At 43.4% G+C, this 144,179-nt stretch overlaps 3 protein-coding genes and 1 long non-coding RNA gene across 4 annotated transcripts; 3 read left to right on the top strand and 1 right to left on the bottom strand.

Annotated features, from left to right (window-relative positions):
• On the bottom strand, positions 4,381–5,700 carry LOC8074397 (jacalin-related lectin 9). Its single transcript, XM_021462155.1, is given in 4 exon segments — positions 4,381–4,623; positions 4,751–4,954; positions 5,062–5,251; positions 5,414–5,700. Coding segments are annotated over 4 exon segments (924 nt in total).
• LOC8074395 lies at positions 27,752–82,645 on the top strand. The gene is made up of 4 exons (XM_002451063.2): positions 27,752–28,957; positions 30,162–30,728; positions 78,458–79,198; positions 79,430–82,645. Exons 1-4 carry the CDS (start codon positions 27,803–27,805, stop codon positions 82,418–82,420), a joined length of 5,454 nt encoding a protein of 1,817 aa, XP_002451108.2. The 5' UTR covers positions 27,752–27,802; the 3' UTR covers positions 82,421–82,645.
• LOC110436020 lies at positions 103,892–105,562 on the top strand. The gene is made up of 3 exons (XR_002453716.1): positions 103,892–104,111; positions 104,408–105,119; positions 105,235–105,562. It is a non-coding gene; the product is annotated as an uncharacterized LOC110436020 (long non-coding RNA).
• On the top strand, positions 133,097–141,649 carry LOC8066717. The gene is made up of 4 exons (XM_021461135.1): positions 133,097–134,424; positions 135,276–135,848; positions 138,150–138,725; positions 139,377–141,649. The coding sequence occupies exons 1-4, from the start codon at positions 133,336–133,338 to the stop codon at positions 141,285–141,287; spliced, it is 4,149 nt and encodes a 1,382-aa protein (XP_021316810.1). The 5' UTR covers positions 133,097–133,335; the 3' UTR covers positions 141,288–141,649.

Raw genomic sequence — 144,179 nt, 5'->3', positions numbered from 1 at the left:
TTCATGGAAGCGTAAGCCCTTGATGAAGGCTGATATAGCCTCATCGTGAGAAATCTTTAGGATCTTGAGGCGCATATCCGAGAAGCGTCGGACTTAATCGCGCAAGGGCTCATTCTTCCTGTCCCTTATCCTCTCGAGATCGTATTTGTTTCCAGGTTACTCACAGGTAGCAATGAAATTGTCAATAAACGCCTGGCGCAGTTCCTCCCAAGAATCGAAACAGTCCTCGGGTAGGCCGAGAAGCCATTGATGGCCAGCTTGCTCGAGGACGAGTGGGAAATAATTTGCCATGACGTGCTCGTCTCCCGCTGCTGACCGGACTGCGATCTCGTAAAGAGTGATCCAGTTTTCAGGGTTCTTCTTGCCGTCATATTTTTTAAGCTTCTCGAGCTTGAAGTTGCGGGGCCATACGACTTGGCGAAGGTGCGAAGAGAACTATCTTAGGCCGAGAGGGCCGTGTGTTGCATCGTACTCAATGCGTCGCACATTTTCGTGTACCGCTCTTTCTGTAGCACGCTTGTTAATGCGGTCGTGGGCATCCTTAGGAGGGATGTTGTAGCGTAGATCCATGTCCTGGTTTACTTCCTGACCACGTCCGCGCCTCTGGTCGCGGTAACCGCCCGTGTCGTGACCACGGTTGTCGCGTCCAGTGTCCTTCCTGCGATCGTTGGGGCAGCGGCTATGATGGCGCCCGCTGGGTCGTGGTGAAGTCCGGCTGCGATGAGTCTGATCGGAGGAAACCACCATGTAGGAGACGGCTTGGACCCTTTTGAGCAAAGTAGCGGTCTGCCCCATCGCGGCGATCAGATGCGCTCGTATATTGGATCAGATGCCCTGGTACTCTGGAGTATCGGGGAGTCGGTCTAGGTTTGCCATGGCAACAGCTACGTTGGCGCTTGGTGTCTTGTAGACTTGCTGATTCCCGACCATGTCGAAAGCATCGCTGAGGTTGTGTGGTGCGAGTTGCCGTTCCTCATCCGCTCGCCGCTGAGCATGATCGGCGTTGCGCTGCTCGCGGAGTTATCTTTGCTCGTCGGTTTCGCCATCAACAACTGGTTCGTCGTTGATGACGTTGAAGATCAGATCTCCTCGCCGGGGTGGAAAGACTAGAAAACGAGAAAAACCCGGGGGGTAGGGTGGTAGATCCAGGTCGTAGTCTTCGTCCTCGGGGTGTAAAACCTCGATAGGGACAGATCCTGTACTGGAGTTCGTACTGGTAGCCTTATCGTCTGGCAGGACTTGGATGGATACCATGTTGACGAAGTGACGAGCTGCTCGACTGCTCTGGCCCAAACCCACCTTGCCAAATAGAGATTGGGTATGCCGCGAATACTGTTCGGTCACGTTGTTCAGACCATAAGGGTAGCTCTGGTCTGGGGAGGCTGTCTTGAGCTTGACGGTTCGTCCCGTGGGGGTCGACGTTATTGTCAGGGATGTCTCCAGTTGTTCGTGCGTGGTGACACGAGTTAATCGACGGGAGTCAAAAAAATTTGCTGATGCCGCCTGATCGGGTTTGCGCGAGATCGAATCCACAAGGTTGGAGGCTTTCGAGGAGCTTGTGGTCAGCGCGATCGAGGGCTTGGAGAATGTCCGAGTTGTCGACTCGCTTTGCCCTGTAGCGAGGGAGCGTAGGTTTGGTCCTCGGAGTTGGCATGATCGGAATCGACGCCTCTGCTGTCCCAGATCGGATTTGGGTTTCTTTCGAGGTCATGGTTGTAAGACCGCCGCCACGAGTGGTCCAGGTGATCTGCCCGACGGTGAACGTGAGGCCTTCAGCCACGGCCGCAGAAGCTGGAACGATGACCATCTTGTTCGTCGGGAAAGCTCTACGTACACCCCCTACCTGGCGCGCCACTGTCGACGAAAGCTAGTCGGCAGTCTACCTTGGGGTATACCCACGGTAGTAGTTTATCGGTAGACGGTGCGCAAGCTACGAACTTGATGGTGACGCAAGACACGAACAAGGTTTTTATCTAGGTTCGGCCACCGTGTGGGCGTAATACCTACGTCCCGCGTCTGATTGTATTGCTGTGGATTGTGTTGAGTTGAGATGAGTTGTGTCTGACCTAGGGGGGTCCCTTGCCTCTCCTTATATAGTCCAGAGGGCAGGGTTACTGATCTAGAAACTAATCCTATTCGGTTACAGTTGCCATAGATAGCACGATATCAATTTCTATTCCAACCGACTAGAATCCTGCTTGATCTCCACGTCTTGTTTCCTTGCACGAAACTCCGAGCAGTTGGATCAAGCCTCGAACTGTCTCATGATGGGCCAAGTCTCCTGGCCCAAGTCTAGCCGTAAGGGTATAGGGGTTTATACCCCACAGTTACATAATCTTCCGAGTACAAAAAATGCCCCTGCGCTAGCTAGGGCATATTCCTCTATATAGAGTACATCTCCTTCGAGCCTTAGTGTCTTTTATATTCTCGACTTGCTTCCCTAGCTAATAGGCTTTTGTCGAGCTAGGCCTCTGGCTCAGCAAGCCCTTCTACCCGGACTTCTCGCCTCCCTGCCACTAGGGTTGCACCTTCCTTTGATTGGTGTCTCGGCCCCCTTTCTCTCCTCCGACCATTCTCGTGCATGCGTTCTGATCGGACAAAGGCTCTTCCCGCTGTTTTGCCCTATCGGCGCTCCAAAGGTCACAGGATATGAGCAAAGGCTTTTCCCTCAAGAGCCTCCATCGAAGGTTCTCTTGGGTGTTCATCATTCCACTATCCATGGTAGCTTCTTGCCTTAGTTCATCCCTCCATCAGTGTTCCTGCTCATGAAATTCATGCAAAGTTTTGGCTTCTTGTTAGTGAACATTTGGGCTCAAGGCTTGACCCCCAACAGTATACAACCAATGGCTCTGGCCCACTGCCTTTGCATTGTGGAACCTTCCATTAACATATCTTGATGTTGGAGAGTAAAATGGACCTACCACCTAAAACACTCTTTGCATTGGTGCTTTCATAGATTAGATAGAAGATCTCTAGCTGGGCACATTTAAACCAAAAATCGAGAACCGAACCAAACCGAACCAAAATTTCAGTTTTTCGATCTTCGGTTTCAGTTTCAGTTTCAAGATCTGTGAACTTCAATGTTTGGCTTCGGTTTTGGTTTCTAGGTGCAACGGAACTGAAACACCGAGCAACCAAACTTTCTGTAGCAGTGAAAGGGTAAAACTAGCGAATACAGCAACAAAACCAACGAATGTGACCGGTGGCAGCCCAGCCCAGTAAGGCCCACCATAGTCTAAGTCTCCAACTAGTATAGCCTAGCCCCTAGATGGCCATCTACCGCATGCAACCACGCACTAGCAGCATTCGTTGTCAACCTTATCTCGATATTGGAGAGCGGCGGCGGCGTGACACTAGGTCGGAGGCATGTCGGTCTCTAGCGGCCACACCGTAGTTGCATCCCAGGCCACAGCAGGTCGGCGGTGGCGGCGTAGCACGGTCACGGACCTCGGACACGCCGACGTGCGGATGGCCGACGACCGCGGATGCCGGATGCACTCGGGACAGGGCAACAAGACAACGGCAGAGCGTCGCGGCCGTGGCCATGGACTTTGGATGGGGATAAGCAGATGGCGGCACAAGCACCCTAGCTTGTCAAGCTTTCCGATCGTGGACTTCCACCAGTTTGCTCGGTTAAAAACCGAAGAACCGAATTAAAAACTAAAACCAATGTTGTCGGTTATTGATTTCCTGATCAACCGATTGGTTTCTAATTTTTTAAAACAGAATAAACCGACCCAAATTATCGGTTAAAACCGAATGCCTAGGGCGAAGATCTGTGCCTTGCTCATTAGACCTTGTTTAATAGAGTTCTAGCCCCAATGCAAAGATGATTTTTTTTTGTTCTACCAACACAAATTGAGTCAAAATTATGGATGTTATTGTACAAAATCCATATAGCCGAGGCAAAAAAACAGAACCTTAGTATGATAGAGCCATGGGTGCAACTTCCATGCATGCATATCCCTCTCTCTGTATTGTGTAACGTGCTTTTTTTTATCTACATCATGCTCTTCCTGTGAATGTAAGCATCATTATTAGGATCTAACCAACTATCCCTGTCCTTAATTATATGGAAATTTGAGTTATCCTAAGTATGGTGAGTCACTAGCCCAAGCAAGTAACAAGTTCATTGACATATCATCTTTGACACCATCAGGCAATCTCTCATCGAGACTTTTATTAGACAAAAACACAACACACACAGTACAACGACATAAACACTTGAACAATAGTCACTCACTCACTCCAGCAGCACATAACGCCAGAGGTGGACCATCAGCATAAACGGTGACAACCCTCTGACTTACTTATTGGATAAAAACTGATTGAACAAGAGGCCTGACGAATGAAATCAGATGACGAGTAGCCAGCTGCTGTTCAGAGCGGATGCACATAGACACCAATAGCATCCAGGAACTTGCCGCTACGCCCGAAGAAGCCGGCGACACCACTGTTGCCCTGCACGGGGACACTGAATGATGACCCGTTCTCCTGACCGAAAGGACCGTACGTCTTCACGTTGGTGACTAGCTTAATTGAGTTTATGACATTGACTACTTTGGCATACATGCCGAAAGTTCCAGAAACTTCTTTCACGAACTCAGAGTCCGAGAGCTCGATCTGCGTGCGAGGAGAATAGTCAGATTATATCTCGGTCGTGTATGTTTACCCCTGGGAGATCTGCAAACCTACATCTACTGGGTGGCTGGCTGCCACATTTCTGCATTTGAATGTAGGATTAGCTTACCGTCTTCGGATTTCCACCTGGACCGCCCCATGGACCTGCAGTGTGCTTCTGACCAGCTTGATCAACATAAGAAAACGCAATGGAATCAACAACCGAACCACTGCTAATGGTGATGCTCTCCAGGCGCTTTGGTGGCTCTGTGATGTCTTGAGCAGACCCTCCGTTTCCACCCCATGCGCCAATCTTTGTGGCAACAACAATGCTCTGCACGAATCAATTAATTAAATTAAATGTATTTATATATTTATCTCTTGCGGTTAATAGTTTTTTTTGAATCAATAAATATTATTAGCAAAGCTCAAAGCTCGTACCCTGGATCACTTGAGCAGTGGGCAGAATCCCTGGATCGTAAGCTCTATAATGTTCCCCTCCCCAGTTCTTTCGTGCACCCTTTTCTTGATGACACCGGTTGCCATAGCAAAGCGTCCAGTTCCACCAACGATAGCCCATTCCCCTCCCTCAACTGGTACTCCCATCACCTGAAGTGTGGATCCCTTAAACCTGCGCTATTCAATGCCATATGTTTATATAAATTCAGTGAATACATTAGAAGATTAACATCTCCATGAAAATGCAGCTTGTTGGTACAATGCGCATATGCATGGGTACACCTGTGTATATATGTTATGCAGTTATGGAGACCAGCAGGTTGAGCATACGTACCCTTCATCCTCGAACACTAGGCTGAAGGAGCTATGCCAGTCACTGGCATTGACATGCAGGCCCTGGGCACGCGCAATGACTTTGGCGGAACCTGAGAGCCCATCACGAATAACCCAGTTGTTAACAGTCAATGTGCCAAACTGTTGTCTTGCTATGATTTCCACCTGGTTGGCGTTAGGTCCCTTGTACGTGTGGTGCAGGTACAGGCCATGGAAGTTGAACTCATTGCCCTGTGTGGCTGCATAGGAAGGGGAGAATTGGAGGATGCAAGGAGTGCTGGTGGCCATGGGGGAAGAATGAAGGTGCTGGCTGATGGCCACAACTACGGCAGACGACAGTACCTACCACACTGAGATTAGGCCAAGTTTGTGCTGCAGCTACTGATGTTAGAAAGAGGCCACGGCACAGCTATTTATAGAGCCAAGGCAAACACTCAAGGTGTTATCTCGTCTCTTCATTTTCAAAAACAACGGCTCACACTGATACTAGCTTAGAACACTCACAATATATATAAAAACGATAGTCAGGTCTTTTTTCTTTAGAATTATACAGTACATAATGTAAAAGTCCACAACACAACACGTACAGACATTTACCCCTTATGAATACATGTACGCAAAATTTATTTCTATGAGCACCTTCGAAGAATTGAACCGGCACATCATGAGATTCACAAAGTCACCGCAGCGCTTGACTATCCACGAGGACCTCGCCTGCCACTAAAAGCATAGTGCCGTTAAATTCTGAAATAAATACATGAAAATACGAGCACTCGTATCAAGTCGAGGACTTGAACTCTAGTTTTTTGGCAGTATAATTAATATACATAGAAACAAACACCTCTAGTTTTTTATTAGGAGTGCTCTTAGAGCAGCCCTAGTGAAATATTAATGGTAGTTTCTACCACATTAATTAACCTACCACCTAAGCAAAAAATAACATGACAACCTAATCAATTAATAAAGAAAGAGAAGAAAATTTAACGAAACCATCTCTGACGAGATAAACCAAGTCTGCTCGTGAAATGAGGCAGGAAGAAACAACGGCTTTAGGTCTTGTTTGGATGCTATCGGATTCACCTCAATCCACATGTGTTGGAGTGGATTGGGGTGGAATTTAGTTCAAGTTCTACTCCAACACATGTGGATTGATGCGAATCCGACTACATACAAACAAGGCCTTAGCGTTGGAAGAAAACAAGCTGTGTTTTGCGCCATGGCCGGCGATGGGATTTCTTGCCACCGCTGACTATTCTGCGCTCGTTGCTGTGCGCAGACGCCGCTACCAGTGGTTTATCATGCGGCTGTTGCGGGCTCGCTGCATCAGCTCGTGAATTCTTTGTTTACTGGCTGAGAAATTATAGATGTGGTGGGTGAAATCCACGTAGAATAGAAGGCTCTTAACATGAAGGAGTAGAATAGAGACGGTGACAACCAAATAGTAGATAGAGGCCGCTTCACTACATGCAAGCGTCTTATATTCGGTGGAGCAGCAACAACAAATACATTACTCCTAATTTAGCCATACAATTGTTTGTCCTGAACAGTGTTGAGAGATGGAGGCTCATTGAAAAGTACTAGATGGAGAAGGTTCCTTGGCAAAGATTGGTGGAAGAAGGCCTCCCGGTAAAGGTCGATAGGAGAAGGCCACCCAGTGAAGGCCGACGAGAGAAGGCCACCTGGAGAAGGCCAGCGACGAAGGTTTGGTCGGAGGAGGTTGGCGACAAAGGCCTGGTCGGAGGAGGTTGGCAAGGCCTGGCTAGAGAAGGCTAGCGACCAGTGTCGGCCCTAGGGGTAGGCCATCAGGTGCGACGCACGAGCGCCCTGGCAGGAGAGTGGCCCAAACCCAGGTATACAAACCTTACTTCTATAGTCCATTAGGCATCAATAAACTAATGAGAAGAGAGACAGAGAACTGATCAACCGGCTCTAATCGTGACTAGTGAGTTCGTGACGCGCCAACGCACACACACGGAACTGAGCCGCGCTGCCGTGGAGAGTTGGACGTCGGGGAACAGCGCACGATAGCGGTGACCATGGAGGGAATATATTTATTCATATGTTTTTCACATTTTTAAACTCAATAACTTAAAAGTTATTATTATTTATATTCCTAATGTTTGATCCAAACTTTGTCCAAAACGACTTCTTTAATTATATATAGGTATGGAGGGAATACTTGTTGGATTCGCTTTCGCTTTGTAAGTACCTATATATTATAAAAATTTTATATGTGTATAGTCTAGAGGGGCTATGATGACAAGTTCGCCGAAAGGCCTCATAGGACCGACACTGCTAGCGACGAAATCCCGACTTAAGAAGGCTCCCATGAAGGCCCGACTTATTCGATTGGATGTGGATACTTATTCGATTGGAACTCTGTATTTTGTTGTCTTAACCAATTATTACTATCTAGTTGCATTACTGTCTACCGTCTGTATTCGTAGTTACATGATGTCTCTTCATTGAAGCCAGCAGAGCATGAAACAGAGGAAGCCAGTGGCGTATGGTTTATCAATACACCCCCTGACTGGATGTGCGCAAACAAGTGACTGTACATATAGGACAGACAAACAAGTGGCACGACGGACTAACAAGTGGCACGACGGAGTCCATCTTGCCACTTGTTTGTCTGCCTTGTATGTACTCTATAACCATAGAGAAATTAGAATGTCTGATGGCCAGACCGACACACTTTCTATAATAATAAGCAGCAAGAAGTTGCAACAGGTCATATAGCCCCGTTTGATAGGGCTTCTCCAACGGCTTGAGGTATCGTTTGAACACGACGGAGTCCATCCTGCCACTTGTTTGTCTGCCTTGTATGTACTCTATAACCATAGAGAAATTAGAATGTCCGATGGCCAGGCCGACACACTTTCTATAAGAATAAGCAGCAAGAAGTTGCAACAGGTCATATAGCCCCGTTTGATAGGGCTTCTCCAACGGCTTGAGGTACCGTTTGAAGCTGTTTTCTGCCAAATAAAAAGGCTCCACCGATAAAACCCCTAAAACATGCTTTCACATAGTTATGGGGTGAGAAGGAGCTAAAAATAGTGGCTTCTCCCGGCTTCACCTTATCCTATATGACATCGTGTGAGAATATATTTTAAGAAACTCTATATGTATAACTATTTTTGCTAAATGATTTACCAAAACGGCTTCAGAGCTGAAGCCCGAAAAAATGGCTTCCTTAGTGAAGTGGAGCCGTGTCAAACAGAGCCTAATTGTGCTTTGTATAACCTCCTGACATAAGAAACGGTTGAGCATATCTTTGTTGAATGTCCTTTCGCTGCTTTATGCTGTGATATGATTGGCATTATTTTACCTTAAAATGCAGCTTTCCTGAGCTGACCTTGCAGATAAAAGATCAGTTGAACTCTTAATTTTTTGTGGATGCAATTATCTTAATGTGCTGGAGAATTCGGTCTGCAAGAAATGACCTTATCTTCAGATGAATTCAGAGAAATCAGCAGGACTGCACAAGATTTTTTCTGAATGAGCTTTCTTTGCTCAAATTCAGAGTTAAAGCAAGTCTAGAGAGCAGTTTAATTCATGGATTCATCTGTCTTACTCTTTTTTTTTCTCTCTTAGACTCTCTCTCGCCCCTTCTTCTCCCTCTTGCTCCCTGTCAGTTTTTCTTGTTATAAACTCCTGTTCTTTTAATAAATTCAATGTAGGAACTTTGGTCCCTCCAGATTCCTCAAAAAAGAGGTTGCAGCAGGGGAAACAAAAAATGCTTTTGTTCCTCTCGAGACCAAGCAGCAATACTAATGAGGCCACTTTAATTTGTCCATCGAAAGTTAATTTGTTTATTTAAGAGCTTGCTTGTCGAATGACTAGTCAGTCGAAGGTTTTTTGTCGGCCTCATATATGACTGGTTGCAAGATTTTGCTAAATTTTCTACAAGGTTTTGCAACTATACACGCGCCGGTTCTGCGTAAAAAAAAAAAGAAAAAAAAAAGAAAATGCGCCGGTCGAATCACGCTGCCTCCGATGCCGCAGCGTTATACTACTGGATGGATATGTATTGGGCTGGATTAAGATTTCATCGTGTCCTGACCCGTTTCTTCGTAACGGATCGAGCCCACGTCTTCGGAAACTAGCATGAGGGCCCTGCGGGAGATTCCTGTCTGGCTTGGGCGGTTGGGCTTGGGCCTCGCTGTGAGTGTGACCCCCGTGATGGACAAGACAGCCCACGCTGAAACTTGACAACGCTGTTTCCTCACCCTCTGTCTCCATTTGCATTTTATGCGTACAAGCCGATCAAAAAATAATGCTCATTGTGCTCTAAAATTAGACATGACAAAGGCCTATGATAGAGTTGAATGGAACTATTTAGAAGCTATAATGCTAAAATTGGGTTTTGCTCGATCTTGGGTTGATAAAGTTATGAAATGTGTTACATCTGTTTCTTTTTCAGTCTTGTTCAATGGAGAGCAGCTGCAAGAATTTAAACCAACAAGAGGAATAAGACAAGGAGACCCAATTTCACCCTATTTATTCTTGTTATGTGTTGAAGGTTTTTCGAGTATGCTAAAAGGTGAAAATGGTGTACAAGGAATTCAGATTGTGCAAACAGCTCCAAAAATCAATCATCTTCTGTTTGCTGATGACAGTCTTCTATTTTTTAAGGCTACAACAAGTGAAGCAAGAATGGTGCAAGATTATATATCAAAATATTGCAATGCCTCGGGTCAAAAGGTAAATCTAGCAAAATCTTCTATATTTTTTAGCAAGGGTTGTAGGCAAAATCACCCGTAATGAAATTAAATCTATACTTCATATGGAAATGAATCCTTAAATGAAAAGTATTTGGGTCTTCCTACTGAAGTAGGAAGATCAACAATTGGGGCTTTCCAGTATCTTAAGGATAGAGTTTGGAATAAAGTTCAAGGTTGGATAGAACAAACTTTGTCTGCTGGAGGGAAGGAAGTTTTAATCAAAGCTGTTGCCCAAGCAATTCCTACCTATACCATGGGGTGTTTCAGATTGCCAAAAGGTTTATATGATCATTTAAATTCTCTGTTGCGAAAATTTTGGTGGGGATGTGATAGAGGCAAAAGAAAAACAAATTGGATAGCATGGGAGAAGTTGGTCCAACCTAAGTATATGGGGGGAATTGGATTTAGAGATTTAGAAATTTTCAATTTAGCCCTGTTAGCTCGGCAAGCCTGGCGCATTCTTGTTAATCCTCAATCTATATGCTCACAATTATTAAGGGCTATCTATTTCCCCTCAGGTGATCTTCTTAGTGCATATACTGGTTCCAATCCATCTAAGACATGGAGAGCTATATGTGATGGGATTGATGTGTTGAAACAAGGATTGATTAAGCGTATCGGAGATGGTGAAAGCACTCTTATTTGGGCTTCCAATTGGATACCAAGAACTGGGATGTTCAGACCTATAGCCTCCAAAGTTCCTCAGCCTCCAACTCTAGTAAGTGAACTGATTGATCACACTTCTATGAGATGGAAAGCTGATTTGGTAAGGAGTTGTTTCTTTGAATTTGACAGTGATGTAATCCTTAAAATTCCTCTCAGCATGAGAAAACAAGAAGATTGTTGGGCATGGCATCATGAAAGAAATGGCTTGTTCACTGTTCGTTCTGCATACAGGATGTTGATTGAAACAAAGAAAAATAGAGAGGACTACCTTGAAAGTCGAGGCAATTGTTCTAATGTCCAAAGAATTCAGAATGAATGGAAACATCTTTGGAGTATGAAGATACCATCAAAAATCAAAGTTTTTTGTTGGCGTTTGGCACATAACTCTTTACCTACTGGTACTATTTTGAAGAACAAGAACCTTGCAGCTACAACGAATTGCAAGATTTGTGGGGCAGAAGAAGATACTTGGATTCATTCGTTGCTACAATGTAATATATCAAAGTGTGTGTGGGTACTAATGGATGAAGATTTGTTGGATTTATTAGCTTCATTACACTTCTCTGACCCAAAGCATTGGATTTCATATATATGCTGCAATATTCCAAAAGCTGATGGTGTTCGCATCTTGGTTACTTGTTGGGCCATCTGGTATGCTAGGAGAAAGGCTATTCATGACAGGATCTTCCAAAGTCCTCTCTCTATTATGATGATGACTAATCGCTTGATAGAAGAATTTGAATTTGTTCAAGAAATTGATTTCAAGGAGAAAGATCACTATCAAAACAAGTCAACAACTCCAAAATTAATATCTCCTCAAAATGGTATCAACAAGATTAATACAGATGCTGCTATTGACCGATCAGGAACAAAAGGTGTAGTGGCAGCTGTATGCCGTACTGATCAGGGAGAATTTATTGCTGCAAGCGCTATGGTGATACCATATATAATTGATCCGGAAACACTAGAAGCAATGGCTTGTTTAGAGGCTCTCGCTCTTGCTGAAGATTGTCGAATCAAGAGTTTCATTGTTGCTTCAGATTGTCTTAATGTTATAAAAAACATCAGGGAGATGCCTCGATGTCCTTATATGATGATTCTTCAAGACATCTATAAAAGATCAAAGTCTTTTAATTATGTGCAGTTTGCACATGAAGGTAGGATGTTCAATAGGGAGGCTCATATGATTGCAAAGTTCGTATGTACTTTTGATTCTGGAAGATATATATGGTTTGAGTCCCCTCCTGTATCTATTTATGTAAATTGTAAACACTTCAAAGTGATAATATATATCCTATCTTCCTCTCAAAAAAAAAAAAATCTACGTACTCCCCTTCTCTGTATCCGTGGGTACCTCAGTGGTCACCACCTCAGTGCTTGAGAAATGATGCTCGAGATGAAAACGGATCGGATACGGACTGATATGACCAATATTATATTTGTTTTTATATTTTTGGTCGGATTCGGATTCGAATACGGATAATGTCAACCATATCGCATAAGATAGGATTAGATGTCGACATCATAAATATACGATTTAAGTATTCGGATACGAATACGGTATCGGATGTTGAATATTCGGACTCGAATACGGACAGATCTGAACCCCTCTAAACGAATTCGGTCTCGAATATGGTGAGAAAATATCCGTACCGTTTTCATCTCTATTGTTAGTATATAATTTGTATATTAGTACAACATATTATCGTCATGGGCGGATCTATATAGACCGTACTGGGTGCGGCCGCACTCACAAATATATAAAAAAACACTGATTATAGTTAAATTTTCACCATATTCGCACCCACATAGTAAAATTATACGCACCCATAAGGTAAGCGCACCCCCTTTGTAGTTGCTCTAGCTCCGCCACTGATTATCGTAGAGTAATTCAGTCTCCTACTCTCTTAATCTTGTTTATTGTTGAAGAGAGACGATCAATTCGCGTGTTCAATTCATTCTTAAAAAAAGGCTCTCATGTTGGGTGATGCATGTACATCCGTGCGTATGATATGATCATTTTCTATGAGCCTGTTCGCTGGTCTAAATAATGATGACTGAAAATATAGAAAAAAAATACAGTTTATATGACAAGCAAATTGTTACGTAATACTGCTGAATGCATACGGCTAAAGTCAAGGTTGTCGCCGTCCCCATCCCCGTCGCCGGCTTTGGTTGGGGCCATGACCATGGCCATCATTACTGTGCCAATTTATTTGATTGTCCAATGTTATGTACGGTGCCAACTACTTTAGTGCACATAGTTCATCCTAAAATCTAAATTTTTTTTCAACATTCTTCGTCACATCAAATTTTGCGATACATATATAACATATTAAATATAAATAAAAAACTAATTACACTATTTGTCTGTAATTTGCGAGATGAATCTTTTAGACCTAGTTAGTCTATAGTTAAACAATAATTATTAAATATAAATGAAAGTACTACAATGTTAAAATTTTAAAATTTTTTGATGTAACACAGATCTTACCATGCATGTATCATCAGCCGTGTGCACTGAACCAGAACCAGGCGAACCAGGCGCAGCTGCGCGCCATTTACAATAATTGAGTCCACCCAGTTGGTCTTTAAGAATCGTACTGGAAGTAGTACGTAGTAGGTGCCGTTTGAAATCTAAGGAATTCCGAGAATGTGGATAAAAAGATTCCCAACACACTTTCACTAGCTTTTGAGATTTTAAAACATACTCTCTCCGTTCCAAAATAATTGTTGTTCTCGGTTCCCGATAAATAACTTTGATTAAATATATATTTAAAAATATTAATACTTACTCCCTCTATGCCTAAAAAAGTTGTGTCGATTTTGCAAAACTTGTTGTTGGGGGCTGGACGCCACCTTCCTCCGCCTGGCTGCTCCGGAGGATTTCCTCCGGACATAACCTTTGCCCTGGAAACCTTCGAATACAACAGTGCGGAGGATCTGGGCAAAACTAATGCTAATGTATCTCTTGTAATACTGAGCAAATGCATGGACTAAGACGACAATGGAGGTCGCGAGCGGAGAAGGAAGGAACCTTCGGATCTTCCCACGATGAAGGATGGCCGAAGGAAGGACAGAGGACGCAACGGAGCTGGCAAGCCTTCGGCGCACCTGGGCCAAAGAACCTCCGGCGTGGCCAAGCCGAGGAACCTCCGACGTAGAAGCGACGAAGGTTCAGCTGCCGAAGGAAGGATTCAAGCGTTCGACAAGCTGAAGCCCTTGGCGAGGAGCGCGTGAGGAGCTCGTAGTATGAAATTACATAAATCACTTATAGTCAGTAGGCTGTAACATAGAATATGCCGGAGTATTCCCCCACCGTCACGTGACATTTTTGTAATAGTCTTAGGTCGGTTCGCGAGCCCTATATAAAGGGAGTGAAACCACCATTAAGGGGAGAGAGAGCATTTACTGTTCTCACCTACTGTTGAGCTCACTGTCTGTATTCGTTAAGTCCCTCACTGCAACACGTGAGGAGGCTCGTTGAGTATTGTGTTGCTGAAGAGTGCAGTGCGCATTTTCTCAACACTTGTCGTTCTGCACTGGCAGCTGCTGACGGGGACGGAAATACCCCTGCGCTCACTGCCAAGAGCACGTCCGTTCAGCTAGCCGCTGCACAGTACATACGTAAACACGGAGGGAGTATTAGTAGAGTAGAGTAGTGTTGCGAGGTACTCCGATTTGTCAGCATGGTAGAGGATGTTTCATCTACATACGAATAAAATTTGAAGACACAAGTGATTGGTGTTCTTTACAGCTGAAGGAAGCTGCGAATGTGTTGGTGGAAGAGAGCTTTGCCGTTGCCGGTGAAATTAAAATGGAAGGAAAGCCTGGCCACATTTGCTTGATTGCTGCCTTGCTGGCCGGGGTTGGGCCACACCGTCGACCAGCTCAGTCAATAGAGCTGATTCATGCCGCCCCTCAGCTAAGGCTTTGTTTAGTTGGTGAAAAATTTAACTTTTATTTATATTTGATAATTATTATTTAATTATGGATTAATTAGATTTAAAAGATTTGTTTTATAAATTACAGTTAAATTGTATAATAATTATTTTTTAATTTATATTTAATACTCGATGCATATATTTAAAGATTCGATATGATAGAAAATCTTAAAAAATTTTACAAAACTTTTAGAACCGAACAAAGCTCCTGGTCTTGGTGATCTGTACAAGCACACAGTGACATAGACACAACACAGCTGTGATCAATGGACTATCAATGGGTTTAGGCCCTGTTTAGTTCCCCACCCAAAATTTTTTCATCCATCCCATCGAATCTTTAGACATATGCATGGAATATTAAATGTAAAATAAACTAATTACACAGTTTAGTTGAAAATCACGAGACGAATATTTTAAGCCTAGTTACTCCATGATTAGCCTTAAGTGCTACAGTAACTCACATGTGCTAATGATAGATTAATTATGCTTAATAGATTTGTCTTGCAGTTTCCTAACGAGCTATGTAATTTGTTTTTTTATTAGTTTCTAAAAACCCCTCCCAACATCTTTCCGACACATCCGATGTAAGACTCAAAAATTTTCATCTCAAATCTAAACGGGCCCTTAAGCAGCCACGGTGAACAAAACAGAGCGACAGGCGACAACAAGCAGTCATGGACTCGTGGCCTCATGGGCCCATGGACGTACATGTCTCAGGTCAAGGTCCCGTCGGCGGCGGCTTGGTTGGGCCCGCTAGCGTCCTTCCTGCGAATTCACCTAAAATTAAAAAAAAATCAAGATTTTTTATAATATCAAATCTGGCGGCACATACATAAAGCATTTAATATAGATAAAAAAAAACTAATTGTACAGTTTACTTATAATTTGCGAGACGAATCTTTGAAGCCTAATTAGTCTATAATTAGACAATAATTGCCAAATATAAACGAAAATGTCTATCCAAAAACTTTTCATCCGGGGAACTAAACAAGGCCTAAGCCTCACCCCTAAAACCAAAAACCTTTCAAGATTTCCCATCACATTGAATCTTGTGGCACATGCATGAAGCATTAAATATCGACCAAAACAAAAACTAATTGCACAGTTTACCTGTAAATCGCGAAATGAATCTTTTAAACCTAGTTAGTTTATAATTAGATAATAATTATTAAATAAAAATAAAAATGTTATAATATCTAAAACCAAAAACTTTTCATAACTAAACAAGACCTAAATGTATATCTGGAGTGCACTGAACAAGAATCAGCGGTATTCATGCCGATGCTCCTGCAACTATCCCCACACCTTCTCACTGGGCCCGCGACCTCCCCGGTGGGCTTTTGACGGGCGGCCTATATTCCTCCACGCAACGGCATTTTTTCCCAACGACAACGAGTGTACGAATAGGTAGTTAGCCACCGCGCCGGGCAACGCCTTTACTGTGCCATCGGCCCACCATGCAGGCCTCCATCGCGCCACCCGTCAACAGCGCGCCGCCAGCCTACACCTCGCCATGGAATTAGCCACCATGCCGTGGCGGTGGCGGTGCTTCCACTGTGCCATCCGCCCACCGCGCCGGCCTCCACCACGCGCCGCCTGCATTTCTCATCGTATGACATCTACCTGCCACGCCTAGTCACCTCAACCCTAGCGGCGATGCTGGTTGCCTGTCTCCAGTCCCCTTCTCCTTCTGAACCACCACCAAACGCTAGTTTCGAGTGATGCATATATACCAGATCAGACCAGGAATTGAACAAGAGTATTATCTATCTCTCTCAGATGCTTATTACTGAGAGAACCATCGCGGGTTATGATGTACCGGACATTAGTCCAGACTTAGTGAACTCGAACAAGGAGGAGAGAAAGCAATTCCAAGTAGATGTAGAAATCGAGTATAAGTACCGGACAAGCTTGTATATCTATGAAGCCATGAAGAAAGCCAAGGAAAATGGGTGTATCATGGCCACCCACCAGTTCGAGTAAGTCGATAAGATACTTGTAATATATATATATATATATATATATATATATATATATATATATATATATATATACACACACACACACACATAGGCGGTGGGAGAGAGCACTGGGTCGGAACGGGAGGTTGGGCTCGTCTATAATATAGCTCATGGGATTATGACTTGTCATATTTGAACATTTCAATTCTATATTGTGTGAATGGTGCAGCAAGGGTATCATGGACCACTGGATTGCATTCATAATCTATCGTTGGGATGGAAGGGCATGTATATTTGACTCTATGTGGAATACAAATAAAGTCAGCTACAAATATTTTGAAAGCGTATTGAGATAGTAAGTGACGAGACTACAAAAAATTCCCAGTCACATTTCAAGAAAAAACACAAAACTTTTCAAAATTCCCGTCACATCAAATCTTGTGGCACATGCATGAAACATTAAATATAGATAAAAAACAACTAATTGCACAGTTTGCCTATAATTTACGAGACGAATCTTTTAAGCCTAATTAGTCTATGGTGGAACAATAATTGCAAAATAAAAACGAAAGTGCTATGATACCCAAAAATTTTTTACCTCCTCAACTAAACAAGGCCTTACTTGAAGACAGAAATGATTGGTGTTCTGTACTGCTAATAATGTGTCGGTGGAATGATTGGTGTTCTGTACTGCTAAGGCCTTGTTTAGTTGGTGAAAAATTTTAGATTTGGCTATTGTAGTATTTTTGTTTATATCTAACAATTATTGTCTAATCATGGACTACCTAGGCTCAAAAGATCCGTTTCGCAAATTACAGACAAACTACATAATTAGTTATTTTTTATTTTTGGAACTAAACAGAGCCTAAGAATGTGTCGGTGGAAAGAAAAGCCTAGCCACATTTGTTGGCAGTGTTGGGCCATGAGGCCAGTCTTAATGAGATTTTATTAGTAAACATTAAATATACTGATGTGACATTATATTAATGAAGAGGGATATGATAAAGTTTTATAGACTAGAGAGAGTTTTATGTGGATGAAATTCTAGTGTTTATAAAATATGGATGTGTTAGCTGGGCTATAAAACGTACACTGAAGATGACCCAATAGTCACTTTGGCTTTGTTTACTTCACTCCGAAAACCAAAAAGTTTTCAAGATTCCCCGTCACATCGAATCTTGTGGCACATGCATGAAACATTAAATATAAACGAAAACAAAAACTAATTAAACAGTTTAGTTGTAAATCACGAGACGAATCTTTTGATCCTAGTTAGTCTATAATTAGATAATATTTATCACAAACAAACGAAAGTGCTACAGTACTGAAAAGTTTTCACTTTTCGTAACTAAACAAGGCCTTTCCGCAGCGTTGGGCCATAATATTAGTCACTGTCACAGCAGCGGGCCATAATACTAGTCACTGTCACAGCCTGCCTGCATACTCCTCGCGGCCTCACGAGTCACGAGCATGCGAGTGCGACCCTGCGCGCGCTCGAGAGAGAGTGTAGTGTGTGAACGTGACGAGACACGACAGTGAGATCAAGGACGGTTTGAGGTGAACAGAACCGAGGGACAACCCAAACTCTCATGGCCGCTGCTGCATGCATATGCCAGGTGAAGGTCGTCGCCACGAGCGTCCATACCTAGAGCAACTCCGAGGGGCTGTTTAGATCCAAAAGATTTTACAAAATTTTTTAAGACTTTTCGTAATATTAAATTTTACAGCACATACAAAAATAGATTCAGGCCCTGAGCTAGGGGAGCTTTGAATCTTACGGCACATACAAAGGTAGATTTAGGCCCCCGGCTAGGGGAGCTGTAGCCCAAGGCGCAGCCCAAATTTTCTATAAGCAAAACTTCCGAAGTCCATAAAAATCCCTAATGTTCGGCTCAAGATAGCTCATCCTACAACTAGCCCAAGCAACACTTTACTAATTAGCCCTCTCTAAATGGTGATTCTAGATCCGGCCCTGGACACATATATAGAGCTATAGATAAAAAATAATTAATTGTATAATTTATTTGTAATTTGAGAGACATTCCATCAATATTTAATGAATAAAATGCATTAGAGATCTTAACTTTTGTGGAGATGTCACCTAGATCCATCAACGCTTTTGGGTCTCTAAACTTTTAAGTAGGGCCTTGTTTAGTTCCCCATCCAAATATTTTTAGCTTATCACATCGAATATTTGGATATATGCATGGAGTATTTAATATAAATGAAAAAACTAATTACATGGTTTAGTTGTAAATCGCGAGACGAATCTTTTAAGCCCAATTAGTCTGGTCATAACTGCTACAATAACCTACATATGCTAATGACAGATTAATAGTCATAATAAATTTGTCTCGTAGTTTTAGACGAGCTATATAATTTTTTTTATTAATCTATGTTTAATACTTCAAATGTGTAACGACATATCCGATATGTACACCTAAAAACTTTCTTTTCGCGAACTAAACAAAGCCTAGACATCTATTATATATTGGCTAGAAGTATCCACCGTTGCTTTTCCTTACGAGATGCATTTCTTGGGCCTAAAATATTTTGTAAAAACTTTCATATTCTCCATCACATCGAATCATGGATACATGCATGGAGCACTAAATATAGATAAAAAAAATAACTAATTATATAGTTTACCTGTAATTTGCGAGACGAATTTTTTGGGCCTAGTTAGTTTATGATTGGACAATATTTGTCAAATACAAACGAAACGGCTACGGTTCTTATTTTGCAATAGTAGAAAAGAGTACAACGACGACGCCCCCTTTTTATACCACAGGCGGTTCTAGTTATCACGCGCCTGTGGTATAAAAAGGGCGGTGTCAGAGCTGCCAACTGTTTATGAAGATGCATTATCACAGGTGAAAGGTCCAAATGGCTAGAAGGGGGGTGTGAATAGCCTATTTAAAATTTCTACAAACTTCAACTAGACAAGTTGATTAGTAAAACAAAAGGCGACGCTATTCTAGCACTAGCACAACTAAGCTATGCAAGCCACCTACACAAGTCTAGCAAGAAAGCTAAACACAAGTTACAACAAGAAAGCACAACTATAAACTTGCTACACTCCTAAACAAGAAGACTAAACTAAACAAGCTAAACAACTAGCAAGATAAACAAGTAAGTAAAGGAGTGGAGAGTGATTGTTATACCAACGTTGTAGAGTAGAGATATATCCAACCAATCACTCACAATCACAAGAAAGACCTCGGCAAGAGATGACACAAGATTTTTTACCGAGGTTCACTTGCTTCCCGGCAAGCTACTCCTCGTTGTGGCGATACACCCACTTGATGGATCACGAGCTAATTGGCAATCCAAAGCCAAACCCTCAGCGGGTGTCGCACATCCACTCACAAGATGGGGATCCTCCAAGCCACGAGCAATCCACTAGAGTAACCAATTTGCGATCACCCGCGGGGAAGGCTCAAGAACCCCTCACAAATCACTTGGTGAGGCTCGAAACAATCTCCAATCACGAGCTCAACACCACCGCTGCTCCAAGATGTCTAGGGCGTCGGGAAACACCCAAGAGTAACAAGAAATCCGCAGCAAACTCAAGAATCAAGTGCCACTAAATGCAACTCTCAAAGCAATGCACTTGAATCTCACTCAATCTCACTAGGATGAGCAATCAAGCAAGGAGATGAGTGGAGGGAGTGTTCTCTAGCTCAATGTATGTCCCAAGTAATCAAATGTGCAAGAGATGAGCTCCCAAATCCGGCCACCCTCAATTTATAAGCCCCTCAAAGAAACTAGCCGTTGGCTGTTTTCACTGGGCTGAAATCGGGGGCACCGGACGCTACTAAGTGAGCACCGGACGCTCGACACCCTGCGTCCGGTGCACTAGAGTTGGCCACGTGTCCTTCCTCGATTTCGCGTGTCAGTTTCTAACTGCTACCTGCAACACACCGGACGATGGGAACCGGACGGTCCGGTGCTCACCGGACTCGTGCGCAGAGAGTTTGTCAAACTCGCGACCTCACCGGACGCTAGGCACCGGACGGTCCGGTGCTCACCGGACTCGTGCGCAGAGAGGGTTACAAAAAACCCCTCACACCGGACGCTAACCACCGGACGCTCTCAGAGTGCGTCCGGTGCTTAACCCTAGCAGGGTCAAGCTCACCGGACGCTGAGGCCAGCGTCCGGTGCCTCCGCACTCAGCGTCCGGTGAGTGTTTCTCAGTGAGAAAACACTCCCGCGACTTCTCTAAAATTCCCACCGGCGCAATAGAAAATATACACTTATTTTTCTCAAAAGCGCCGAATCCCGCCGAGCTTGCGCAGAGAGGAACCCACACCCCTCTCAACCCTACTTTGTAAATGTGCTAACACCAACAAGTGTCCACCACCAAAGTGCAAGTGTGTTAGCTTTTCACAAACATTTTCACCAAAGGAGTTAAGTTAGCACTTTACTAGATCCTAATGCATATGCTCAAGATATGGACCTAGTAGCACTTGATTCGAGAGATGACCGTGATTTCCCCTCTTGATAGTCGGCTATCTATCCTAAACCCGGTCAATCACTTCTCTACTCATCTTAGACCGGCAAAAGTAAAACCCTATGTTTATATCTTTGCCTTGATAACTTTGCTCCTCGTCTATCACCATGATCTCCACTTCATGCTTCATCCCTTTGTGATCATGTGGCCACCTTTCCATGCCACCGTGCACCTTCATCACATGTGTTGCTATGCCTAACTCAAATCACTTAAACACAAGGCATTAGCAACTTGGTGTCAATAATTACCAAAACCAAACTTGGGCTTTCAACAGGTGCATGGCTTAAGCCAACCGTCTGTGTAAATGTAACAACCGTCTGTGGTTATGCAATGTAACATTTACACATGCCATTACCCGTACCCGAATTACCCGAACCTGGACCCGAATTACCCAAACCCGAGGTACCCAATCCTAAATTTGGATAGCAATTTTGATTACCAAAAATTAGTTTGGGTAATTCGGGTAATATCCCCCGGTACCCGAAACTACCCGAGTTACCCAAACATTTGTGTATGTCTTTTGTATTTATCACATGTTGTGTTAGTTAAACATTAGAACTTATCAATTTATTAGAATATAATTCTCTTTGTTTGAATAAGTGACCGTAATATATTTTTCTCTACAAAATGCTATTGAAATTCTATACAAATTGCTGCTGAAATTATATATAAATTGCTATGAAAATTTTGTGTAGTGTGTTGTTTTCTGAAAATTCAGGTAAATCGGGAATACCCAAACCCGAACCCGAATTATCGGGTACCCAAAATTGCGGGTATTGTTTTTTTAGACTAATATCGGGTAACAATTTTTATTATCCGAATTTTGAATTACCCGATTTACCCAACCCGAAAAATTTGGGTAACCCGAACACCGAGGCTTACTCGTAACCCCGAGCATCCTGGCCGTGTTCGAGGCATCTCATCCAAAGAAGGATGGAAGGATGGATTCGGCCCTCAGTGGAAAATGAGTAAAAGAAACATGATCGGTACAAGGAACAAATGGCAACTTATTTTCAGGAAGAGGCTAAGGCCTTGTTTAGATGCAAAATCTTTTTAGATTTCACTACTGTAGCACTTTCGTTTGTTTGTAGTAAATATTGTCCAATCATAGACTAACTAGGGTCAAAAGATTCATCTCACGATTTACAGGCAAACTGTATAATTAGTTTTTGTTTTTGTTTATATGTAGTGCTTCATGCATGTGCCGCAAGATTCGATGTGACGGAGAATTTTGAAAACTTTTTGGATTTCGGTGGGAACTAAACAAGGCCTAAGAAAGACTTCCAAGAGATGATGGGGAAGTTGCTAGAAAACCCTCCTCCTGAGTTGATGCAGAAACTTGCGAGTGCGGTGTCAAATCAACATATCAGCACTCAGGCTCTCCAAATGCAGCTAGTTCTAGTGGTGTCACAGAGTGAAATAATCATTCCAAGGAGTGTCACATCTACGGCAAATACAAGAATCACTATCCAGTTGACGACATTGTTACTTCTATGCCTTGCTCCCTAGTCATAACATAACAATCATCGTACAAGGGAAGTAGCAACGGGCAAAGCGATTCCAGGAGGACCTAAATACCATAGTGCTGAGATTCCTAAAGACTACTATAGATTAGAGGTATTGACCGTGGTCCAAGGATATGAGGACGAGATTCTAGACATCTCTGGTCTTGAGGACATTATGAAACTCGAACAGGCGATAAACAATTTCATCATTTGGCCTTAGAGGGACATGCAACTGAGGGAGCCACCACTACCCTCTCAAGAGATGCCACTGAAGGGTCGAGATGGCGGACTAGAGGGGCGGTAAATAATCCTTTCTAAAATTTATCGCACCGGCTAACCGAAATAAGTGCGGAATTAAAACTATCGGTCTAGCCAAGACTACACCACTCTATCTAAGTTCTCTAGCACCTTGTAAAAGATCCTAAACAAGCAAACAAGGTGCTACCTTAGCAAGAGCTCATCTAACCAATTCTAGAAGCAAGGTCACACAAACCTATGCCACTAGTACTTTGCAAAACGGAGAGCTCCTACACAACTAGTAAGCAAAAGCATAAAGCTCCTAAGCTCACTAGCAAAGCTCAATAACAAGGCAACCAATGCCAAATTAAAGAGCACAAATTACTTAGCTACACAAACTAAGCAAAGTGACTAACAAGGTTACACAAACCAAATTAGTCACGCAAGGGAACTACTTCTAGCTACACAAGCAAGAAGGTAACTAGTAAGCTACACAAGCTAACTAATTACAAGAGCAACTACACAAGCACAAGTATATGAATGTAAGAACAAGCTTGTGTTAGGGACTTTGCAAACCAACGGAAAGAACAATGTTGACACGATGATTTTCTCCCGAGGTTCACTTGGTTGCCACCAAGCTACGTCCCCGTTGAGACAAGCTCCAAGGTTGCCGCCGGTCCTCTTGCTAGTGGTGACCCGCAAGTCACACTCTCCCACATGGAGTGCTTACCACAAGCTCTAGCACTTGACCCAGCCGGACCACTTGTCGCTCTTCACGTCTCGCTCAACTAGAGTTGCTCTTTGCGATCCCCGCGGGGTGAGCACTGTACCCCTCACAATCTCTTCTCCGGAGCACCGCACAATCTCCTTGCGTGCTTCGACGGAGTCACAAGCCACCAAGCCGTCTAGGAGGTGGCAACCTCCAAGAGTAGCAAGCACCACCGGCTTGCAACACGAACACCTAGTGCCACTCGATGCAATCTCTCAATGCAACGCACTAGAATCACTCACTCGCTATGATTCGCACTCTTGCAAGCACAAGTGAGTTAGAGGCTTTCTTAGCACTCCCCAAGCATGGACACTAAGTCTCAAGGGTGCTCAGCACCAGCCAAGGCCGGCCACCACTTCTATTTATAGCCCCAAGGGCTAAACTAGCCGTTGCCCCTTCACTGGGCAAAAGACGTGGGCACCGGACGCTCACACGGAGCCACCGGACGCTCAACTCTCAGCGTCTGGTGCTCAGGCGTCAGCCACGTGTCACTAGCCGTTTGAACTCGACCGTTGCCGCCAACAGCTACCACGCGCTCGCACCTGACTCAGCACCACCGGACGCTCAACTAGTTCACACCGGACGCATCCGGTGCACACCGTACTCGTGCGCAGAGAGCTCCGTAGACCTGCAGGGTCACCGGACGCTAAGCACCGGTAGCGTCCGGTGCTCACCGGACCCATGCGCAGAGAGCGAGGGTCACAAAACGTCCTCACACCGGACGCACCCCACCAGACGCACTTAGAGAGCGTCCGGTGCTCAACCCTAGCAGGGTCAAGCACACCGGACTCTGAAGCCAGCGTCCGGTGCTTCCGCACTCAGCGTTCGGTGAGTGTTTCTCAGTGAGAAAACACTCCCGCGACTTCTCTAAATTTCCCATCGGCGCAATAGAAAATATACACTTAATTTTCTCAAAAGCGCCGAATCCCGCCGAGCAAGCTCGGCGGGAGGGAGAGAGGAACCCACACCCCTCTCAACCCTAGGAACTCCACCTCCTTTGTAAATGTGCCAACACCACCAAGTGTACACCACCTTGTGCATGTGTGTTAGCATTTTCACAAACATTTTCCCAAAGGATCCTCTCAAACTTGCCACGCCACTCGATCCTAACACGTATGCAAAGTTAGATCGCTCAAGTGGCACTAGATGATCGATATGCAAACAAGTTTGCCCCTCTTGATAGTACGGCCATCTATCCTAAATCTGGTCATAAACTTCTCTGCACACCTATGACCGGTGAAATAGAAAAGCCCTAGGTTATACCTTTGCCTTGCGCTTTCCATTTCAACTCCTCCGATGTTGATGCAACACATGCACCAACCAATCACCAAATGATATGATCCACTTCATATTATCACGTGACCGTATTGGTTCATCGATCTTGACCTCACTTGCTCTTCACCGTTGCCTCGGTCCATCGGCGCCAAGTCTTGCTCAAGCTTCACCGTCACATGCGGTCCCTCGCTTCAAAGCCTCCGACTTGCCCTTCACTCTTGCAACCGGTCCATCAAGCCAAGCCTCATCTTGATCTTCTCCACCTTGGTCACATGACTCCATGTCATGTCTCATGTGCAATGAGCTCCTCCATCATCACATAATCACCTGTGGACTAATCTCCTGTGTATCTCACATAAACACTATTAGTCCACCTAAGTTGTCACTCAATTACCAAAACCAATCAAGGACCTTTTAGACACTCACCTAGGAGTCGTCAGCTCATGTTGGTCCTCTTCCGAACCCACCGTCTTCACCTCCCTATTCTCTTCCCGACCCACCAGAATCGCCTCTCCATGTTTTTCCTGTCCATCAACCATCTTCTCTCCATGATCTTTCTACCCCACAGTCAACACAATCTCCACCACCATTCAATTCCACCCCTTCCCCACAACTCAAAGATCCAGAACCAAGAAGTGAGCCACCAAAGGTGCCAAATAAGAATTTTCTGATACACTTCACCATACGAGCTGAAGAAAAAATCAGCTGGGCAAGTGAGATTTTTTGTGAGACATTGCTTTGAAACGCACAGTAGAAGAGCATGAGATTTCTAAGCTAGCAAAGTCAGAGGTGCCGGCGCCTAAGGTCATAACTCCTGCCAAATTCAAGGTGCCAATTGCAGAAGACTACAAGCATATCCCTAAAAAGTATGTGTGGGGAAAGTCTCTACTCAGTCGGGCCAAACTCTTGAAGAAACCAAGTGGTATAAAAAGGTTTCATGACTGGTACATGAGAGCCTCTTCTGCTGGCATCGACACCACCACCATGTGCATACCACAAATAACATTTCTTAGCCAGAGTACTAACAAATGCATGCTTACATTCGATGACATGTGGGGACTGATGAACCACGAGATGCTAGACGTACAGATCGTAACGATATTTGCATTGTAAGTGTTACATAGTTAGACACATTGTAGTTGCATCAATTTTCAATATGTGACATGCTTGTGCCTTGCAGAATGTTATATGATCAACAAGATTTGTATTTTGGTTCAGACTTTCATTATTGTGTCGATGAAAGGAATGGCTATCTCTGCCCAATAGATATAGCCAAAGATCGGCACACATTCTGAATTGGGGATGGCAACACAGAGCTACAGGGTTTGGAAGGTGCAGAACGGGATGAGAAACTCCGAAAGTTGAAACTTGATTTTGAAGACAAATACGCCTTCTATATTGGACATTCACTAATAAAGTTTCAAGATAGGAAACCGTTGGTGGTGGCCCCGTACCACTTTGGGTAAGTGTAAGTTTACATTTATCTATCTAAACTATTCCATTGCACAAATGCATCATGAATTTGATTCGAGCAGAAACCACTGGATCTTCATCATTTATCCCAAGGAGGGAAGGGTGTTGGTACTAGACTCTGCAGATTACCCGAAAGAAAGCTATGCTCCATTCATCAAACTGCTAGAGATGTAAATCGAGCTATGCATGCATACTTAAGCATAGTGAGAGTTTGAGAAAAACATGGTGATTCTATTTGAGATCATAGGGCATACAGGTTCTATTTGAGATCACAAGGAACCGCATGTGGAATTGACCCATTTCTATTGGCCTCCAGCGCAGGCGGTGCTGAAAAATGCTAGTAGAAATAGGTTACCAACCGCTTGTACAATATATCCCTGTACTAGTGTTGCAAAAATTTTTAGAAGTAAGCAAGGCCTTGATGGGTGCTTTTCGATACAATTATATGGCTGTACTATCTCCTATGAAAGTTCAATATGTAAGTAGATGGAACCGATTTAACCGAAACTGATTTTGATTGATTCTACTTAAACTAAAATTTAACTGAAAGTTCAATATGTAAGTTATATAGATACATTTTTTGATAGGCGCTTCGGCAAAAAAGATTGGTTAAATTTTACTGAAACCAAAATTCTTGATAATTATTTCGCGAAATTGACTGAATGCCCAGGCCTACTCCCATCCATATCAATAGCTGAAGCCGCGGACTGTATCGGATTTTTGCTACAGCAACGCCTACCCAGCAGGGCCTCTTTGGTGGGGCATGCGCCGGCTCCAGCTTTGTTGGGTTAGTGTAACAGCAGCTGCCCTATTTAAATATTTGGACACATGCATGAAATAGTAAATATAGACTATTTATTAAACTAAAAACATAATTAAAGAGTAATTTGTGAGACGAATCTTTTGAATATAATTAGTCTATGATGGACACTAATTGCCAAATAAAATGAAATTGCTACCCTGCAGTTCATTTTACTTGGTTGGTGGGTCTTAGGTCTTGTTTAGTTCACCATAAAATCCAAAAACTTTTTTAGATTTTATATCACGTCAAATTTTACGGTATATGCATGAAATATTAAATATACATAAAAAATAACTAATTACACAATTTATCTGTAATTTATGAGACGACTCTTTTGAACTTAGTTTATAATTGGACAATAATTATCAAATATAAACGAAAGAAAAAAAATTGCCAGCTAAAAAAAAGTTGCGATGTTCATTATATAAAAGATATATATGACGACTCCACGGCTTAGCAATACCTCTTGTTCCACACAACCAAACAACATAGCATAGAGAGGCGAAGCGAAGAGAGCAATAATGGAGGGGATTTCCAAGGTAGCAGTGGAGGCGGTGGTGAACAAGGTCAGGTCCGCGATAAAGGAAGAGGCGGAGCAGTGGCAGATCGTGAAGCGTGATCTGATGTTCATCGTAGACGAGTTCGAGATGATGGAGTCTTTCCTCGGCTCCGCCGACAGGGAGGCGGCAGTGAAGACCAATATGGGGAGGACCTGGGTGAGGCAGGCCCGCTACTTGTCCCATGATCTTGAAGACTGTATTGAGTTCATCCGCCATCTGGACACAGATAAGAGGCGATGGTGGCTCCGGTTGCGTCCCTCATGCAGCTGCAGCAAAGAGGAAGCAGCAGCGCTGCCCGTGGATAAAGCAGTCACCAAAATAAAACTGCTCAAGGCCCGCGTCGAGGAATTGAGCCAGAGGAACAAGCGGTACGGGGCCATCACCATCACCAGTGACGACTCTGCAGGCTCCAAGTTCCCCACGCCGCCGCCGCAGGAGGAGGTGGTGCCGGGGCCCGGCGGCACTGGCACAAGAGGATTTGACATCCTTGTTGAGGCAAGGCACACAGCGGCGAGGTACAGAAGTGTTGGTGACCTCACCAAGTTGGTCATGGGGGGAAGCAACGATATTCAAGTGATCTCAGTGTGGGGAAGTACAGGAGACGATTTTGGGACAACGTCCATCATTAGGAGCATGTATGATGAACCAGAAGTACATAAGCGCTTCAGATCCCGTGCCTGGGTGAAGGTGATGCATCCTATCAACATCCCTGAGCTCATCAGGAGCTTGGTGGTTCAGTTCTACGCAAACTCTTGTCAACAAGACCAACAAGACGAAGACGCAGCCCTGTGGTGGCTGCTTTACCGCCGTCTAAAGAAAGGGAGAGATGCCTTGTCGTGGACGGAAACCTCGGCTGGAGATCTCGTAAAGGAGCTTGTGCGGAAGATCAACGAGGCGCAGCCGTACCTCATCGTCCTTGAAGACCTATCCGCCATGGATCAGTGGGATTCCATCAGGCCGTACCTGATGCGGGTGCCGGGCGAGAAGAAGGGCAGCCGTATCGTTGTGTCCACACGCCACCGTGAAATCGCAAGCCTATGCACAGGGAAGCCGTACCGGGTGTCGGAGCTCCGGCGGCTCTCCGCTAGTCAGTCTATCTGCGTCTTTTTCAATACGGTAAGATCGATTGTCGGCACTTTTTTTCCTTATTATTATTATTAGGACCCATTGGCACAGCGCTCTAATACCTACTCCATCCGTCCCAAAAAGAGTATCGTTTTAGAATTTCAGACATCTTATTTGACCATTCGTCTTATTCAATTTTTTTACATAAACATTATATATTTTGTTAAAACTTATTTTATCATTATAGATACTTTACCCATGATTAATTTATTTTATAATTTACATAAAATTTTTAAATAAGACGAATGGTCAAACACGATATCTGAAAGTTAAAAACGTCACTCTTTTCGGAACGGAGGGAGTACCTCCGATATCTATGCTTGGACATGTAGGCTTGTTTTGGCTGCGCTTCTTTTACGAGAGATTTCTCTAGAGGAGCTGGAGCCGTTTTGTTGAAGTCATAATTGTAACTTTGTCAAAACGGTTCCGACTTCTCTAACTTTTACTAAGAAACGGTTTGTCTAGAAAAAAAACGTTTGGCAGAACTTCTTTGAAGGAACCAGAGCCGGAGCCGCAGGTCCAGCCCTGCTAAACAGGCTCCAAACTAAAGTAGTTTAATTATATTATATTTAATCTAAAATATAAACAAAAATGAGTCATTAAGTACAGTACTTAATACGACTACGACTGCAGCTCTAGATCCAGATTTTGCAGCTCAATGCAAGATCTAGGATTTTCTAGAGCTTTAGGTGACCAGATCTAGCTAGCTAGGAAATCTATGAGCTTTGTTAAACAACGCATTAGATAGCGATCAAATACATATCACCATATACTTTTATTTGCACAAAAAAAAATCACAAGTGGGTCAGTGTGTAGCGCATGCATATTTTATTTGTTAGAATCAAGTGGCAAAATTGATTTTGTCTTTATAAATATGTTTTGTTGACTACCTTTAGGCTTAGCCAAGTTCACCTGTGTGCCTAAGTTTCGTACATATTGTGTCTATCTACTCAATGTCCTGCAGGCTGCAGCCCAATTCCAATTAATCCGAGGGAAGTAAATTAATAGCATAATGTAAAATTAGAATGCTATATGCTGTCACTTACTCAGTACTATAAAAAGCATTTACAGAACATGAGGTAGCACAAAACGTAGTCAAGCGGTCACAATCCATAATGTCGCCAGGCTATATTATCTTATAATATTATCTTCTGGTTTGCATTGCTTGTTGACATTGATCTCCTTTAATTTATAGGGTGCGACGAATGTAACTGGTATTGTCTCAATCGAAGAAATCGAAAAAATGTGGAAGAACAGTCGCCTTGTTGGCCGCGACGCAGAATTCAAGAAAGTTTTCAACCTAGTAAAGCGTAGAGGACCACACAACGGCAAACCTCGTGTGATATGCGTGTGGGGACTTCCTGGTTCAGGGAGAACAGCTGTCGTCACCAATGTCTGCTATAGGATGCAGGACTTTCAATATATGAGGATACTCCGTATGTACCAACCGGACAATCTTATGGGCTTTTGCCGGTGCCTGCTCTCTGATATCCCTTCAAGATTACTCGAAGGCGAAACTCCCATCCAAAGATGCCAGTATTTCCTGCGTAACTTTCGGTGCCTTGTCGTTATTGATGAGGTGAAGTCAAGGGAAGAATGGAAGATGATAGAAGATGCTCAGTTGATATCTGCAACAAGTGAAAGCTGCATCGTCATCGTTACCACAGAAGAAAGCGTTGCCGTACACTGTGCAGGCGCAGAGGATCTAGTGTGCAGCATCAAATGTCTCCAACAAAAGGCAGCCGTTGATCTCTTTCAACAGGTGTGTTGTGTCTCCACATCATTCTCTGTTCTGGTTCAGTAGTTCCCTGGAAAAGCAAACTGTAGCTAATTTTCCGTGCTTTGATGATTTATTCAACAACAAATTAAAAAAGGTTTAGTTGCATTCACATGCATCAACTCGACCTGTATTGACTTTTTGGCTCACCTCAGTCGTATATTTCGACGGGACCAAGAAGAAGTAAATCATTGGACTCTACAATTAACTAACTAACTAATTATTGAGCTATAAGCACCAACCATTTTAACACTCCACGCTCTCATCTTAAAATTACTAATTGGAGGTTTCTGATGGAGCTGACACCTTAATCTTCATCACACCTAAACCATGGAAATTCTCATAAAAATCAGAAACAGCTTGTCTTTAATTTTGCTAAGCTCTAACCTTCATCATCAATAGTATCCATTATATTTGATATATATTTTTTCAGACTCTGGTCTACTTTTGTTATAATCACTCTACTGTGGGCTATATCCCTCTGTCGGCTGTTACTTTACTGTTTCTGATTGTAAAACTAGAGAAACCAGGATACCCGTCCAGGGCCCTGGGTGCGTGTTTATATACGTCTGAGACAAGCCCTCAGGAGGCATGTACATAGAAGGTCTAGGTACAGAGTCCTAGTCGTATCTGGCTTATATGTCCTACCAAGATACGTTATAATACATTACCATGTATGATACATATTCTATATTCTAACACTCCCCCTCAATCTTAGGCATACACAAGGTTAAGATTGGTTCTAAAGTCTTTCAGCTTGGACGCTGGAATAGCTTTCGTGAACCCATCCGCCAATTGATCTGCCGTGCTTGTGAATCGCACATCAAGCAACCGTTGTGCTACTCTTTCACGAACAAAATGAAAATCAATCTCTATGTGCTTTGTCCGAGCATGAAACACTGGGTTCGCTGAGAGATATTTTGCACCGAGATTATCACACCATAGTCGAGCAGCCGGTGGATGTGGAACCTTTAATTCACCTAGCAGCTTCTGGATCCACATCATCTCCGCTGTGGCATTCGCAAGTGCTTTGTACTCTGCCTCAGTAGATGACCGAGATACAGTCGCTTGTTTCCTGGCTGTCCATGAAACTAAATTAGCACCCAAGAACACAGCAAATCCCCCGGTGGATCGACGGTCATCAATGCACCCTGCCCAGTCCACATCGGAGAAAGCACTGATAAGCATAGTCTTGGACCGCTTGATTTTGTGACCAACACCAAGTGTGCCACGAACGTATCGAAGAATTCTTTTGACAGCACTAAAATGCACCGTGGTTGGGGCATGAAGGAACTGGCATACCTTGTTTACCGCAAAGGAAATGTCAGGTCTAGTGAGGGTTAAATATTGCAATGCACCCACCAGGCTTCGGTATCGAGTACTGTCATCAGGACCAAGCGGTTCTCCATCGGTCAAGCTGAGTTTTTCCGAGGTAGCCAGTGGTGTAACGGCCGGTTTGGCTTTGTCCATCCCTGCTCTTTTAAGAACATCAGTAGCATATCGTGTTTGAGACAGCACGATTCCATCAGGTGCTTTCTGAACTTCAATTCCAAGGAAAAAATGCAAGTCCCCAAGGTCCTTAAGAGCAAAGTCCCGCTGCAAATCCTTGAGGAGAGTTTCTGTGGCTTGTTCAGAAGAACTGGCAACAATTATATCGTCAACATATACCAAAACAAAAACACTGTGTCCACCACGATTGTAATAGAATAGGGATGTATCTGCCCTTGATGCTTTGAACCCGAGATCTTCCAGTCTCTTGCACAACCGCGCATACCAAGCCCGAGGTGCTTGCTTCAGGCCATATAGTGCTTTATCCAATTTGCAGACGTAGCTGGGATGCTTCTCATCAGTATATCCAGGAGGTTGATGCATGTACACCTCCTCCTCAAGAATTCCATGGAGAAAAGCATTTTGAACGTCCAGCTGTCGCAATGACCATCCCTTTGATACTACCACGGACAAGATCAGTCGTATGGTAGCTGCTTTGACAACTGGGCTAAAAGTGTCCTCATAATCAATGCCATATCGCTGCTTGAATCCCTTTGCTACAAGTCGTGCTTTGTACCGGTCAATAGTGCCATCTGCCTTGCGCTTGATTTTATAGAACCATTTACATCCTATGATGTTCTTATCTTTGGGACGTGGTACAAGATGCCACGTACGATTTTTCATTAGCGCTTGATGTTCACTGTCCATCGCACCCCGCCACTTTGAATTTCCAAGTGCATCTTCAAGTGTCAATGGTTCAGCTTCACTAGTGGTTGCTTGCATACCCTAGCGGATTGTCCCATCAGTGTAGATCTTAGGCTTGCTGATGCCGTGTTGAGCTCGTGTAACTGGGCGGTGTGGAGGAGACGGGGCAGGAGCTGGCAATGAATCAACACCGGTGGAAATAATGCCCGTGCCACCAGATTCAGATGCCGTAGAGGATCCGGGCGATAGAATCGCCAAGGACTCTGTGCCGGATGTTGTCCCCGGTGCGAGCGGATCCGTCTGCGTAGGGAAGGAGCCATCAACAGCCACGTGTGGTGGTGTGTCCGCCGCAGAAGATCCGGGCGACGGCGCTGGCACCTGGGTTTGTGCGGGCGACGCGGTCGGCAGGTTCTGACCCACCGATCCCGATGTAGATGCGCTGGGCAGGCCATCAGCTGTCGCCGTCATATCCCCCTCGCATCTCGTGCTGTTGCTGTGCGGGGAGCACATGAAATGTCGATGCCCAGGCGCCGTTTCTGAGCCCTCTTGCGCCGGATTTGTTCCTGTAGCATCATCAGAAGATAGACCAAAGCTTGGTGATGGGTTAGTAGGAGAAACTAAATGCTGATCATGCAACAGTGCATCCCCAAATGTAGATGATGGGTTTTTAAGAATATCAGGTAAGAGAGAAAACTCAGCACGAAGACGGGCACCCGCATTTGAATGAAGGGAGGCAAAGGGAAAAACATGTTCATCAAACACCACATCCCGAGAGATATATATGCGGCCCTCTTTAGGATCAAGACATTTGAAGCCCTTGTGCAAATTACTGTACCCTAGGAAGACACACTGTTTTGATCGGAATTGTAGCTTCCTAGCATTGTAGGGTCGTAAATTTGGCCACACCGCACACCCAAAGGTACGAAAGAAACTGTAATCTGGTTTTTGTTTGTAGAGACGTTCGAGAGGTGTTTCACCATGTATAACCCTGGACGGAAGTCTATTAATGAGAAACACTGCGGTGGAAAAGGCTTCGTCCCAAAACTTGAGAAGAAGGGATGAATGAGCAAGAAGGGTGAGCCCCATCTCGACGATATGACGATGTTTTCGTTCGGCAGAACCGTTCTGTTGATGAGCATGCGGACAAGAAACATGGTGTTCTATTCCTATCCGTTGAAAGAAAGAGTGGAGCGCTTGATATTCTCCAACCCAATCTGTCTGAATAGCAAGAATTTTGCGGCCAAATTGTCTCTCGACTAAATTCTGGAAATTGCGAAAACATTGAAAAACTTCAGATTTGTGTCGAAGGAAGTAGATCCAAGTAAACTTGCTATAATCATCAATAAAGCTGACATAATAATTGTTTCGACCCACTGAAGTTGGGGCAGGACCCCATACATCAGAAAACACTAAATCCATAGGATGAGAGGACACACTAACAGACTTAGGATAAGGCAACTGGTGACTCTGGCCTTGTTGACAAGCATCACAAACTCTCTCACTATTTGACTCATGAATACAATGAAGATGATGATGACTAATGACTTGTTTGACTACTTGGCTAGCAGGATGTCCCAAACGGTAGTGCCACAGGGAGACCGTTGGCTTGAGAGCACTTAAAGCCTATTTATTTTGGGAAGAGGTATTGTTGGAGAGGCGCAAAGGATAGAGCCCCTTTTCACATCTACCGCTGTGGAGAGTTTTCTTCGTCGCCTGTTCCTTGATAGAAAAATAATGGGGGTGAAACTCAAGAAAAACATCATTGTCTTTAGTAAAACAAGTTACTGAAACAAGACTCTTTTGGGATCTAGGGACATGGAGGATGTTTTTGAGATGCAACTCTTTATTTGGGAAATACAAAGTGCTATGACCAACATTAGAAATCTCCATACCTGTCCCGTTCGCAGCATGGACTTGGTCACCTCCATTATACTTGTCTCGAGCAGTCAGCTTCTCAAGCTCTCTAGTGATATGATCTGTTGCTCCCGAGTCCATATACCAGTTTGTGTCGATGCCGTACGAACTGGTTGCTGATGAGGCGCTTCGCTGTGGTGGTCCTGTAAAGCTATGATCAAAGCGCTTATAACAACGTACCACGGAGTGTCCTTCTTTGCCACAAAGATGACAGAAGACGCCCTATTGGAACAAATTCTGTCCTTGGCCACCATTGCCGTGACCAGGACCAGTGCGTCCCCCACGACCACTAGTATTGCGGCCTCCTCCCCCGCGACCACAGGAGTTGTTGTTGCTACCGCGACCACCACGTGCAGCGAGATTTGCTGAAGTCTGTTGTCCTCCATTGCGTAACTCCATACGCTGTTCATGACTGACAAGTTGTGTAAACAACTCGCTGACAGAGATCGGCTCTACTCGTGCCGCTATTGCTGAGATGACCGGATCATAGTCCAGATCATGCCCGGTCAGGATGTAAGAAACGAGTTCTTCATCTTCAATCTTCTTGCCTGCTGATGTCATGTCTTCGGCAAGTCCCTTCATCTTTGCGATGTATTCGCTGATGGAGGAAGAACCTTTGGACGCTGTTGCTAACGCCATGCGGGTAGCAATAATCCGCGCCCTTGATTGAGAGGCAAACATGCCCTCGATGGCGGCCCATGCTGTTGATGCCGTCGTGTGCGTGGAGACCTGGCTGAGGATCTCCTTTGAAAGCGAGGTGAGTAGATAACTCAAAACCTGCTGATCTTTGGCTACCCAAGTGTCATACTCTGGATTTGACACTGGAGGATCTGGTTTTCCATCATCGGTGCTAGACTTGGCCTTCGGTTCCAGGAACTCTGGCGGAGGATGAGCTCCTGGTTGGATGAACTTGTAGACTTGAGCACCTTTGATCGCCGATAAGACTTGGGACTTCCACGATTGGAAGTTGCTTCGGGTAAGCTTCTCTGTGACCAGGATGAACGCCAGGCCAAGGAAGGCGGCGGCCGGTAGCGCTGAAGACGTCATGGTGATTTTCCATAAGGAGTATTGGCTCTGTATACCATGTAAAACTAGAGAAACCAGGATACCCGTCCAGGGCCCTGGGTGCGTGTTTATATACGCCTGAGACAAGCCTTCAGGAGGCATGTACATAGAAGGTCTAGGTACAGAGTCCTAGTCGTATCTGGCTTATATGTCCTGCCAAGATACGTTACAATACATTACCATGTATGATACATATTCTATATTCTAACACTGATAACTCTGGTCTTGCTCGTGTTGGAACATTAAACGTTACGCCATAGTTTGGCTGCACCAAAAAAAGTTAGGCTTCTGTTTGGTTGGTGAACAGATATTGGAAGTTAGATTCTCAACATACTTTGTGGCGTCGATTTCGCTCAAGTGAGGCGGCACCAACATCCGAATCATGGCAAAGTATGCTGGCAGCCAAGCAAGCCCTAAAGTTTTAGAATATTGGCTTCGTGCTATCATACTTCTCTAGGATCTTGGGTAGGCCAACTTTTGCATTTTGAAAGGCTGTTAATTTAGAAACCCGCACTGACAGAAGCTCTTTTAATTTGTTATCAACACTTGTAGATATGGCTGTAGTGTTTGACTATTTACTTACCAACTCTTGTCAAATGTCATGCTTTTTTATTGCCTCAACCTTCGAGTACAAGCTTAGCTGTAGTATCTGAACTTACTCATAATCTTACAACATACTCACACCACACAAGCGCGCACACACACCCTAGTGCACAGCAAGCTAGACATATACTCGTCTATGCGAGGCTCCTCAATTAATCTAACCAAACAGAAGCCTAACTTTTATCTAGGTCTAAGACCTAAACGTTAACCTATATCTAGGTCTAAGATAAAACAACTAAGAGCAAGGATAATAGAAAACGCCGGTTGCGGGCTGCTAGAAGGCTGAGTACTAGTGACAAGTATATGTACCAGTATACTAGTAAGCTAGGAGAGTTGGCCCAGCATTTAATGCTCTACCAAGTTGAGAGACGGAGGATGCTCTTCGCGTGCCAAAAGCCGATCAAATGGGCTGCAAGCCAGCGTATGCGTCTCTTTATTTGTGCTGCGCTCGACGACAAGCTTAGCGTCAGCTAGCTTCTCTCTCTTCCTTTCTCTTTCTTCCACGTAGGATTTTGATGACATGGACTGCCTTACAGCCTGCTGACTAGGATCTATAATACTTGCTCTAAGAGATATGATAGTTGTAGCTCGTCTATGCGAGGCTCCTCAATTAATCTAACCTAGGACACCCTCCTAGGCTCTATGGGGAAAAAACCCAGGGTGAGGCTCCCATGCCGGCCGGTATTAGCACTTTTTTTTTGACAACACCGGTATTAGCACTTGAACACGGGAGCGCAGCCAGCTGAGACCTCACTCGATCCCCAGCTCGGTCCTCTCTAATGCCATGCTTCTTGTCTTGATAAATAAAAATCATATAGAATATTTTCTATATTATTTTGAAATTCTCATGTTCATACATGCGGCTGCAAAGTATGGCATTTATGTCTGCAAATTCAAGCTTAGTTTTTGAGATTTTTTTTTTAAAATCGGAAAGTTGCTTAAACTTATACCGTCCCAACAGTATATAGCTCTTCATCAACTTATCTTGGCCTTAAGGGAACTTTAGTGCCTCTTTTATAATGTTTGAAAGTTCAATAATAGCATCATAGACATCATGTCACCTAGTTTGCAACTCCAGTTTTTACAGGATGTTGTTGGGCACGTGATCCCTAACAGATAAGCTACGTGTTTTGTGGTACAATGACAGTGCTAGTTCAAGTTCAATAGATGTGCTCCTTGGTTTAATTTGATGATAAACATGTTTACCATCAACTTTTGTTAGGACCATAGTGTTTGAGTATGCTGGTTATATACTCAATTCAATAATCTTAAAATAGAAGAAAAGGAAATATCTAAGAAAATTGATTGTATGTCAAAGGCGAATTGGCACATGCATTTGTATGAATGATGAATTACACTCATGACATCTTCGCCAATCTTTTCACTTATGGTATCCTCATGTTCTATCATGTTAAGGTAAAAAATGGTCAGGTTACCCTCTTAACTTTGTATAGGATACCCTCATGGTTCCCATTTCTGAAACATGATGCAATCATGTTTGTTAGAAATTTTTCAACAACTTCACTATCAAAGTGCCGGAAGAAAATGTTTGCCAATGAATTCCTAGGGTTGCAATTATGCAATTATCATCTATTCAACCTATAATCTCTTGGAAAACTTAATTATATCCCTGATACAGAGTTTTAAGTTCCCTAATAGACATAATTTTCAACACAAGGTCTATTAATTTGGTTTGCAACATAACTCAAAGACCAACATCTGTTACCAACTGTCCACACGAATCCTGTCATGAAAACAATTTTTAGATCCTCTAGCAATGCAAATACACATGTCCGTGTGGAGAAACTTATGATGGACCATTTTCTATGCCTTTTGATAACTTTAGGTCTATGCTATTAGTCATGTAAGCAAACGGTGCTATTTGACCCTAAATTCTTTGATAGTGAATCCCTCCATGTTACCAAGTGCATGCTACTCGTTGGTGGTTATGAACATTACTTTTAGGTTGAACTACTCCCTTTCGTACTTATCCCATACCCATACACAATCGTTGCACAATGTACGACCTTCAACCAATAGTTTAATTAAAATAGATGCAATTGCCAGGTTACTTGGGGACCTTGGATAAATGCCAGCATCAAATTATAAATGGCATGGTATCCTAAATTATAGTCTTACCATTCATTTATGTTATATTATGTTGTTTGTGATTATAAACTTATGGTTATTGGAAAGTGGATTTGATTATAAATCTAATAGTATCAAGTTTGTATTCAACATCTAAATTTTTTTGACCAAATTGTTGGTCAAAGTTTACATTGTTTGACTGTTGACATACTCGAAATGGCTTAAACTGGACCATAGGGAGTATATACCATATATACATTACTAAGTTCTATGACCACTCAAAACTTATATCCATAGACTTATGCAATGTTCTATTTCTACGTCGCAATTCATCGAAAGGATTCATCCCGTTTGTACTCAACCTAAATCTAATGTTCCTCACCGGCTTTGCAATGTCTAGCTATGTTTTATAAACTTCCTCCACTATAGTCCAATAGAGGATACTCAATATTATCATTGTATCTTCCTTACAATCTTATTTAATCCACTACATCAATTACTTTTGTGCTTTGATCACAAACTTATGCTTGAAGTATGGTATTGTAGGGAAATACCATATGCATTAGTGGTGGAAGGGTTGGGAGGGTGGTAGGGGTGAGGTGGAGAGGATTCTCTTCTTAGGCTCACCTTCAATATCATCATGATTTTTAAACCTACTTCATTATTAAGGTTGTTATGCTTGATTTCACACTATAGTGATTTGCATGACAGACAACCTCTCAAATCCTCAAATCAATGTGATAAAGAGCACAACCATTAGAACATTCATGTACCTTTTGTACTTCTAAATGCAAAGGCTAGATAACCTACTTGGTGCCTTGAGTTGTTTAAGGAAGCTTCTTATCCTTTGGAAGCATCTTCTTTCTAAGACATAGCAACCTGTTGAGGCCATGGAACAAAAGTTTTCAGCTTCTAGTACTTCATATGTCATGAGCTATTGTGCTCATCCAATCATTCTAGCTATAATAATATTTTGTTGTCCTGTGTCAAGCATGGGAGTTGGTTGAGATGTATTCAAAGTTGATGTCTCTACAACATGCAACATATATTCCAAGCCATATTCACCAAACCCTTTCAATATATCTACTATAGAACCATATTGGCTGGGTCACCAATATCGTTATGTCATTTTAATTTTTCATTATCTTCCTATATACCTCATCTTCTGGTGATTATTGGTCCAAAAACATAATAATATAGAAGAGTTCATTTGATCAAGTTGTTGTGTGTGGAACCTTATGTAAGATTACTCCTTTCTGCTAGTTATTGCAATGGTAGCATGACTAATATGAATTGAAAGTTTGCTCCCTATTTTAAATAAATTGAGATTCCAAGGAACTCCACATGAAAACTCAAAGGAGCTCCAAAATATGTTAGATAAATTCTAGTATGCAGAAATGTGATTATTTGGTACTCAAATAAAGTACTGAGCAAGATTGCTCACTCACTGCAAAAATATTTTTTAGGACTCAAAAATTTTATTGAAAGTTTCTAGAAATCCCTTAAGAATATTTTAAAATCCAAATAATAAAAGTTATTTGGGTTTTGTCGAGGATGTCAACAAGGGGTACCCCAGCAAACACTCACAATGTGAAGATCCACAAACGATTCGAGGCTTAGGCTCGATGATTCAGTATAAATACAGGACCGTCTGAGCCGTGGTTCGAGCCAGGGCACGGTATCGACCATGGCCTCGAATACGGAAGTAAGGTCGAGCGAATGGTCAAGGGCTCGATAGCCAGAGACCATCGATTACGGAAAGAGCGTCGAGCGAATCGGCGAGCCTCGAGCGCAAAAGCGTTCCCCGCCGCCTGTCGCAGGTACGGGAGCCAGAGCATTTAATGCGACTGCCACGCTCCCACCTAACCCGACAGTCACGGGAAACGTGATGGGGGAACAAGCACCCGTCAAATCTCCACTTTTCCCAGCTTTATCCTCAAGATTGGAGAAAAGTACAGCTCGGCACAGTGCAGCAGGCGTAATATCCCATCACAACACCCCTCGAGATGTTCGAGGTCAGCGCTCCTGCATAACAAAGCCACCCATGTCGCCTGACCCTCGAGCACGCACGCACCTTCCCAAGGAAGGATTGAGCGATAGAAGTTATCACTTCAACCACTCTCGGCATGACGACTGCCGCGACGTATAAGCGTGCTCGCGCCTAAGCCAATACCAGATGGGGTGCAGGAGTTGAATTCAAGGAACGCACGCGCCATCATCACCAAAGTACCCTGTAACAAGACGGCTCGAGGCCACGCTGTACAGAGGCCTCGAGTAGGTCAGCGCCATACCCCTATCGAGGCCTACTCAAACGCCTACATCCTGTAACCTAGGCCTCCTCTTGGAACTATAAAAGGGGACGCTGAGGACGATATCGAACAAGAGACCTAGAATACACGATTCACTCTCCACCACAACCGGCTAGGACTTAGAATTCTCAGCCACATTTACTTGTATTCGCCCCTGTACAAGCACTTAGGTGCAAGATAATACACACTCTCCCCCCGTTGGACGTAGGGCCTTCTTTTGCCTGAACCAGGATAAATGTTTGTGTCACTCTTGCATAACCATCCAAAAAGGGGAACACGCACACAAATTCACTCGTTGGTGTTACCCCCCGTTGTCAAAACACCGACAGTTGGCACACTAGGTAGGGGTCCTGCGTGTTACTATTGATTCCCCGTCTCTTTTCGTATTGCCACTCACGTCTCACCGATCCCGCGCTCCACGGTGATCTGGTTTGGGAGCCTTAAGTTCATGTCCACTGGTTTCAGCTATGATATGATTTTGCTCTCAGTTAGAGGACCGGGAGGGGCTCGCATCATGCCCACACGATCGAAGGCCCACAGCGGCCTCACTACCACGCTTCCCGGCCCAAGAGGAGGCGTGATCAGCATCGCCACCGCCTCAACGCTGCCGCACGATCGCCACCTCATGTAGGACAGGTATTGGTGGAGGGGCCGGCAGCCTCGCACACCAAGGCAGTGGTCATGTCGGCCAGTCAGCGGAGCGGCCGCCCGACGGCACCAAGGGACAACGCACCCCATGCACCGTCGCCACCATTTGCCCTGTTACCACATGGTCTGTTCGCCACAGGGCAGACGCTCCTGTTCGGCTTAGACAACGCCACAACGTCGCTCGTCAGGACAATATGTCCAGGCATCGGGACGTGCGTGGAGCGACCACTGGTCCTCCCACGTGACACAGAGACGCGACAGCAAGCTCAGCAAGTGGTTGAGTGTCCAGGCTTTCCCTAGATACGCAGGCCTCGACGCCTGGGACCTGGACGATACACCCTCACCACGCTCAGGCAACAGTTGGCGGAGGAGTGGCGCAGATGCTTCTACACCGCCGAGCCAGACCCCGACTCCGAGTCTGACAGCTACGACCCTACGAGGGAATGCTTCAACATCGACGGAGAAGTGGCTACCCCAGACGACACAGAGGACGCCGCCGTCGTTGCACAAGCTCCCGCGGCAGGGGAAGATCCTAGGACACCTGGGAACGACGGGCAGGCGGACCCACCACCTCAGGACGAGAAGGCCATGCAAGTTGCGCAGCTATGATAGCTAAAAGCCAAGCTCGACGAGGACCGAGAGCGCCTCAGCCAACTAGAGCGGGCCCTCGAGCGAGACCAACCACACCCGCAGAGCGGGGGCACGCGCGGACGCGCTCGAGACGTGTACCGACAGATCGTTGGGGACGAGGAGCCTGAACCGCTCATTAGCCGATTCCCACGAGGTGGTCAGAACATCGTGGCGGCAACCATACTGCTACGCAACATGCCTGAGCCCTCGAACTCGTAGGCATGACGCATTCGAGACGAGGTGCAAGGTTTGCTCCATGTGGCGGCGGCTCAGCAAGCAGAGAGCTCCGCCTCTCGACGTCGAGGGGCGGCCACAGAAAAGCACCCCGAGCCAGCTCGAAATGAGAGGGAGGTGTCTGTTCACAGGGAACAGCCACCCCGATCCTGGAGCGCCTTGTCGACAATCGAGAGCCTCGCGACGCTCAAAGCGACATCAACGAGCATCGACGCCGCAAACACGGTGACGCTGAGGAACGAGGCTACAACGCCCACCGTGGCGGATGCTACGATAGTGACGAGGACCGGATGGCTCCAGAGCCACCAGGTCCTCGAGTCTTCAGTAGGGCGATCCGTAGCACGCCACTGCCGAGCCCGTTCCGACCCCCGACCAGCATCGCCAAATACAACAGCGAAACCAAGCCAGAACTATGGCTGGCGGATTTTCGGCTGGCATGCCAGCTGGGAGGCGCTCGAGGAGACGATCGAGCCATCATCCAGCAACTGCCGCTTTTCCTCTCCGACACATTTACTTGTATTCGCCCCTGTACAAGCACTTAGGTGCAAGATAATACACACTCTCCCCCCCGCTGGACGTAGGGCCTTCTTTTGCCTGAACCAGGATAAATCTTTGTGTCACTCTTGCATAACCATCCGAAAAGGGGAACACGCACACAAATTCACTCGTTGGTGTTACCTCCCGGGGTCAAAACACCTAACAGGTTTATTGAATCTTTGTTTGTTATTGGCTCTAATTTATAATTGTCACCCACATAATATCAGAGGCCACATATCCACCTGGTGCATGCAATCTTCAGCTGCTGTGGTAAAATAAAGAACCATGCAAGGTTTAGTCCTAGTGCATCTCTAGAAGATTCTCCACATGGCTCTATATCACAAAAATTAGAAAACAAAACTAAAAATATGCTCCAATAGACTGTAAATCACTCCATTTTTTTCCTCTCTCCACAACCACCCTTCTCCCTCTCCACCTTTGGAGAGCCTAGATGGCTGTTTAAACACAATATGTACTATAGTTTTCATATGATTTTTTCTCAAAAAGAAAATTATGAGATGCTATTGGAGTACATAGATGAGAAATTGAAAAGTCTGGTAGATACATGAGAGATTTACGAAGAAAATATTCATTAAATGAATTTCTAGATAGAGATATGGTGATTATAGAAATTTAAAGTCTCTTGGAGTTGCTCTAAGTATATTGCACGTCCAACACAATAAATTGCTTGGGATTAGAATAGAAACCATCCAAAGTCTCACCGGCATAAGCACAAAGGTACATATTGAATTTCCATTTTTATTTGCCATCATCGGAGTGCACACAAAATTTTATTTAAAAAAATAGTTCTTGCCTCTGCGATCGCATTTTTATTTGCCATCACCGGAGTGCACACAAAATTTTCTTTTAAAAAAGAAATAGTTCTTGCCTCTGTGATCGAAAATAGCCAAGTTCTTACAAGTTTTCAGCTCATCTGATGATTACATTCAAGAAGATAACAGAACACCAAATTGTAGGAAAAAATAAAAAATATCTACTATTCTTTGTACATCCATTCTTGGTGAAAAAGTCCAAAGCAATGACTTGCTCGCCAGACAGATGTTTCCCTTGTATTGTCACACTATACCTGTCACACGCCCAACGTGAGCCATACTCATCGGTGAAGAAAACGGGCCACCTAGGGCCCGAGGAGGGGGCATTGCCGCACTAGCCGGGCCTCGCAGCCTGCCCTAGCCAAGGCATGCCTAAGGGAGGGGGAGGATGTTACAGCCCCTACTAGTCCTGTCGTTGTCATCTACAACTACCATATTAAGTCTGTTGACACCGTTTTTGGACACGTATCTCTGGACGCGTATTTGAGAGTTAATAAGGCATAGATTGGCAGGCGAATAAAGTGGTGGCTGGTTGACAGGAGAGTTGCCGATGAAGGTTGATACCGATGACGAAACAACAGAATGAAGCCAAGTCTGGGAGCAGTGGTGGGTTTATGCCGATGACTAATGTTGATGGTTGCCGATGGCTACGGAAGGTGATTTGCCGATGGATGCAAAAGGAGACGCAGGAATCGATGGTCAGATGGCGATGTTGTGCCGATCGGTTTTGGTGGAAGATTAATGTTTTCCATAGTTTTTTAGAGTTTGCTTTGCATACGGATTCCGTTCAATTTAGAATTCGAGTCCTAGTCGTGTCTGGTTGTAACTCTTATGGACAGGATATAAATGTAGACCCTATGGTAATGTAATGGATATACACAATCAATCAAACACAAGATTTTACATCTATTCCAGCATCTACTTTTTCGACGACTTCGTCAGCCTGTATATTTTCTTTCTACTTACGAGTTCTTAGGAATTCATCGAGTCAATCTCGACGAGTTCTCAAGTTCCGCGTGAATACCTCTTGGCCGTGACATCCGGGCGCATCGCTGTTGTCAGGACCAAAGTGTTCGAGTTATCACCTTTGTCGATTGTAAGGTCAAATCGGCTGGCACGCCTTAACATTGAATTGGGTATTAGCCCTTTGTGTTTGTAGATCCACTTTTGCACCAACACATCTTTTGGCACGCCCAGTGGGACAGAGATTCAACATCAAGATCAACATGTCGAACACCGATTTCGACTTGGAGAACGTCATCCCTGTGGCGGAAGCTAATCTCAGAGATGAACAGAAGCAAGCTATGGCAAAAGCTATGGAGGACTACAAGCAGCTATGCTTGAAATCCTTCAGTATCAACAGGAGTGGCGAGGTGATCCAGAAGGAAGCATTGCCGATGCCTCGGCAAATTACTTTTGAAGCCAATCCTGGTAAACTACAAGAGATGGTTGATAGTGCTGTCAATCGTGCTCTAATCAATCAATTTGGTGTGCTGTCCAATATGGTTTTCAATGCTGTGGCTAGAACTTTCAAAGAAGGACAAATACCACCATCTTATGTGGGCCCTGCCTATCATCAGCCAGGATCATCATCGGTTACGGCTCCATCGGCTACTACAGCCGTTGCGGGTACAGAAGTTACTTCTCCTCCAAGCACACTAGGGATGACTAATGCGCAATCTACACCAATGGCGACTAATTCATCAACATCAGAGGAACAAGTTAAACTCACTACAGATTTATTGGCATCGGCAATGACAGGATCTGTGTTTAAAGGATCTCAAGTTCCTCCTAATTGGTGGGGATATGGTATGCCCCCAGAGTTTATGGCAAATAGCTCTCGAATGTCTCAAGTGGCTGATATGACAGGCAAGGCTCCTATGGCATCGACACCTCCAGTATCACCGATGACTTAGAATCCCCAATATTCTACAACTACTACTGCAAGACCTTTTACTGGGAATTCTCAAGTACCAACGTTCCAGATGCCTAACGCATCGGCAGATCCAATGCCAACGCAGCAAAGGTTTATGACATAGCCAGGGTATGTCAATTCAATGATGATGCCCAATTATCATCCATCGGCAGGGCCTACGCCGATGAATGTTAATAATGGATGGACAGGGCAATTCGTCTTTCCACATTTGCCTCAGCAGAATCATCAGGCTGTGGGATTTCAACAGGGACCAATGCAACCTGGATTTCAGAATCAAGGGTTGATCATCCAGCCGATCAATCTTGGTCAACAAGTTGGTGGTCAGCAGGCAATAGCTAATCCTATGTTCCCTGGAGATCGTGCATTGCCGAGACACGTGGAGGCTTATCAGCAGATGCCAGATCCATAGCCAGTTCATCGGCAAGATGCCGATGCTTATTGGGCCGATAAGATAGCTAAGGTGATGAGAGATCAATTTGGGATAAAATCCAAAGTTAACACTTACTCTTATCTGACACCGTATCCTCCTGCATACGACTTGATCCCACTTCCAAATCGGTACAAGGTGCCAGATTTCACTAAATTCTCCGGGCAGGATGACACGTCAACTATGGAGCATGTTAACAGGTTCATCATCCAGTGTGGGGAAGCTGCTAATAGAGATGAGTTAAGGGTTTGTTTATTCTCATCATCTTTGTCTGGATCGGCATTTACTTGGTTTATTTCATTACCTCCAAACTCAGTGATCACATGGGCCGATCTAGAGAAACAGTTCCACAAATACTTCTTTTCTGGAGTTCATGAGAAGAAGATTACCGATTTAGTCAGGCTAAAGCAACGCAATGATGAATCAGTTGAAAGCTTTGTGCAAAGGTTGCGAGATGTCAAGAATAAATGTTATAGTCTGGTTCTAGATGATCGGCAGCTAGCCGATTTGGCTTTCCAGGGATTGTTGCCACATATCAGAGACAATTATGCTTCTCAAGAGTTCGAAAGTCTAAGTCATTTAGTGCAGAGGATTTCTGACCAAGATGTCAAAGCTTTTAAACCTAAGAGAGCATAGAACAAAAAGGTGTCATTTGTCGATGAGGCAACAAGCTCAGATTCTGATGAAGAACCAGTCATCACTGGCAGAGTAGGTAAAGAATAAGAAGCTAGACGATGTCTTGCCCGTTTGGGCATAAAGAGCCAGAAAAGTTTGCATTCGACATCACCAAAGCCGATAGGATATTTGACTTTCTGCTTCAGCAGGGGCAAATTAAGTTGTCACCCAACCATGTGATTCCATCGGCAGGAGAATTAAAGAAGATTAAGTACTGCAAGTGGCATAATGCAACATCTCACAGTACAAATGAGTGCAAGGTTTTCAGGCAACAGCTGCAATCGGCTATAGAGTCTAAAAGAATTATGTTCGATAGCTCCAAAGCTCAAAAGCCGATGAAGATTGACCAACATCCTTTCCCTACAAATATGTTAGATGGTAAGGGAAATACTAAAGTCTTGACATCAGAGGCAGCTGAAAGAAGTGCATCGATAGATCCTCAGCATCAGATCACTGCCGATGACGCCAAAGGCAAGGGCTTGATCCAGGAAGGAACAAGCTTAGGAAGGCCTCCTCGATCTGGCATTGTGATCACTCATAGAAGGCATCGGGAAACCTGGCAGCAGCGTGAAGATCGGTATCGGCGCCAACAGGAGGATCGTCGTCGGAAAGAAGAAAGACGCTGACAAGAGTGGAGTCGGCACAAAGATTACTGGAACTGCCCATTCTTCATCCATTGTTGGGAGCAAAACATCAAGCTACCCACTATTAGAGACTGCCCTGAGTGTAACGGTTATAATCGGTATGGTAGACCAAAACGGCAGTATCAGAACAATGATCGGCGTTTTGATGGGCCGATTAAGGGAAGGGCCTCAGTTCATGATCGACTAGGGGCAGGCTCAGTGTGCATGACAGGCTTGGTGAGCGTGTTGGGTTTTTCCCAGAAACCAAGAGGAGCTCGAGGAGATGGTGGATGCACGAGTTCCCGGTGAGTTCATATTTTGCAGAGATGCTAATACTTATCGAGTGGAATCAAGGGAAAATCGTCGCCAGTCGGTTAGACAACCACAACTCCCTCCATGGTGTCCAGAGGGGTTAACTAGGACACAGAAAAGAAGGCTGTAGCGGGAGCGACGAGAAGAGCTGAGTAGAGAAGAGAATTCTGCCAAGTCTGGGGATCAGCAGCAGCCAGATCCTAAAGGAAAAAGTCCATCGGCAGATGTTAATATGGTGTTCATGTTGCTGATGGAATTCCTTGCACCCTTCAGTAATGATGAGGAGGTGGATTTTCCCGACCAGATAGCTCAATTGGCTCTGGATCCGATGACGGCTATCTTTGAAAAGCCCGCTGATAATGAGAGACAACATCTTAAAGCTCTGTTTGTCAAAGGCAGGGTTGATGGACAGCCGGTGACCAAGATACTTGTTGATGGTGGGGCTGCTATCAATATTATACCGTATGCAGTCTATCGGAAGCTTGGGAAAGGAGATCAAGATTTGACCAAGACCGATATGATGCTGAAAGATTTTGAAGGGAATGTGTCTCTAGTCAAGGGAGCCATATGTGTTGAGTTGACCATCGGTAGCAAAACCTTGCCGACAACTTTCTTTGTCATCAATGGAAAGGGTGCTTATAATTTGCTGTTGGGGAGAGATTGGATTCATGCCAATTGTTGGATCCCGTCTACAATGCACCAGTGCTTAGTTCAGTGGGTAGGTGACAAGATTGAGATTGTCCCAGGGGATTCTTCATATGTCATTGCATCGGCAGAGGCGGATACTTACGAAAGGACCAGATGCATTTCGGGGGAGATTTGGGAGAAGAATTTTCTCAAAGTTGCCGATTATGAAATTTCACCGATCCAAGCAGTCGGTTCTGATGAGGAGTTTTAATGGATAGGTTCGCCGATGATGGAAAATTAGGCCAGGGGTTTACATCGGCCGATGATTTAGTAGAAGTAGATATAGGTAATGGTGATAGGCCAAGGCCTACTTTTATTAGTGCTAAGTTAGATTCTGAGTGTAAGCATCAATTAACCAATTTGTTAAAAGAATATAAAGATTGCTTTGCTTGGGATTATACCGAGATGCCTGGTTTAGACCGATCTATTGTTGAACATCGGTTACCTACCAAATCTGGATTTCAGCCGCATCAACAGCCGGCTCGCCGATGTAATCCTAATATTCTTCCTGATATTAAGGCCGAAATAACTAAACTTATCGAAGCTAAATTTATTCGGCAGTGTCGGTATGCCGAGTGGATTTCCAATGTTGTTCCAGTTTACAAGAAGAATGGAAAGCTTTGTGTCTGCATTCTTTTCCGGAATCTTAACAAGGCTACACCGATGGATGGTTATCCAATGCCAGTTGCCGATTTGCTAGTTGATGCTGCAGCTGGACATCGGATTATTAGCTTTATGGATGGCAGTGCAGGATATAATCAAATATTCATGGCCGAAGAAAATATTCCAAAGACCGCATTTAGATGTCCTGGTCATGTTGGGTTGTTTGAATGGATAGTCATGACCTTTGGCTTGAAAAATGCTGGTGCTACTTATCAGAGGGCTATGAATTTTATCTTGCATGAGTTCATCGGCAAGCTGGTGGAAATCTATATTGATGATGTGGTGGTTAAGTCTGGAGATTTCACAAAGCATCTTGCCGATCTACGAAAGGTGTTGGAGTGCACAAGGAAATATGGTTTAAAGATGAATCCTAATAAATGTGCATTTGGTGTATCAACAGGGCAATTTCTTGGTTTCATGGTGCATCAGAGAGGAATTGAAATTAGTAGGAGATCTATTGATGCTATCAACAAAATAGTTGCTCCCACCAACAAAACTGAACTCCAATCTCTGATCGGCAAGATAAATTTTATCAGGCGATTTATATCTAACTTGTCTGGTAAGATTCGTGCTTTTAGTCCTTTACTTAAGTTGAAAGCCGATCAAGAGTTTGTGTGGGGGAAGAGAGCAACAATCAGCATTGGACGAAATCAAGAATTATTTGACAAATCCTCCAGTTCTAATTCCACCTTAACAGGGTAAACCTTTCAAATTATATTTGTCTACCGATGGGATAGTCATTGGTTCGGCTCTAATTCAAGAATTTGAAGGGAAGGAACGTGTGATTTATTATTTAAGTAGAAGACTGGTTGATGTTGAGACAAGGTATTCGTCAATTGAAAAATTATGTTTATGCTTATACTTTTCATGTATTAAGTTGAGACACTATTTGTTATCGGCCGAATGCACCGTTATATGCAAAGATGATGTTGTCTGGTACATGCTATCTATGCCGATTATGAGTGGTAGAATCGGCAAATGGATTTTGGCGCTATCGGAATTTGATCTGCGTTACGAATCGGCTAAGGCAGTTAAAGGGCAGATTATGGCCGATTTTGTGACTCAGCATTGCGGTGTAGTGGGGACTTTGGAGATTGTTCCTTGGACGCTCTTCTTTGATGGATCCACGTGTGACCGGGGGGCAGGAATCGGTATAGTATTAATTTCTCCTAGGGGAGAGAAGTATGAGTTCTCCTTGCCGGTTGTTGCCACGTCAACAAATAATTAAGCTGAATATCAGGCTCTGATCAAAGGGTTGGAATTATTAAAAGAGGTTCATGCGGATGCTGTTGAGAACTTCGGCGATTCTATGCTTGTTATAAATCAACTGGCTAGAATTTATGAATGCCGAAGTGAAGTTTTGATAACTTATTATGAAAAGAGCCTACAGCTGTTGAGGGGATTCAAGGATTTCCGATTGGAGCATGTTTCTCAATTACATAATGAAGAGGCTAATCGGTTGGCTCAGCATGCCTCGGGATATCAACCTTTCTTAAATGTGCTATCGGCAATCAGTGCCGATGATTGGAGAAAGGAAATCATTGATTACTTAAAAGATCCATCTAAAAGGGTTGAGAGGCGTGTTAGGTTTCAGGCTACCAAGTATGTGCTCCTTGGAGAAGAACTATATTATCGAACGATAGATGGAGTTTTACTCAGGTGCTTAGGTGATGATGAGGCTAAAAGCTTGATGGGTGAAATCTATGAAGGGGTGTGTGGAGCGCATCAGTCGGCTTTTAAGATGAAGTGGATGATCAGGAGAAACGGGTATTATTGGCCGACCATACTTGAAGATTGCTTTAAATATTTCAAAGGATGTTAGGGATGTCAAAGATTTGGCAATATTCAAAGGGCACCCGCATCGGCCATGAATCCTATTATTAAGACTTGGCCGTTCCGGGGATGGGCTATTGATCTAATTGGCCAGATTTATCCACCATCAAGCAAGGGGCATAAGTTCATCCTAGTTGCCACTGACTATTTTACTAAATGGGTTGAAGCTATTCCTTTGAAGAAAGTAACATCGGCTAACATGATTGATTTTGTGAAAGAGCATATTGTTTACCGATTTGGTATTCCTCAAACAGTCACTACCGATCAGGGTACTATGTTTACATTGGGAGAGTTTGATGAATTTGCAATCGGTATGTTGATTAAAGTATTGAATTCCTCTCCTTATTATGCTCAAGCCAATGGACAAGTCGAAGCATCTAACAAAGGGATTATTAAGCTCATTAAGCGAAAGATTGAAGAAAATCCTAGAAGGTGGCATACATTGTTGAATGAAGCTTTATGGTCATATCGGATGGCGTGTCATGGATCGACCAAAGTTTCACCTTATCAGTTGGTATACGGACACAATGCCGTGCTACCATGGGAAATTAAGATTGGATCTAGGCGGGTCTCTTTTCAAGATCAATTGGCTGCCGATGACTATGCTACTTTGATGAAAGATGAGTTAGATGATTTGGCAGAGCATCGGTTGAGAGCTTTGATAAGTATAGAAGAAAATAAAAAGAGAGTTGCTAGGTGGTATGATAAAAGAGTAAAAGCTAAGGAGTTTGCCGACGGAGATTTGGTATGAAAATTAATTTTACCGATTGGGACTAAAAGTTCGAAGTTTAGAAAATGGTCTCCTAATTGGGAGAGTCCTTATCGGATAAATCGATCTGCTCCTGGTAATGCTTATATTTTGGAGACTCTCGAAGGAGTTGAATTTCCTAAAGCATTAAATGGAAAATATCTAAAGAGGTATTACCCAAGCATTTGGGTCGATGCATAAAACTTTAAGTGCCAATAACACTCCTATCGGCTGGATAAAACGTCTCTGGGGATGTGCATAATGTTTTAAAAGGTGCCGATAACAGTCCTATCGGCTAGACTGGAATGATCAAAAGTCTCTAAAGGTGGGATGAAATAAGCCGCCGATGAGGAGCTTACAGATTCAGCAAGGCTTGAATGGCCGATATGGCGCGTAGGCGAATCTGGTTAGCTTCTTCTATCTCCCGGATGTCTTCATCGGTAGAACCGTCTGCTGGCTTCGGCTTCTTCTTCATCTGTAGTGCTTTGTGGGCTTGGATGTTATGTTCTTGTTGGAGAGTTTTGATCCTCTCAGGCAGCTCTGGCTTTCTTCTTGCTGAGCTTGAGTTAAGGCTTCTTCCACTTGTTTGAGCTCGGCTAGCAGAGTTTTCCTTCTTGCCGATAGATCAGAAATCTTCTGTTTCAGCGTCTCCTCTGAAGACTGCAGAATGCCGATGCTCTTATGTTTCTCATCGGCAAGGCGCTTTACCTGCATTACTTCCTCTGTGAGTTGGACGTGAGCAGCTCTATCGGCGAGACGCTAGGTAGCCTTCTGGTACTGGAGCTGGCGGCTTTCCAAGTGTGCAGCTTGAAACAAGATTTCTTCTGCATCGGCTGGGATATGGCCCCGAAGGGTTTTAAATAGAGCTTTGGCTGGATCAGAGTCATCAACCAACTTAGCAGTATCTTGATGCAGCAGGACCAACAGGTCTTCCAGCTTGGCTTTGATTTCTGTCGATGAGACCCCTACTGCTTGGGAGGAGCTTGCTTCTTCGCCTTCATCATCAGAAATATCGATGGCAAAGGAAAACAAGCTGTCTGGGGAGTCCTGTTCCTAAAAAGAAGACAAGAATAAGTTATTTGATGATCAAGTATTAGTAATATAAAGGATGAAAATCAGATAACTTACTTGCTTCAAAGCTATTTCACGCCTCTGGCTGGTTGATGCCGTTGGTACTACAGGTTGATCGGCTGGAGTTGCTGATGGAACAATATCAACTGAGAAATAACAAGAGTAATTATAATTTGAAAAATAAATCCATCGGTGATAATTTTGTGGTCAGTACTTTACCTTGAGGGGGTGCAGTGTTTGTTTGTTCTGGAGGAATAACCGATGATATGATCAGATCCGCTGGATCGGCAGTCTGCTCAAGCACATTGGTTGGTGCTTCTTGTGGCTGAGGTGTTGGTTGAGGAGGAGATGGTGCTTGCTGTGTCTAGATTTCCGGTGAAGAGGGGGACGATTCCACATGAATCGGCGACACTGGACGAGGAGGAGAAGATGGTGCTGTCTTCTGACGCTTTGGTTGTGATTTGGTACTCTTGGGACCTTTCCTTTTGACTTGGCTAGGCTGGGGGGCACCGGCACTTGTTTGAGCACTTCTGGTTCTTGCTAATTTACCAGTCTGCTGTTACAACAACAAAATTTCATGAGTACAAATATGACAGGATATTGGTGAAATCTTATTGAACGATAAAAGTTACCGATGAAGTTCCCATAGCAGCCGATGTATCCTGAAAAGATAATATGAGTATGGAACAGAGTCGGTATAAGCAAAGGAAATCAAAAGTCTACCTTGAAAGGTTGTGCCAAGGTAGCAGTGGCAACCGTTGGGGACGTCTTAGACCGCTTGGTGGTTATCTTTTTAAAACGCATGTTCCAATGCATTAAAGCTGCCAGACTTGGTGCGTTGTTGCCGATTAGAGAAATTGGGCCTCACGGGAGGAGCTCAATTGGCCTTTCGCTTCTGTTGACTGTCGGTGGCGGGTTGTCGACCTGTTCAAAAAGGAGGAGGTGAGTTACCGATGAGAATAAAAGCAACAAAAGAACTGAGGTATCGGTTGAAGACTTACAATGTTATCAGGGATCTTATAGTTGCGGTCGATCATGCCGCGGTATGTCACAGCCGATGTGCAGAACAGGTATTCCTTCCACTCTTCCCACCACTGCTTGTACATCTGAGTAATAAAAAGGGTTGGGATCCATGTCGATAAATCAATGTCTGACGTATCGGCATTTGGCTGAAGCTGAGCTATTCTTATCCACTCAAGTCCGTTGGTTATAGTCTCCCTTGGCTTCACCACATCGGCATAGCAGAGTCCAATCGGCAGCTGCCCGAAAGCCAGTTGACGAGCCAGTGCCGATAGGTTATAGAATTCAAATGTGGGGTTGGAATTCTTCCCACTGCCAAAGAAATTCACTGGTATGTCTCTTGGAGTGATAATTGCCATCATCAGATCATGGTCCTTGTTGAGAGTGTCATCAAAAGCGTGAAAAGTGAGCGGGAATCTGGTTTCTGGATCTTCATAAGGCATCCATGCCCGCTGATCTTTGGCAAGACCCTCATAAAGAGTTTGGAAGAATTGGCTAACCTGGTCTTCATTGCCACCAGTACCAGGTAGGACTATAGCGGCCTCACCATAGTTCATGGGTGGGCGAGTTGCCGATTCTTCATCAGCCAGTTCATGATCTTCAGTGATATCTCTGGGAAAGCACTGTGCAAAGAGTTCGAATCCAAGGCGCTTATGCATGTGAACACTGAGCCACATATTGATGAACCACCAAGGGCCTCCTAAGTTGCCGATTGGTTGGCCTAACAGAAGCTTCTCGGCTACTTGATGAAGTAGATGATAAACAGAGCCTAACAAGTATCGGCCAAGGGGGAAGCGACCACCGCCGGCTAGTTTCTTTGCTGCCGATAGGTACACAGAAGTTGGTCCTACCGATCGGCCGCAAAACACAAATTTATCTAGCCACATGTTAAGAAAGATGGCATGTTCCCTTTGCCCAACTGGTCCTATTTTCCGGTACTTCTAAATGTACCCTGACCAGCCGCCGATGTTGCGAGTTTGCACTTTACGTTCAGGCTTACTGTCGAACAGGTGGCTATCATCGGCAGTTGCTATTTCTAGACCAGTGAGCATAAGTACATCGGCAAGGGTCGGAGAGGCAGGGCCATGGCAGAACACAAAAGCATTGAGGGTATCCGACCAGAAATATGAAGCTGCTATCAATAGTGATTTGTTTCTCTCCATATCGGCAATAGATAACCTAATGCACTGGTCTAGTTTGCGTTCACCCCATTGGACTTCATTTGAGTTGCCGATTCTCAGGAACCAGTCTTTCCATCCCTTGGTAGAACTAGGCTAGTATCGAAAGGTGTTTTTCCACAGATCTAATGAAAAGTTCTCAGCTATAAAGGGGATCCTATTTTTTTCTGCATTTATCAAATCGGTAGGATCTGGGTTTCCCAATGGACCAAGGCATTGAAAGTGGGGTTGATCGATTGGAATAACAATTTTCTCGGCCAATTCCTAAAGGTTTGAAGGTTGAAAAAACAGGGAAGAGAAAGAGAGAAAATACCAAGTAAATAACTGCGCGAAAGATCAAAAATATGGTGAAAAGAAGAAAGGGGATGCTGAATTGATCTCAGGGACGATGAAGTTGATGGCCATTTCTTCCCGAGAGGAGGAAGGGATCGAAGACTCGGAAGATTGTTGGAGGAGATCCTTGCCAGAGTTCTTGAATCTCTCGAACAATGCCACCGCCAGGAAGGTGGGTTTGAGGATGTAGAATGACAAGATGGAGGAAGAGTACCGGAGAAGGAAGTATTTATAGGACAAAGAGGGCAGGGGCAATTTTGACTGATCTCTTCACCTTATCCGTGAAATCCGAGGGTGTTCAGGTGGATATGGTAACTGTTCGCACGGAAATCAAGGGATTGTGCAGGTGATTTGACTGCAAGCGGTCATGATTTTGGAGATATATTACTGTGCAAGATCTTCTGGTTGGCTCATCGGCAGTCTTCTCTAACGGAAATGTTGCCGATGAACGTATACTAGGGGGATTCGGTTCGAGAAGTTGAGAGATTCGAGGTACGTGCTGGAAGACTGGGCTGAGGTTGTTTGGATTTCGTCAGACTGGACTGACAGGAAGAAGTAATTGCGGAAAGGCAACATTATTGGAGAGAATTTTGGAGCATTAATGGTTTTATACTCCGAAATTGGGGGGCATGTGTTGACACCGTTTTTGGACACGTATCTCTAGACGCGTATTTGAGAGTTAATAAGGCATAGATTGGCAGGCGAATAAAGTGGTGGCTGGTTGACAGGAGAGTTGCCGATGAAGGTTGATACCGATGACGAAACAACAGAATGAAGCCAAGTCTGGGAGCAGTGGTGGGTTTATGCCGATGACTAATGTAGATGGTTGTCGATGGCTACGGAAGGTGATTTGCCGATGGATACAAAAGGAGGCGTAGGAATCGATGGTCAGATGGTGATGGTGTGCCGATCGGTTTTGGTGGAAGATTAATGTTTTCCATAGTTTTTTAGAGTTTGCTTTGCATATGGATTCCGTTCAATTTAGAATTCAAGTCCTAGTCGTGTCTGGTTGTAACTCTTTTGGACAGAGTATAAATGTAGACCCTGTGGCAATGTAATGGATATACACAATCAATCAAACACAAGTTTTTACATCTATTCCAGCATCTACTTTTTCGACGACTTTGTCACCCTATATATTTTCTTTCTACTTATGAGTTCTTAGGAATTCATCGAGTCAATCTCAACGAGTTCTCAAGTTCCGTGTGAATACCTCTTGGCCATGGCATCTGGGCGCATCGCTGTTGTCCGGACCAAAGTGTTCGAGTTATCACCTTTGTCGATTGTAAGGTCAAATCGGCTGGCACGCCTTAACATTGAATCGGGTATTAGCCCTTTGTGTTTGCAGATCCACTTTTGCACCAACAAAGTCTTAGTTGGTTTTTAGAAAGAGTCGGTTAAGTCAGGGGCTCAAGTTTGTTAGATGGAAAGGAGAATCTGTGTTTGCTAAGGATCTCCTAGTTTGCTTGGGAGTCAAGTCCCGTGAGGACTATAAATACTTAGGGATATGTAACCAAATGAATCAAGTAATAGACTAGTCAAACCTATTTATGTATTTCTCTCTCTTCTCCCACACGCGCCGCCCTCTCTCTCACCTGTGCGCCGCCCAAGCCACCTAGTGTCGCCGCCCTCTGCCCTAGGCGCCGTTGCCTGCACACCACCGGCCACCCCTCGGCACATGACTATACATCTGGTATCCGAAGACCAGTTTGATCCCCACGCCGCTGCAATGGGTGATATAGTAGAGATATCCAAAATATTTTTGCCGACTTCTCCAAGGACATGCTCGCCAAGATCATCACTGTTCACATGCAGCTCAGCGATGTCAATGTTCGCCTCTCGAACATGGAGAAGGGACATTTAGTAGAGGAGGTGTGAAGGGTTAAGATGGCAGACTAGAGGGGTGAATAGCCCTTTCTAAAACTTATCGCGCCTATCCAAGACTACGCCCCTCTATCTAAGTTATCTAGCACCTTGTAAAAGATCATAAACAAGCAAACAAGGTGCTACCTTAGCAAGAGCTCACCTAACCAATTCTAGGAACAAGGTCACACAAACCTATGCCACTAGTACTTTACAAATCGGGGGAGCCCTACACAACTAGTAAGCAAAAGCACAAAGCTCCTTAGTTTACTAGCAAGCTCAATAACAAGGCAACTAATGCCAAATTAGAGAGCGCAACTTACTTAGCTACACAAACTAAGCAATGTGACTAACAAGGTTACATAAACCAAATTAGCCATGCACCTGAACTACTTCTAGCTACACAAGCAATAAGGTAACTAGCAAGCTACATAAGCTAACTAATTACAAGAGCAACTACATAAGCACAAGTATATAAATGTAAATATTAGCTTACGTTAGGGACTTGCAAACTAACGGTAAGAACAATATTGATATGATGATTTTCTCTTGAGGTTCACTTGGTTGCCACCAAGCTACGTCCCCATTGTGTCGACCAACACTTCGTGGTTCGGCGACTAATCAGTATTCCCACAAACCGAGCCCTCACGTAGGGCACCACAAGAATCTACCGCAAGTGTGTAGCTCAATGACAGACTCAACTAGAGTTTCTCTTAACGATCCCCATGGGGCAAGCACAATGCCCCTCACTATCTCTTCTTTGGAGCACCACATAATCTCCTTGTGTGCTTTCACAGAGCCACAAGCCACCAAGCCATCTAGGAGGTGGCAACCTCCTAGAGTAACAAGCACCACCAGCTTGCAACATAAACATCTAGTGCCACTCGATGCAACCTCACCATGCAATCGCACTAGAATCGCTCACTCACACAATTGGATGATCACTATCAAGCATATGTGAGTTAGAGGGCTCCTAAGCACCACCACATAGGCCACCAAGTGAAACGACCAAGATTTTTCCACAAAGGGGAAAATCCACACATTCAAATTATAATGTGATAATTCAGAAATTGAGCCATCACATTATCATATATCAGCTGTTATCATAGTCATACAACGTGGAAAACAAGATTACAACACATTTACTTTACAACTCTTGGTTAACAAGCCTATTACATCGTTTTTCTAGTGGAAACACATGTGGGACTTTATCAGAGTTGATGTAGCATGTTAGTGGTGAAGGCTCCTCCTTCACGGGCAATCATCAGAGTCGGCGTAGTTGTTAGCGGGAGTAGCCTTCATCTCTGAACCAAACTTGAGCGTAGGAATGGGACCACCTTGTTGATATTTGGGAACGCAATAAGGAATTGATCCACAAGCGCACGGATATCGGTGAGCACTTCACCCGGGATGTTATCCAGAGTATCGTATTTATATTTTTACCACTAGGAGAAAGAGTGCATCTGACTAACCCAGTCTATTACTACTAACCTTTAGGCTACAAAGAATGTTTCTCGATGTGAGTGATATATAGAGAAGACTACAACCGTAATCTCTTTCTAACCTTGGTAAGGATGATCTACTGTTCTATTGGGGGAGCTTACGGAATCTAGACACCACAGAGGATGTTCAACCCATACCTATAAACCCTATCCTTCCTGCTAACGAGATATGGTCTGCAAAGGTAACTTGAAAATGTCACGTTCCTCGCTACTACCACGGTCCAGCTAGTCAGGGGAAATCTATGAGTATCCTAGCCCAAACACCACATCTACGCTAGAGATGATTACTCTAAACTCTACGCGAAGAGATTAAAGTAAACTCATAAACCAAAGAACAATAAAACAAGAACTTACTAGAATTTAGAAGTCGAAATACTGAAGAATCCTAGGAGCAAGCTTCGGGTTAGGAGAGCTTGATACCGTAGCTACAACCTCGGAGTAGACACCGACAGGTCGGGCTTCCTTCGATCTACACCTCCACTCTATCTCTCTCAATCTAGTAGAACTTAGAAGAACTAATTCTACTCACATTGGATGGTAAGCCCTAAGTCTATTTAGAGGAGAGGTATTCCTTCAAGGGCTCCTCTCAACTCTATGATGAACTTGTTCTCCTCCAGGTGCCAGGGGGTCTGCTTATATAGTCCGCTCAGGTGAACATGGGCCGTTGGATCCAACCAACATTGATTGAACGGTTATCCTTGATCCTTTAGGTCGGTGGAGCGTGATCCGTGAAGATAGTCCTGATTGGACTCCAAAGGGGGGCGGCCGCCCTGGTCTCTAGGGCGGGCACCCTAGGCGAGGCCCCGTTCTGCCTCCGCTTCGTTCCCGTGGCTTCTGGAGTCTTCTAGATGGTACAAAATTATGCGGTGCGTTAATATCTCTATGTAATCCCGATATGTGGGCCTTTTTTCCTTATTTCCTGATAACCCCCTGCAGAAACAGATAAACAACAAAACTCGTGGAATTCTATCAGATCAAACCCTAATTCTAGGTGTTGTTTGCATATTGGTCCTTTCTCTTGTTTATTTGATAATTAAAATTGATACTTAAGAACCGTCAACACACCTAATGCTTCTATTGTTTGTAGATCACATCGTAGATCACATCCAAAACCTCCTAAACAATTTTTAGTATGATTTCTACTAGCCACTAGCTCCCACCCTATGCTTTTGCGTTGCTTTGTGGTAGGTGGAAATGCAAAGGGTATATCAAAAGGCCTATATATATGGCTGTAGTTTTCCTATGCAAGTTCAATAATTTTTTATAATAACAATTCATCAAGTTTTAATCCATCTCATCCACACATCCTTCCATCCCATTCCACACATGTCTCCACACTCTCACTCTCTAGGCAGTAAGCCCAATGCCGAATCCAACAACACACCCAGGGGAAGGTAGAAAGGACTCCTTTCACTAGTCAAGTGAAGCTTTACTTAGGAAAGGTCCATAGCCAAAGAATCGGCATATGTATCGATCGATCAACCAAAACTCTGTAGAGGTTTACACTAACCACAAGATCACCATCATCGATGGTGGCCCCCGTCTAGGCAGATTTTGGCATGCATTCCAACTAAATATGATGCCACACTACCACTCAGAACTAGGGCCATACCAGAGTACCACTGGCATGCTGAGACTGTGAGACATAGTACTAGGCTCCCAAAGGTCACTACATTGTCTTAGGAGGGTGTGGATCCTCATGCTCATACATTCCTACACTATCTGCTAACCACCTAGTAGTTGTGGCACCGCCCTAGCTGGTCGTACATCCATCTCGTTTCCATGGTAAGGGCGAGTGGCGTGTAAGGTTTCCTGAGACCCGGTCCATAGAACATAACAGTCCTTAGGGTGACCAAATAGGACATCTTCATGAGGGGCCAACTGATGCCCTGCTCAACATGTCATCCGCCTACCCCGTTCTAAACAGCACCTCCCATCCCGGCACTTCGTCCCACAAAGACACTCCACTTGGGGACCTCTCCCTATCACATGTACCCACCATAGGTATCTCTCTTGGAGAACGCCCAGGTAGTGTTCCCCGACAAGACTTGTCTCAAGACTCGTCGTAGATCCTACTCGGTCGACTCGACCCTCACTACACACCCAAGACACACGCCAAGATCTCCCAAAGTCCATTATCCATTCCTTATCCAGTTATCGGCATCCGCGTGCCTTATCCACTCACATCCAATCCTCCACAATGCATCACATCACAGATATAATGCATAGTAGAAGCAGTAGCAAGTAGTATGCAACATCTAACCTAATAGCAGGTGTACAAGGGTTATAGGTTGCATGAAGGTAATAGCTCACAAGCAAAACTACCATGCAACCTATCACAGTTCATTTGCATAAAAGTAAAGCACTAGCATCTATATTTGCATGTCTAATAGGGTTCTACGAGGTTGGGTGGGACGTGGCACCTGTTGGATGCCATTGCCGAGATTCACAGTGCACTTGTAGTCATTCTCATCTAAGGTCATTCCATCCACATGTTCTTCCTATGATAGGTTCTGATCCAATCAACGCTAACCGAAGCAACTGCCTCGTAAGCGACAAACAAGGCAAAACAATCAATCTAATAGACCTCGAAAGACTGCAAAAAGAGGCGAAGCAGTATGACGTCTTTGTCAACTCCGTTGATGTGGATTGTGCTTCCAATCTCTAAGAAATTCTGCAAGTGTGCACTGGCATCTTCATGTGCCTTTCCACTGAATTGTGTAGCTTGTACCAAATTGATGAGGCTTGACTTGAGCTCAAACTCAGGTATTCCTTCTTCCACTGCAAATCTTGGACCAGTTGGAATGTTCTCAAGGCTTGGAGCAGAGAATTCTTGCAAGGTCTTTTGTGCCACAGCTTCAGCAATTGGTAGCTAGCTTCTTCTTCTCTTGATTGCTTTGGTTCTGATGATGAAGAGTTGAATGTACCCAAGGTCAATCCTGAGATTCCCTATATAAAAATATAAACATAGAAAAACAACAGGGTGAACCTGCCAAAGCAGAGGTGCCTTGTTATGATTTCTCAATTAGTAGCTGTTTTTATGCAATTATTTCTCTATAGTCTAGTCTAATATTTTATATGAATAACCTTGACTGATTTTCTGGCTTTCCTAAGTATTACCCTTTTGTTCCCTTTTATGACTTATTCCTGAGACTCGTATAATATCCTATAAGTTCCCCGGCAACGGCGCCAGAAATGCTTGTTGACACTAGCTAACACCACTTAGATACTAGGTTGTCATCCCTAGCATGGCGCCAGAGTGTACAAAGGTATTTATAAATGTAAAGGCTCTCTAGAAAATAATCTATTCTATCCGCAAGCGCACAGATAAAACACCTCATTGTAGCATTTCACCAGGATAAGTATTCCAGGTATCGTTATTTATAATTTTGCTCAAGGGATCTCAAGAAGATGGAATTAAATCAAGGGGCAAAATCTATCAAGGCATAGACTAGAGATAAATTTGCAAGAACATGATTACTAATGAGAAACTCGTCACACAGTCACTTACTTTAGCAGGGGGTAAACCATAAAGATAATGATAATAAAGTATAAGTTCATGGGATAAAGAGCACAGCGATTAGAAAATAGACTACTCCTCATATATGTAGGTGATGTCGGATTAGCTAGAGAATAGATTCTAAGTTATCTACTAACTACTAAGTCATAATCTACTCTAGTTATCTACAAGATCATGTATAGCATAAAAGACTCTTCATTTATGTATAAGGAACACTGATAAAGTAAATCAGAGCATAGCATGACTTACTCCACAATACCGGTTCTGCCTGTCCTATCAACGGAGGGTGGACTATATAAGAATCAACGAAGCTGTCACTATCGCGAACTACCACACGACTCGGCCAATAGGATACATTTGCAGATAAATAACATCTAAGCACCACGCTCACATGTGATCTATCACCTAACTCCCTCGCGTCAAGAGCTAAGCGCTTTGCAAACTTATACATAAACTCATTATCAATTAGAACTATATCAAATATAGAACTAGAGCAAACTAAGAACATAATAATTAAAGACATAATGCAATTAGAACGATAGAATTAGAGAAAGATATGAATAATACCAATCTTTATTACCGAAGATCCCAATCCAGAGCGTAGTGCTCTACTTCTCTAATTGCTATCTAATCAAACCTCTAAACTTGAAGGATTAGGGAGTAGCTAATTCTAATTCTCTGTGGGAGAGAAACTCTAAACCCTAACTTTGATGGCTACCTCTGAATAATGATTTCTCCTCCTCTCCTCCAGGGGCCCCGACATAGATTGTATGGTTTAGATTGATCCTTTAGGTCGGTGGAGCCTTGCCCCGAAGCAGAGTCCTGTTTGGCCTCCAACCCTGGGCGGGCGCCCAAGGGGGGTGGGCGGGCGCCCTGCCCCCGAGCCCGAATCGCTTCCCGTTCGTTCCCGTGGCTTCTGGACCCTTCTAGATCAAGGAAAATTGCGCGGCACATAATTATCTCGTTGTAAACATGACATGTGGGCCTTCTCTCCATATTTTCTGATAAACCCCTGCAGAAATAGATAAACACCAAAGCTCGTGGAATTCTGTCAGATAAAACCCTAATTCTAGATGTTTGTTTCATCTTGATCCTTTTTCATGTTTATTTGATTATTAATTTTAGTACTTAAGGACCGTCAACAAACTCCCCTAAGCTTACCCTTTGCTCGTCCCTGAGCAAACAGCTAAACTCAGACGGATCAGGAGTTGCTTCGATGTTTTCTTCCGTGACAGGCACACATGCTTTTACATAAAAATTCTTCCAGATTAGAGTGAAGTGTTATGGAGTTTAGTACCTGCACTTAAATCTTAAGTAATCGAAAGACAAAATAATTAAGCCAAGCACTATTCCTCCTGTCTATACTTCACCTTTGTTCCAGAGTTTTTCATAAGTTTTTTTTTCAAAATAAAACTCAGAGTTCCCAGCAATGATTCTCTCAAGTCTCTCTATATGTGGTATTTGTGGATCCTTACCATGATATCACTTGCCTATAGCTAATAGAATATTTAAGTGGAGCTCATAGGAGTGAAAAACAGCTCATACATATGTTGTCTAATCGAGCCATGGATCCAAAGGAACTCAGCATATAATTAAATCAAGATGTGCATGTGTGATGGAGTAAATGATAGTGATTGTGAAAATGCATAAGTGATAAAATTTAGTTCTCATTGCTCCTTATATTGCTATCTCTCCTCCTCTTTGATCTTTGCTTTGGGAGAACATGGGCTATCTCCCTTTTTTTTCAGGTGGGTAGTAGATACCCCTAATTCTACTGTCGGACACTTGTCTATTTTTTCCGCTCAAGTGGGCATCTTTGTACCCCTAATTCTACTTCGGACACTTGTCCATTTTTACCTCTCGTCTCACTCTTTTTCTTTCTTTTCCGAGGTTCCGGGCACTTGCCCCTTTTTATTTCCTCGCATATTTTTGCATAACCCATGCCTGTTCTGCATTGAATCTTTTTAGAGAGAGAATAACAATACTTGGGACAGTGAGTGAAAATATATATTTTTTTTAGCAATTTTAATAAATGATGAATGCTGTGGTAGATGTGTGCAAGTGAATATCTTAATTTAACCACATGAAAAGCTCCTAAGGGTCCACACAGCTCGATCAAACTCAATGTAAATATAGTAAAAGATGTTATAGCAAGTATGGCTGTGGTAGGTAGTTTTGTTATGCTAGGAACTCATCATGTGATTTGTAAGTTTTCAAAATAAATCTCCAGAACTTAGTGTAGTAGAAACAAGATAAACAGTAGCTCAACTTTATATCATGCCTTTCTCTTACCTAGACTCTAGACTTTAGTTTTATGCTTTCCAAAGATAGTAATTTTAGTTTTAGTAATTCCTGGAAGAATTCTAATAAAAGCTAGGTACTTGTAAGTAAGCAAACAGAGCAACTGTTCATCATTTCCATCATGCATTTTTTTGGTCTTTTTATTTTCTTCTAGAGATTAAACTTAGCAGAAAAATAAAGCACACTTATCTACACACTCTTTTTATTTTGTTTTCATGTTTATAAAGTGCAGTAAATTAAAGCAAGAAAATATTTATTTGGTTTTCTAAATTTTTTCCTTTTAAGATAAATTAAATACTAAGACAGAATAGAATAAATAAGAAAAGCAAATAAAAACTTACTTGATAAGTTGGGGAGGAACTCCCCCAAGCTGGATGTTGACGTCGGTCTTATCCGATATTCCAGAACCGCATCATGGTTGTGATGTTGTCGTTCATTGTTGTTGTATCTTGTCTCAGCTCTTGCACTGCAGCGGCATGGTCCTGGTTCCATTTTTGTTGTTCTTCCAGGAGTCTTCCATGTTCTGCTTGCGTGTTCTAGATGTCGAGGAGGGTGTTGTCGGTACGAGTGAAGAAAGCACCGGCCTCTTGATAGTAGTCATTCGTGAAGGCGTAGGAGGCGTCGGAGTATCGTCCTGCATCAAATTGGGGTGGAGGTCTGGATCCTGAAGCTCCATATGGATCAGTGGAGTACCTGCCCGTATGAAAAGGCGGGTTTGTCCACTGGTGATCTTGGCTTTCTGGCCATGTCTCCTCTGTTGGCTCTTGTGGTTGCGCATGACGAGCCCATGGGTCTCGAAGGACTCGAGGGTTGTAATCGCAATAATGCAGGTGCGCTGCTTCTTCTGGTCCAGAGTCAGCTCCATACCAAGTGCGTTCTCGGTGAGTGGTTATCCTTTCAGATGCCACTCGCTGTGGAGTTCTCTGGTTTACTGGTGTTGCTGCAATCTCAATCAAAAAGTTTTGCACAGAGTAGAGGCCAAGGTTCGGGTTAGGTAACTGAATCTTGCCTTTATCATCATATAGCATATACATTATATTTCCCTCTTTCTTTAACATCCGAGCTTGTCTAAATGTGTCATAGCCATGATAAATTCTTAATTCTTCTATGAAGTCCAATGATGAGTTTTCTAGTAAGTGAAGATTAGAGGATAGACGAGTGATAAGTGATGTACATCCTACTGGTCCCTGAAGACTAGGTATACTAAGCCAATGTGAAACTAATAGTGTAATAGGTGAAGTGGGTACTTTACTAATAGCAGCATATAAAAGTTGTAAATCTCCTACTCTTACTTTCCTAATATCATCACGATAGAAAAGATTGTACCCAAGCCATTTGTGGAACATTCTAAGAGTAGGGTGTTCCATATCACTGGTTCGGGCTTGACTATAAAAATTATCTCTAGATATTTCTCTCCAAAACTGGTGTCTCTCAAAGTTGGGTAAATCGGAGTCAATGTTCAGGATGCATCTTGAAGAGAAACCAAGATGGTCGCTCAGCTCTCTCCAAGACAACATAATTTCCTGTTTGAACATCCGAAAAACAATTCCCCCCTCATAATATTGTAAGGTGCAAAGAAATTCGAGGGTGAGAAGACGAGAACCCAGCTCAGTTATATTCCAAAAATTTGTGCAACCCATCATCTGAAAAATTAAGTCGAATTCAGTGTCCATACCTGTTTCTCGTAGTAGGATTGGATCGATAGTAGGGGTGTGAATGAAATCTTTGTTCTTCAATTGCTGATGAACTTCCTTCTCTCTTCGGGTCTTCAGTCCAAGGTCTCCTATCTTGAGAAGGACCTTGACTTGCTGGCCTAATGAAGATGATGGAGCTTGTGTGGGTGTCGGGTCGACGCTCATCTCTAATGGCTGTGAGGAGTGTCGGGCTGAACTCCTTGTACCAATGTTCTTGAGAGCCTTCCCTGCATTCTTCACCTTCTTAAACATCCTGCAAACAAAAGTTGGCCAAAACACAACTAGTGGAAAATGTGAGATAAAATGTTAGTGGTCAGCTGTCCGGAGTGTCAGTAGTCCAGGGGTTAATCGTTCAAGACAAATTTCTATTTTGGTAGAGCCTCCCCCTAAACAACTTTTACTTCCGCTTAGACAACGGGATCACTACTTGCTAGGTGATAATCACTCTCTCAAAAGAACTCCAACCTTCCCTTCCACTCTCCACTTTCTCTCTACTCTCTTCTCTTCACTACAAGAGCTCCTTCTTGGGAAACTGAAACTTGTGTGGTTTTCTGGAGTGTTTGTGTGAAGAGAAGGGGAGCTGGAGGTGGCCTTTTATAAGCTGAGCAGGGGACAGGGCGGGCGCCCTTGGTAGGTGGGCAGGCGCCCACCCCTGGTGTCCATCCTGGGTGTGCCTCCTCCACATGCTTCCTTGCTTTGATCTCACGCAGAATAATATTGTGTTGGTAGTGGTTGGACGGTGGAAAGATGTTAAGTGAGTGGAAACATATTGGTGGATGAAATTATGTGATGGGATGTATGTGAGGTGAAGTGTATGACATGTGGGACCCAAAGAGTGTGGGTCATGCTTCTAGAAGATCAATATAAATAAATATAATGCAGGAAAATCTATGAGAATTAAAACTTAATGAAAATGATAATGGAAAATATTTTTGTGCCTCCACAATAATTAATAAATATGGGTTGTTACACACCACGAATATTATTTATATGGGGCTTATAATCATGCTATGAATATATGTGACTAATGCAAGAATTAATTATGCAAGAATTTAAATATGAGAAAATTAATAATGCAGGTAAATACCGATTTACCTCCCGGTGAGGGTTTGGGATTTTTAGGTCCCCCAAGCTGGACCTCCAAATCTTTTAATCTTCTGAGTTACCTTCCTCCGGAGATGGTGTTCCTAGTGGTTCTTCATGAACTTCCTTCACTGTAGAGTCTCTCTCTGGTCTGGGTTTGAATGTGAAGTGTTCTTCTTGACCGTTTATGTTGAACTTGATTTCTCCTTTTCCGACATCAATGTGGGCATTGGCAGTGCTCAGAAATGGCCTTCCAAGGATGATGGACACTTTTGAGTCAGGACTCATGTCCAGTACTACGAAGTCTACTGGCACAAGGAAATCTCTGATCTTGACTGGAATGTTCTCGGCGATGCCCAACGGGTGTCGAACCGATTGATCCGCTAGTTGTAGGCACATTGATGTTGGTTCTAAGGTTGCATGATCAAGCTTTTTGTAGACTGATGTTGGCATCACACTGACACTTGCTCCGAGATCACAAAGTGTATTGTTGAAGTGTTGGTTTCCGATCGAGCAATCAATAGTGGGACATCCGGGATCTTCTTTCTTCTTTGGTGGCTTATTGAGGATGGCCGCACTACATTCTTCTGTCAGCTTGATAACCTCAGTGGTGGGCAGTGGTCTCTTCTTGTTAAGAATATCTCTGATGTACTTTGCAAATGTAGGTACCTGTATGGCATCGAGCAGAGGTATGTTGACATATAATTTCTGAATGACCTCTACAAACTTACCAAACTGCTCATCCAACTGTAGTCCTCTGTTTCTTCTGGGAAATGGCAAATAGTTGGTGTCATAAAAATCTTTCCTCATTTCTCCAGTTCTTGGTGGTTGTAGCAGATCTCCTGCTTCAACTGGGCTTTCTTCTTCTATCACTGCTGGTTGCACTGGTGCTGATGTTCTTTGTTTCTCTTTTGGGTATGGTGGATCTCTGGTGGCTTTGCCTCCTCTAGTAGTTATATTCTTTACCTACTCAAGGTTAGTAGCAACAGGCAATGCAGCAGCTATCTTTATTAATTTAATCTCTACCCTTTTATTAAGAGTGTTTTGCTCATCAAAGGCAGTTAGTAGAAAATCCATTTTATTGTGTATATCTTTTAGAGATGATTCATTTGTATCTAGCCTTTGTTTAACTTCATCATTAATTTTGGTTTGTTGAGCAATTATCTCTTTTAATGAAAGTTGTTTGACAGTATTACCTGAATTCATACCTTTGCTATTGGGTTGACTCGAAGTTGGTTGATATTTGTGTGTTGTCTCAATGGCCCTTTGATCTTCTTTGAACTTGGCCCTCTGGTCAATCCAATGAAGCAAATTTTCCATCTTAGTTGATAATGCTTTTACTTCTTCTGGTATTTCTTCAGTTTGATGACATTGTTGAGCTTTGTCTTGGAACCAGCTTTGGTTTTCTGCTATCTTATCCAAAATTATCTCTGTTTTTTCAGTTGTAAGCTCCAAGAATGATCCTTTAGCAGATGCATCTAGGCACTCACGAGCCTTCTGGGTTAATCCATGATAGAAGGTCTGCATAAGTAACCATGTGGCCATTCCATGGTGAGGACAATCTGAAATGTATCCTTGAAAACGCTCCCATGCTTCTGAAATGGTTTCTGTCTTCTGCTGTTGGAAACTGACAATATTTCCTCTTAAGGCAGTTGTTTTGCCTATAGGGAAAAACTTTGATAGAAAGGCATCTGACAAGTTCGTCCAGTTGTTGATGCTATCTTGATGAGTGTAGAACCACTTCCTCGCTTTTCCTTCTAGTGAGAATGGAAAAAGGCGAAGCAGTATGACGTCTTTGTCAACTCCGTTGATGTGGATTGTGTTTCCAATCTCTAAGAAATTCTGCAAGTGTGCACTGGCATCTTCATGTGCCTTTCCACTGAATTGTGTAGCTTGTACCAAATTGATGAGGCTTGACTTGAGCTCAAACTCAGGTATTCCTTCTTCCACTGCAAATCTTGGACCAGTTGGAATGTTCTCAAGGCTTGGAGCAGAGAATTCTTGCAAGGTCTTTTGTGCCATAGCTTCAGCAATTGGTAGCTAGCTTCTTCTTCTCTTGATTGCTTTGGTTCTGATGATGAAGAGTTGAATGTACCCAAGGTCAATCCTGAGATTCCCTGTATAAAAATATAAACATAGAAAAACAACAGGGTGAACCTGCCAAAGCAGAGGTGCCTTGTTATGATTTCTCAATTAGTAGCTGTTTTTATGCAATTATTTCTCTATAGTCTAGTCTAATATTTTATATGAATAACCTTGACTGATTTTCTGGCTTTCCTAAGTATTACCCTTTTGTTCCCTTTTATGACTTATTCCTGAGACTCGTATAATATCCTATAAGTTCCCCGGCAACGGCGCCAGAAATGCTTGTTGACACTAGCTAACACCACTTAGATACTAGGTTGTCATCCCTAGCATGGCGCCAGAGTGTACAAAGGTATTTATAAATGTAAAGGCTCTCTAGAAAATAATCTATTCTATCCGCAAGCGCACAGATAAAACACCTCATTGTAGCATTTCACCAGGATAAGTATTCCAGGTATCGTTATTTATAATTTTGCTCAAGGGATCTCAAGAAGATGGAATTAAATCAAGGGGCAAAATCTATCAAGGCATAGACTAGAGATAAATTTGCAAGAACATGATTACTAATGAGAAACTCGTCACACAGTCACTTACTTTAGCAGGGGGTAAACCATAAAGATAATGATAATAAAGTATAAGTTCATGGGATAAAGAGCACAGCGATTAGAAAATAGACTACTCCTCATATATGTAGGTGATGTCGGATTAGCTAGAGAATAGATTCTAAGTTATCTACTAACTACTAAGTCATAATCTACTCTAGTTATCTACAAGATCATGTATAGCATAAAAGACTCTTCATTCATGTATAAGGAACATTGATAAAGTAAATCAGAGCATAGCATGACTTACTCCACAATACCGGTTCTGCCTGTCCTATCAACGGAGGGTGGACTATATAAGAATCAACGAAGCTGTCACTATCGCGAACTACCACACGACTCGGCCAATAGGATACATTTGCAGATAAATAACATCTAAGCACCACGCTCACATGTGATCTATCACCTAACTCCCTCGCGTCAAGAGCTAAGCGCTTTGCAAACTTATACATAAACTCATTATCAATTAGAACTATATCAAATATAGAACTAGAGCAAACTAAGAACATAATAATTAAAGACATAATGCAATTAGAACGATAGAATTAGAGAAAGATATGAATAATACCAATCTTTATTACCGAAGATCCGAATCCAGAGTGTAGTGCTCTACTTCTCTAATTGCTATCTAATCAAACCTCTAAACTTGAAGGATTAGGGAGTAGCTAATTCTAATTCTCTGTGGGAGAGAAGCTCTAAACCCTAACTTTGATGGCTACCTCTGAATAATGATTTCTCCTCCTCTCCTCCAGGGGCCAGGGGGTCTGGTTTTATAGTCCCCTCAAGTGAACGTGAGCCATTGGATCAAACCGACATAGATTGTATGGTTTAGATTGATCCTTTAGGTCGGTGGAGCCTTGCCCCGAAGCAGAGTCCTGTTTGGCCTCCAACCCTGGGCGGGCGCCCAAGGGGGGTGGGCGGGCGCCCTGCCCCCGAGCCCGAATCGCTTCCCGTTCGTTCCCGTGGCTTCTGGACCCTTCTAGATCAAGGAAAATTGCACGGCACGTAATTATCTCGTTGTAAACATGACATGTGGGCCTTCTCTCCATATTTTCTAATAAACCCCTGCAGAAATAGATAAACACCAAAGCTCATGGAATTCTGTCAGATAAAACCCTAATTCTAGATGTTTGTTTCATCTTGATCCTTTTTCATGTTTATTTGATTATTAATTTTAGTACTTAAGGACCGTCAACAGTAGGAATCACGGGATTGGAAACAAAACACCAAACAAGCAATAGGGGCTCAATGCACATCTTACTCGATCGACGGGGATTGAGATCAAGAGAGAAGAAGAATGAAACTACACTCTTTTAACCAACATGCCATGGAACGAATGATGGTTGGATGGAAGGGGGAGGCACGATTACACGATCCAAACCCACTCATAGGACACCATGACTGTGCAACTAAATTGGCAGAAGGCTATTCCTAAGGCCTGTAGCGATGCGGTTGTCACTGCTAGGTCTGAGGGAATGCTATGGTTGAAGTGGTACAAGCATACGAGGTGGTTAGGATAAACACACAAGAAATGGGGTAAAGCCCGATGGTCATGGCAAGGTGGACTCGTGGCGATCAACTTCACCTAATGAGTTGGCTTCTAACTGTTCCACAAAGGTTGTCCCCTTGCTCATCTCTAGAGACTAGTTCAAGATAGGCTCATCACGTGCGGGTACGGAGCGCACTAATATTAAGCCTAGGGTGACCACGCCCTAGAACCATTCAGGAGGGCATCGAACACGGCACAATGAAGCAAACCAAAACAGGGGGTCGAGATACGTATGGTGGGAAGAATCCCACAACCGAAAGTTTTAATGTAGTACAATTCCCTTGACCGGCTCAAAGGCACAGTCCACAATGACATGAACAAACACACAAACCGCAAGAACCATGACTCGACAAACGACCAAACAACAACACCAACACAACAACAACTCGGAGTAGCACATTTCCTTAGCATCAAAAAAGATAGATATATAGATAGACTGGCACGAAGGCACGACATAGACATTCATAGATAGGTAGATCATGTGACAAGTGCATGACATGGATAGAGATGTATATGAACGAGTGTAGATAACAAGTATGAAATAAGAGGTAAAAGTGAGAGCTATGTTAGACGTCTAGGGTGGCGTCGATGGAGTTCAAAGTTTCAACCTTGGTGATAGAAGAAGAGGTGAGGATCAGGTTCAAGATGTCGGCTTAGGGTCATTGGTTGGAAGCTTAGGTGAAATAGTCGTCGCCACGGTCCTCTTCTTGGTGTCACCGTGGTCCGACTGACATGGAGAGCGAAGGAGTAGACATGGCTCCGTGCTTGGGGCGAAGGCACGTGACAGTGTAGTCGCGACGGTGAAGTCACTACGAAGAGCTCGGTGTCGAGGTCAGCTTTGTGGTCAAGGCTTCAGGATGGCACATCCAGCTACGCATGCAACTGCGAGGTGCTTGCCGGTGCTATCCAGGTCTTGGTGGCCTTCTAGTCATGGTGACATGCTTAGTGGAGGCAAAGCAGGCTAACATCAGTGCTTCTCCGTGGCCGATAGGGCATAGTCGAGGCAAGCAGGGTGACCGTGGTCACTGCGTGCGGTGTGTCGAGGTCGAGGTAGACGAAGCTCACTACAGCGATGTCCATGAGGACAATGGCAAGGTCCGGCTCGGTGTTGTGGGTGCAGAGGCGAGGACAAAGCCATGACTCTAGGTGTCCAGTCGGCATCATCATGCAGTAGACAGACATTGTAGTCCTCCACTCGACACAGATGATAGAGGCATGGAAGGTGCCTGATGGTCGTGGATATAGGAGAAAGGAGCAGCTCGGGTTGCCCACGAGCTTGACAGAGACGGAGGGTGTGGTGACAAAGGTATGACATCAGGTCGGTCCTCGACGTGGTTGTCCGCTAGGAGGGGTGGGTGCACGGGGGCGCCAAGCGGTGGCGGAGATGGTGCCGCGGCCACACGGAGAAGGGGATGACGAGGTGCACACTGAGGTCGAGGAGGTCGTGGCTATTGCATCACAAATGGAGGAGCTCACAGCTGATGCCATCACAGATGGGGTCAAGGTGCTCCAGCACAGGGGCTCGCACATGCGTCAAGGCTCCGAGGGCAAGCCGAGGTGCTCGAGGAGGAGGCATGGTGTTCTAGCTCGCCGAGGTGGAGCAGAGGAGGGTGGTGGCACTATGGGGAATGGAGCAAAGGATCAGCGACTTAGCATCCTTTATAGGGAGTGTCAGTCTAGGGCTTGAGGGCTCCGTCCATCCTTGGTGTCCATGCCCTATATGGGGCATGCGACACTCGATCTGGGAGCTCACGGTATGGACGTTGAGGGGGTAGGCGTGGACACAGTTCCCCAACTGGAGCGATGGCGGTGGCTTGGGTTCCTAAGGCGCTGAGCACCCTAGGGTTGAGGATTGGGCTGTAGCCACGGGCCTAGTGGACCTGTAGAGAGTTCGGCCGCGCAGTGGAGGGGAAGGGAGAGCTAGGCTGCAAAGATGGTGAGTCAGTACGTGCAAGCCAGACTAGGAAAAAGAGGCAAGCTGGGCCTTTGGCTTGGGCCGCATGGCCAAGAAGTGAGGTAGGCTAGCAGGGGGAAAAGGAGGCGCTGGGAAGCTAGCCTGCCCAGCTGCTGGGCCCACCATGATAGAGAAGGTTGAGGGGAGTGGGGCTGGTTGGGCTAGGGAAAATAAAAGAAAAGAGGTCCTTCCCTTTTATTGCTATGAATGGAGAAATATTAAAAGGATTCCACAAGTAATTTGAGGAGATTAAAGTGATTGGGAATATTTTAAGAGGAGGAGGGATAGGATTTTCCCTTTACAACTCACAAGAGTATCACGTTGGAAAATGAGAGAGATTCAAGAGGATCCATGAGAGGAATCAAGGAGATGAGTGAGATCATGAAGGATTGAAAAGAAGTTGCTATGAATTTTGTGCACTCCAAACCCTAAACTAGACTCAACTCAAAACCGACTCACGAGCTTGAGCACTCTCCTACAAACAAATCTACATGTATGCCATGATTTGTTAGCGGGTTAGGATCGAGTTTAACCAAGAAACTATATGATTCTCATGATTATAGGAAAAATTTTAAAAAGCTTGTATTTTTTGTTTATATAAAAATATAGGATGTTACACCAAGGCCTTAGTGTACTAAACAACAAGCCAAAGCTGACCACCACTTCTATTTATAGCCCCAAGGACTAAACTAGCCATTGCCCTTTCACTAGGAAAAAAGCGGGGTGTTAGACGCTCTGACGCCTTGGCATCGAATGCACTCCCCAACGTCCGATGCTTGCAGCGCTGCCACATGTCACTAGCCATTTGAATCAACCATTACTGCCAACAACTAACTCACGTGCGCGTGTGACATTGTAGCATCGGACGCTCCGATGATCCACACCAGATGCCGAGCCTCAGCATCGAACGATAATCAAAGAGGTTCAAAACCTCTCAGAGATGCATCGGACACATCCGACGACACACCATCGGACATGCCACAATGCTCAACTCTCACAACTCGAAAAGCCTCGCTCGTGTTCCTCTTGACGTCACTCTACACCAGACGTGAGAATAGTGCCTGGCCAGCGTCCTGCACACACATGTCGGATGCTTTGACGCACTACTTAGAAACACATCACTCAGCTATAATACACCAGACGCTGGGCCAGCATCTGATGCCTCTGCGGCCAGCGTCTGGTGAGTGTTTCTCAGTGAGAAATACTCTCGCGGCTTTGCCTCCTCAACACGGCCTCTAGAGTACTAGAAAATAGGCATTCTAGTTCCATAAAAAGCTTGTGTGTTAGCTTTTCATAAACATTCTCCCAAAGGAGTTAGCCTCTCAAACTTGCCACACCACTCGATCCTAACATGTATTCAAAGTTAGATCACTCAAGTGGCAATAAATGACCTATATGCAAACAAGTTTGCCCCTCTTGATAGTATGACCATCTATCCTAAATCTGGTTATAAACTTTTCTACACACCAATGACTGGTGCAATTGAAATGCCCTAGGTTATACCTTTATGTTGCGTATTTCATTCCATCTCCTTCAATGTTGATGCGACACATGCACCAACCAATCACAAATGATATGATCCACTTTATATCATCACGTGACCATATTGGTTCATCGATCTTGACCTCACTTGCTCTACACTGTTGCTTTGGTCCATCAGCACTAATTCTTGCTCAAGCTTCAACGTCACTCGTGGTCTCTCACTTCAAAGCCTCTAACTTGTCCTTAACACTTGCAACTGGTCCATTGAGCTAAGTCTCATCTTGATCTTCTTCACCTGGGTCACATGACTCCATGTCCTGTCTCATATGCGATGAGCTCCTCCATCATCACATAATCACCTGTGGACTAATCTCCTGTGTATCTCACATAAACACAATTAGTCCACCTAAGTTGCCACTCAATTACTAAAACCAAACAAGGACCTTTGAAGGTGGCAGAGGAGCTCGAGTGCGAGAAGCAAATCCTCACCATCAAAGCTGGAAATCACTACCCGGGATGCAACGAAGAAAGCTTGTCACAACTTCCTCAAGGAGCAGACTAACAACTCCAACACACAGGAAATACCAGAGATTGCTGCCAAACTAGATGACAAGCTCTTCTGCAAGGAGAAGCCCAAACCGGAGATCCAACCATTGGGAGCGGTGCCAAGCACTTTCTCTGTAATGAAAATCTGCCCTCTCTAGCTTGCCTTCACCATGTACGACGACAAGGAGGATCCCCTCCCATGGCTCAACTGGTGCAAGCAATTCTTCATGGATAAGTGGACCCTCGAGAGTGAGAAAACATGGTACACCTCTTACCATCTAATAGGTACCGCATAGCAGTGGTACATGAAACTTTCATAGGACAACAACGTGATGGACTAGGCATACTTTGCTCGATGCATCAACAACGTTTTGGACCCCGGTGCAACCCCTTGGGCGAGCTCACCTCCTTGAGGAAGACAAGCACCATTAATGACTACACAAAGTGCTTCCTAACGTATGTGGTCTTGCTGGCAACCTAGATGAGCTCTAGCGAATTAACATCTACATCTCCAAACTACTAGGGCCGCTCAAGATGGATGTCGAGCTGCTCAACCCGTAGGACATGGAGATAGTCATGTCACTCGCACGAGGGGAGCAGCGCTTGATGGTCATCACCGAGGCCAACAAGGCACCGGCTTTGAAGCCAGAGCGCCTTCCTCCACCAAAGGTAACCATGACCACGACTACAACAACCATGCCAACTACAACAACAATGGGTGTTGTGGCTCCCACTTCTCGCCCCTTCAAGTGTTTGACAAGTGAAGAGATGGCAAAATGACACCGCACCGGCCTATGCTTCAATTGCGATGAGCCATTTGCATGTGGCCACAAATGCATGCTACTCTTCGACATCACCACCGTTAATGACTACAACCTAGAGGAGGCTAATAGTAGCCTCATGATGATGATCGGTAGGCTCTAGTTTGGGGTCCAAGGTGCCTCCCTATGTACCTCGCGGGGGTAATGAATGGCGCAGACGTCCTTGTATTCATGGATTCAAGCTCGACACACAACATCATCGACATCAATGTCGCCCGCTGCATTGGTCTCGAGGAGCAAAGCATCAACACCACGAAACTCGTTGTTAGCGGGAACAAGGTCCCATGCTGTGGTGCTTCGTCCTTCAATGTACCACTATGCATCGGGAACGGCGCCTTCAACATTGATGCCTTCCTCCTCAACATTAGCAATGACATTTATGTCATACTTGGCACGCCTTGGCTAGAAAGCCTTGGCATGTTATCTTGGACTTCACCAACATGGAGTTGTAGTACTTCCACAATTGGCATCCGCACACCTTCCATGCTAATCTTTGTCGTCAGACGCCTATGATGTTGCTCGCACTCCTGACACCCCTGCCAATGGTATGCAAAGCACAGACTTCAACACCACCCCTTGTAATGTGATGAACAGGTCATAGAGAGCCTATGTTCCCAATGGTGTTGACCACATCAATGACCTAGATGACATCATCTTCACGCACATGAGCTAGGCTATCAGTAAGTAGCAGGAGCTCCACACCGTCTCTATGACCATCATGGAGCATCAGGACATGCAGGCATGGTCCATGGATTAGGGCCTCATCTTCTTCAATGGGCACTTCTACTTACCAGCAACATCGGCATTGATCCCCAACCTTTTGTAGGTTCTACAACGCGGAGGTTCCGCTAACCGAGAGTTGTTGGCATTGGGAGCAAACATACCTCTGTCGCAGCGAGCACAACTCAATGGGATGCTCACATGCATCCTCATGGGCCACACGTGGTTGCTATGACGCCCCATAGCGACGGCAATGGTGGTCTTCCTCGACAACTTTGGCTGTCTTCTTGCCTATGTTGACGATGTCAACTTTGGTCTTCTTCTGAGCTCCGATGATCACCACCTCTTGACGGATGCATTCGACTTTGATGTCTTCGTTTTTGGCTCAATCCTAGACCACATGACATCACTGCCGACGCATCCACATCCATGGCTTCATCGCTCTTCCATAAGTGATGGTTTGCTTCAACATTACGGCATTGGTACCACACCCTCTCTTGTGCAGCATGAGAGGACGCATGTACTAGATCTGCCATAGGCGACATCATATACTACCTCTTTGGCTAGATCAGCAACCTCCAGTACTGCTTCAAGTTCGCACCACTCCAGATGTGCAACAACATCATCCTCGCCAACCCACTCAATAGTTGCATGATGTGTTACTTCGAGGCCAACTCGCTGGAAGGAGCTCTACCACCCGAGGATGTCGACGAGTGGGCCGCATTCGGCACAAGGACACGCCGAGTGGAGAAGGTGGGAGTACCGTCACACGCCCAACGCGGGCCGTACTCATCGGCGGAGAAAATGGGCTAACTAGGGCCCAAGGAGAGGGCACTGCCATCGTGTCCATCGCACCAGCCAGGCCTCACGACATACCCTAGCCAGGTGCGCGCCCAAGGGAGGGGGAGGGCACCACGGACGCCACCACCGCTGCCGGTCCCGCCATCGTCATCTACAACTACCATATCGAGTCTTAGTAGGTTTTTGGAAAGAGTCAGTTAAGTTACGGAGTCAAGTTTGTTAGATGGAAAGGAGAATGCATGTTCGATAAGGATCTTCTAGTTTGCTTGGGAGTCAAGTCCCATAACGACTACAAATACTTGGAGATATGTAACAAAAGAATCAAGTAATAGATGAGTGAAAGCTCTTTCCCTATCTCTCTCTTCTCCCCCATGCACCGCCCTCCCTCTCACCTGTGCCGCCGCCCACGCCACCACCAGCACCGGCCTCATTACGCATACACCAAATTTCCTTAATAAGTGCATAGACAATAACCAGCAATTTACCAACACTGCAAATTAGATGTCCTAGATTGCATGCTACCAAAACTTTATACCGTTGATCATTATTATATGTTAATTAGTGTATTACTAATGTGATTTAGACATGTTTGAAGAACTGATATGATTTTGATTTTTATTTTGAAAAACAGGCATATTATGATGAATATCAAAAAATAAGAAACAAGCCTAAAAAGGAAGCAATTCAGGATAAAGGAAATGGAAATTTTTTTGAACAAGCATGTGAATATATTTTTGACTGGGGAAAACTAGCATTTCCGAATAATGCAAACTCATTTGAAGGAGAGACCTTCCAGAACAATCGAAACTCGTTTCAAGGAGAGGCATTTCAGAACAATGCGAACTTGATTGACGGACAGGCATTTCAGAACAATGTGGAGTCTTTAGAAGGACATGAATTTCAGAATAATGGAAATTCTTTACCTGGACAGGCATTTCAGAGTAGTAGTATACACTTACTTGAAGGAGAGTCATCCCAGAATAATGGAAATTCTTTACCTGGACAGGCATTTCAGAATAGTAGTATACACTTACTCAATGGAGAGTCATCCTCATCCCAGAATAATGGGAACCAAAAGGAATTTGAGCCGTTGTTTGAAGCGAACAGACAGGATGAATACGGATTTCAGAATAATGGAAGCTTAAACGAGGTACATGCAAGTGAGAATAGTGAAATATATGATGAGCAGGCATATGATAACGGTGTAAACTCATTTGAAGAGGAGTCAGTTCAGCATAGTGGAAATTTGATTGAAGAACTAAAAAATCAGAAAAATGGAATGTTATTGGAAGAACCTGAAAAGGAAGATTCGTTGGAAGAACGGACAAGTCAAAAACGCAGTCAATATGTTCCTCTGGCCTGCATAAATGAAGTAAAACATTTTTTGTCAAGACTAAGATCATTACGCATACACCAAATTTCCTTAATAAGTGCATAGACAATAACCAACAATTTACCAACACTGCAAATTAGATGTCCTAGATTGCATGCTACCAAAACTTTATACCGTTGATCATTATTATATGTTAATTAGTGTATTACTAATGTGATTTAGACATGTTTGAAGAACTGATATGATTTTGATTTTTATTTTGAAAAACAGGCATATTATGATGAATGTCAAAAAATCAGAAACAAGCCTAAAAAGGAAGCAATTCAGGATAAGGGAAATGGAAATTTTTTTGAACAAGCATGTGAATATATTTTTGACTGGGGAGAACTAGCATTTCCGAATAATGCAAACTCATTTGAAGGAGAGACCTTCCAGAACAATGGAAACTCGTTTCAAGGAGAGGCATTTCAGAACAATGCGAACTTGATTGACGGACAGGCATTTCAGAACAATGTGGAGTCTTTAGAAGGACATGCATTTCAGAATAATGGAAATTCTTTCCCTGGACAGGCATTTCAGAATAGTAGTATACACTTACTTGAAGGAGAGTCATCCCAGAATAATGGAAATTCATTACCTGGACAGGCATTTCAGAGCAGTAGTATACACTTACTTGATGGAGAATCATCCCAGAATAATGGAAATTCTTTACCTGGACAGGCATTTCAGAGTAGTAGTATACACTTACTTGAAGGAGAGTCATCCCAGAATAATGGAAATTCTTTACCTGGACAAGCATTTCAGAATAGTAGTATACACTTATTTGAAGGAGAGTCATCCCAGAATAATGGAAATTCTTTACCTGGACAGGCATTTCAGAGTAGTAGTATACACTTACTTGAAGGAGAGTCATCCCAGAATAATGGAAATTCTTTACCTGGACAGGCATTTCAGAATAGTAGTATACACTTACTCAATGGAGAGTCATCCTCATCCCAGAATAATGGGAACCAAAAGGAATTTGAGCCATTGTTTGAAGCGAACAGACAGGATGAATACGGATTTCAGAATAATGGAAGTTTAAACGAGGTACATACAAGTGAGAATAGTGAAATATATGATGAGCAGGCATATGATAAAGGTGTAAACTCATTTGAAGAGGAGTCAGTTCAGCATAGTGGAAATTTGATTGAAGAACTAAAAAATCAGAAAAATGGAATGTTATTGGAAGAACCTGAAAAGGAAGATTCGTTGGAAGAACGGACAAGTCAAGATAACCAAGATAGGATGTTTCTGGAGGACCCTAATGTAAAAGCTATCTTATCGAAGAGCGGAGGATTTCCCCAAGTAATAGATGCTTTAGGCAGATACTTGGGCAGGCAACATGTGCCCAATAATAATATACGCGCAACGGAGTGGCATTGCCAGCGTCTGATAACCAACTTCATGCAGGAATTACAGACCAACCCACAGTTTTACTGCTTAGGCGGCCTACTCGCCTGGATGCGTTCCCACTTTTCGTCTTGTCCTCCATCACTCATGCGGTGCATGTTGTATCTCCGAATTTTTCCTCAAGGACAAACCTTCGGACGGAAGCGTTTGGTGAGGCGGTGGATCTCAGAAGGCTACACCAAGAACACTGAAAGCAATAGCTTGTCAGACGAGGAGTACGCCGGGGAGCTCTTCGACAAGCTTGCATCCCAGAGTGTGATTGTGATGCAGCAGCAGGAGGTTCGGTACGAGGTCAATGGTTTCTTCCACGAGTACATGATCTCGCGGCCAATGGAAGACAAGATTTTATCCCCGCTGGAAGTCTCTGTACTGGACGAGAGGCATTGCAGAGTAACCACACAGACACAGGGCGTAGTGCAGCACCTCTCCGTGTGGAGCAACTGGGAGCGGAAAAACAGAGTTGTGTTCGAGAGCCTGGACTTGTCGCGGCTGCGGTCTTTCACCGTGTTCGGTCCGTGGAAGCCATTCTTCGTCTCCGACAAGATGGAAGTGCTCCGGGTGCTGGACCTGGAGGGTTCCACAGGTGTAAAATATGAAGACGTTGATCGGATAGCCAAGGTGCTACTTCGCCTCAAGTTCCTCTCCCTAAGAGGGTGCAAAGACATCACTGACCTGCCGGATTCCTTGGGGGGCCTCAGCCAGCTCGAGTCTCTGGACATCAGAGGCACCTCCGTCGACACGCTTGGACCGTGCATCACCAAGCTACAGAAGCTGCAATACGTTCGTGCCCGGCGTCAACTGGATGAGGACACCACCACCACTGTTGAGAGGGCCTTACAACCACAGCCACCAACAGAAACATCATCATCAGCGACGATAGCTGCCCTTGCCCCTGCCCCACCGTCATCAACGAGCAGGCCAACTGGTACTACTAACCTGCTGCTCATGTCCCGGCTTCGGAAGCCAGAGTGGATGAATCGCCGCCAGCGTCGTCGCCCGCTGCTTCCGGGCTCTCGTAATGGTGTTGGTGCCGTGAGATTGCACGGAGGAATTGGGAAAATGACGGCCTTGCACACTCTTGGTGTCATCGACGTCAGCGTCGCAAGCGGGCGGGTTATTTTGAGAGAGCTTGGGAAGCTTAGCCAATTGCGGAAGCTTGGAGTGTCTGGCGTGAACCGGGAAAACGTTCACGACTTCTGTTCTGCCATCGCTTGTCACAAGACCCATCTGGAATCCCTGTCAGTGTGGTTCAACAAGGACATCAATCGAGCTGGCTGTTTGGATGCAATCTCTTCATCTCCGATGAAACTACACAGCCTTGAGCTTTACGGCCATCAAGACAACAAGTTGCCATCATGGATGAAACTGCGACCGGTGCATCAGAACCCGCTCAGCAAACTGGACCTGCATATGACCACCATACCGCAAGATGAGATAGATCATGTGCTCGGGGATCTACCCAAGCTAAGAATACTACGTATTTCTTTCGAGGAATTTCAAGATGGTCATCTGCAGATCCGGGGAGGTTTCAAAGCACTCCAGCTCCTTGAGATTTCTCTAAACCACGGGTTACAGACCGTGACTTTTCACTCTTGGGCAATGAACAATCTTGAGGTCCTCAAGCTCTGCTGTAGCGACAACGTCGACGTGCATCCATCACTGCGGTTCTCTGGGAAAAACTGCCTCAACAGTCTCTACCAAGTCATGCTTAGCGGATACTGTCAGGACGCGATGAAGCAGCAACTTCGTGAGCTTCCATGGCCATGGGAAATCCCACCGGTTGTGACGGCAGATTCACGTTCGTCCTGATGAGTGCTGAGCCTAATTAAGCAGCCTCTGTCAGTGTCATCCTATACGATTTCGAGCTTGGGAGGAGTGGTGTGCTGCTGGTGGCCTAGTGAAGTTCGTTTCCTATTGCTATATATATCATTCTTGTTATATATCTCATTCTCTCTCTTATATATATATAATGACTCTGGCTGTGTAATGACTCTGGTACCCCTATCTTCCTATATATAGAATGACTCTGGTTGTGTATGCACATTAGTACTTTGGTATTTCTATCACCATCAGGCTCATTAGTACTTTGGTATTTCTATCACCATCAGGCTCATGCTACATGTCTCCCAATCGATCCTGGGTACTCTAATAGATATGTCTCAGGATCCCATGTGATTGACTAGTGCTAGTATTTTATTATTACTTAAAAACACTAGGAAAATTCTACCCTTTTGGTAATGCGGCCGTGCCATCAGATCTATAGGCCTAATACGAAGCTCTAAGTGAGGCATGAATCAAAGTACCAAATATAGACAAAATTAATAATGTCTATACTGTAGAGCAAATGCGATATATTGAGAATAGTACCTTTCAATTCTTGGCTTGCATAATCTTTACTTGAATAACATTATTTTCTTAGTGTTCTTTGAAATAAAATCTTCAATAATATGCTCATAATTAACCATTCTCCTACCGGAATGCACATGTGATTCTTTTATAATAAACCTATCCTGCTCCTTTCTGAGATTAACTCCTCAATTCTTCGAAGCCAAAGAGTACATGATGTTTTTTTTTGAAAGAACTGGAAAGACCGGCGGTCTCTACAGGAATTTATTAACAGCCAAGATGGCAAAGTCCAACGAAAACAGGCGAAAGAGAGAAAAGACTAAGAACTAATACCAAAAGAACTCCAGAACTAACACACTGAACTAAACTAAAGAAACTAGGGGAGTAAAGGGGACTAGAGGACTAGCGGACTAGAGGGAGATGGAAGCCTCAAGAAACAAAGAAAGATAGAAAGAAAACTAGGAGCAGAATTACATCAGGTTTTCTATCCATGAGTCAAAGGTTGCAGCAAATCTAGTCTTGACCCTTAGGGCAAGGATCTTCAATTCTTTGTCAAAATCAGCTTTGACCGAAACCGGGTTTTATTGAATCCCTCTGAAAATGAGATTATTTCTAGCTGTCCAGATAGACCAGGACATAAGGATTGCCATTACCATGAAGAACTGTGGGTGAGTCTGATCCTTGATATTTTGGATTGCGTCAAAGATACTATTCTGAGCAATGATTGAGACACCAATCTTGGACCAACATTCAGCAGCAAAAGGACATGACAAAAAGAGATGTTCCATGGTTTCTTCGGTATTGAGTTGACAGAGGGCACAATCTGATGACTCTAAATTCATGTTTTTCCTTCTCAGAATGTTCATGGTGCTTAGCCTGTCCTTCATGAGGAGCCAGAAGAAGACCTTGTGCTTAGGTTGACAGAAAGTTTCCCACAGCCAAAAGAATGCTCGGGGTATCTGGTTATGACCCATTAGGAATTTGTAAGCTTTAGAGGCCGAGAATTGGCCCCAATCACATGTCCAGACATCACATTGATCTGAGAGGGCCTGCTCATCTCTGAGGATTTGAACATTCTGCCATTGTTGAAAGGCTTCAACTGAGAGAGGTAAATTGACTAGTGCATCCAAAGATTGTTGGGAATAGAAATTGGCCACTGTTATCGATTTGTTCCTTGCAAAGGAGTATAGCTCAGGGTACTGATCCTTGAGAATAGGTTGTCTCCATTTGTCGAGGCAAAAGAAGCATGTTTGACCTTCTGCAATTGTACCAAAGAGAAGGACTTGTAGCTGTCAAGTAGTTTCAATATATCTCGGATAGAGCTTCTCCCATACTAATGATACCCAAGGAATGTCTTTTCTGTTAAAGAATTTATTGAGATTCTTCAATAGGAGATTCTAAGTCCCCCTTCTTCTTTGGGCTGACAGACCATTTCGTAGGCAGCTTTTGGGGCTTTTTTGAGTTGATGTCTGCTCGATGTTTCTTCGCTAACTACAGACAGAGTAAACAGTCATCGGTCGCATCGTATTTATGTGGTTTCAGGTAGAAACAATCAATTTATCAACCGCTCTGCGGATGTTGCATCTAAAAATCTTATCTATAACTCTTATAAAGTTAAACTCCACTATATGAATTCTCTCTTCATGCAATGTGTCCACATCATTCCGCACTAAGTGATCCACTAAATATTCTATCTCTTCATAGAAGATGTCCACATCATTCTCCACTAAGTCCATGTCATTCCATATTAATTACAAAAAATGACCATATCATCTATATCATGTGAAATGCTTTAAATCTTTAATCTATTAACATACAAGTCATATACATACACTATTTGTTTCATCACCAATTAATTTCTCTATAATGTAACCAAATATTAGTTTTTGTTCTATTAGCTTAGCAATTTTTTACTAGATCTAATACAATAAAATACATGCAAGTCAAATTTATATGTATACATACATAATAGAGATTGAATATCATATAGTAATGTTATGTATATAGTGATTTATTTTTAAAAAAATCCCGCAGCAACGCGCGGCGAATTCACCTAGTACTCTTATAAAGCTAAACCCCACTAGAGAATTCTCTCAACATGCAAGCTATCCACATCAACAATCCACTAGAACTTGCAATTATAGTCAATTAGCACATATAATTATGATAGTTATCTCTTTATCCACTAACATGCATTTAGTTGGCTAGCCAAACCATTCATCAAAATTAATTTAAGATAGTTTTATCTATATAACTATAAGTATAAATAGTCTAATTTCTTTTAAATTATCTGAAATCTCCGCAGCAACGTGCGGAGTATTCTCCTAGTTAATTTAAAGATTGATGCAGCAAATCCAGGCGGATTGAAATACCTGCATCATCGTCACTACCAGATTGGGGGGCTTTGCCGTGTGCCTGGGGCACACGGCAAAGCCCAAATCGCTCACGGCGAAGGCTTTGCCGTGTGTTGCTCACGGCGAAGAACACACGGCAAATTCTCCCACGGTAAACCTTACCTTTACTCACGGCCAAATTGTGGGCACACGGCGAAGTTTTGCCGTGAGACAACCCTGACACACGGCAAAAAAAAAAGGTGATGGACGGCGTGAAACGGGGGGGACGGTTTGACGGCATCGTTTGCCGTGTGTTGCACACGGTAAACCTTTGCCGTGAGCTAGAGTGGGCACACGGAAAAAATTATAAAGAATTTTTTATTTTTTTCTGAAAAGAGGGTTTGTCGTGTGCCTTCACTGTGGCACACGGCAAACATTGAATCTTTGCCGTGTGCTACCATGCAGGCACACGGCAAAGTCTCAATGTTTGCCATGTGTCAGGATGGGCACACGGCAAACCCCCTTCCTAGGTATGGACTAGGCGGCCTGGTAGGCGGGTTTGCCGTGTGCTATGGTCATAGCACACGACAAAGATTGGTCTTTGCCGTGTGTTATGGCTCTAGCACACAGCAAATCCCCTTTTCAGGTTTTTTTTGTTTTTTGCTTTTGCAACCACATGTATCATAGCACAGCTTACATTAATCACACATAGCACACAAATATCACAATATATCACACACTTGCCACAATAACCACGATATACCAAATCTCTCACATACATATAACGTACATGTCACATACATAAACACATGTTCATCACCAAGTCCATCACAAGTCTGAGGAAACCACAAGTTCAACAACACATCCGATAAAACGACAAATTCCATGAACAAACCCACTACTAATTTTTGACCCTATCGCATCTCTTTGCTTTGCATCAAACACGAATTTGATGCAATATGTGGGTGCTATTGCATCAATTTAGCAAATCTGATGCAATATGTGGTCTTCATTGCATCAAAAAGGCATTCGATGCGATAGTAATTCATGTCAATGCAATAGGTAAGATCTATCGCACCGATTTCCAAGAAGAGATGCATTAGGTACCAATTATTGCATCACATAAATTTGGCTGCATTACAATTGATTTTTGATACAATATGTAGGTGGTATTCCACCACTAAGATGGGTGCAATTAGGAAGTACTATTGCAACGAATTGATAGTGCTAATCTTTGATGCAATATATAAATTTTATTGTATCGATTCAAGATTGTTTTGATGTGGTACATTGTCATTGGCCCACAAGTTCGTTAGCTATCTAAGCTAATTATTAGTACATTTATAGTATTATTTAGTCGCATATTCATGTATATGTCGATATAGAGTCCTAGTTAGGGGATGTTTGGTTGAAGGTGCTAAAGTTTAGCAGATACTATAACAAATTTGTAACTATAGCAATTAGTGTCCAATCATGGACTAATTAGGTCTAAAAATTAATGTCATAAATTATTCTCTAGCTGTAGTTTTAGTTTTGTAAATAGTCTATATTTAATACTCCATGTATATGTCTAAATATTCGATGAGATAGGTGTTAAAAAATGGCCCGAAACAAATTGGGCCTTAGATTGGCCTGGACGTGCTTGGTTAGAATCAGACTCTGGGTTAGCCAAAGCCAGATGCGTCAGGTCAAACAAGTTGAGTCTGTATCCAACTAGCTTAGTTGTACGTAGAGAAAAGGAACACCACATCCGCCGCCAGGGCTCTGTTCCTACATCGCGCTCGCGCCGCCGCCCAGGATCCAACTTCGATGATCTAGTGCGCTTTGGGACACGTCCTGGCTAAGCATCAATCCATCACCCATAACGCTTCGTCCCCAAATTGCATTCCAGTATGCTAATTCCAGGGATGCAGAACGCCTACGATCGAAGTTCCATTTGACTGCAGTACGTACGTGCATCTTCTTGTTTTGTTTGATTATTATTAGGTGATTGATTATACAAACTAATATAGATATATTTTTAGGTCTTTGAATTGTGCAATTTTACCTAAGAAATATTTGTCTAGGGCTTAGAAAAGAGAACTGTTATCCGCCACTGAATACCAGTATATTTTTCTTTCTTAGTTTCTCATCTACTCAATTTATATTCAGTATTATATTTCAATTTGATTGTATAGATGGAAGAAGCCAATACACTACTTCTATTTAGTTTTATGTGTACAATAGTATTTTCTTAGCAATTTCAGCTCAATTACCAAATAAACTAGAAATTTTAAGTTGTCATTTTTGTGTGTGATTTTTAGGCATACGAAATAGTATGTCACATCAGGGTAGTAGTTGGATGCGGTTGGATAAGACAACTGTAGAGTGGCAACAAAGATTAACGATAGCACCTTTGGAGGCAGCCGTAAAGGTGGGACAGCACCATGTCCATGTTCAGCATGTCGTTCTGTGTCATATAGAAAACGGTCGGAGGTTCTAAAGCATTTGCTTCGTAAAGGTTTTGATGAAAGCTTCATCCGAGAGCAAGAAAGTATATGTGAAGGTTCAGCTATTGACGTCGATGATGATGGGGATACAAGTGACAGGGCTGGTTCCCAACAGTTGTTAAAATCATTGATCAGAGGTGCTATACATGGATAAATCAATGAGGAGCAACCAAATGAGAAGGCAAACAAATTCTTTCAGTTGTTACAAGAGGCCAAGAAGGAGTTGTTTCCAGGCTGCAAGGAAGCTACCAAGGTGTCTTTCATTGTCAAAATGTTTCAACTTAAGTGCATATTTGGTTGTAGCAATGCTTGCTTGGAGTTTGTACTTCATTTGTTTTTGCTTATTCTTCCTGATGGGCACTGTCTCCCAGATAGTATGGATAAAATACGCAAGGTTGTCAGAGATCTTGGTCTAAACTATGAAAAGATAGATGCCTGTTATAATGATTGTGTGTTATTTAGAGGAGAGGCATATGCGGACCTGGATACATGCCCAAAATGTGGTGAGTCAAGGTGGAAGGAGTCTGAAAATGTAGAGGCTATTGGTAGTAGTTCTGGATCAAAGAAGCGTGCGCCACGTAAAATTCTACGGTACTTTCCACTAATTCCACGGCTCCAAAGATTATATATGTCAGAGACCAGAGCATCATATATGCGTTGGCATAAGGAAGAATTGGTGGATGATGGGAAAATGCGACATCCGGTGAACTCCTTGCCTTGGAAGCATGTGGATAAAACATATAAATGGTTTGCATTTGATCCTCGTAATGTCAGGCTTGGTCTAGCATCTAATGGATTCAATCCATTTGGTATGTTGAACGTTTCATACAGTTGTTGGCCTGTGATCTAAATTCCTTACAACCTTCCACCGTGGCTGTGTTTGAAACAACAATATTGGATGATGTCGATGATGATACCTGGAGCGAGATCTCCTGGTGTTAGCATTGATGTATATTTGCAGCCTCTAATTGATGAGCTCAAAGTTCTCTGGGAAGAGGGTGTTCGAACCTGGGATGCAAAAGCAAAAAATAATTTTGATTTGCATGAACATCTATTATGGACAATTAATGACTTTCCAGCATATGCGATGCTTTCTGGATGGAGTACAAAAGGCAAGTTTGCATGTCCATACTTCCATAAGGATACCGACTACTTATGGTTGAAGTATGGGAAGAAGCATTGTTACATGGGGCATCACCGCTTTTTGCCTTCAGAACACAAGTGGCGCAGAAACAAAGTCAGCTTCAATAACAAGATGGAAAATAGGGAGTCTCTAAAACCACTTACTGGAAAACAAGTGTTGCAACAGTATGAAAGTTTTGAGCAAGCCAACTTTGGTCCTAATAAGTCAAGAAAAAGGAAGCAGCATGATGAAGAACAAAGATGGCACAACTGGAGGAAGAAGAGTATCTTTTTTCAGCTTCCTTACTGGAAAGATTTGCTTATTAGGCACAATTTAGATGTGATGCATATTGAGAAAAATATATGTGAGAGCATACTGGGCACTTTGCTAGACATAGAAGGTAAAAGTAAGGATAGTGAGAAAGCTCGGCTTGACATGCAGCACCTTAGGTAGATATATTACATCTACATGATTTTGATGCAATAACCTTTTTGCATCACTCTTTCTTGATGCAAGAGACATCCATGGTCAATGCAATAGTGACCTTGCATCAAAAGAATTTTGATGCGATAACCCTTTTGCATCTCTTTATTTTGATGCAAGAGACAATGGATGGCTGATGCAATAGCTAGCTCTTGCATCGGTCACAACAAACCGATGCGACAAGGCTATTGCATCTAGAGTTATTGCATCGGCTCGCATCAAATGCAAAATTGATGTGATACCAAGCTATCGCATCAATTTTGGCCCTATTACATCAAAAATTTACTGGTGCAACAAGGTCAAAAATTAGTAGTTAACTACAAGTTCACCATCCGAATCCATCTCGTCTGCCCCATGAATCGCCTGGAGGTTGGCACGGATTGACATGGTCGCTCCACCCACCGTCTTGAGGACTTTGCTCATTGGGCGCTTGAGTAGAACCCTGGGAGTGAAGCTACACAAAGGATGAGACAAACGTGTCATAAGTGAATTTTGAGATTAAATACTTGAAGTTGAAGATATACATAGTGGTTTCAAATGAAAATTTTGGCAGCACCTCTCCTGCACGGGGAGGTTCCCAAGACCTGCAACCCAGTACCGCCCATGTTGCTTGCCTCCCCCTACCCTCATGGCTGCTTCTCCACTGATGGCCTCATTGTAGGGATCAAAGTCAGGGCCATGGATCGCATGTGCTGAATCACAGTATGAGCTGATCCGGCTATGGACGGTGGAGTTGGTGTACGCCTTAGGAGGGTCGTCCGGGCTGTAGGTGATGTCGGCCGTCGTCTTTCCCTTCTTGGACAGAGCATAGGCCCCCAACGGGCCTATATCCTGCCCAAGGTGTGTGGCTTCCTACGAAAAAAACAAGAAGATGATTAGAGGGTATGCACATATGACTGTTAGAATAAATCAATAAATCCTCATACTTACATATATTTCTCTGTATTCCTCGAGGGTAAGGCTCCCTTGATGGTGTGATGGACCTGGCATCTTTCTGCGTCGCATGCGGGCAGCGTCGTGCTGGTCCCGCCATTCCTGGCTGCACCACCAGTCCACCATCATTTCCCAGCACATCCCTTTGCCCTCCACCCAGTATGGTGGCACCTACACGTGATCAAGAACATGACATTTAACAAGACAAAATTAACGTTACTTAAACTACCAAGAAATTAATGTTACTTACAAGCATGAACTGTTCCTTGGTCAGTGTAGTGTCCCTTGCGACATCTTTGTGTATCTTCACATGCTCGTACTGGGCCTTGTAATTTATGATTGCCTGGATGCGCGCCTCATAGTGCATGTCCTTGATGCTCTTGACACATTTTGTTCCAAAAATGTGATTGGCCTGTTCCTCATATTCGGGCTCCACTCTAAAGAAATCCTGCATGTACACGCGATGTAGACAGTCATTATGTATAGAAGGACTAAAGAATGTGAAGTAGTGAGCAATGAAGTGCGAGGAATTCTTACCCACATCTCCTTGATCACCCTCAAGGCCTTGTTGCTGAAGTTCCTGCCAAGTACATCTGTGGTATCCGGCGTGCCTCCGTAGTGCTGAAATGTCCACGCTGGCTCCGGAGCCCCCGCAAGAGTGACCACGCCAGGGAAGTGCAACCTGCACAAGCCACCAAGGATGGTACTGGGGTGTCGTTGGTGAGCAACTCCCGCAACTAGTACCTTAAAGGACCTGCACAAGTGGTTAACCAAAACTAGTAGTTCATATTGTGAATTTGAACATAAGGAATGTCGAAGTAGTGCTTTGAAACATAATTTTGCCCTCGTGGCTGAATCAATGGGCGATGGTCGATGAATATCGGTCGATTGGGAACCTGATTGGGACCTCGTTGCTAGATATCTGGCAGGGCCCCGTCGTCCTCGTCCTCCTCCTCCTGCTCCCGCTCCTCGTGCACCCCAGTGGTCATCTCCTCCTGCTCCTCCTGCTCCTAGGTGGGCGTCTCCTGCTGCTGCACCGCGGGTGTCTCCCCCTGAAGACTGTTAACGCTCCCGGTCCTCCTGCTCGAGGTCCGCCTCGACCGGCTCCTCGACCTGCTCCCCGACCCCTCAGGCTGCTCCTGAGGCTCCTCCCTCGGTCGGGCGTACCGCGACCTCGCGTTCCTCATGCCACCCACCATCTTTGTTCGATGACCGGCATGTAAGAAGAGTAAATCAGTAACCACAAATAAACAACATGTACTTAGATAGAGATGCAAATTAAGGATAACATAATATTACATGTATTAGAAATAATCATCATCTTCATAACCGGCATCCGGTGCATCCTCCATCTCATCATCTGTACCAGCCATGTCTAGGTACTCATCACTAACTGGAGGAGCATCGATATCGTTATTGTCATTGTCTAAGCGTAACTGCTCAAGTAATTGTAAGTGCCTCACATCTTCAACCTCAACGTCATCGTCGTCTTCAACAACAATGGCCACATCCATGGCTTCAGTTATGTCTATCACAAAAGTCCCATCTAGACCCTCTTCTTGATAGAACTCCCCTTCATATGTGTCCGTGTCAAGGTTGTAATCTTCCTTGTTTGGTACCGTTACTCCACCGTGCGGCGATACCATATGCACAACATCCCAACCCTTAAGACGTGCATCGGCTTTGCATGGGCACGACGTATAATAAACTTGTGTGGCCTGTTGGGCCACAATGTATACATCATCTCCTGGTAAGATGGAATCCTGTCGAATTTCGACTAGCCCAAGATTAGGCATCTGTCTTGTTACTTCAGGGTCAAACCAATGGCATTTGAATATGACGGATTTAATATCTTTGCAACCATGAAACGTGAGTTCGTATATGTCTTCAATTCTTCCATAATAGTCCATCCCATTTTGGCCGGGCGTGAAAACTCCAGTATTTGTCATTTTCCGGTTAGGACGACTTTGCTCGTGCCTTGTTGTGTGGAAGCGATATCCATTCACGTCATAACCGGCATATGACATGACCCTGTGTGCACAACCATGGGCAACCTATCTTAACTCGGCGCTCATAAGCGCATCGGTTTAGCTCTACAAGGTGAAGAAGGATAGTACATTATATTACCCGCTCGTACCATCTACTTGCAATGTGATACTAAGTACACGAGGGAAAGTACCTTTTCTTGGAACCAAGAAATGAAATCGGGACTTCCAGTGCGTGCACCGTGTTTAAGAAGTGTATCAAGCTCTTGGGGGGTTGGTTCCCTTGATCGATGCCAGAATTCATTTTGAAATTGCCTGCATCGTTTGGGGACAAAGGGGTTGAATGCAAATAGTGCATATACCGCACCAATGAGAAACAAAGTGGTATAGAACTTACTGTAGGTATGGATGCACCTCATCCAGATTGGTCAACACATATAGCATTATAGTGTGCCACTCTTGACTCGTCAACCTCTTGGGGGTGCCTTCACTTAGACTTCTGAGTTGGCCTCGGAACAAGCTAAGGTTGCATTCATTTTCGTTGGCATTGTAACGAGGGAGTGGATTATGCATGCTAGGAAGGTTCTCATTATAGTATGATGTTGTGAAGTTCGACACCTCCTCAGTGATGTAAGCCTCTGACATCGAAGCCTCAATCTTGGCTTTATTCCTGCATTTTCTATAAAGGAACTTGAAGCATCTCTCGATTGGGTAGCACCAACGGCCCTAGATAGGGCCCCCCATCCTTGCCTCATACGGGAGATGCATAATCAAATGCTGCATTGGAAGGAAGAAGCCAGGTGGAAAGATCTTCTCCAACTTACATACCAACACGGACCGAGATACCTCCTTGGCACAAAGCTGGCGGAAGAAGTAGCTTAACTCTGCCAGCACGACCCAAATGTGGTCAGGGACATAGCCTCGAACCATCACCGGAAGAAGCCGCTCAATCCATATGTGGTAGTCATGACTCTTCATTCCTAAGACTCGCAGAGTATTTAAGTTCACTCCCCTCCTCAGATTCGCTGCATATCCATCAGGGAAACTTAATGTCTTTATCCATTCAAGTACTTCCCTCCTATGCTTCCTGGCCAAGACAAAATCGGCCTTAGGCCTACTCCAATTCTTGCGGCCAGCAGGTTGCCGTATCTCCTAACTTGGCCTATCACACAACATTGCCAGATCCACTCTAGCCTTAACATTGTCCTTTGACTAATCAGAAATGTCCATCATTGTTGCCCAAAGTGCCTCGATGACATTCTTTTCAGTGTGCATTACATCAATGTGATGTGGCACAAGAAGGTCATCATAATACGGGAGCCTCGTCAAACTCGACCTATGAGTCCACATATGTTGCTCACCATATCCCTTGAATTTGCCATCCTTTTTATTGAAAACAAGAGCATCTATCTGAGCATGAATCTCGACGCAAGTTGACATGCGCGGTGGAGGGTCCATGACTTCGACACCTTTCGTAAAGTTCTTGGTGTCTTTTCTGAATGAATGCTCAAGAGGGAGGAATTGATGATGTTTGTCGAATGACGAAAACTTGCCACCATTCTTCAACCAGAAGAACCTCACACGGTCCTTGCATACTGGACATCCCAACTTCCCATGAACACACCAACCACATAATATCTCATATGCTCGGAAGTCAAGCATGGAGTACTGGTACCAAACATGCATTGTGAAGTTTGTCTTCGTAGCTCGGTCGTACGTCAGTACCCCTTCATCCCAAGCTTTGATCAATTCATCAATCAACGGCTCCATCCACACACCCATACATTTCCCCGGGTGTTCAGGAATTACCAACGACAAGAAGATCATGCGTCGTTGCAAGATGACGCCGGGGGGAGATTGAGTGGGACAACAAACACGGGCCAACAAGTGTACGGGGCAGCCAATAGTCCATAGGGATTGAAGCCATCTATTGCAAGCGCAACACGTACATTACGAGCCTCTATAGCTTTCTCCCGATGAATACCATCGAAATGGGTCCATGCATCACCATCGGATGGATGTACCATCTTGTCAGGATTATATCGATGGCCATTTTTGTGCCACATCATCTGCTTTGCGGTCTCCTCAGTCATGTATAGCCGTTGAAGCCTCGGTAAGAAGGGAAGGTACCGTAGAATCTTAGCGGGGATGTCTAGCTGTCGAGTGCTACCATCACCGGACTCTACCTCCAGGAACCTAGAGGAGCCACACTCTGGACAATACTTTGCATTCTCATATTGTTTCCTGAATAGGATGCAGCCTTTCGGACAAGCATGTATCTTCTCATATGGCATCTTTAGTGCACGAAGAAGTTTCTGTGAGTCGTACATGCTCTTCGGCAGAACGTGACCCGCCGGAAGCAATGTGCCAATAATTGTCAGCAAGTCGTCGAAGTGTTGTCGACTCATGCTACACCTGGACTTGAAGTCCATCACACGACCAATGGCATCAAGCTGTGAGACTGATGTATGGCCATGGAGGGGTTCTGAGCCGAGTCCAGCATGTCATAATATGCCTTGGCGGTAGGCTCGGGATCCTCCTCCGTAACTCCTCCAACAAAGTTTCCGTGACCAAAGTCATCTAACATGTCTGCTACCCCACCATCATCATCAAAACCATCGACATGTGGTCTCACAACCTCCTCCCTCGTGCGATCACCTTCACCGTGGTAGGTCCATCGGGTATAGCCCTGTATAAACCCAAACTTGCAAAGATGCTGCCCCATGACCTCCTTCGTACGCTTCTGCGTGTTTGCACACTTCACGCATGGACACCAGGTCATACGGGAACCTTTAGCCCTGGCGAATGCTTGCTCTAAGAAAGCCTCGGTCTTCTCAATCCATTCCAAGGAGATGTCTCTCTAACTTGGGCGGCCAGTGTACATCCACTGACGGTCATCCATCCTCTAACATATCATGCAGTAATGTAAGAACAGAATGCATCTACACGATAGCCCTATTAGCTAATAGGTGAGGATAGGTCCTAATCCCACCCGAGGATGTGTAGATAGAGTTAGTTTCCATGTCAACTCCGATCTGAGACGAAATTTCGGCAGCACCTCCCCGCTGTTCTCCAAATACACGTCCCGACGGGGAGGTTGTGTACCTGGAGAACAACAGGGAGGCGATGCTGAAACTCTATCTCAGATCGGAGTGGACCTAGAAACTAACCCCATCTACGCATCCTCGGGCTGTCCAAATAACGTGGACAATTCGAAATAGATACGGTCGTTTCCAACCGTATCTCTTTCGAACGGGAGACGCCTAACTCGGTTACGTAAACTACGGCACAAATAGAATGTGCGGTTATACCTTGGGTGGCGGTGAAGTCAGGCTAGCGATGCAGGCAGACCCATGGCTTCGAGGAACGCTGTGCTCCCACGACCTAACGTCCTCCTGCAAAAATAATAGTGTCAAATGAAAATTTTGGTAGCATCTCCCTTACACGAGGAGCGAAGCTAGTGCTACAAATATAAGAACTATTGCACTATTGCCCAAACCAGCAAAGATTTTGGGCGTCAAAGGAAAGAACAGTAGTGCTACTGATTTGAACCTGAATTAGGCCAAGCTAGTGCTACTGATTTGAACCTACTATTTCTTTCCTCTTATAACCATTGTGGTGTGTGCATGTCTCTGACTCTCAATTCTTAAATTTGCTGCTTTAAACTTCTGAAGTGGCAGACAGCAGCATGACTATAATCTGATTATAAGTGGGATTTTCGCTTGTATTACCGTTAGTCTGATTATGCCTTATGAGTGGAAACAAAACAACTGGACCTATGTTCAGTTCTTTTTGTGTGTTTCATGTTCAATTCTTCCGCAACAAAACAACTGGACCTGAGCATTCTCTTTTCATGATTCTTGTGCCGCCGTTGTTAGCTTATATGAATTGTTAGCCTTATTTGCAATCGTATACATGCATGTTTGGATGATTACCAAGATGACACATTATATGTATTTGGATAGGTGCAATCGGTATTCTGAGAACAGGCAGATTTGATTCGGCATCACCTTGGGTTGCAGTTTGTTGGAGACGAATGGATCAGCAGGCACAGGGACGACCCTCCAACGACTCCGGCAGCCGTGGCTCCGGCGAGCGCGGCTCCGGCGGTCGCGGCTCCGGTGAGCGCGGCTCCGGCGAGCGCGGCTGTAACATCCCCGATGTTACGGTTATTAAAACTGGATCATGTCATCATGAGCATTGCATCGCATATTGATTAAGCACCACTTGATGCATCAAATTAAAATAAGTTTATTTTGATTGCTTGTGCTTAGGGAATTAAAGTGTGCTTGCAAGGTGTATTGAAGCTAATGTGGTTGTGAAATTCCTAGTGTGGAAGGTTTCCGAGAAAATAGGGGGAAAGAACCCTGATTTTAAAACCCTAGATTTGCCCCCTTTGGTGCAATTTAAAAACTAAGAAACATTTGAGGTTGAGTTCAAAAGCAAAGTTGTAGATCTTGTCAAGATGTACAACTTTGGTGTTTTGAGTTTTTGAAGTTTTAATACAAAATTCAAAGTAATTTTAAAAATACAGATTTCCAGAAAGTGTCCCCCTTTCCAATTTGAATCCCCAATTCAAAATCTATTTGGAATCTTGAAAAGTAGCCAACATGAAAGTTGTAGAGCTCAATAAAATGAACAACGTTCATGTTGGGAATTTTTCAAGTTATTGAGAAAAATCAAAAGTAATTTTAGAATTTCTAATCTGTCCCAATTCAAAATTGGAATTTCCCCAATTTGAGATTTGAAATTCAAACTGTTTTGCCAAATTCACCCTTTTCCACTCAGAATCAGTTTTGGACATCAAAAGATGTTTTATATCTTGTAAAATTCTACACAACTTTTATTTTAACAGATTTTGGACTTTAGTTCAAATTTTGGTCGAATTTCGCAAAAAGACAGAAAGGGAGGGGATATGGACGGCTACAGTGATCCGATAGGGATCACGGCGCCCCTGTCCAGCGCGGCCGCCGCGTGCATGCGTGAGGGCACGCAGCAGCAGCAGCTTGCCTGCCTGTGTCGCCAGGCGACGTGGAGACACGGCGTCTCCTCCGGTCACGATATAAGTCATTCCACCGGCCGACGCGCTCTTTCTTTCCTTCGTACCCGACGCCGACGAGCTCACTGCGCCCACCAAATTCGCCCTCCTCGCTCCCTTCCAAGCCACCAGAGAACTCCAGCAGCTCCGCCAAGAACTCAGCTACCGATTGCGCCCCCAAGCGCAAGCTCTACTCGCCTGTGGCTTTAACCCGAGCCACTCCTCTCCAAGTCCGGCCGAAGCGCCGCCGTGGGTGCTTCACCGTGGCCAGCCCTTCTCCGAGCCTCTCAACCGTCGCTCTCTGCCTCGTTGAAGTCGCGGTGAGCCACCGATGCTTATGCGCCATCCAATTCGCGTTCTACTCGCTCGTAGCGGCCGGCGTTTGCCCGGCCAAGGCGGCCGTCCGCCGCGCCCGTGGCCATGGGGGCTGGGCTAGGAGAGAGGGAGTGCTAAGGGTGTCAATGGGTGCGCGTGGAGTTGGGGAAGCTAGCACGCCCTACCGCGGAGGCCGAGAGCTCACCGGCGATTACCTTGAGCTCGCCGGAGCGGTGGCGGGAGGAAGAAGACGGAGCTGACGGGCGGGACCCGCCCGTCAGCGACCGCGTGAGAGAGGGGGAGTGTCCGCGCAGGACGCAGGAAGCGCTCGAGCCGGCTTGGGCCGGGCGTAAGCGGGCCGGCCGCGTAGCACAGTGTGCTTCTTCTTTTTCCTTTTTGATTAAAAATGCTTGATATGTGAAATTGTGTAGAAAATTGTAGATTGATCCAAAAATGATAAAACTTTTTGTGTAGATTCTATAAAATGAGTAGAACATAGGAAAAATATTAGATTCTATTTTATGGTAGTTTGCATGTATCTAAAAATTGCCCCCTTTAATTAATAAATAGAACTTACTTGAATTTTAATAATTTATGGGTATATCCAAAAATCACCAAACATTGTGAGAAGCCTCTGAATAATATTCCCTGACTTCACACAAAATTTGGTGGCATTTGGATAATGTTTGAATAAAATAGTAATATACCTTTAAATAGTGAATAAATAATAATCCTAGAATAATTAAGTGATAATTAGTTTAAATTCTCAAATTAGGATTTGAGTGATTTTGGGATTGTGTGATGACCTGGGGTCATTAACCTTGATGACCTTTGGCACTTAATTATTGTTTGATTTTAATGCTTAATTACTGTTATTAATACTTAAATAAGGATTAATTAAGGTAAATATGCTTAGTAATCAATTAATTAAGAATAATTATGAATTAAGAGAAATCTTAATTTACTAATGCAACCTCTTGGGTAAAAACACTAAGATGATAAACAACTTTAAATACTGTTTGGCCTGTTTTTGCACCAAGAAGGAGAGTTGTACTCAACTCGGTCCTTCTTAAATATCTGTCATATGCATATCATGAGCATCCATCATTTTGCGTATAGTGCACGTGACCGAAGGAGCGACCGTTGAACCGAACCCCGAGGTTGGTGCTCTGTTCGAAGAAGTAGAATCCGAGACTTGGGAAGTCTCCGAGGGTCCCTCTCAGCTCTGCAACCAAGGCAAGCCCCGGATGCATTAACCCCTCCTTGATTGTTTAAATCTTTTATCACTTATGAACTGAAAATGCTGCATTAGGTAGTTGAGAATTGGGTTAACCTACTTGCTGCATTTACTACCTTGATATTTGTTATCTTGTCCTTGGCACCTGTTTTATTTTAAAATTGCGTAGTGATGCTTAGCCCTGCTACTAGATAGGTTTTCAAACAAGAAAGTTTGAAGGGTTGTTGTGGAATACTCTTATGATCAGTGATGTTTCAACTTGAGACCGGTCGGTGGACTTGCTTTAAGAATGGAGTCTTAAAGTAGTGTCTCCAACTGTGTCGGTTAAGGACCGGTCCGTTGATGGCCCGTTGGGTTGAGAATTTATAGTACTAGCCACTTGCCCTCGGTAAGCCCGGTCTTGTGATCCATCTACGCGAACACCTACTCGCGCACTAGGCGTGGAGCGATGACGAGAGTAGCGTGTACCCTCCTGGCAAATAGGCTAGATGGTGAGGTACTGTGCTCTCGGGTGCCGCAAACCTGGTCAAATTTGGGGAGAGCTAGATTTAGGTTGACATATGCAAGATTTGGTTCTACATATGTCGGGTGGTTAGGAACTCCAGCTGGATTGCTAAGTGGTTCGAATCGTCGTTGCTCCCCGATTGGGAGACTCAATCCACTGACCCTCATCCTAGTTAAATATGCAACTAAGTGATAAAATGAGAAAGGGGGAAATGTCTCCTGAGGTTCGGATCCCAATTCCCGGACTCAGAGTAACATGAAGCTATGGCCGTTGGATGGATAATACTTTTATTAAAGACTAGGAATTCACAGACTTGTCTGTGAAAAGCAACTAGATAGACTGACCTCGAACTCCACGACCTTTTGAGGAGAGGAATTCGTGGGTAAAACTTGAAAGTAAGGATGCACTATTAGTAAGCTTTTTAGCAAAACAATTTGGCTCCTTGCTCAGCCACCCCTTGTCTACCCTAAGCCTGCATTCCTAAGTTCGTCTCTTTTTCCGCCGGGTAAGTCTTGTTGAGTACTCCCGTACTCAGGGTTTTATAACCCATGTTGCAGGTGCTGACTTATGCTGCTAATGGAGGTCATGTCGGTGGGCGCGACATGATTTATCCACCTCTTCTACCTTAGAAGCTTCACCTAAGATGCTTCCGCTACTCTACACACCTTTTGGAAATTTAGTTGTTTATACTCCATCATATGTTGTAAATTAAGTTATAAATCTTCCGCACTCCGATTTAAGTTATTTTTGTAACAAATGTTGTAATGTTGTGGTAACTCCATGTTGATCCTGTATGAGTTAAAATGTAGATGATTCGGGGTCCTCCGAGGGCACCCGACAGACTATCCAAGTTAAGTTATATGACTCTCATGTGCAGTAGTCGGAGGTCTTAAGGACAATGTCAAGTACATGTGGGACATATAATTAGGGTGGTTCTGCCACAGCGGCTCCGGCGGTAGCGGATCCGCGAGCGTGGCTCCGGCGGTCGGGAGTGGGCGCGGCTCAGGCAGTCCGATGCGGGCGCGGCTCTGGAGATCCGAGGCGAGCGTGGCTCCGGCAGGGGCGGGCGCGGCTTCAGCAGGGGAGGGCGACGCGGCGTTGCGAGCAGGGCAGGGGCGGGCGCGGCTTCGGCAGCGGCGAGGCTGCGTTGCGAGCAGGCGGCCAAGGCATGGCCTTGCGAGCAGGGCAGGGGCGGGGCGCAGCCTTGCGTGAGCGATGGGGAATGGCCTTATCTGTTTCCTTTTTTTGAGAGGAGAGAGGCGCATGGCCTTATCTGTTTCCTTCTTTTTTTTTTTTGAGAATGACATCTTTGCCGTGTGCCATGATCTAGCTCACGGCAAACATTTTTTACTTACTTTTTCCATTTACTTTTTTTTAAAAAAATTGGCTCACAGTAAACATTTTTTACTTATTTTTTCATTTACTTTTTTTTTAAAAATTCTTCGCCGTGTGTTCCACATTTGACACGCTACTGCAAGTGGCACACGGCAAACAGTTAACAATATTTTATGTATCAATCTTGTACTTTTTTTTCTTTACAAGTATACTTACTTAATAAATCAAAAAAAAAATTGTAATTTCTTTGTCAAATGAACTTCACAATATATATTCCATGTTTATAAACATATTACACTATTATTTCATGTGTTTATTTCTTTAATTCGAATTTTCTCATTTCAAAATCAATAAATGCTGAAAATAATTAAGAAATAGCAAACGATTCTGAAAAATTCCTAAATTTGGACACGACACAACCTATGTGTTGTAGTGCTTATAGAAAAAGTTTCGAAATCAAACTCAAATATGAAAGTCAATCTACTCCAACTCATACTCCTTCACTCATAACTCTATGAAACTTCTTCGAAGATTATTTGGTTTCTACACGTCATATAAGGCAACTTATTCGAAATCTTCCCAAACTTTTTTTATGACCTCTATGTATGATAACATGACATATGTACAAGTTTCAGGATTTACGGAATAAAATAGCATTTATTAGAATTTTTGAAAAGTACCGACGCATGTTCGGCGTCGTGTCTCCTAACCACGGCATTCGAAAGTCATTTCCGTTTTGAATGTGTGTTGTCAGACAGGGTTAGGTAACATGAATATCATTTTTCCGATATTTCTTGTCAACAATTTCACTGAGTCGTAGTTCAAATTTGACCGTATCCGAAAAAATAAAATTAAATGCTGTTAATTGCAAAAATGTAGCAAACATGTTTCAAATTTTATGAAATTTGAGTATGGAGTTACAAATGGTGAGTGTGTAGACAAGAAAAAATTTGGAGGGCAAAATCTGAAAAAAAGACAAATTGTTCGCCGTGTGCTACACACTTGGCACACGGCAAAGTTTGTGTTTGCCGTGTGCCAGTTAGAAGCACACGGCAAACCAGGCTTTGCCGTGTGCCTAACGGCCGCACACGGCAAACGTTGACGGCAGGAGGTGAGCGTTCGTGTGGAGTTAGTTTTTGCCGTGTGCCTTGTTTGGGTTGCTCACGTTAAAGTTTTAAGTTTGCCGTGTGTCTGGTGTTTGCGGTGAGCAACACACGGCAAAGGCTAGGTATACCATGTGCCTAGCGTTTGTCATGTGCTTCAGCAGGGCACACGGCCAACCCGACCTTTGCCGTGTGTTTCTCACGGCAAACTCTCGGGCACACGGCAAAGGCCGGCTCTCCAGTAGTGCGTCAACAGAGAAAACACTGGCTCTAGCCGCTTTAAGCACAACAATGTCTGATCCAGAGCTACACACAGCACCTTGCACCTGTTATAGTATTTTTTCTGCTTTTGAACCTTGCTTATAATTTAATTGTCCGGCCTCTGTGGCTCGTGCTAGCATTACTCGAATCCCAGCAGAGGCTGAAGCAAACAGGAAGGCAGAGGCGTTAAACAAATGACTGGATGTGCGCAGCGCAGATATAGGGAGCTTTGGCCCTGGCTACGAGAGTCGAGAGCGTGCACATACGGCCTTTGTGGCTGCTTCCCGTCTCCATCAATTTCGCCAGGTTGTTTCGAGCCAAAAAAAAAAAACTATCGTATGGTCTAAAACTGTGACAACTACAATAAAAGTAAGAATTCTCATGAATGAAAAGCCTAAGAGCATCTTCGAAGGTTTTACATTTGTATTTTGCATTCTTGTAATTTGCCAAAAATTACAAAAAGAGGTATCTTACATTTTGGACAACTTGGCAAATGAGAGAGCAAACTTGGCATATATGCCAAACCGCACATGACTTGATAAAAGGCCGATTGTGTGCGTCATCACATTATTGATATTTATGGAAAGAAGAGGGGCATGAGATCGATTCTTCTGTGCTACTCGATAGTGTGCAGCATATAATAAGGGGAGAAATACCTTGTCTCCTTGAGTGCTTATGCGGTGACATGCAAGGACACCATTAAAAAGCAAAACGTTCTTTGCTTCAGCATCTCTATGCTCTTCTGTCCATGGGCTTTATTTGTTGGTCCAAGCTCTCGTCCATTGCCTTTGTGCACACCTTGAAAAATTCCAAGCCTTAGCCGAGCATTGCCTGCTTCTGCTTTTCACAACACAAAGAAATGACACAAAAGGGATTCTTTAAGTTACTATACGTGCATTGTCACGAGAAATATCTATAAGGTCTTGTTTGGATGTTGTCGGATTCACCTCAATCCACATGTGTTGGAGTGGATTGAGGTGGAATTTAGTTCAAGTTCCACTCCAATCCACCACAACACATGTGGATTGATGCGAATCCGACTACATCCAAACAAAGCCTAAGTGACTTTATTTGCACACCCTAGAAATGCTAAGTGTTATTTATCCAGCAGAGCTCCATGCTGCGTACGCGTTGGCTGGTCCTGTGCACTGTGGACGTCCTTAATGTTGGATTTAATTGGGTTTGTCCAATTTTTATTCAACAATTAAATCAAATAAAATTCTAAACAAAGATAATGCTATGTGTATTAAGTTATTAGATCCTTTATGTGGTGCAATTTATGGGTTGATGAGGGTTAAGTGCATGATGACCATTATGTGATGGTGAATCATGATTTAGTGGTTTATGGTGTCATCGTGATTTCCGCTACTAGTAACAGACAATTGAATTATCGGTTTTATAAGTTACTGGTAACGGACAATGACATGACCGCTAATTCTTCATGCACCTCCCCTTTGTCTTCCTGTGTTGCTGTCAAGGTTTTAAATAGCGGGCTAAGCTATTTAGCTTTTTGTGTCCCAAATCAGGCTATATCCGGCTATAGCGGCAGATAAGGGCTAACTTGTACATAGAAAAACTTAGCTAAATCGTTCTCAAACAGCTGTAGCCGGAGATAGCGGAGGCTATAGCTGGAGATTTAAAACCTTGGTTGTTGTATAAAAGGTGAACTCCTTCTCTTGTTTTGGTAGGGTTGAAAACAAAACATAAAAACATTATCACATTGCTGTTGCGCTGCTATCTGTCATCTCTGTCCCGATTTCTGCGTACACAAAAATTGGGAGAGTAGGCCTCCGGAATGCTTGCTGTCTTCAAGTTCATCTGCACGGGTGAAGGGCGGCAATCATGTTTTTGGGGAGTGTCGCTGGCGGCACGACTACTCACGTCATCCTCTTCTTCCTGGTGGCTGTGCACGTCATTGGGTTGACCAGCACTGCTACATACCTACACAGCATCGAGCGGGACGATTACACCAACAAGCGCTGTCAACTAGCGCAACCGGCTCTGGTGCCGCTAGGTATAATCCCAAACTCTTCTTTCCAACAAGGTCTTGCATTAGATTCTTGTTGGTTAGCCTTGTCTACATGACGTTCATGTTTATAACACACAAGCACATTTTTTATGTCACCAACATAATTGTTATGTTAATTTTCTAGATTAAATTACTGCTAAATTTGCCTAAATTTCTAACAATTCAAAAACATGATAGGCAATTTTCATCAGTTGGCTTTTGTTAGAGCACTCACTATAAGAGGTGGTGGACAACGTGCATATTATAGTTGACTGCTATGCATTGCTATTTTGATGTCAAAGCTAGATCAGCTGGGCCGCATACTCAAGAGAAGGAGTGTGCTTGGGAACATGCTGATACTATGTTCAAGGCAGCAATTTTGAGCGTGCTAGGAGACTCCATAGTAGATGTCTATATGTCGCTACAGAGCGGTAAAGCTATGTGAGAAGCACTTGAGGCCAAGTATGAGGTTTCTGATGCCGGTACTGAGTTGTATATCATGGAGCAGTTTCACAACTGCTGGATGGTTGATGACCATCCTATAGTGGAACAAGCTCATGAGATATAAGCACCGGCAAAAGAACTCAAAATATTTGGATGTGTGTTACCTGACAAGTTTATGGTAGGTTGCATAATTGCTAAACTACCACGTACTTGGACTAATTTTGCTACTTCTCTGAAACATAAGAGACAAGAGTTTGGCATTACCGAGCTTATTGAATCTTTGGATATTGAAAAGAAGGCGAGAGTAAAATACGTCTGTGGCAAGAAGATCGGTGAGGGGAGTTTTAGTGCACATCTGGTGCAAAAGAATCATCTGAAGCCTTAGAAAAAGAAATTTCAGCAAGAACTTAAATAAAAATCTACCATTGCTTTTAAGAAGAACAAGGAAAAAGAAAATTGTTTTACCTGTGGTAATACTAGACACTATGCTAGAGAGTGTCCAAAGGCTAAGTGGAAGCCTCCAGCCAAGAAATCATCAAACACCATTGTGACTGATGCTGGAACATCGGGGTATGGTAATTTATTGCCTACTGTTCTTTTAGTTTGTCATTCACATGATTGGTGGATTGATATCGGTGCAAATATACATGTGTGTGCTGATGTTTTCTTATTTTCTACTTATCAGGGAGGCCGACTTTCCTCCTTATTGATGGGGAACAGGGCGCATGTGGCTGTACGTGGTGTTGGTACGGTCGATCTGAAGTTTACTTCGGGAAAGACCGTACAACTCAAGAATGTGCATCATGTCCCATCAATAAAGAAGAATTTTATTAGTGGTTCTTTGCTTTGTCGAGATAGTTATAAACTTGTGTTTAAATCTAATAAGTTAGTGCTTTCTAAGTATGGTACTTTTGTTGGAAAAGGCTATGAGAGCGGAGGCTTGTCTTTGACAAATACTTGTTTTAATTGTGAGAATCATATGAGCCATGATATTGATACTAATATTTGGCATTCATGTTTATGTCATATTAATTTTGGTAGCATGACTCGCTTAGCTGGTTTGATTTTAACTTCAAATTTGATGTGATAAAAAGTTCTAAATGTCATGCTTGTGTTGAAGCAAAACAAGCTCGCAAGCCTTACAAGGTTGCTGTGGCGAGAGAGTTGGTACCGTTAAATCTCATTCATTCTGATGTTTGTAAAATGAATGGAGAGTTGACCAAAGGTGGCAAGAGATATTTCTTAACTTTCATCGATGATTATACTAGATTTTGCTATGTGTCTTTATTAAAAACAAAAGATGAAGTATTGCATTATTTTAAGATCTATAAAGCTGAGGTAGAAAATCAACTTGAAAGAAAAATTAAACATTTAAGGTCCGATCGCGAGGGATAATATTTCTCAAATGAATTTTCTGAGTTTTACGTGGTGCATGGAATTATTTATAAGAGGACGCCACCATACTCACCACAGTCCAACGGGATTGCATAAAGAAACAACCAAACTCTAACTGATTCAGTTAACAACGGGACTATCTAGGGAATGGTGGGATGAGTCTATATTGAAAACTTGTCATGGGTGCCCACAAAGAACAAAGAGATTACACCATTCACTATTATAAAAATTATTTTGCAAGACCTTTTGAAATAGGCCTCTAAGGTGGGCAGCATTTTCAACCACCTCGGTTAATGCTAGGCATTAACCGAGGCAGTCATTTTTTATTAACCAAGGCGGTTAGAAAAACCACCACGCAAAATCGATTAACCAAGGTGGGTTGTTCTAATGTAGACGCCTCAGTTAATACATTAACCGAGGCGGGCATGTTATAAGGCCCACCTCAGATAATAGTGGTCCATCTCAGAGCCCAAACAGTCCATCTTGATCCGTTCAGGCCCAATGTTTCACTCTGATCATTGTCGAATTTGAAGCCAATCAACGGAAAATGGGATGAACACGAGAATCACATGTTTTTCCCCCGAAAGCTTGATTCGCCCCAATCTATGAGCATGTGAGGAATTGGTTGATTTTCTTCGGTGGAAAAGCTCAACTCATGTCATAGCTCAAGTTAATGCAAAAAGAACGATCCAAAATCGATTTTCAAAACGATGAATCAAGGCAAGAACGAGAGGGAGAAAAACGCGAACGCGATTCACAAAAGCATCTCAATAATCGAATTCCGGAGGACACGAGGTCCGTCAGTCCAAGCCTCACGTCCGCCTTCACCGCTCCAGGTCCATCGACACGGCACGTCTCTACTTGCCCTTCTCCTCGACGTTGACCACCGCCTCCGAGCTCTACACCTGCACAACACAAGCCAAGAGACATATCGCACGACCCAACTCACGCCAATAGTTAGTCACCAACTCAACTTAGATCGTAGATCATGTTAACAATCACTCATCACAAAATCGAACTACAAGAGCACGTATCAATCTTGTGTTCGCAAGAACAGAGTGTTCAATTATATGTCAGAACGCTCAATTAAATGTTAGAACGGTCATGGGCCATGGCCTGATGGCCGCATGCTGCTCAAGTCAAGGTCGTCGCCGTCCCCGTCCCCGATGGCTTGGTTGGGGCCACGACTACGACCGTCATTACTGTGCCAATTTATTTGATTGTCCAATGTACTGCACGAACACATTGCCTTACCATGCATGTATCCGCGCGCATCTGATGGCATCGGCGGGACAAAGGCTGAGTGCTGGCTATGTATCATCAGCCGTGTGCGAACCAGGTGCAGCTGCGCGCCATTTACAATAATTGAGTCCACGCCGTTGGTCTTGAAAAATCGTACTGAAAGTAGTACATAGTAGGTGTATAGTTGTTCAATGAGCCGGTACAGCACGATGGCTGTCGGGGAGTCACAGCCCGTCGTGGCTTGTGGGCTGTGCCACTGTATGCTTCGTGCCAAATTCAAAAACTTTTCAAAATTTCCCGTCACATCGAATCTTGATTGCTGCGTTCGATTCCCACTTCCACCGTGCTGAGTTCTATTCCCACTCCCACCGTGTTATCTTTTTTCCAGTTTGTTTTGTTTTATTTATTTGGCTGGCCATTACTAACTAAACCTTAAAGCCTATTCTAGTCCAGGCTCCAGGCCAATCGCTAGCTCTAGTTTTTGCCAGCCGCTGCCACCCACGCACGGGCACGGCACAGTGCGCACGACGCACCACGCGCTCATTTCGGACCTGGTGGGGTTCCTGTGCTTGCGGGTCACGTTCCATACTCTATCAAGACGGTATCGCTCCATGTTCATGTTCCGCGAATCGGAATAAGGTTCCCAGAACAAGAACATGGGGGAAGTTCTTAATCCCCGTTTGTTAAGACTGAGACTATCAACGATAATAGAGAAGGTCAGTGAGAGCAATAAAGGACGGACATTGAGGCGTGGACCTAGGGGAGGGTGACTGACACTTGGCGACATCGACGAGCAAGTGTACATATAGAGGAATCGTAGACTGTGTTGATGAAGTCAAGACAATGGATGACCAAGTCAAGTAGAGGCATAAAGACTTGGTGCCTGGACGGTCTAGGACAAGTGATGACACACGTAGCGATCATATAGGAATTGAAGCATAGCGGATACATAATTCAAGTTGGGTTTGGCGGTTTCGGCCTCAAAACCGCATAGGCGGAAGGTTTGTGGAGTATGAACCTCAAAACCCGGGTATGAATTTCGAGATGGAACGTGGCGTCATTAGGGTACTCACAATGCAGACTCTATCATAGAGTCTAAAGTTATTTATTACTTTGAACAATGTGGACTTAGAGTCTAAATAAGACTTGGAGTCTTATTTTTTCTACCTTTTTCTTCAATAAATGTGCTGCCACATCAGTAAAATACCATAAATAATATGTAATTAATTGTCTTGGACTCTATGATAGAGTCTTGCATTGTGAGTGCCCTTAGCAAGTTCGTGGCTATTGGGAGCATATCTCCAGTTTGACCATTATGCCGCTAGGTTAAGAGGTTCGAGCTAAATATCGAAGGGCAGTCTTAGATTATGTAATAGCTCTATAAATAAGATGAGGGCTGCCCCAAGCAAGCTATCTCTTTCGGTGCTTCTATTTTAGTTGCTAGGTGTTAGGTTTATGAGTCTGCCCAGAGTCCTGTATTAAGATAGATCCGCATATGACAGATTGATTCCTCTATATGTGTTCGTCTCGGAACCCAGACCTTGTGAAGTTGATCTTATGGAAATAAAGCAATCTTTCGTTTGGAGAGACTTTTTGTGAGTTTTTGTCGGTTTAAGAGAAAACCCCGATCTTGGAGAGACTTTTCAATTTGCACTGATCCATGGATCTTTTCGACTTCATATTTCGGGAATAGTTTCTAAACTTCTTTAGAAACATCACAACAAAATTTGAGCTCGATTATTGGAGTTTTTTTCTTAACAAATATTGCCTTTTTGGAGTTTGGTTCGAGCAGAGCTTAAACATCCTAGAAAAAAAAGTATAGGTCAGGCCAGGATGGCATGCATGCCGGCCTAGCCAGATTTGAATGTAAGCCTGGCCGGGATTCCTTGTAGGAGTAGGCTTGGCTGTTAGATATTTTGGGCCTTCGGCCAAACAATTCCAAAATAATCCTAAAGGCTCACTCATACATGCATGTATATATAGAAAGGTGGAGGACTTTAGTCCCACCTTGCTACTTCAAGTGGAGTGAGGCCAACTTAAAAAGTTGAGCTATCTCCACCGGGCGAGGCGGGGCGGGGCCAATGGGCGCGCATGCACGACATGCGCGTGAATGGTCCGGCGATTTCCCGCTTCAACCCTTGCGGGTGCACGGCAAGTGCGTAAACGGCAGGTAAAGTTTCCATAATACGGTGATTGATTGCTTGCCTATTTACTGCGTGCGACGCGTGTATAAATATGGGGCGAGACGTCGTCCTTTGCACCAGAGATTCATCTCTTCCTCGCCACACTACTGCGCTGCCGCCGTCTTCCCCATCCCGTCGCCGACGTGCCATCGGTGTCGGGAGAGCAGGCTCCGAAGCCTATGTCTCCTCGCGTCCCTGCACGGGGTAGGAGGCGTATCAGGTTTTTGGGAAGCGCCGTCGCGACTGCTCGCTGGACGTCTTCTTCCCACTACGCCTGGTGTTCGCCGATCTCCATCGACGGTCTTCTTCTTCTTCTTCTTCTTCTTCCTTCGCGCCGACAACCCCACTGTAAGGATGTCTATCCATTCCGTGTTATTCGGTTTCATATCATTTCTGTTGCTAGCACTAGATTCTGTGAACTTGATTTGAATCGTAGTGCTAGTTTCGATTCATATATCTGTGATACATGTTGCTAGCCTTTTCCTTGTTATCGGAATTAATTTATGCATCGCTAAATTGCTTTTATTTCCAACAATCCAAAAACCTGATAGGCATTTAGCGATGACTAAGGGATATATTGATGCGATGAAACCGGAGAAGTTCACTGGTGTGAATTTCAAGAGATGGCAGACGAGGGCCCAGTTGTGGCTCACGGCTATGGGCGTGTTTTGGGTCGTGGGTAATCCTCCCGCACTACCTCTCGGATTAGAGAAAGAGGTGCAGGAGTTTACTGCGGCTACGACGATTTTCGTCGGATGCGTTCTTAGCATTCTCTCTGACCAGTTGTGTGATGTTTACATGAACATCAAAAGTGCTGCTGAACTGTGGGAGGCACTTGAACATAAGTTCGGTGCTGCAGACGCTGGGCACGAGTTGTATGTGATGGAGAAGTACCACGACTTCAAAATGGTTGAAAACCGTTCAGTCGTGGAACAAGCTCATGAGTTCCAACTTATTGTGAGGGAACTTGAACAACTCGGACACGTCTTGCCAGACAAGTTTGTGGCTGGTGGTATAATTGCCAAGTTGCCTCCGTCATGGAGAAACTTTGCCACAGCTCTGAAACATAAAAGACAGAAGATCTCAGTCGAGGATCTGTTGGCTGGTCTTGATGTTGAAGAGAAGGCTCGGGCAAAGGATGCTCCACCAAAAGCCCCAGAACAGTCTAGTGCCAATGTGATGCAGCATGCTGGCAAGAACAAGCAAAAGGCTATTCAGACTACTCAGTTCAAAAAGAAGAAGATGAACATGGATGAAGTTGTGTGCTTCGTTTGCGGTGAGAATGGACACTTCGCCAAGAAGTGCAAGAACCGCAAAGGCAGGAAGAATCAGCAGGGGCAGAAATCTACCAACGTGACTATTGGTGATCCTAGCGGATCTGGGTACGATAATTATTTACCTAGTTCATTTTCTGTATTTCAATCTAATGATTGGTGGATTGATACAGGAGCCAATATTCATGTTTGTACTGATATTTCTATGTTTTCATCTTACCAGATCGCACGAGGTTCAACCGTCATGATGGGGAACGGCTCGCATGCTTCTGTTCTTGGTGTTGGTTCGGTCGATCTGAAGTTCACTTCAGGAAAGATCGTGCGGATCAAGAACGTGCAGCATGCGCCCTCAATAAAGAAGATCCTCGTTAGTGGATCCCTCTTGTGTCGAGATGGGTTCAAGCTGGTGTTTGAGTCAAATAAAGTAGTCATCTCGAGGTATGGCCAATTTATTGGCAAAGGCTACGAGAGCGGAGGCTTGTTCCGCTTTTCACTCTTCGATTTCTGTAATAAAGTTGTGAACCATGTGTGTGATTCAAACAATTCAGTGGCTGATATATGGCATTCACGTTTGTGTCACATTAATTTTGGTTGTATGACGCGTTTATCCAGTATGAGTTTAATTCCGAACTTTTCTATTGTCAAAGGCTCTAAATGTCAAGCATGTGTGCAAGCGAAGCAACCTCATAAGCCTCACAAGGCTGTAGACGAGAGGTGCACGATATTACTAGAGCTCATACATTCTGATATTTGTGAAATGAATGGTGTGTTGACAAAAGGAGGAAAAAGATACTTCATGACTTTAATTGATGATGCAACTAAATATTGCTATGTGTTTCTTCTAAAAACTAAAGATGAGGCATTTGAATGTTTTAAGACTTATAAGGCTGAGGTAGAGAACCAATTAGAAAAGAAAATCAAGCGTATTAGGTCTGATCGTGGTGGGGAGTATTTTTCCAATGAGTTTGATCTTTTCTGTGCGGAGAATGGAATAATTCATGAACGGACACCACCATATTCGCCCCAATCTAATGGGGTTGCCGAAAGAAAGAACCGGACGTTAATGGACTTGGTGAATGCCATGTTAGGAACATCCGGTATGGCTAAAGCATGGTGGGGGGAGGCTGTTTTAACAGCATGTCATGTTCTAAATAGAGTTCCAACTAAGAATAGTGAAGTTACTCCGTATGAAGGATGGAAAGGAAGGAAACCGTCACTCCATTACTTGCGTACGTGGGGCTGTTTGGCCATGGTCAGCGTACCAATTAATAAGAAACGCAAGCTTGGACCAAAGACCGTTGATTGAATCTTTTTGGGTTATGCGCACCATAGCACGGCTTATAAGTTCTTAGTGATAAAATTTGAAGCGCCTGATGTTTTAGTTGATACACTGTTGGAGTCACGGGATGTTACTTTCTTTCAGAATATTTTCCTGATGAATGTTGCTTATTCTTTACCGATTTCGTCTAATGAATTTGTTCCTGAGCCCACACCTACGATAGAGCCATTTATAGACCCACTTGGTATTGAAGAGGATAGCAATGTTGTAGCTCCTAGAAGGAGTAAAAGACAAAGGGTTGAAAAATCTTTTGGTGATGACTTCATTGTCTATCTCATAGATGATACTCCCACGACCATTGCAGAGGCATATGCATCACCAGATGCAGATTACTGGAAGGATGCAGTCCGTAGTGAGATGGACTCCATCACTGCAAATGGAACATGGGAAGTAGTAGATAAACCAGCGGGTTGCAGACCAATTGGCTGTAAATGGGTATTTAAGAAGAAACTCAGGCCTGATGGTACTATTGAAAAGTACAAGGCAAGGCTTGTTGCTAAAGGTTTTACACAGAAAGAAGATGAGGATTTCTTTGATACCTACTCACATGTTGCCAGATTAACTACAATCCGAGTGCTATTATCCTTGGCTGCTTCCCATAAGCTTCTTGTCCATCAGATGGACGTGAAGACGGCTTTCCTTAATGGAGAGTTAGAGGAAGAAATTTATATGAATCAGCCTGATGGATTTATAGCACAAGGACAAGAGGGCAAGGTGTGCAGGTTACTCAAATCCTTGTACGGCTTAAAGCAAGCACCAAAGCAGTGGCATGAGAAGTTTGAAAAGACGTTGACCTCTGCTGGGTTTGCAATAAATGAAGCCGACACTTGTGTGTATTACCGTTATGGTGGGGGCAAAGGAGTAATCTTGTGTTTGTATGTTGACGACATACTAATTTTTGGGACGAGCATCGATGAGATCAATGATGTTAAATCATTCTTATCCCAAAATTTTGACATGAAAGATTTGGGAGAAGCCGATGTGATCCTCAATATTAAACTTAATAAGGGTGAGAATGAGATTACTCTTTTGCAGTCTCATTATGTGGAAAAGGTTTTGAACCGTTTCGGTTATATGGATTGCAAACCTTCTCCAACACCCTATGATCCTAGTCTAATACTTCGAAAGAATAAAAGGCTAGGAAAGGATCATCTAAGATACTCTCAAATTATTGGCTCATTGCTGTATCTAGCTAGCGCAACCCGCCCTGATATCTCATTTGCTGTAAGCAAGTTGAGTAGATTTTCCTCTAATCCAAGAAGTGATCATTGGCGTGGTATTGATCGGGTAATGCGTTACCTAAAAGGTACAATGAGTTATGCAATTCACTATTCAGGGTACCTAGGGGTACTTGAAGGATATAGTGATTCAAACTGGATTTCATAAGCTGATGAGCTTAAGGCCACTAGTGGATACATATTCACTCTGGTGGTGGTGCTGTCTCTTGGAGGTCTTGTAAGCAGACAATACTTACAATGTCCACAATGGAGGCAGAGCTTACAGCTCTGGATACAACCTCTACTGAGGCTGAGTGGCTAAGAGATATGTTGATGGACTTGCCGTTGGTTGAGAAACCAATTCCTGCTATTCTCATAAACTGTGATAATCAAACAGTGATCACAAAGGTGAAGAATAGTCAGGATAATGGGAAGAAGTCCAGCAAACATATAAAGCGTAGACTGAAGTCTGTCAGAAAATTAAGGAGCTCCAGAGTAATAGTTGTGGACTACATCCAGACAGCTAAAAACCTGGAAGATCCCTTTACAAAGGGACTATCACGCACCGTTATTGACAATGCATCGAAGGAGATGGGATTGAGACCCATGTGAGTTAACCTCAGCAGTAACCCAACCTATGTGATCGGAGATCCCGTGAATTAGGACCTGGGAAGAACAAGTTGTTGGTTAATGGGAGAGTACAATCGTTTCATTTGACCCACTCCGTTGGAGATGCAGTACTCTCATTTCTGTAAGGCAGGTTGACTTTGTCTTAATGTGTTCTGAAGCTTTATAGCAAGATACTGTCCTACAGAGTATTCTTGTAAAAACAAACCTATGTGAGCCCGACTGTTAGTCGCAGTTTATAAGAATTGGGTATTCTTTAATAGGCTCATGAAGTGAGTTAGGAGTATGACTTATACGCTCCACTCGCGGGGTTGGCTATGGCAGCCTAGTACCAATCAAGACTTCGAGTGAAGCCTATTCGCACCAAACTGCCAATTCAAGGCCTAGTCCATTGTGCAGTTGCGGATGGGTCTATCTTGTTGTTCTAGGTGGATATTCAACCTTAACCGGTCTCCAATGAATAGCTGGTATATTAACAGTACTGTGGTACAGGGAGTATGACTCGCGTGCCCTTGGGATGTGGTGGGGGATTGTTAGATATTTTGGGCCTTGGGCCAAACAATTCCAAATAAATCCCAAAGGCTCACTCATACATGCATGTATATATGGAAAGGTGGGGGACTTTAGTCCTGCCTTGCTACTTCAAGTGGAGTGAGGCCAACTTAAAAAGTTGAGCTATCTCCATCTTGTTGAAGCAATTGGGGAGAGGAAAAGGAGGAACCACACGCACGCACGCGCTCGCTCGCCTCGCCTCGCCGGGCCGGACCGAGCGGGGTGGGGCCAATGGGCGCGCATGCACGACATGCGCGTGAATGGTCCGGCGATTTCCCGCTTCAACCCTTGTGGGGGCGCGGCTTCCTTTTGCTACTTGGAAGTTTTGCATGCATGGAGGAGATTGCACTGGCCTTTTTGGTAAGCAATTATTTTTGTATTATGGCAAGTGTGTAAACGGCAGGTAAAGTTTTCATAATACGGTGATTGATTGCTTGCCTATTTGCTGCGTGCGACGCGTGTATAAATATGGGGCGAGACATCGTCCTTTGCATCAGAGATTCATCTCTTCCTCGCTACACTACTGCGCTGCCGCCGTCTTCCCCATCCCGTCGCCGACGTGCCATTGGTGTCGGGAGAGCAGGCTCCGAAGCCTACGCCTCCTCGCGTCCCTGCACGGGGTAGGGGGCGTATCAGGTTTTTAGGAAGCGCCGTCGCGACTGCTCGCTGGACGTCTTCTTCCCACTACGCCCGGTGTTCGCCGATCTCCATCGACGGTCTTCTTCTTCTTCTTCCTTCGCGCCGACAACCCCACTGTAAGGATGTCTATCCTTTCCGTGTTATTCGGTTTCATATCATTTCTGTTGCTAGCACTAGCTAGATTCTGTTCTATGAACTTGATTCGAATCGTAGTGCTAGTTTCGATTCATATATCTGTGATACATGTTGCTAGCCTTTTCCTTGTTGTCGGAATTAATTTATGTATCGCTAAATTGCTTTTATTTCCAACATTGACTGCCCTAGCCGGTTTCCTGTGCATTTTTGCCTCCGAAATTTGTCCTTTGCTGTGTTGTTTGCGTTGGTGTTCCGCTATGTTGTCTAAAACCTTTTTGAATACATCTAGTCACCTGTTGGCCTGCGTATACTCAATTTTTTAGTTGTTCGGGTATACGAGGGCTTCAAGGATGGATTAGGGATAAGTTTCTCGCTACTAGAGCGGAGAAATTTTTACATGGCTAGCATTCACATTCTCTGGTCACTTGCTTGGTCGTCCTTCACTTCTAGGTATCTTGGTGCTTATAGCATCATACAAAAGGCTTTCGTAGTGTAGTTCAGTGGAATGAACAGATACTCGTCATCTCATTGAGTCACGGACTGACGGGGACGGACATGCGAGTGGGACCGATGACAATGAAGGGACTGTTATAGGTTTAGAATGCAATAGAACGAAATTAAGGCGACGTTGCTGGCCGCGTTAGGCCACACACCGCGTCGCCCACCTCACAGTGACCGGAGCTGAGTGCCGCCCCTGAGCCACATGGCTGGCCAAATAGCCAGGCTGTGTAGAATGGACAGCATAGTCGTCGTCTCATCTGAGTCACCGACGGACATGCGATGGGCTTGGTGATCAGTCCATGTAGACAGTAATTAAGGCCTTGTTTAGTTCCAAAATTTTTGGCAAAATGTGAATAGTACCAATTTCGTTTGTATTTGACAAATATTGTCCAATCATGAACTAACTATGCTCAAAAGATTCGTCTCGTCAATTCCGACCAAACTGTGTAATTAGTTTTTATTTTCGTTTATATTTAATACTTCATGCATACTTATAAAGATTCGATGTGACAAATTTTGCAAAATTTTTTAGAAACTAAACAAAGCCTAAGATAGATGGCTGAGAGATCTATCAAGGACGGTTTGAGCAGCCGCGGGGAACGGAAGAGAGCGAGGACAGCGAGGCACTCATGCATAGTCCTCATGGGCCATGGGCCCAATGCTCGCATGCACATGACATGCCTCAAGTCAAGTCAAGGCCGTCGCCGTCCCTGTCCCCGGTCGCTAGCTTGGTTGGGGCCACGACCACGGCCGTACGTCCTTACAGCAAATAAATGTCACATGTACGTCGCCAGCAACCATACTGCACACAACAAGCTTCCGCAGCAACACAATAATTGACCCTACGTATAATTGGGAGCAAGGGTAGCTCAGGGCCTCTTTGTGGGAACACAAGGTTAAAATGTGTCTTTGTGATTTGTTTTATGATGTGTGATTATTAACGTGATTCACGAACTAGATTGAGTTGGTGACTAACCATTGGCGTGAGTTGGGTCGTGCGACATGTCTCTTAGCTTATGGTGTGCAGGTGTGGAGCTCAAAGGCGGTGCTCGACGACGACGAGAAAGTCAAGTAGAGATGCGTCGTGCCGATGGACCTAGAGCGGTGAAGGACGGACGTGAGGCTTGAACTGACGGACCAGAAGGTCGGGTGACCAGCCACAATGGCTGACATTTCAAACATCACAAGTGCAAGTGTACATAGGAGTGACCGTATTGACCAAGTCAAGACGACGGACGTACGAGTCGAGCGAAGCTCAGGAGGACTTGGCAGGCCGACCGGTCAAGAACGGCGGTGACACGTGTCGAGTGGTGGGGGAAACATATGGAGTACGCTACTCGTGGCGGGTTTCGCAGGTTTGGGCTTCAAAACCCGGACGAAGGTTCCAAGGAACGGACGACACGTGGCGGCATCGAGGAGTTGGCGTCGAGGCAAAGCTACCTCATCAAGGGCGCGATGGCCGTCGGATCTAGGTTATGTCGAGATGGATTAGAATGCCCCTGTGGCTAGCTAGTTCGCTTAAAAATATCCAAGGGCAATCGAAAAAATGTGTAATAGGCCTATAAATAAGAGATGACTGCCCCAACCCATCTCACCTCTTCCATTTTGCAGTTTCTTCATTTCCACTTAGGTTTTTATCTACCTCTAGTCTTCTAGAGTGGGAGAGGTCCACAATTTGAGGGAATTGTGTATGAACTCATTTTTGCTACAGGAATGGAGGCCCTAACCTCCTCATGTCCTCTGGGATTCGATTTGCGAGATGCTTTCTCTCGTTCTTGTTTTGATTCATCATTTTGAGATCGATTTGATTCATTCTTTTCGCGTTGGCTTGAGCTATGATATGAGTTGAGCCTTTCCACTGAAGAAAATCAACCAATTCCTCACGAGGTCATAGATCGAGGCGAATCAAGTCTTCATGGAGAAAACCTAGTGTTTTTCATGTTCATCCACTTTTTCGTTGATTGACTTTAAATTGGGCGTTGATCTTTTAAAGGTAGCTCATCTATTGCCTTGTGACCAAGTTAAAATTTGGTGGCAATTGGTTTTGATTTGGCCACAAATTGGGATTTTTCTTTAACCAGGCAATTTCTGGCGGTTCTGTTCGTACTGATTTCACGACCCCCGCGGATAGTCCACCGTTACTATTCACTTTGTGAACAGCAGCCCTTTTAGGTGTCCGATCGCGGACAGTTGTTGACGGTTGATAAGTACTCTTTTTAATCATCAACATAGCATGAGAAAGGACTTTCAGAATACTATCTAGCTATAGGGGTTATCACTAATAGAATTCCACAAGTTTTGGTGATTGTCTATTTCTGCAGGGGGTTATCGGAAAAAACAAAAGGAGGTCCACATGTCAGATTTACATAGAGAGAATACGTGAAATGTTAACTCAAGAATACTCACCTAAAAGGTGGGGCCCACCTACCATAGATCAGGGGCGGGCGCCCCACCTTGTCACGGGCAGCCGCCCGGGGCTTTGAGCTAATCACAGTCAACCTCGCGGATCCTGCCTCCACCAACTTTGAGGATTAATCTTAAGCGCACGTTTAAGTCGATTTGATCCATGGGCTGTGGTGCTTCCTAGGAGGCTATAAATAAGACCTTGTCTCCTGGAAAGGAGATAATAATAAGAGATCAATATTCTCTGAGAAGATCATGAGAAGAATTAGACAGAGAGGGGTCTCTCGAATGGATCTGTTTCTATAGGTTCTTAGTCACCATCTCAATTAGATCTCTATAGTTCTTTAGCGTAGCTACATAGCAATAGATCTAGAAAGAGTCAACTTATTCTTGAGGTTCATGCTATTTGCTTATATTCTCAATTATATTGTTCTTAGTTTACTATGATTATATGCTTAGCGTAGTTAGATTAGAATTATGTTTATATAGGATCGTATAACGCTTACTCATTAGATCGATGGGTAAGTGATAGATATTGTGTAGCGAGGTGCCTAGACCGTATTTATCTGCGATTACCACTTATAGTTCGGAGCTTGAGGTAGATCGCGGAAGTGACAGACGTATTGAGTCCTTTGTATTCCTTCTCCCGATTATAAGGATTGTAGAGCACCATTATTACAAGAAAGTGATTGCTATGTTCATGATCTTTCTTGCTAATATCACTATGCATAGATATAACTTTTTCTAGTGATGATGCTAAGTGTACTTGTACTAATTAAAGTATGCTATGACAATATAGTTATAATACTTAGGATTTATTCTTGTAGATTGTCCTAATACCATGCTAGTGCCATAGACTTAGAGTAATCTAATTGAGATGATTATCATATTTATCTTATGACTATGAATTCTTATTTATCATATGTCACTTATTATTTATATTTATATATTTATCTTATGTGAGACTTACCCTACATGAGAGATAGATAAAGACATGATTAAGGTCTCCATGATTACATGCAGTGCTCATTGCTCATTATCCATTGCAAATCCCTTCCCAGTGGTAAAAATATAAATAATGATACCTAGAATACTCCTGGTTAAAATGCTACCTCGGTATTATCTGTACGCTTGCGGATCCTTTATTTATTTATTTACTTATTCCTAGAAAAACATATAGATTTAATACCAACACTTCTACATCATGTTAGGGACCACAACCTAACTTAAGTGATATTAAATAATTTTGATGCTGTTGTTAGGAATAGGTTTAATAAGAATCTATTTTTAGTTGTTACGTTAAAAAATGTCTAGTCCACTAGTAGAAAGAGGGTCATTGCTGGCGCCCCCTTTTTATACCACAGGCGGTTCCAGTTACGACGCGCCTGTGGTATAAATCGGGAGGTGTCAGAGATTTTCGGCCGCCTGTGGAGACGTTTATCACAGGCGGTTGACTTAAGCCACCGCCAGTGTTATCTCTGTATAAATACCCCTTCTTCCTCCCCGACCAGAACACAGTATCTCGCACCCACCTTCCATTGGGGGCGATTTTGGAGTTCCAGATTTCTCAAAATACAAGGGGAGAGGTTTTGATCTTCATTTCTAGGAAGGAGGTTGCTAAAAGAGGTTAGTTTATGTCCTTATTGCCTCAATTTGCTCATTCTAGCTCAATTTGAGCCACTTTTTGGATCTAGGGTTTCACCATGAGTGAGAGAGAAGAATTGCTAGCTTTTTGTCTTGATTTGTTGATATGGTTAGATGGGGTTGTTTAATATGGTTGGATAATGTCTCTCAACATGTTTGCTTCTCAATTTAGCTAGTTTTTACAAGATTAAACCAATGGTGTGTTCTTGTATATTTATGTAGAGAGATAATTGTTGATTTTTTTTAATTATATGATAGTTAGGTTTTTTATTGTCACCTTCCACATCATCTATCTATTTATAATGAATGATGTATTTATATAGTTATGCTATACTTAGGTTTTCTATTTTATGTCTCTCTCTCTTTATAAATTTTTCAATTTATTTATCAACATGTATGTATGTTTTATGAGTGAGAGAGAAGAATAGCTAGCTTCTTGTCTTTATTTGTTGATATGGTTAGATGGGGTTGCTTAATATGGTTGGATAATGCCTCTCAACATGTTTGCTTCTCAATTTAGCTAGTTTTTACAAGATTAAACCAATGGTGTGTTCTTTGTATACTTAGATTATTTTTTAATTATGTAACTTAGGTTTTTTCCTTTAATCTCAAGCTTAACCATAAACCCTAGCTAATAAACCCTAGATAAATTCTTTGTAAACCCTTAGATCATATGAATGGTGTTTTACAGGTAGTGATGGAGATGTCATTTTGGATGTATAATTTATCAAGACTAGATCCATCATACATAACTGAGGTCCAGAGGTTTATTGATGCTGCTCAAAACCATGCTTCAAGAACAAGAAAGACGCACATACATTGTCCATGCATGGATTGTAGAAATCTTGTTGTATCTGATGACAATCAACAAATCCTTACTCATCTGGTCCGTCGAGGATTTATGAAAGATTACTTGATTTGGACAAAGCATGGAGAGGGTAGCTCTGCGCCTTATACAACTGGAATTGTTGATGGGTTTGAGTTCGTACACGAGACACAACAACCTAATACCGATGGTCTAGCCACTGAACATGTTGTGCCAAATGTTCCTGATCATGGTTTTATTGGAGGAAATGAAGATGGCACCGAAACTAACATGGCTGCGGAAGATGCAGAATTTCTAGAGGCAATGTTGCGTCGTCATGCGGAAGATCCATCAGTGTTCTTCATGAAAGGTATGGAGGCCCTAATGAAGGCAGCAGAAGAGCCTTTGTATGATTAGTCCAAGGGTTGCACCAAAGAGTTCACGACGCTGCGGTCTGTGCTAAAATTGTTGGTGTGCAAAGCTAGATATGGTCTTTCTGATGCTGGCTTTGATGCGTTCTTAAGCATTATCGCAGACATGCTTCCTAAGGATAACAAAGTGCCTGCTAACACATATTGTGCAAAGAAGCTAATCAGCCCACTCACAATGGGTGTTGAGAAGATCCACGCTTGTAGAAATCATTGTATCCTATATCGAGGCGATGATTATAGAGACTTGGACAGCTGTCCCAAGTGTGGTTCAAGTAGGTACAAGACAAATAAAGACTACAAGAGTGTGTTGCCTCTGTGCCTAAGGGCAAAAAACGAAAGAAGGCCCAACAAAAGACCCAGAAGAGTAGTTCGAAACCCACCGGCAAAGAAAAGGAAGAAGTAGACTATTATGCGCAGAAAAAGATTCCTGCTTTGGTGATGTGGTACCTTCCTGTGATCGATCGATTGAGGTGCTTGTTTGCTAACCCAGAGGATGCCCAACTTATGAGCTGGCATGCTTCTGATGAGCACAAAGACGATGGGAAGCTTCGGCACCCAGCCGATGGCCAGCAGTGGAAAGATTTCAATGAAAACCACAAGGACTTTGCTAATGAACCAAGGAATGTTAGGTTCGCACTGAGTACTGACGGAATGAATCCATTTGCTGAGAGGAGCAGCAAGCACAGCACATGGCCAGTGATCCTCACCATCTACAACCTCCCTCCATGGTTGATGCAGAAGCGAAAGTACCTTTTACTAACCATCCTTATCTCTGGACCTACACAACCTGGAGTTGATATGGATGTTTTCTTGGAGCCCTTAATGCAAGACATGAAGATACTATGGGAAACAGGTGTTCAAATATTCGACGAGTACCGCAAAGAATCATTCACACTGAGAGCAATTATCTTTGTTACGATCAATGACTATCCAGCTCTCTTTACATTATCAGGGCAGTTCAAGGGAAAGTTTGGTTGTGTGGTATGCATAGATGACACCGTTTACGTGTCCCTAACTGCATCTAAGAAGATAGTGTACATGAGGCACAAACGCTTCTTATCAAAAGGACACAGGTACCGGCTGAAAAAGATGGATAAGTACTTTGACAATAATAGTGAACTACAGACTACTGCTCCATCAGGTAACAGTAAAGGCCAAAGAGTTTTCAGCATAGTCAGCAAACTCAAATTTGTTTTTGGAAAGAAGACAAAAGATGGAAAACCAAGAAAGAATGTCAAGCCAGCTCCAGGGGCTACATTCAAGAAGAAGTCAATTTTCTTCGAGTATTTGGAATACTGGCCAGAGTTAGACGTCCGCCACGCGATCGATGGTATGCACGTTCAGAAGAACGTGTTTGAAAGCGTAATTGGCACCTTGTTGGACATGAAGGGCAAGACAAAGGAAGGATTAAATTCACGCTTGGACATGGTACAGTTAGGCATAAAAAAAGAACTTCACCCTGTTAGGTTAGAAAATGGGAAGTACCACCTCCCGGCAGCAAGCTACAACCTCAACAATGAAGAGAAACATGAGATGTGTGTGTGGTTGAAGAAATTGAAAGTCCCATCTGGATTCTGCTCTAGCATACGGAGTATTATGTCAATGAAAGACCTTACACTCACCAACTACAACTCACATGATTGTCATGTCATATTGACTACTTTTCTCCCTATTGCCATTAGGGCTATAAACCCAGTGTGGATAAAGGTTGTAGTTACACGGTTGTGCTACTTCTTCAACAGGATCTCACAGAAGGTGATTGAACGTGATGAGTTGGCGTCTCTTAAGGAATTCGCAGTGGAGACAGTTTCACAGTTTGAGATGTGTTTCCCCCCAGCATTCTTCGATGTGATGGTTCACCTTCTGGTGCACTTGGTTTCACAAATAGAGGCATTGGGTCCCATGTATTTACATGAGATGTGGACGTATGAACGCTTCATGTCAATACTAAATGGCTATGTATCAACTCGTGCTCGTCCAGAGGCGTCTATGGTAGAGGGGTACTTAACCGAAGACGCCATTGAGTCCGGAGGTCCATTCTGCAATAGGGTCCTAAAAGACCAGGTTGCAATAGGTTTGCCTCCGTCACGACACGAGGGTAGGCTGAATGGAAGAGGTAGGATGGGAAAGAAATCATACGTCCCAAAAGATTACAATTCAGTCCTCGAAGCACATCACAGCGTCCTGCATCAGCTCTCGATAATGGAGCCTTTGATCAATCTACACATTGAAGAGCTTCAAAAACATAATCATGGGCACACAGATGAATGGATCATGAAGGAACATAAGAATCAGTTCACCTCATGGCTAAGGGAGCAGGACATTCCGCATGGAGAAACACTCGAGGATCGCACCATCAAGGTCTTGGCATCTGGGCCATCACGCCAGGTCACGACTTGGCAAACCTATGACATTAGTGGCTTCACGTTCTGTACCAAGTCCAAAGACCAAAAGAGCATGGCACAAAATAGTGGTGTTCGATGCGACGCCTTAGACTCTGAAACTGGTGAGGAAACAACTTACTTTGGCTTCGTTGAAGACATATGGGAACTAGACTATGGTACATTTCAGATTCCTGTATTTCGGTGTCAATGGGTTGAAGACAAACATGTCACAGTGGACAACTATGGGATTAGAGTTCTAGATCTAAGCAAGGTAGGCTACAAAGATGATCCATGGATAATGGCTAACCGTGCTGCACAGGTCTTCTATGCTGAGCAGGTCCTCTCTCCTAATGATAAGAAGAAAATTACAGACCATCCAAAGCACATAGTTTTCCCTGGAAAGCAACAAGCCATCGGAGTTGATGGTGTATCTGACTTGGATGAATTTAACCAGTTCAGTGACATGTCTCTCTTTGTAGACGATCATCCAGTAAAGATAAGGAATGTTGAGCGAAGCATTCCACAGAGCTCGTTGCCCTGGGTGCGTCACGATGGACAAGGAAGAACAGTAGCTGCCTAGATTTCATTTGTCATTTGCCATGTAATCTATTTATGATAAAATGTGTACCTTATGCTATGTGCCCTTTTCTATTTCTACATGTAAGGGTTACTAGTGCCATTGATATCGTATTGGTCTCAAACTTTTAGTAAGGGTTACTAGTGCCATTGATGTTCAATCCATCAAGTTTGGGATTTTTCTGATGTGGTTTGTTACTTTATCCGGTTTAATTGAATTTTCGTGCGACGTCACCCACTAATTAGCGCTTGAACTAAGTCTACCCCTGAAATGACTCCAAATGGGGCCAAACTTCTCCACAGGGTCTTATATACCATAGGAAATAAAACTTCCTTGTGGTTGGTGGAAAAACCTAGTGGGATCTAGGTGTAGTCCACCAATTTTCATCTCTTTTAGCACAAAGAAAAATGTAATAATAGCTTGCATGACCAGAAAATCCTAAAATCTTGTGTGGGGTTATCATTTGAGTGTAGAAGCTTGCCAAAAAAATTTCAAGACATTTGGAGAGAGGCATAACATACATGCTTCACAAACGTATAAGAGTCATTCCACCGAACTATGCTCAAACATATGGGTTCCTCACATTTATATTGTCAACAATAAATTGCACAAAGGAATATATTTTTCATAGCATTTACACACTACAATAAAGCTAACAAAATTGGATTTACATTTTTCTGGTATTCCTAGAATTATTTATGTATTAAACAAGATATGAGGCACATATTCAATTTAAATCATTTTAAATAAAGCTGCATACAAAAGTACCTCAAACATGAAATTTCATATTTTTAACATGTGTCTCTGGTCAAGAGGAGCACAACAAAAAAATTTTCACTAATTTAGGACAAATATTTTTGAAGATATGATTTTTTGAATCATTTAAATAATTTCTAAAAATATATATAAGAAAAACTTTAAATAAACTGAAAATCCATTAGTACTGGCGGTTGGCTTAGCAAACCGCCTGTACAAATGCATTAGTACAGGCGGTTTGCTAAGCCAACCGCCAGTACTAATGGATTAGTACTGGCGGTTGACTAAGCCAACCGCCTGTACAAATGGTTTCTACAGGTGGTTGGCTAAGCCAACCGCCAGTACTAATACCACCCTATATAACCCTGGGTCTTCTTCGTCCGAAAATTTCCTAAGTCCTGGCGCCCTGTTCATTCAAACTACGCCGACAGGCTGCCGGAATTTTCCACGCCGCCGTAGCCGCTTGCGACGCCGTTGCTCCCGTTGGCCGAGCACTCCGCCCTCGACGCCGTAGCCGCCCGACCGCCCGACGGTGAGCCTCTTCTCGCTCGCTCGCTCTCTCTGTGTGCGCGCGCGGCGGCGGCGGTTTTATGTGCGGCGGCGGCGGCTTTGTGTGCGATGCGGCGGCTAGGGTTTGGCGGGTGCTGCTGCGGCGGGTGCGAATGGCGGCGGTGCGGGGGTGCAAATGGCGGTGCAGCGGCTAGGGTTTTGCGGTGGTGGTGGCCGGTCGTGGAGGAGAGAGGCGGCCAGCCTAGCGGCGGCCCAAGATAGGGGACGACCCCGACATAGGGGCCCCACTTGTCAGAGGGGATGTGTTGGGCTGGCTCAAAGCCGGCCCAGTGAGGGAGAAGTGAGCGAGAATTGAGTTTTTTTTTCTTTTTTAATTTCAATTATTCATATATGTATGATGTATGTATATATAGAAATCAATAAATATTAGTATTAATATTTAATTAATAATATATATTCCAAGTGAGGGAGAAGTGAGAATTTGTGCCTTTATATATAATGCTAACATAATTTAATTAATTATTATGTCTTTAATCCTTTGTATGTAAATATTATATGCATGTATTTAATTAAGTTGTGCCTATCTTTTTATGTATGATGTATGTATATATGGAAATCAATAAATATTATTATTAATATTAAATTAATTATTATGTCTTTTTTATCTCTTCGTATATAAATAAGAGTTATTATTAATTATATTATTATTAATTATATTATTAATAATATATATTCCAAGTGAGGGAGAAGTGAGAATTTGTGCCTTTATATATAATGCTAACATAATTTAATTAATTATTATGTCTTTAATCCTTTGTATGTAAATATTATATGCATGTATTTAAATTAATTATTATGTCTTTTTTATCTCTTTGTATATAAATAATTATAATTATTAATTACATATTGCTAACATAATTAATTATATTATTATTAATTATATTATTAATTAGTGTATGTAATATTAGTGTATATACTCCAGGATACATAAATTTAATTTTATGCATAAATTACATAGATTTCTGCGATGAGTTCTCCGCACAAGGACGAAGCACTGCAGTCCCAACCCACGGAGCAAGTAGAAGGGTCAACTGACCCTATGGAACAAGCTTGTGAGGTCATAAAACAAGTAGAAACGGGCGAAGCATCAGGTTCGTCCTATGAACAAGAAGCTAGCGACGACATGGAGCCTCCAGAAGTGAGGAAGACTCGTCGTGAATTGGCACGTGACCCCGATTACATTCCAGAAGCCGATGAGGTAAATTAGAGACATTCACGATTTCATGTAATTAAATGATTTCTATTCATAGTTCCTACATATAAACACGCCCATGATTCACATGTCTATACTCAGGAGGCAATGTCTCAGTTTAGAGAGATGATGTCTCAGGAGAAAGTGGCACACGAAGACGCACCGGAACCGACGACAGGAACGACGAGCCCTGAGAGGCCAAGTCAGTCTAGAAAAAGGAAGCGACAAGGTTTGAAACGAGGCGAGAGAGGGTTGAACCAATTTCCAGATGACACATATGCCATCACAGATGTGAGCCCTACGGGACAGCCCCTAGCTCCAGAGGAGGCCCTACCCAAATACAGGAACGCAATTGGTTTCTGTGTGAGGAACTTTCTTGATATCACAGTTAAGAACTGGGCCGGTGTGTCGAATAATCACAAGATCAAAATTTGGGATAAGATTAAGACCAGGTTCCAGTTTCCTAGGAATGTGCCAGAAGATTTAGTGAAGGCATATACAATGAAGCAATGTGCGGTTAGTTTCCGAAATTGGAGGTCGGAGATGAATGTCAAGTATGCAAAGACAGGGATGGATCCGACATCCAAATACAATATTACTAAAGGGCAGTGGGCTGTTTTTCTAGAGCAAAGGAATGACCCTAACTTCTTAGCTCGAAGCGAAGCCAACTCCCAGCTCGCAAAGAGGAACAAGTACCACCACCATCTAGGCACAGGTGGTTACCGGCACCAAGTTCCTAAATGGAGGCAAGAAGAGGCTGCGAAGAAGGCAGTAGGGTTGCCAGTGTTGTCCGAGCAAGTCGGTGAAAGGTCCGCGAATTGGATCCGTGCTCGGAAACCAAAGGAAACCGAGACGGGTGTGTCCTTTGAAGACCCAATGCTTGATGAAGCAATGAAGAGCATCTTTGCTGTGGCAGGCATGCAGCAGGAAGGCAAGTTTATGCCACGAAGGGAGAGGGACATCCTTAGTGTTGGCCTCGGTAACCCCGAGCATCCTGGCCGTGTTCGAGGCATCTCATCCAAAGAAGGATGGAAGGATGGATTCGGCCCTTAATGGGCAAATGAGTATAAGAAACGTGATCAGTACAAGGATCAAATGGCAAATTATTTTCAGGAAGAGGCTAAGAAAGACTTCCAAGATATGATGGAGAAGTTGCTAGAAAATCCTCCTCCTGAGTTGATGCAGAAACTAGCGAGTGCCATGTCAAATGCAGCTACCCAAATGAGCACTCAAGCTCCCCAAATGCAGCTAGTCCCAGTGGTGTCGCAACCGTTGGTGGCATCAAGTGAAACAATCATTCCAAGCAGTGTCGCATCTACGGCAAATAAGGATCACTATCCAGTTGACGACATTGTTAGTTCTACACCTTGCTCCCTTGTCATAAGATATGGGATTAACAATCATCGTACAAGGGAAGTAGCCACGGGCAAAGCGATCCCAGGAGGACCTAAATACCATGGTGCTGACATCCCTAAAGACTACTGCAGAGTAGAGGTATCAACCGTGGTCCAAGGATATGAGGACGAGATTCTAGACATTCCTGGTCCCGAGGACATTGTGAAACTGGGACAGGCGATAAACAATTTCATCCTATGGCCTCGGAGGGACGTGCAACTAAGGGAGCCACCAGCACCCTCTCAAGAGATGCCACTAACCCAAGAGTCGTCAGCTCATGTCGATCCTCTTCCTAACCCACCGCCTTCACCTCCCCAGTCTCTTCCTGACCCACCAGAATCACCTCTCCATGTTTTCCCTGTCCATCAACCATCTCCTCTCCATGATCTTTCTACCCCACAGTCAACACAATCTCCACCACCATTCAATTCCACCCCTTCCCCACAACTGAAAGATCCAGAACCAATAAGTGAGCCACCAAAGGTGCCAAAGAAGAAAGTATTTCCGATACCTAAGTTGATTTCACCATTCGAGCCAAAGAAAAAATCAGCTGGGCAAGTGAGATTTTTGTCAGGCATTGCTTCGAAACGCACAATACAAGAGCATGAGATTTCTGAGCTAGCAAAGTCAAAGGTGCCGGCGCCTAAGGTCATAACTCCTGTCAATTTCAAGGTGCCAACTGCAGAAGATTACAAGACTATCCCCAAAAAGTACGTGTGGGGAAAGCCTCTACTCAGTCGGACCAAACTTATGAAGAAACCAAGTGGTATAAAAAGGTTTCATGACTGGTACATGAGAGCCTCTTCTGCTGGCATCGACACCATAAGCATGCGCATACCACAAATAGCATTTCTCAGCCAGAGTACTGACAAATGCATGCTTACATTTGATGACATGTGGGCACTGATGAACCACGAGATGCTAGATGTACAGATCGTAATGGCATTTGCATTGTAAGTGTTACATAGTTACACACATTGTAGTTGCATCAATTTTCAATATCTGACATGCTTCTGTCTTGCAGAATGTTATATGATCAACAAGATATGTATTTTGGTTCGGACCTAAATTATTGTGCCGAAGAAAGGAATGCCTATCTCTGCCCAATAGATATAGCCGAAGATCGGCACACATTCAGGATCGGGAATGACAGCAAAGAGGTACAGGGTTTGGAAGGTGCAGAACGGGATGAGAAACTCCGAAAGTTGAAACTTGATTTTGAAGCTAAATACGCCTTCTACATTGGACATTCACTAATAAAGTTTCAAGACAGGAAAGCGGTGGTGGCCCCGTACCACTTTGGGTAAGTGTGAGTTTACAAATATCTATCTAAATTATTCCAATGCATAAATGCATCATGGATTTAATTCGAGCAGGAGGCACTGGATATGCTTCATCATTTATCCCAAGGAGGGAAGGGTGTTGGTATTAGACTCAGCACATTTCCCGAAAGAAAGCTATGCTCCATTCATCAAACTGCTAGAGCTGTAAGTCAAGCTATGCATGCATACTTAAGCATAGTGAGAATTTGACAATAACATGGTGATTCTATTTGAGATCATAGGGTATACAGGTTCTATAAGATAAATCATGGAAAGTGCGAGTCCAAGAGACCAGGGCAACCATTGGAGGTTATATATAACTGGCCGGTACGTATAGAAATTTACTATTATAAATACAAATCATACACATACGACCACAGTTGCAACTATAATTAAATAACCACTCTCCTGTTATACAGTGCATCAAGCAACCACCGTTATCTGTCCTCTGTGGCTACTACGTGTGCGAGAAGATGAGAGAAAACGGACGATATGCAAGGAACCCTGACAAGGTAATATAAGTAATAGTCTATTAAAGTTGGAAGTCATAAAATATATAATGTTTATAAACTTTCTTTGCAGGTATATAAGCAAGGGACGGCGGAGCGTATGGACGAACGTGCTTTAGACAATATAGTTGAGGACATCTGCTCGTTCATCATGAAGCATGTCATTCCACGTGAAGGCAAATATCATGATGATGAAAGCCAATTATCCAGGCCAGAGTTCCGAGTGCTAACAGAGATTAGTAAGCTCAGGCTTACTAAAGAGGGTTATTAGAGGACAGAAACAAACTTTGATGTATATATATATATGATGTGTGATGATGGATATACTCTTGTAATTAACTTTATGTCTTTGAGCACCAAACTTTGATGTATACAAATGTATGTATGTATGTATGTATGTATGTATGAGATGAAGTATTTAAATTACATGTTGCTATGTTACAAGACCAACCAATATCAATATATTTAAATAATAACAATAAAATAATAAATAAATAAATAGATAAATTAAAAAATAAATAAATAATACATATTTTAATAGGTTTACACAGGCGGCTCTCTTAGGAAACCGCCTGTGTAAATGTTCATTTACACAGGCGGTTTCTTAAGAGAGCCGCCTGTGTAAAATGTTTATACTGGCGGCTCTCAAGTGACCCCCTGTGGAAATGGACGATTTGTACTGGCCTCCAGCGCAGGCGGATCCAGAAAACGCCTGTAGAAATATATTACCAACCGCCTGTATAGTGTGCCAATGTACTAGTGGTCCAGCCTAGGGTCGCGGACAGTCCGCCAGTCCTCCGTATTCAGCTTCCAGAACTCATTTCCAACTTCGTTTCTCGCTGTTTTGAACGCCAGACAGTCCGTCCCAAACTCCGGACAGTCTACAGTTCATTCTTCTTCAGCAGAGAGAACCAATTTCTAGCAGTTTGTTTTTTCTTGTTGACATGCGGACAGTTCGAGCTTGATCGCGGACAGTCTGCCATTTTCTGGGAACGAACGTTGGACAGTACCCTCAACCCCGGACAGTGCGGGCCTTCCACGCAGATAGTCCGTGACTGTGCAGAGAGAGCCTTTACACTTTGCTGTCAGAGGGTTCGATCTCTTCCGTGTCAGAGTGTTCTCTAGTATGCTTAAGGCCTTGTTTAGTTCGCAAAATTTTTAGTTTTTAGCTACTGTAGCACTTTCGTTTTTATTTGACAAATATTGTTCAATCATGGAGTAATTAGGCTCAAAAGATTCATCTCACAAATTACAGGTAAACTGTGCAATTAGTTTTTATTTTCATCTATATTTAATGCTCCATACATGCGACCAAAGATTCGATGTGATGGGAAATCTTGAAAATTTTTGGGGTTTAAGGTATCTATCTATCTGTTAGCTCGTGTATTTCACGCTCTTGTGCTTCGCTTGAGTGTGTGTTACTTTTGGGTTTGAACTTGGGACAGTGGCCAAATATTTCGAAAGAAATTTGAGGCTCCCATTCACCCCCCTCCTCTTGTCGCTATTTCTGGTCCTTCAGTTTAATTACGGGCGGTAAAGTTTACCACCCGTCACCTCGAATGTTTGACATGCATGAAGTACTAATTGTATACTATTTATGAAACTAAAAACATGGCTAGAGAATAATTTACGATACGAATCTTTTAAGCCTAATTAGTCCATAATTAGACATTAATTGCAAAATAAAACGAAAATACTATGTTAAAACTATCTCAACCAAACAACACCCCCCTCGGTACATAGCACTGTAGATATGGCTTCCATGAACCTGTTCGACGGCAGCACAACCGCCACCTAACGTAACTTGTCAAAAAAAAAAAACCGCCACCTAACGTACGTGACCAGTACCAGGGCTTCAAGTCGTGCGCCAAATCACCAGATGAGCACGTACGGAACACAATGGCAGTATCTAGCCATATGGAGAGGGCCTGAGGGCGACGTCCCAACAAGATACTAGCAAGACGGATGTGTGGTTACATTAATTAATTTATAGACTCTGGATTATCCTTCATAACGGTAAATGTGGCTAATATATAGATAATATCAGGGGGATATTTTCAATCAATTATGTTTGATCATGGTAAGGTGGCTAATAATTTACAGATAACATTATGTCTCATAATGTCGGAGATGGCTAATTTAGAGAGAGTGTTAGGGCATAGTGGAAGGGATGATAATTTAAACACAAATTCAGGTGGTTATTTTGAATCTGTTGTATTCAGGTGAGTATATGTATCCAGGATTCGCACTCAAGGCCTCAACATTCCCTCAAGAAGCGTTCATAAGTTAAGCTTTACATAACACTTGTGACTATACAACCGATGCTATTATTTTAACTACACATTTACGAATCATGCATTGTATATTTGACACTCTAAACGATCTTAAATGAAAACTTGTTAACTGCAAAGTTGTACTAGATCTCATCAAATACTAAAACTTTGATGTTGCCTTTGTCTCCATTATATACATTGCTAACCATCTCAAATCCGATATGAGACCTTATATTAGATTGATATTTGCACCAGTAAACCATCTAAAATAAGATAAGTGTTAATCACAAAGTTTAAGATTTATTTGAACGTACTCTACAATTTTGTATAAACTTTATGTTGATCTGACCATAGATGAAAAAATATTAATTTTTAATTTTAAATATTCTATAACTATTGGTTGTATAGCCATGAACCCAGAAGTGATAAGTGACTATCACTGTAGTTTCATGACCACAACCAGTATTAACAGGTATAGTGTACTATCACCGCTGCTTGTGGCAAACCAACAATAATGGAAGTCCACCTACCACAGTACCACTACCGGGGCCTTGTTTAGTTCAAAAAATTTTGGCAAATCGACACTATAGCACTTTCGTTTGTATTTGACAAATATTGTCTAATGATGGACTAACTAGGTTTAAAAATTTTGTCTCGTCAATTCTGACCAAACTGTGCAATTAGGTTTTAGTTTCGTCTATATTTAATACTCCATGCATATGCGTCTAAAGATTCGACGTGACGGGGAATCTGAAAAATTTTGCAATTTTTTTGGGGAAGTAAACAAGGCCCGGGTGTAATATCACTGTGTTGACGCCACGAACCACACTCGGTTGAAGTCCAAAGCAACTGGCAGTGATTGTCCGATAGTAATTGTTGATTTTAGGATAATGAATTGTCCATAGACAATTTTATATATACTCTTATAAAGCAAAACCAAAATACCATATTTCTCTATGATTTCGTGAGGCCGCGTCAGCTCTCATTCTTTATAGCTCACCAAATGTTGTCTCTCCTATATATTTCCACTTTGTTTAGTTCACCCCGAAAATCAAAAACTTTTCAAGATTCCCCGTCACATCAAATCTTGCGGCATATGCATAGAGCATTAAATATAGATGGAAACAAAAACTAATTGCACAATTTATCTGTAAATCATGAGATGAATCTTTTAAGCCTAGTTACTCTATGATTGGACAATGTTTGTCAAATAAAAACGAAAGTGCTACAGTGTCGAAATCCGAAATTTTTTCGGATCTAAACAAGGCCTTGCTCCTCCTCGAAGTTATTGTATAAATTGTGCCCTGTGCACGGCCTCACCTTTGCAGAACTCGAAGTCAAAAAAAAAAAAAAAACACACACACACATCATCGGAGGGTACGTAGGGGCGAGGAGGAGGGACCTGAACCCAGGGAGTAGCAATGGCGGACCTTGTGCTTGGGTTGGCCAAGTCGGCGGTGGAGGGGACGTTGACGATGGCCAAGTCGGCGATCGAGGAGGAGGTGAAGCTGAAGAAGAGTATGCAGCGCGACCTTTTGCTTATCTCGGACGAGTTCGAGATGATGCACTCTTTCCTCAACGTTGCCAAGGAGCGTACCAGTGACGAAATGGTGAGGACCTTGGTAAGGCAGGTCCGCAACATGGCCTTAGATGTGGAGGACTGCATCGAATCCGTTGTCCTGGTGGATGCTAAGTCCCACTGGTGGCGCCGGTTTCTCACATCCTGCATGCTACCAGTACCACCATATGCGCCGGCTGCCGCCCTGGACGATGCAGTTGCTGCTGCAGAGTTGCTGAAGTCCAGGGTGGAAGCCATGGGCCAGAGGAACCAGCGCTACTGGCACATCCGCGACCACTCTGGCTCCTCCAAGTCCAAGTCCATCGAGAAGACTAATCAGCAGGCCGTGGCCAATGCTGCGGCAGTGGGCATCCTTAAAGAGGCCAGGAACGCCAAGAAGAAGGATAGCGGCTCAACAAATCTCGCCGAGTTGATCAAGAATAAAGACGATGTCCCGCCGCTTCAAGTAATCTCGGTGTGGGGAGCAGTAGGTGATCTTGGGGTGGCATCCATCATCAAGAAGGCCCACGACAACCCAGAAATATGCAGCAAGTTCACTCACCGTGCTTGGGTGAAGCTGACCCAATCCTTCAATCCCCATGAGTTCATGAGGGGCTTGATGGCTCAATTCTCCACAAACTATCAACAAGGAAGCCCAGTAGATTTGCCGAAACAGATAGATGCGATGATGGGTATGGAAGGTACACTACTCACCGAGGAGTTCGCCAAGCAAGTGAGCAACAACAGATACCTAATCTTCCTGGAAGATTTGTCCAGCACAGTTGATTGGGAGGCTGTCAAGATGTACCTACCTGACAAGAAGAATGGTAGCTGCATCGTTGTGCACACCCAACAGCTCGAAGTTGCTAGCTTGTGCGTCGGACAATCACACCGGGTAATGGAGCTAGAGCGGTTTTCAGATGACCATTCTGTTTGTGTCTTTTTCAATGAGGTATGCCCGAAAAATATCATTCTCTCTCACTTTTCATTTTCCTTTAGTCACTTTCAACATCAAAATATATACTATCTACTCCGTCCTTTCCAATTTATAGGGTGTTGTGGCATTTGTTGATACACAATTTTTATTATATCTCTAGACATATCGTGTATTTAGGTGTATAGATTTCGCTGCATATCTAGAAAAGCCAAAACGACCAATGGTTGCAATCGCTTCCCATCGCCTCCGTAAAAAACATCTTTCTTGATTTAATTCATGCGAGGGTAATAACGTCATTGCACAAGATTCTCTCAAACCTCAATCCCTATCATCAGCAGCGACGGCTCCCTGTAACACGCACTAGTGGACGCCGGCGGGTAGAACCCAAAGAAGATTTTAAAAAAACTTAAGAAGAAGATTTTTATCTAACTAACTATAGTACTTGAATCATACACCCTAACTATGCTACTCAAAATATTATTTTTACAATTATGAATTTACCCTTTTACTCTTCATTAAAAAAATAAAAAAAAGGAATTACCACTCCTCCATTTAGGTCCTAATCCCCATAATTTCGGAAGCGATGGGAGGCAATGGGACGTGTATGGCCCACCACACCTATTGCCTCCTATCGTCTTGCTCTCATCACCTCTCATCGCTTTTCATGTTCTGAGTCCACCGACCATAAACACACCAATCGCCTCTCATCGCCTCTCTAACTATTATAAAAATATTTATAACTTAATTAGAAAACAGGTGGTAGCATCTACAATATAATACCCTTAGTATTGACCATTATATATACACACATGCATGCACACATATGTACTTATTTATTTATTTATTTATTTCATAATGGCAAGCAGAAGCGCAGCCAAAGATATCTCATAGACCTCATCAACAAGAAAGACGACGGCCATGCTCCGCTTCAAGTGATCTCAGTGTGTGGAGAAGACGATGGCCATCTTGAGGTGGCATCCATCATCAACAAGACCTGTGGTGACGAGGACAACGACCCAGAAATCTGTAAGAAATTCAGGTACCGTGCGTGGGTAAAGCTGAGGCATCCCTTCAGCGAGCAGGAGTTCATCTTCAGATTGCTGGCTCAAGTGTGCACAAACTATTGTTTGCGCCATGGAAGCGCCCAAGATTTCATGAAACTGAATGGTCTGGACAAGGTTACCGAAGGCGTACAAATCGAGCAGCTTGTGAAACAAGTGATGAGCGATCAGAGATACCTAGTCTTCCTGGATGATGTGCACTTCAAGGAAGACTGGGACGCCGTCAGTAAATACCTACCTGACAAGAAAAATGGCAGCTGCATTGTCGTGCACACCCAGCAGCGCGATGTTGCAAGCCATTGCGTTGGAGAATCAGATGGAATATTGGAGATGGAGCTCTTCTCAACTGACCATTCTGTCAGTGTCCTTTTGAAAGAGGTATGTAAAAAAATTAATGAATTTCAGGAAATAAAATGGTTTCTCTCTCTCTCTCTCTCTCTCTTAAATACCACGTTAACATATAGTCGAGAAGATAGAGCTCCCTACAACACAGAAGCGCATACATAACTTTTCCCAAACGGCCTCTAGTGCACGTGTTTGTATACCAATCTTAATTTAATTATTTATGGCACTAGCTAGTCATTGTTTTGCCACATGATACTCAAAGCACCTCGCACATCCATCTTGCTCAACAGTATTAATTTTATTTTCTTAGATTACGAATTACCTGGACAGCTAAATTAACCATTGTTGTATATTTTATATCTCAACAGTTCGTAAGCCTAGTATTTGTAGTTAATCTACAAACACTATAATACAACAATACACCTTATGTTCTCTTCTATTTTTCACTGTTTATTTTTAGCAACAATGTATCTTAATGGCAATTTTAGGTGCAATTATGGTTTAGTTTAGATCATGTTTCTTAATGGCATAGGTAGGTAATTTAAATATAGATTCTTGGGTTAATCTATGTGGTTTTACGCAATCGTAGATGTGAGTAAATGTTTTGAAAGTAGAATAGATTCAATTACTATTATTACCAATGGTGATTAGAATCTACTGAATCGATGGTTAGACATTTATGATTTTTGGGATAAATTGTAGAATTTATCATTTCCTCAAATAGGTTTTGTGAGTATTAACTTGGTGGCTTCATTAGGTCCTTTAGTTAGAGTTTTTATGGTGTGAGTTAAGTAGATTTTATTTTGCATCCCTTTATGATATCATTAATCTATATTTTAGTTTTTAACTATTAACCTAGTTTGCCCAAGTTTTTAACCACATATTATGTTGGAACTCTAGTGCTTACTATAAATTTTTAATATTCATTTTTATTTATTAAATGAAGATTTTAGATACTAGGCTACCCTCACAATAAGCTAAATAGTCATGCCGGCTTGCACCATGGCGTTCAAGGTAATCAATTGTTTTATAATGCATAGAGTGTTTAAAATTAAAGTCTCAAGATTGAGTAAAGGTGCATAAAATGACATAATGTTTGAGTAAAGATGCATAAACTTATTTAAAATAAGAACATACTAAAATAACAATTCGATGCCATTGCTATCATATTTGTTAAGGGAACATTTTTCCACATAGGATGAGAGGCTGAAATAAATATTTATCCTAAGAGGTAATTGTTATGTTAACCTGACTACATTTTGGATCATAGTACTTTTACAACTTAATAATAGTAAAAGTGTGTAATTTAAAACATATCTAGCATACTCTATGGATATAGAATTATTTTATGCAATATCTTATAGTATTTGCATTTAGTTTTGAGATATACTATATGGATATTGAATTATTTTTTTAATAACGGTTGAGGTGAATAATTTAGATGCAAATTTATAGATGTAACTTTAATTTTAGGGTTACTTTGCATTACTTTACATAAGGTAGTTGTGAGTAGTTCATAAAAAAATATTAGGATGTTATTTTGAATTATGTTTTATATAATGGAATTCCGTGGTTAACAATTTTTTTGTGGGGTTATATTTGAATTACCTTTCATAACGGAAGACATGATAATTTAGATGTAAAATTTAGGCTGTTATTTTGAATTAGATTCATAATTGCAAATGTGGGTAGTTCAGATATAAATTGAGGGTGCTATTTTGATTTATCTTTCATAGTGGCATATGTGAATTCAGATGCTAATTTATGGTGTTACCTTATACATTTTTCATAACGGAAGAGATAGGTAACTTGGGAACGTATCCTGTGCAATCTAGCTTCGTGTGCAACCTATACAACCACCATTAAGGCCACAGGATCTAGATCCAACGTCTGAGATTTTTTTCATTTAAACCCTCCCATCTGGATAGACACGAGTTAGATTTAAACCCACGGGTGGAGGGGTTTAAGTAAAAAAAACCTCAGACGTTAGATCTATATTCTGTGACCTTAATTGGTGGTTGCATAGGTTGCACCCGAAGCTGACATGCATATGATACGTTGCCAGGTAACTTTTATATATAACATAACAGATTTGATTGCTACTACTTGAGATGATAGAGTCGGCTAAATTAAGGGCTATATGTTTCTGATTACTGTGAGATTTTTCTAAAATTTATGTCTTTTAGTGCCTTCGACGAGAACTAATGTGGAGATTGTTGCCACCTCTAGTTAGTAATAGTAAGATAGATAAGTTAGCAACGTTTCTATTTAGATCCGTTGTTTAGAAACAATCTTTGTAGCCTAATTGAAGCTGTTCCATTTTGCACAATGTAGGGTGAGGACGAGGAGAGGGCTATCAAGATGGAATATGCAAAGGAATGGATAAATAATAATCGTAAACCTGTTGGCCGCGGGGCAGATATAGAGAATCTTAGCGCCAACAAAGCAGGGGTTCGACCCGTGTTCGGGATAGCTGGTGTTGGCAAATCTTATATCGTCAAACACGTCTACTGCAAGCATGTGGTTAACCAACGCAGTTACTTCCAAAAGTTTGGTTGGGTGGATGTGCCCCATCCGTTCAACATACGGGACTTCTCATGGAGCCTACTCTTGGATTTGCACTCAGGATCCCTCCAACATGGTACCATGTTGAGAATCAGAGACCCCATTCAAGGGTGTCGTGAGCTTCTAAAAAGGCATGCTTGTCTCATTGTTATTGACGGTTTGCAGTCCAGGGAAGAGTGGGACTCGATAAAAGATGCCTTGGCCTTTGAAGCTGATGCTGACAAGAATCGAAGCCGTATCATTGTCATTGCAAATGAAGAAAGTGTCGCCTCATACTGTTCACCTAATTGGTGGAACGTCGAAGGCCTGGAACAGGATGATGCGTTTAAGCTCTTCGAACAAACGGTAACTTTACCATAAACATACAAATGCATTTTTTTCCCTAAGCATCCATATGCATATACTAGCATTTATTTATTAATTGAAAAGACAAAAGAAAAAGATACTCTCCTCGTCCCACATATCAATTGATTTTTATTGATACTACTACGGTTACCCCATTGCTTATTACCCCTTATCTCCTAGGTCTTGTTTAGTTTCGTAAGAAAAAAATTTCATGACACTGTAGCACTCGTTTGTTTGTGGTAATTGTTGTCTAACTATGAACTAACTAGGCTCAAAAGATTCGTCTCGTCAATTCCGACCAAACTGTGCAATTAGTTTTTATTTTTGTCTATATTTAATATTTCATGCATGCGTATAAAGATTCGATGTGACGGGGAATCTTGAAAAATTTTGGGTTTTTGGTGGAAGTAAACAAGGCCCTATAAAATATATTAGATCCAAGTTTATCTTAAGTCAAATAATGATGCCAAAATTAACCAAAGCTATAGAGGAGAGTATTCTCATTTCTCACATAAAAATGTAAATTATGACAATATCTTAGGTCACAGTATTTTCTTTAGCAATCTGGAGGTTATTGGTTCTTTACATATATATACATTATAAAAATGCCCGTGCTAATAAAAACTAAGAATTAATGCCTTTCATTAACAGGCATCTAAGCGGGGTAACGACAGTTTATGGCCCTCTGATCCGAGCCCTGCCGAGATTGAGCAAGCAAAAATTGTGCTACATAAGTGCGGTGGACTCCCCAAAGTGATAGTTGCTGTAGCTGACTTTTTCGCCGCTGGATGGAGATTCAACCCAATTCATCTAATGAAGGTGTTGGAGACCAACCCAGCGTTTACTTGTTTAAGGGATATGTTTGCCTGGGTGAATTCCTACTTCGTATCCTGCCCAGATTCGCTCAAGCCATGCATCTTCTATCTATCAATATTCCCCGTGAACCATAAGATTCGTCGGAGGCGTCTGGTGCGTCGGTGGATCGCCGAGGGCTACTCTACGGACACCAAGGAAAGCACCGCCGACGAGAAAGGGGAGAGGTCGTTTACCGACCTCTGCAGGCTAAACATGATCCAGGTGCCTGGATCGACAAGCCTGTCCTATTTGACGAGGATGCCCTCGTGCCAGGTCAATGGCTTCTTCCGCGAGTACATCATGTCTCGGTCAATGGAAGAGAACCTTGTGTTTGCGCTGGAGGGCCATTGCAGTCTCAACTCGCAACGCACCGGACGGCATCTCACCATAGGGAGCACCTGGGACCGAGATGTAAGCGTGTATCAGAGCATCGACTTCTCACGTCTGCGGTCACTGACAGTCTTCGGCAAGTGGGAGTCATTCTTCATCTCTGACAAGATGAGGATAGTCCGGGTGCTGGACCTGGAGAACGCATCATCGGTGACGGATGCTGACCTCGAACAGATTGTCAAGCTGCTGCCTCGCCTCAAGTTCCTCTCCCTAAGAGAATGCAAAGAGATCACTCGTCTCCCGGATTGTTTTGATCGCCTGAGGCAGCTACAGACTCTGGATATTAGACACACCATGGTTGTGTCGCTACCACTATGCATCACCAAGCTACAGAAGCTCCAGCATATTCGTGCCGGCACTAGCATTACTACAGCACAATTGGATGATGATGTCTCCAGCAGCGGCACTGCTCAAAGACTACCTGCAGCAGCAGAAGCAGGATCGGCATCGTCGTCGTCGATGGACAGGCAGCCACGAGCTGCTGCTGCTCTGGTGTCCCGGTCCCGGCTCCGGCTGCCGGGGTTGTGCGCACGCCGCCGCCGCGGCCAGCGGCTTTGTGGCTCTCGCAATGGAGGCGTTGAGGCGCCCCCAGGTATTGGGGAAATGATGGCCCTACACAACATCAGTGTCATTGACGTCAGTGTTGCAAGCGGCCGGGCAATCATTGATGAGCTCAAGAACCTTACCCAACTGCGCAAGCTTGGAGTCTCTGGCGTCAGACGAGAAAACTGTATCGAGTTTTGTTCTGCCATTTCGGGTCACCCGCATTTGGAATCCTTGTCAGTGTGGGTGGACCATAATCAAGCTGGCTGCTTGGTTGCCATTTCCTCGCCCCCTGAGGAACTACAGAGCCTTAAGCTGTACGGGTGTATAGACAAGCTGCCAGCCTGGATCAAACTGCTGCCGAATCTCAGTAAACTGAAACTACAGATCGACAGGATAATGCAGCAGGACGTGGACCTTCTCATGGATTTACCAAGTCTAAACATTCTATGCCTTTGTTCCAAGGAGTTCCAATATGGAGAGCTCCGGTTCGAGGGACCCTGTCGCCGGCTATGGGTGCTCGAGATTGATTGCAACTGCAGGTTAAAGACTGTTAAGTTTCGGGGTACTTGGTTTTCAATGCCACAGCTTGAGGTCCTCAAGATCCGCTGCCAAAATAATGTGTCGTCCTTGGAGTTTTCTGGGCTACAGCAGCTTCGCAAGCTCAGGGAGGTCTCGCTCACCGGATCCTACGATGACAAAGTGAAGCAACAGTTGAAGAGCCAACTTGGTGAGAACCAGAGGGACATCAAGCCTGTTCTGAAGCACAACTAGCTAGTTTCGTCCGCCCATATATATGGCCGTACGTTCGCATTGGCACACGGTTGTTGCTGTTCATTTCATTCTATCTGCTACTCTCTTTCCAGTCCTCTCCATCCGGTATATAGAAGATACATGCAACATGCATGTTCTTCTATGATTTTTCATCCCAAAATACTCGGCAGTTTGGCTGCATCCAGTCCATGCTAGTTCACTGAATCAATGATGTAGTATGTATTTACTAGCTAGTACTAGTGTACATGCAATGGATTTATTTTTGTCAAGCTAGCACGTTTATTTGAATCCAACTTTTTTTTTCTTTGTTTTGATGTATTATTAAAATTTCTAATTTTCTGGACTATATATGTATTTAATTACGACAACGTGTGACATATTATATTTTTTTATTTCCCTCCTTCATTTTTTATTAACTTTTTTGATAAACATGTGGCTGCATCAGCGTGTGCAATAATTCACAGAATAGCCTCTTACCAGTTTTCCTGCTTGTGTTTCGGATACACACAAATCTCGTACAGTGAGCAATATTGGGCCTATCTTATTCAGGTTTTATATTTGGTCTAAACTGATCCTTTTGTGGATCTGAATCTTCCTCCTCCTCCTCCTCCTCCACCACCTCTTCCTCTTCTAGATTTAAGTCCTCCTCTAGATCTCAAGGATGCTCCGGCGAGCTTTGGTGATGGACCAGAGCTGGACCAGCCTGCACTTCATACCCATCCCCTTGTTATTTTGTAGGCTTTTTTTTTCTCTTTTCCCGTGTTGTAATGGTTTTTTTTATGTTACAACAAATAATTTTTGAATGTTGTAATAGGGTGATTCATGTGTTGCAGAAAGGGAGTCCTAATATTAGGATTGTTGCAATAGGGGTTTTTGATTGTTGAAATTATCTGTTTCAAATGTTGCAGCACTAAAAAGTGATCTTTTGAAATTGTTGAAATTATCTTTTTCAAATGTTGCAGCACTAAAAGGTGATTATTGAGTAGTTTCTATTTTTCCATGTTTCATGGTTGATTTTGCAATGTTGCAGTACTACTACTTGAGATGTTGTACTACATACTTTTAGAATGTTGCAATACACAACTTTTTGATATTGCAGTACATATAGGTAGCGATGTTGAAGTATTTTATATTGCGATGCTGCACTACATAGTTTACAATTTTTTTGTGATGTTTTAATTTAAAATGTTTTGTAGTTTTGGGACTAGGGAGCAATGGGGAACAGACGCGGTGGGAGAACAGGGTGCGTTGGGGAACGGAGACGGGGGCACGGTGCGGAATAGAGGACAGGATTTAGGAAGGGAAATGGCGTACTCAATCTATTCTGTTCCGATTTTGCGGAGGCAGACAGGTTTAGGAAGGAAAGCAGCATGAGATGGGTTTCGGACACATCTCGCGCGCCGAATGTCCAGGTACTAGGATAACCGATATTATATTGACAGTATATCAGTTTTGCCTTGTTTACTATTGTTAAATGCTAGCTTGCTTACCATGCATATGTTTGCTTGTCCATTCCATGCTTGTACGAAGTTTAGGACCAAATATTGATCGAGTTTACTAAAGAGGTGTTTGGTATCATTAGTAGGTGTAGAATATTATTCTACATCATAAGTCAAAACTGAGTAGAAAAAATACTGAGCAATACTGAACAACGTTCGGTATCATCCAGTAGTACATCTAGGACCATGAAATACTGAATAATACTGAAACGCGAATACTGAACTTTTTGTTCAGTATAATAGTTCGGTGTAGAATAGCATTCTACACCTAGAATCCTTAAAATTGACACTGGTAACCCGAATTGGTAGGTCTTAACCCACTTATCTTCCACTTTGTTGTCAACCTAATCACACTTGAAAAGAACCACATTACCTTCATGTGAATAGTTTAGTTTAGCAATATCTTTTATTAATCCATAGTAAGTTTTCTTTCTCATTATGAAGTTATTGTTATTTCCACTTTCAAAGCATGTTGCCTGCAACTAGAGCAATCCCACTATTTTGAACAGACCTACCTACATCATAGGAATCGGTGTGGAAATCAAAACCATTTATTCTATAGCTACTGTACTTTCGTGCAGCCATCATGGGCATCTTAGCTAAAATTTTAATCTCATTTGGTGCTTCCTCACACATTTCTTCGACCTAAGGATAAACAAAATACTTTGATTAATAACTAAGCTAGACATGAACTACGAAATAACATGTGTCATGTTCTTTTCCTACTTACATATGACCTAAACCACCCATGAAAGGATTCATGCTGCATGCAGCTGATATCTCGTTGATTTCGAACTCCAATTGAGGTTAGATAATGACAATACTTACTGCAAATGTCAATTTGTAAATTTACTATCCTTGACAAAGTAAACATGTGATGTCAAGTGAATTAGGAAACTTACTCCAAGTAAGGTTCCATATTAGCATAGTAGAATAGGACATATCTATGTGCTTGAAGCCAAGTCTTGTTGTCTAAAGTCATTGTGCTCTTCCCAGCTAGACCCCGCCCAGTGCTGTGAAATATAGTTGTACTTGAATTTCCTATGTGCAGCCCCTAATTAACTGTAACTTGTCGGTAAAATTGAGTTGACCCATGTAAATAGTGAGCACAAAGTGTAAGGCTGTCATAAAACATAGAACCCTCCATGATTGATCCCTCTGGATGGCTTTTTGTACGGACACTACCCTTAAGTCACATCAAAAACCTATAACCATATATAATAGCCTCATCATGTTGTAAAATTAATATGTATTGAGTATTTGAGTTTGTTTCTTAAGTTTGAATCTGCCAAAGAAAGTACCTCTCAATAGGCCACATGCTACTGAAAATGTACTAGACCAGCAATTCTTGCTTGGGCAGGAAGATGAACCATCAAATGTACCATGATGTCAA

Source organism: Sorghum bicolor, chromosome 5 (assembly GCF_000003195.3).
Source record: "Sorghum bicolor cultivar BTx623 chromosome 5, Sorghum_bicolor_NCBIv3, whole genome shotgun sequence".
NCBI classification, from domain to species: Eukaryota; Viridiplantae; Streptophyta; class Magnoliopsida; order Poales; family Poaceae; genus Sorghum; species Sorghum bicolor.
Note: the sequence above shows the minus strand (reverse complement) of the source record. Positions and strands in the feature narration are given on the sequence as shown.

What these genes read in the sequence shown, in the direction of transcription:
- LOC8074395 (XM_002451063.2), top strand. Translation starts at nt 27,803, where the DNA reads ATGGAGGGGATTTCCAAGGTAGCAGTGGAGGCGGTGGTGAACAAGGTC. An exon ending in TCTGCGTCTTTTTCAATACG is followed by an intron (nt 28,958 to 30,161) that starts GTAAGATCGATT and finishes TTTAATTTATAG; the next exon opens with GGTGCGACGAATGTAACTGG. An exon ending in CTCTGGCCTGCATAAATGAA is followed by an intron (nt 79,199 to 79,429) that starts GTAAAACATTTT and finishes TTTGAAAAACAG; the next exon opens with GCATATTATGATGAATGTCA.
- LOC8066717 (XM_021461135.1), top strand. Translation starts at nt 133,336, where the DNA reads ATGGCGGACCTTGTGCTTGGGTTGGCCAAGTCGGCGGTGGAGGGGACG. An exon ending in TTTGTGTCTTTTTCAATGAG is followed by an intron (nt 134,425 to 135,275) that starts GTATGCCCGAAA and finishes AATGGCAAGCAG; the next exon opens with AAGCGCAGCCAAAGATATCT. An exon ending in TTAAGCTCTTCGAACAAACG is followed by an intron (nt 138,726 to 139,376) that starts GTAACTTTACCA and finishes TTTCATTAACAG; the next exon opens with GCATCTAAGCGGGGTAACGA.